This window comes from Syngnathus typhle, linkage group LG11 (assembly GCF_033458585.1).
Source record: "Syngnathus typhle isolate RoL2023-S1 ecotype Sweden linkage group LG11, RoL_Styp_1.0, whole genome shotgun sequence".
NCBI classification, from domain to species: Eukaryota; Metazoa; Chordata; class Actinopteri; order Syngnathiformes; family Syngnathidae; genus Syngnathus; species Syngnathus typhle.
In genome coordinates, this window is record NC_083748.1 from 11125586 (window position 1) to 11249434 (window position 123849).

Genomic DNA, 123849 nt, shown 5'->3' on the forward strand with positions numbered 1-123849 from the left:
ATGTTACCGGACCCCCAGTAGACCCCCCCCCCCCCCTTTCCCCCAAGGTCTTGAAAGCGATTATACAAAAAGATAATTGCTATGAAGATTTCAAGAGATTAAAATTGGTTTGACAAACCTATACGTTGTTAACTACTGCTCAGCGCAAAAGAATACATTTGCTGACAAGGCCACAAAGAGTCGGTTAAGAGGAGGTTTTCCCCGTGTGCCCAGGTGGGCGGGAGCTAGCGCTCTCTTTATTATCGCGGCTAATGGCGTTCCAGATCCGTCCTCAATTATACAGGATGGGCTGAGCAATTAATTAATAATTCTTCCGATGGATAAATAGTGCAGCGCTCAGCAGATGTGCGCCTCTTAGAGATGAGAGGTGACGCCGATTGAGGCTATTGACCATCGAGGCCTTCCATATACCGTGGGAGCTTTATCTCGGCTTGACACGTTGTTATGTTCCGTGGCCCCCTGCCCCTCTCTAACCATCGGCAGGCGTCCGTGTTGTCCTGATTTACTACGTGTAAAGCCGATGTTGCATAATTTGTGTTTTAAGAAACGGTATTAATCCTTTGTCACGCAGCAAAAATGGTTCTTCCCCCGCCGCCTCCCCCCCACGGGTTAAACGTACATCGGCTGAAAAATGACACATCCTCAAAGGACTTTGGAGCCATGGCTGACTTGTATAATTCCCCCATAAGCTTGGAGCGTTTATGTGTGGAAAGGAGGAATTATATGGCTATGAATGGCTTCCTTAATAGTGATATCACTTCGAAGAACAAAAGATGGCGCTTCCGTAGCGAGCGCAGACGCTCGCCGGATCGACCATTTGCGCGACTTCCATTAAGGTCGGGCCCAGGGTCCGAGTGCACCAGAGTGCATGAGTGACACCGGGGCCAAGACGAATGGAGCACTCTCCCGCACAGCTCGTTAACACGGGAAAAATAATAGTTATTAAATTAATTGCAGTCTTGTAAAATATGTGTCAAAAGTTATATGTGGTTCGATTAACTCATAACATGAGTGTCAAATCTGTAATAAAATCCTGATCAATAAAACAATAACCGTGTTGTTAAAAGCAGTCACTGAAAGGTGTTTCTGGCTGAAGGCTCCAGGGGTGAGCAACCCTTTTAATAGAAACAGATTTCATCTTTCCACCACGTCACCTAAATCACCTCAATGTTTGTGTATACAATTAAAATAAGATCATAAATTGCGCCAATGGATGGATCCCGAACACGGCCGGCGACCCCGTACGTCAGCCTTTGAGAAAACGCATGTCTAACAATCCGTTGATGACAATGAGGACGTACCGTCTCGGGAGGATGATGACTGTTGCGGGAAACATTATTTTAATATATTGTTAGCTCAAAATCGATAAGTTTTAAAACAGCGCTAATGATGGCTATTTATTTCACTTCCGGGATCTTTAAGGAGAAAACTCACCACTTGTGCGTGTGATTGAATGAATGCTTGATTGTTTTATTCCTTTGGCCCGGCTTGACCATTATACTCAAGTGACTGCTCCTTCAAATTGAGAAGCAATGAGGCAAAGCGTGGTTTATTTGGAGTTCTCACACAATGATAATGTGTCAGATGAAGGGCAGATTTGTTTTTGGAAGCCTCAGAGTGCCTCTGACTTCATTCTGAGGCAATTCGCCAACCTCGCTTCCAAACTAATAAGACAGCCTGGATCATTTTATTTTATTTAGCACCTTTTACTCTTGTGTTTATATGAAATAATTCCAATCGGGGTGTCAACTCGGAAATTAAATTGTCTGTCTGTTCAAGGGAATCATTCTGATTGCAAATAAATGGCGGGGCAATTAAAAGTTGGGAGTGACACGATTTGGTAACTATTACAATAATTATAATGATATTGATAATGACTTTAGCTGGAGGTGTGAAATTCACAAATTTCCGATGCGATGGGGCTAATTACGTGCGTGCCATGCTGGAGAGCATCTTCCTCACCAGTGTAAAAATGCGGCTCCTCCTAATTGAGTAACGCTACAAAAATAATAATCCAAAAACACAGTTTCGTGGAAAGTGTGTTATTTCATTACTGTGCCTTATTGTAGCAGGAGTCTGTTCTCTCAAGCTGCCATTGATGGAAAGTGTCCTACATTGCGTCGCAGTAATGGAGCGCTTTATCAGTTCATGTTGAGAGTCGCTATAGGCTAAGTATGGATGACAACAGGCACAACACGCTGTTTGTCTGCTTATGATTAATGGATCGGAGTGGGATGCCGTATGAAAAAAAGAAGAAGCAGCATGATGGAAGATTCCATAGAGAGGTTGTTGTTTTTTTCCTCCTAGTGCCTGCTTCCTTTTTTCCCCCCCCCGCACTGTTATCAACCAAATTGGATGATCGGTGGGGGAATTGTCCCAACTCGTCTGGGTTTTTCACAGCCGTTTGCCTTCAGGTTTCAAATTCACTCAAAGTGCACAAGTCCTTTATCCAGAGACGGGCTTTTTTCAATTGAGCATTAAGGAGTAGTCCAGATTGGTTTATTGAAAGATTTGGAAGACTTGCCTGATTTCAGTCAAGGAAAAAGATTCACTTTGCTACTTGTTGTCCTCTGCTGACTTCATCTGACCCTCATCTGATCAAGCAAAATGTAAAATATATCCTCCATTGATTTGACTCATAATGACCTCCAGTCAGTTCATTTAACATATAATATAAACCGACAATATAGCTGAAAGGTGAAATACTTCTTCTCTTAGCGCTACAAAGCAAGGACCCCTAATCCGATCAAAGGTATGTTTGAAATAATAGGTTGCAGAAAACCAAGCTCAGCAGCCAGAACATGAGGATGAAAACCCTTGAGTAGATGCAATGGTCAATTATGGAATGAGCGAATCTCATTGTCCAATTACACACATTATCAGCGGATACTCGTCTCATTAAAGGCTGAGGATGTGGAATCATTCTAAAGATTTGCAGCATGGGCAATAAATGATGATATACTCTCCATGCATGTGCGGTATGTGCGCGCCTCGGTGTAGCACCAACCACACAGTTCCACTCAAAAGTAGTAACGTGCATACTGTAGTTTTCAAAGTCATCTTTTATTTTTTTTTTGCAAAATCACTCTCAGTATTAAAAAACAGTGAGTTATATGAAAACGTCACTGTGCCAAAGTGACCTGTAAACACTCGCAGGTGAGAGATAAATTGCTGCTTGGCAAGCAGCGCACCACCTCTGATCGCCATGCCCCCGTCGCCATTAAGCTTTGGAGTGCTTGGAGAAATACAACCTCTTCCCAGGGCTGAGTTTGCCATGTAAAGCACATCTTTAATGAGCACAATCTCAATGAATAACACCGCTGCCATTTAGTGGAGATCTCATGTCATTCCCAAAGACGACATCCCATGCTCAAGTGCTACTTACGGCGCCGCCTGTGAGAGCAATGGCTCACTCTTTTCACAAGACAACCATTTAATTCACCTTTTTTTCTTTTTTAGATTCGTACTTTGTTATTTGTTGTTAATTCAATACGTGTGTGTGTATATAAAATTAGTAAAATGTGCAAAGATTGTGGAGGTCAAGGTACCTGAAAGAAAAACACCAAAAACAAGCCCAATAAGCATTTTACAAGTAAAGGTTCAACTAAAAATGTCCCCTTTAAAAAGGAAATAATGATGAGGACTCAACTCCATATAAAGCAAACCAATGTGGTTTAATTCTGCTCAACAAAAAAAATAGCTTGCTAAGTTAACTGAGAATAAATTTTGATATACTGGCCAGTGCGTTCCTATACTCATGATGAAGTAAAGCACCAAACCGGTGGTTGGGAATGTCAATGATGGAATGGCAGCACTATTTGTAGCTTTGCGAGTTCAATTCAGATTAATGCCGGACCATAAGAAGGATGTGGGTCTAAAGCCCGTTTCAAGGTCTCTTAACTTTTCAAAGAATAGTGGCGTCTCAATGTTGAGCTGCTCAGGCCAAGGATTTTCCGTAACCTCTTTTTAAAAAATGGACCGCGGGGTGAATTCATAAAAGAGCAGTCTGTTGGCCAATTTGTCTTTTGACAGGAGGGAACATTGGAAGCCACCAGAGGGTGGTCAGCGGTGAGTGGCACAGGTGTGCCTGGGGCGGTACCTGCAGAAAGTTCCTCCTCATGATTTGTCCTGGATGAGGAGGGAAAGGAGCAGCGGCGTGGGCCACCATCTGGCCCCGGCCAGGGAATTGGGTTTGTTAGGCACGGATGGCGTGTGTGCGCATTGTGTCAACCCCATCAGGGCACTTCGCGAACAGATGTTCTGCGGCGTGTCCGCTCGAGCACGACTCAGGAGAGAAGACGTGCCTATCAGTCGTTGGAGGATTTCAAGGGGGGAAGCCTGATTGTGACCTTGAGGCCGCGTGTCATTCGCTGCCTGCTAAAGCCTTTGGAGACTTCCAAAAATGTCCCTAATTGGTGATCAAAAAGATTTGAATCACGCTGTGCAAACACAATGCGTGCAATTACACCAATTGCAACTCTGCACTCGAGGCGGATCCAGCAGTCGGCTTTGATTTTCATTCTTTCCCATACGCATTTGACATTTACTACAGGCTAGTCATTTGAGTTGATAAATATACTTGTCGTTGTTTGCCGCATTATATGCTGCAAATCAACATTACGTACACTTTAATTCAAATGTGGATGCGGTATTTGTAACACAATGAAAAAAAAACTTAGGTGAACATACATGTTGCTCAAGTTAGAGCAATCATCACAATTATCAGGAGACGATACTCTGACACTGAGTTAAAGCGTACAGGGCCTAAAATTGATCCCTGTGGCACACCTCATGTTATTTAATAGACTTGCCTAAAACCAGATTGATTCATAATTTGCTCAAAAGTCATTGAATTGAAAGTTTGTCAAAAATGTTGGACAGTCCTCAGTATAGTATGTTGAAATCGTTCAAATCTGTCTGCACCCAGTTTTACGCCAAACTGTACGCAGAGTGCGCTGAGAATAAAGTTGGTTACTAGTCAAATGACTTTGTATGATTTTGATAAACCTTCTATCCCTCAGTCCAAAAGAAGATATTCTAAAACTTCGGGGGGAGTATTTTCTCAAAATGTCTGTATAAGGCGCTGCATCATGAAGTGGGGAAGTGTATAAAATGCAAGCGTATCATATCCTCTGCCCATCCAGACCCCAGCAATCAATAAGCGTTTAATCAGTCAATTATATGGCGCTAATTTAACAGCCTGCAGGTAGAGCCATCTCGGAGCGCTTCCCCATGAAAATGCAAGCCATAGGAAATTTATCTTTTGGAAAATGTCACTGAGGGAAATGAGCTATTCAATGGAGGGATGAAGAAGTCCGCAGCATGTGGTTCATGTTGGGAGATAGCAAGAGAGCTGCACTTTGGGGGAACGGGCTAAAAAGAGATTGCGACGTTATGAGCGGGCAAGACTGCTGCATAATCAAAATTATGGGGAATGTGTTCACAGCGATGTACAAATAACTTGTATTGCTGGCTAAATTGATATTTTAATAAATTAAAATGATTAGAAGTGCAACAATAAATCAATCAATTAACAACTAATTAGAGTATTCAATTCATCAAACATGTTTCAATCCTGTTTTTAAATTCTCTTTTAAATTTCAGCCTCAACCATAAATATTTTCCGATTCCTGAAGCGACCCGTGTAAGCCGACCGATTAGTTGTCTTTTTTTTTTAAATCAAAATATGACATAGTTGCAAACATCTGCTTTTACATTGGAAAATAAATTTCCCCAATTTCTGACTAAATAATGAAGTCATTCATAATTTGTGTGTGCATTTTCTACACTCTCAATTTGACATCATGTCCTGTTTTCAAGTAAAAGGGTGGAAATTTAAGCTTTTTTTTTGCCATCGATTAATCGACACATCAAATCTTCAATTGCAGCCCTAAATTCGGTTCAAGGGAACGAGGCAAGAAGGGCAGCTTAGCAGCCATTTTTGGCCGGCAACCGGGCTCGTGTCAATATTTAAATTGTTAAGGGAAGTGTTATGGACACAGGCTGTTGTTGGGAGTTGAGTTTGGCCCCTCACCTATTAAAAGCGGCATCTGTCGGAGCATAAATTAAGATTAAAAATAACTGTACAGAGATCAGCGGGTAGAGTACAGTCAAGCAGATGTCATTTTAAAAGTGCCAGATGGAACAATGAAAATGGCTTCGGAAATGAGAAAAAGTGCTGTGAAAGGTCAGATCAATTAAGAAAGTGGCGCTGGATGCCATATGACAATTAAGGCCGGCGTGAGGCACTGGAGCCAGCGGGGGCAGCGGAGTGAGCGGCCGTCTCAGAGAGGAACTTCTCGGGGGCGCTGGCTCAGGACGCCGAGCTTCCTGCGCTCAAGTGCTTTTGCACCAGGTCAAGGTTAATGACCCACACAGATAAACCCGATAGAATGCCTCACAGCACCGCGCGCGACCTTTGTCCGTCACTATTAAGGAGACAATAAATTACAGGCATGACTTTAAGTGACATTGAAATTTACTCGAGTCTAATGAGACAAAGGGAGAAGGCGGAGATTGATGGCCAGTACTACGGGACGGTTACTTTATTTACATTTTTCTTCGCCAAGTGATAATTCCCCGGAACCTTGACTTGATCTTTTTTTTCCCCCAGTTATTCCCACGTCTTGTAAGAAAGGCAATTTTGTTGTTTCATTTCTGAAATATTTTACAAGAGGCCTGACAGGTTCCTTCCTTGAGTGCACATGAAACCACAAGGGGGCAATATTTGCATTGTTTGCTGCATCCTCCACGGGCATACGAAGCATATTTGCATCTCACTTGTGCATTTGCACATTGGAATCAAGTTCACTTGGGAAGTTCATCTATGTGATACAAACTATTTGGAGCTCTTGCCATTGTTTGATTGTACATTTTAAACATTGTAATAGTTTATCTTGTTGCATTAACAAATTATTTCCTCAAGTGGGGGACAAAATGACAAGTGAGAAGCAAGAGACCAAAAAATAGGGCATTTAAGAAATAGTTTCATAATGGTTTCACTTGATCCTTACATTTTCCCCGTCAGCATTTTTGCAGTGCGCAAACAGAATTATTCATCGCACTAATACTAAGATAAATGCAGCGATGACAGAATTGTAGATGACTTTATTTACTTGTGAAAAAGAACACAGCTACTTTTTATGGTGTCTGTAAAAGGATATTCGTGCTATATGTTAGGTCTGCTAAAGCCTCCATTTGCATGCCCTTAAAATACAGTTTTAATTATAGATAAGCCTCAAGTGAGATAAAAGAGCCTTTACAGTTACTGCAGATGACTTACAATATATTCCTACAGTTGTATTTCTACATATTAATCTTGGCGCAGGGCTTTTTTTTTTTTTTTTTTCTTCTTTACATCTGCAACATAAATGTTCCTTTGGGCTCTGTTGGGTGGGTTTTGGCTTCATTGATTGTCGGGCCTCTCTGCTGGAATGCGAGAATTAATTAGACAATTTGTATAATTGACTGAGGCACAGAAAGACATTTGGGGCTCGCCAGAGTGGCGGCATCCCCCGGTCCCCGTTGTCCTTGAGCTACTCTCATCCAGATGTTCAAACGGACTGGACGATGACCTCTTACCTGCTCCTAATTATCATGTGAATGACAACATGGCCCAGATCAATAGTTCTCAGTCTCCCAGATAAGGAGACGCAATTCTGTCAAGAGAGAAAATGCTAATGTAATTAATGTCCAATAATCCTCTGGCACGTGGATATTCGCACTTAGCCCAAAACACACATGTGGCGTGTGAAAAGGATTCTTCTTGCCCAAATATTTTCCGGGGGGGGTGGGGGGGTCAATATTTCATGTCCATTTTGACGAGTCAGCACTTGACCATGTTGTCAAACTTGTCAACATAGCCAGAATCATGAATATATAATTTTCTTTACTGTGAAGCTGAAAATGTTTAGACAGAATCAATGAACAAGTATAATATTAATGCATGATAATATGAATGCATTTTTTTTTTTAGCAAATTTGGGAGAGTTCTTCATATATTATACATGTTAAATATAATATATTATCATTAAGGTAAGGGAAAGCCTTCTATTCCTTTGTCATGTATTAATGCTAATTTTTCAGCATTGGTTTAGCAATGTAACTGAATATCTAACTTTTTTGTGGAGAAAAAATATAATAATTTTGGTCTAGTTTCCTCTTCTGATGTTCTCTTGGTGTCACAACTGGCTGGTTTCATGAGCGCATTTTTATCGCATCGGCTAAGACACAACATTGCTTCCCACTGTGACAATTACAAATTTCAAAGAGAAATTTCATTCTTCCTGATACAAAATCATAAACCCAGCATGTGTCAAAGAGGATCCTTTATTTTATTTGTGCAAACAGGTTTGGAGGAAATGAAGATGCTCAATTAATGAAATTGAGCGTTGGATCCCATTGGAATTTTGCTTCGACACGACTCTTCCATTCAAGCCTAAATGATCTTTATGAGCTATGAGAGGGGGAAAAAAGAAAAAAGCTGTGTTTATATGCATGCGTGAGGGGGTGTTCACTGCAAGATGGAAAGAGATGGAGCAATACAATTTATTCCTTAAGTGAGGCAAAGGCCATATTGCCTACCATTAACAGAGCAGAACGTAGGCACTGGCTGATAATTAAGTAATCCATGAGAGCATGAGCAATATAGGACAGTCACTAACACCCTCAGCCGTGTTGCTACATCAAGCCACTTGCAGCCCCCCCCCCCAACATTATTTTAGATTATGCTGGAAAATATGATTGCATTGTAATTTGAAAGTGCAACGCGGGGAAATGTTCTGCTTGTTGCTCCAAATAAACCAAAGCAGTTTTAAAGCCTGTCACTTGTCACCACTGCTCATGGATTTGAATATTTTCCTCATACAATATTTGGCGCATCAGACAGTGTCATGACATTGTGTCCAGTATCTGAAATTGACTTCTGTGGTATAAAAGAAAACTATCCTAAAACACACAACAACAAAATAATATATTTTTTCGACTGTATTTGCGTAGATAATAAAAGACAAGCTAGTGGTAATATTCGATCTTGAATGTTAATGCCTTTTACTAATGCACTACAGCAAAAGTTCGAGTCATTCTTTCATTCAAGACAGCTTTGTCGACACGTAAGCTGCGTTGCATCATGTTGCTTCCGTTACTACTGAAATATTTATCCGCACTGCAATTTACAACGATCCGCAATTTATAACACCAATGTGCACCATCCATCTCCCTCTTGTCTAAATGCATTTTCTTTGTTGCTTAAAAGAAGTAGAACCGTGGGAGGTTTAGGACAAGATCTTTTCTTTCCTTCTGCCAAATGGTCACATTTTTAATTCTTGCTTTCATCCCTCAAGACCGCAAACACAGTTTCATGATCACCTCGCTTAGCTACGAGAGTCATGTTTAATAATTCCCAATTATACAGCGAGCGGGTACCTCGTCCACAGCGTGAGCGCAGCAACTCCGCCGTGGGAGCTGCATCTGGCCTGCTGCTCTGCGTGTGTTCAGTCACCTTGATCTCATCCATGAGCATGTTCCCCATCTTAGCGGGGTACAACTGCAAGACCTGCACTATGCTGTTGTATTAATAATACAGTATGGAATTGTCCAGGAGGGAGTTTACTTTTGTGTCTTTGGCTCCTGCCCTTTTTTTTTCTTCCAACCTCCAATTTGTCACGCAGTTTAGCCAAACATGCAGCGTGGAGCATATCAGGCTTGCATGTGTCCGAGGCACTGGCATAGAGGAACGAAATGCACTTTTGGGTGAGAAAAATGTACTCCCTAATGGGGCAAAAAAACACTTTGGAACATGCTGTATTTATGAATCTCAAATGCTACTTGGTGGGTCACAGCTTTCATTCTTGTGCTTAAAGAAGATGTCACTACTAAAGAATTTCTTTATCGACACACAATTCCATCAAGTAAAATACGATCATTCAGAGCGGATAATCCAGTTAGCAGCAGTGATGAAGTCAGTCGAACTTTGCCAGCAGCTAAACTCATTAAATGGCTGCGGTAAAAGTAAAGTCGTGTGATGTTTTATTTTTTTTTTCTTCATTTGTTTTGCTGTTTGGAATTGTTTTTCTTTGCACTGTGTCTCTTCTGCATTTCCTTCCTGAGCTTTGTTCCTGCTCGAAACCGGTCTTTAAGTCACACTGGGTGTTGCAACGGGATATACTTTCAACCCCCCCCCCCACCCCCACCCCCCCAGCAATGCCTTATACCAGATACTGCTTGTGATGTGGAATGCTACATTATTACATCAACGTGTAGCTTTTTTTTTTTTTTTTTTTTTTTTTGAAGGGGGGATAGACAGCACATTTATTGAGTCTTACGTGCTGCACCTGAATATGTCAGTTAAACATTTTGTTCTTCTCCAGAATTACTTGCTGATGCATGCATTTTTTTAATGTGTACGAGTAAGTATGAGAACAAAACACCTGCAGCTGTAGCGTCAGCAACAAACTGTTGCGAAATATCTCCACATGACCGGGCGTGTCACCATTAACGCATTCCTGCCCCATATGGAAGTCAATTTAGTTACCCAACTATGCAAACAAGGAAACATACCGTGCACAGGTATAACAAAAAATACATAGGTGTGAACGCAGCTCAAGGCTAAAATACCGCAACAACAAACCTGCTGAGGTTGCCAAATGATTCAACTGCTTGTGATCTACCTTGAGAAATCTCCATGTAATATTCTGCATATCAGAGATTACCAAGTATAAAGTTGAAATGTCTAATATTGCTCTTCCAAATGTCACCGTTTCATATTAAAAAGAAGAGTTTAATGACATTTTTGGGGTTTGGAATGTCATTTCCTAAGACAAACGTGTACATGTGGCAGCCGCTCAGCGTGTGAGAATTGTCAAGAAAGAAGAAAACTCTCGACTACAGTATGCGTGTGCACAAGGTCAAATGCGTGTGCGTGGGCTTTCCTGAACATGTGTGTGCCCGAACGGTGTGCAGGGCCTCTTCAAAAGAAACCTCCCTCCATATGGTGTTGCTGAGCTGCGAGGGGGTCAACTTGCAAGCCAAACTGGGATGAGGAGGATTGTCTGACTGCCCATTGTGCCTTGACACAGCCTGCAGAGAGAGCCGGCCGCTTTCGGGGCACCGCCGCCATCCCCTAATATGGCAAATGAATGCATGAGCGAATACACGGGTGTGTAGCTGAAGGAAGAACCAAGACAATTTACATAATTGCACGCGGGGTATGCATTTTCTAACGTTTGAACAGCTATTTGCATATTTGCAGCTCTATAGAAATTATTCAGTCAATAGTGAGGATCCATCATGTAAATACATCTCCTTTGAAGGGAAAAAGGGAGCAGGGGAGGAAGTCAAACAATAATAATGTTAATGATGTTTCATGTCCCCAGGGGAGACGGCTCCCGAGCAAAAGTTGTCCCGCGGAGCCGTGTGATACCAGAGTGTAGCTATGACATGTTTACTTAGCAGGTGAATATCAGACAAGGGAAAAAGAACACTTTGGCTCTGTTGTTTCCTTTTGTCCTCCTTTCCACTTTCTTTTTTCCTTCCCAGCAGCATTGATCTGAGCGGGAACAAACCGGCCATTTCATCTATTTCAACTGTCAAGGGGCCCCTTTTTCACACGTGTGATCACAGTTTGCAGAGGCTCACCGTCAATTGTGCCCACTGTCTTGTTGCATCATTTGAAGTCCTATTTTCCTCGCCGTCACCCCTCTTTGTGATCGAAACCGACACGGAACTTTACGCAGGCTGACATCTTTTGAAGCATTCGCGAGCACAGCCATCGCTCCACATTACTTTTGTTGATGTTTAAGGTGAGAGAGGAGGCAAGTGATGTTAAAATGAAAGCGGGCTGGTGGTTTGGTGACTGAGGTGAGAGGTAGGTGAGGATAAAGAGAGGGACAAAAGGATTCCCCTTCACCTTTCGTCTCCTCTGTGTGTGCTGAGTAATAAAGGTGGAAACCCATGCCTAGTAGATATACCATTTGTTTTTAAGGAGCACCAAATACAATGAAAACAACCAGGGCCCCAAAGTTGAACCCTGTGGAACACCATACACAATGTATTTGTACTGACTACACAGTTACTTAAGAGTCAGATTTACAAATATATGAACTTATTCAATTGGCTACTGGTTATTTCATATCTCATCAGTGTTCTAGGCATGCACGTCATCAATTAGTTCACCTTGAAAATATTGCACCTTTTTTTTTTTTTATTTCAGCCTGGCCACCACAGCTGTATTTCTCCAACACTCCTAAGACATACGTAGCTACAGCACGGGCTCGTTTATCATCACTCACGTCATCAAATCCCCAAAACGCCTCCTTCACTTCACCTCACCAGCCTCCTCTTATACACATGCATAGCGCCACGCATAAATTAGTGGTGCCGGCTCCAAATTGTCCAGTATAAAAGCCAACAGAGATTCCATATTTAAGAGGTTCACACAGGGAGAGTTTGGGGGGGGGGGCTACAATGATAAGTGTCCCGCACAATAAGCACCACTCATTCAAACCCACTCACATACAATCATGTCATCATCTGCCAAACAAAACACTTGAAAACATCAATATACAGTACACACCACCCCAAAACTATTTCCTTTGAGCATTGGCTTCCATTAATTACAAATCTATCATTCATCCAGCCGTCTATTTTCTATAACGCTTGAGTCGAAATGAATGGTTAACGCATCCACTCAGCAAACAGGAGCTTGCGCATCTTCTTCGCCGCTCTTCTGCCACAGTTAACACATTTGTACTCCCTGAAAGCTTCATTTATTAAACTGTGTCGGCGCAATTTGTACACTTAGCTCCGCGCCCGCTTATTTGTTCCTTTACATGACAGGGTAGAGCTTCCTGTCAGGAGTCTTTGGGTTTCCTCTTTGTACGCTTGCAGCATTTCAATGTGCTGAGCACACAGCGCGCAGCCAGGCGGCAGAGGAACGGGAGGGAAGGAGAGAAAGCAGACAGGGGTAAACAACACTTTAGCTCTTTAAATAAAACATTTGTTTGTGATTGAGGCTCCATGATGTGAACAGCATGACCTGTTTTACTGCCAGTCTCCAAACAGCCAGCGTGTCGGGCCTCACAGAAACAGATCGCATCTACCCGCAGACTCGGGCCCGATTCATATTGCATGAGAACAAATTTTTTTGACAACTTGAGTGATAGATTTTTACAAGGCCCAACTGTTTTGTTTTTCAGCAGAGGCCTTGTGCGAGTGACGTAAATTGGCATTAATAAAATTTTTAACAATACATGGCAAATGAGTTTTTACTGTTAACATGCCATGAGCGGGAGCAAATGTGCATGTCGAGGGCACCTTGGGAATACGACTGCAGTGGAAGTCAACACAGGAGCCTGTGGTGCTTTTTGACTGCCGAGTAAAAGTGACAGAAACACACCGACACCCAAGTGGACTCTACCTTTTCACTCCTGCACACCAAGTCACAATAGAAACAAAACGGACTCATTTTTATTCAATTCAAAAGTTCCCTTTTAGACATTGCTTGTAGCGAGTGATCGGTCAGCAAATATGAGGCCGATTTTTTTTATGATAATCGGCCAAATTTGTTTTCCATTTTTGTCCAACGTTACTTTCTCATGAAAGAGTAAAGACATTTGTCAAGTATCTTCCCTCGCCCCTGTCATATCAAAAGCAACATTTAACTATGTGCATGACTGAAGGTTGAATTTGTTGGCTATTTGTAGCAGGTGTTGTCATGGAGACTGTCTGCGGATCATCACGTAGCAGAATCGGACTAAAATGGAGCTTTGTGAAGATGTCAGACTGATTTATGATGGGTAACCGGATTACATTGGGCAGGAAAATCAATAGTAACTGCTTATTTGGAAAATGACCTGCCCTGGTGCTTCTTTCCTCATACGTGGAGTTTTTATACAATGATATTTTTTTTCCACAGAATGACGGCTGGGTTTCACTTCCAAAAATAGAAACACTACAACTGCAGATTTAAAATGCGGATTGTCCAGTCTAACTTTGTCAAAGCGGGTTGGTTGTTGATGGATCGTTTAATTGACGTCTTTCGTTTCAACCACAAACTAAACAACACACAGCTTTCAAGTTTGCGAACAGCCGTGATCCGTTCCAGCCTTGGCAGGAGTTTGACAAACTTTGAGAACGTGAAGTTGCGAAATTGTAAACGGGGAGGGTCCAACTGTTATGATAAGGATGATGGCTGAAATAATCAACCCTTTGTTAGACAAACTCTTTGCCAAAAGTAATCTCATGTCATTTGCATATCGCTTTTCACCTTGTGGATGGAAAAACAAACCAGCATGGAATGCAGCGCTACCTGCTCTCGTCACTTCTAATCAGCAAGCCGCAGATCACCTCCCTAACTTTGCTGGCTTGTCAGCTTTACAGTCAAACTTTACATCCATCAATAGAAGAAAAAGAAAACCAGACACCTTTCGGCCTTCATTAAAAATAAAATGTTGTGGGGACGTTGTACCACATCTGAAAATACCTTCTTGCATCTTTGATATTCTCCCTGTGAGGCCTCTAACAGGCGCAAACGTGGCCTTGACACTTCACCTCTCCGCACGAATACCTCCATAATGAACATTTATTGCTTTTCATTATATAACATGACTGACACAACTTAACTTTCTACATATACTGTAAAAATAAAGTTGCCATTGCCAAACTCAAGGCAAGGAAACACCCAAAACAATTTTCGATGGACAATCTTGTAACTTATTTTGGGTGAAATTAGTTTTTTTTCTCCAACTTTGCCATTTAGCTCAAATATTGACAGAAGCTACAGGGCAACAAGTTCAAACAGTCTCTTTATATGATTTCTTTAACAGTCAATATACCGTAGCTCTCATCCTGTGTGTTCAACTTTCATAATTGCAAACAAGAGAGGCGTAAGAGGTGGCAGTCAGAAGTTCCTCTATGGACCTCAGGGTGCACATTAGCATTTCTGTAATGCCCTCTACATTCCGTATGTTAAATATTGACAAAAAACTTCAAGGCAATGTTGTTAAGCTTAAAGACAATCTGTCCCTCTCTGCATTAAGTCAACTTCTATTTATATATTTGAACTGTTTTACATCGTTAAGTCATTGCCCGAAAACCACAAATGTTATTTGAACTGTTGTGAGGGGGGAAAAAAAAAAAGAACATTCTTACAGGAGGAAGTCAGTAGCGGCTAAATACTCCTCAGGGTGCACATTGCCATTGTTGTTGGCCAGGTCAATAGACTTCAAGAAGGGTTTATTAGATAGACGCTCTTGAGGTCTTGTGGCTAACTCAACACGGCAACGGGGCATAAAGATTGGCAAGGAATGTTCATCGTTTTACATTTTGTACACATCTTTAGATTATCACAATGAGCTAAATGAGCAACATCATGGAACATTTCGTAAGACATCGTTTGGGACTGTTTTGCATGCCTCATCCCTTCAAGCACACACTTGGTGAATCATAATAATACAATGAAAGTGATTGCAGCAATAATTGTGTTTGTTAATTCTATTTTCAGAAGGTGTGCGGCATTTGGACGCTTAACAAAGACTTAGGAAGCATCCATGGTACGAGGATGCCAAAATGAAATTTGTCTTAGAAATAACAGTACCAAAAAGGAAAACAAGCAGGTGTGTTTTTTTTAATTATTTAACGCAACTTGTATTAGAAAAAAATCTATTAGGATATAAGAATACATAAAGATGATATTTTTCACTTTTCCATGTCTCTGTTTGGACAGACTCACTTTTCAGGGTCTGTTCTAAAACACCTTCAGCGAGTACGCTGAGAAACCAGTAGAGCCCACGGGGCCCAACCGTGAACACTCGCACAACGGGACCCGAGTCCAGGAGGGAGCTTTTAGTCCTAGCGCAACTGTTGCTCATCAATATTGCAAAAGCATAAAGTAGGCTGGTGATGAAGGGCACGGTTGCCGTGTGAGGCCTAATCAAGCGTCACACTGCTCAGGACAAAGACAATAACATGAATATAGATTTACAGAGTCACTTGGCTACACATTGTTGAATAAATGATGAGCAAATATGTGCTTTGCTCAAGCTAAAGAAACAGGATTAGTGCCTTGCGCTGTAACTTCTCACATCTGACATATCTCCAATTGATCCACACACAAAATATTTGAGTTGGGTAGAATTTGTTAGGCAACCAGATTGGATGTCCATCCTTGAAAGATGCCGTTTCTTGAAATGATGGCGCGAGACAAGCTCCACACTTGTTGCGCCTGTTTCACATTAGATCTGCAAGAGTTATTGTTGTCTGCAGTTCTTCACGTGTCATCTGCTACTTTTTTCACACTGACTTCATATGGAGTAGAAATAGCATTTGAGCAATCCAGCAAACTTCATGAGGTTGCTGCATGAGTCTGGGAGCACTGCATGCGGAGCCAAGGACTCTGAATTTTCATTTAATCTTCTCTGAGTTAGGCTACCACAGATCTACTGACTGCTTGGGGAGTTCCTATGATAAATTCTGCCTTCTGGATGGATGGATGGATGGATGGATGGATGGATGGATGGATGGATGGATGGATGGACGGACGGATGGATGGATGGATGGATGGACGGATGGATGTTTGAATGATCACCAATCCGAGTACATTTTGATAATAATGATAATAAACCGAAGCAGCAAAATATCTTGACTTACCGGCGTCGTTCAGACATTGAAAGGTTCCTGCTGTTGTTCATGTTTTCTTTCTTAGAACATCTATGGCACAGGAAAGCGTAGATTTACTACGAGCGCACATGAAAGTATGAGTTCATTTTTGATTACCTATAAAATGTTTCAGTGATGAAAAATGGTCGGAACAGTGAGCCACTGGTGTTGTTGGCAGGAAGATGCGTCGAGGGAAGACATTAGTAAACTTCTTTTAAAGGTCTTGGCTGCATCAGCTGCACTCCAGCTGGGGCACCGGTTTGGCTGCAATCACAGACAGGAGACGTGGGGAGGGAAAGTAGTACATTTGAATTAGTTTAGGATTTCAAACAACATTACACAGACTCTCCTTCACGTTCCTCAGATGAGGAAGCCCCTTGTCCCATTGCCTTGTCCCCAATTGCAATCTCTCATTAGCTGGCTTACAATAGCGTTCGCACATGGAAAAATATCCCCAAACTATGAAAAATGTAAAAGCACAAATGTAAATAAATAAACAACTCAACGTCTTGAATCCATTTACATCTCGTCACACTAGGGCAGCTAATTATAGCCTCAAGTCAAGCTCTTTGATGCGTTAGCCCCCAGCAGGAATCCCCAGCTTTTCTTTTCCTGGAAGTGCTTCTCTGTCTGTCCCGAGGTCAACTACCTAATGGCACACAGCGGGCTCGCATCACGCCGGTGTCCGTGCTGCAGTTAGCCGTGTGTGTTTATAGGCACGGGAACAGCAGAGCGAGCATCTGACTTCACGTCATAAGCACAAATGCCGGATCATTGACTTTAAGGTTACGAAAAGGCAACCAAATGTGTGTCTACTGCTAGAATAATACCCTTTGCTGGACTCTCAGTGGTATGGCGCAGCAGGCCCAACATTGGCAAAGACCTTTGCATGTGTGCTGCGCAAGCCCAAGATCAACAGTGAAGGAGAAACCACCCAGAGTGTCGACAGACTGTCTGCTCTTAAGACCAGCAGTTGTACAAAGGCTTCAATCCATTGAATTCTTCATCGCCTCAAACGTATGGGACCTATCTGTCTATATTTGATGGTGAGATTCTTAAAAATGAAGCTCTGACGCTGCTTCCCCACTAGATTCAAGACAGGGTGACATCGTCCATCCAGACAATCGGAGAATAATTGTTTTCACGATGTTCCCTGACCATGCCTCGTCCCCACGGACCGCACTCATGTGTTTCGCATCAGGCAAGTCTGTGGTTACCTTCCTGATTTTGCTGGACTGGAAAAACATTGCTAATATGCTGTAAGCTGGAAAAAGCTTTGATGCAGGGGCTTTACAAATGAACCCTCAGAATGCCATATGGTTTGCATTCGTATACTAATTTTTTTTCCTCTAAATGTGTACCGAACGCTCAACTGTGACCAACGTATGTAAGAAGACTTGGAAGACGTCAGGCCGTGGGAGCACGGGTGGGCTGGAACCTATCCCGTATGACTTTGGGTGAGAGGTCAAGTCAAATTCTCAACTGGTTGCCAGACATTACCAGGGCACATATGAGCGTTCACACTCACGTTCACACGCGTGAAGTCTCCGATTAAGATCATTATTTTTGGAATGTGGGAAGAAACAGAAGAACCGGTAAAATGCTGCACTGGAAAGCGAGAACACGGATTTGAACTCTTAACCTCCAAACAGTGAGGCGGATATATTAACCGCAGTCTTTTATAAGGACCCTCGAAAAATGCATTTGTTTACCTAACTGCTGCATTCGTCTGTTTTCGATCGGTTCTGTTTACCGCTCGATAGTTTGTATATTTGAAATAAACTTAGTGATCCATGCGAGGCTGGATGCTAATTCGCACGAGCCCCACTTTTGTCACCAGTCCACTCTGAGTTTTTATTTTAACCCGCATATCCAAAGTTTCACAGCCGCAGTAAACACAACAGACACATTTTCCACATTTTGACCTTTTGCACGGCGTATTTAATCACTGCAGCTGTGCTGCCTAAAAGCTTCCAGGAAGTGGCCTGCGTGTTGCACTTTTATTTTCCGTTCGCTAATGTTGGAGACATACTGTCGGTGGGCGAGAACGAAGGTTAACATAATTGTTTGTCAATCCACAAAATGATCAAGACGTGCGTAAATAGTGGGCGTGTGCCGTTAACATGCGACATGCCGTGGTTAGGAAACCTTCACCTGGATCATTTTCAGCACACGTGAAGCCCTTAGCAGTCACAATAGCTAGTACATAAAAAGCAAAGCTATTAGAGGGTACGCGAGCAGCGACTACGTCCCAGACAGAATATTCATGTGAATCTCTCCAGGTTCCAGCAAATGCATTTTAGTCCGACATAGTTGAGTCGTGTATTTACTTTGAGCTGGATAAGAGGCGGAGAGGCTATAATCACTGATTGAAATGTAAATGTGAGGAAGCTAGCTGAAGTATTAGCGCTGGTGAGCACTCAGAGCGGAGCTATGAATTACAATCCGCCGCGCAAATTTTTCTCATCGGCCATTATGTAAATGGCGGTATAAGTGACCGGTTGTATTTGAAACAAAAATCAATGCGGGAGGTGATAAGTGAGAGTGGCTGACAGAGTGGTTGTAGATATTTGAAATTCAGGGATGATAATTTTATCATGCAAAGTATATTCATTACAAAAGGCTCCCTGCTTGCTAATACAGGAAGTTAATATTTACCATAGTTTGGTTGGCTGTTGGCAATATGGGATGTTTTTCGATACTTTGGCAACTAAGAGCTGAATTAAAATTCGAGAAGTAAATCCTTTTATACATTGTTGTCTGTTCAAATAACAGACCTGCTGTTTGAATGAAAACATTACTTTGTTTTGTGGGCTGAACATGCTTTTTTTTCAAATAAAGATTCTATTGCTGACCTGAAATAACATCAACACTTTTATCGTTACTTTTTCCTCTCTTGTTTAGAAAAGCAGCGGCCTTGACAAAAGAAGTCAAGGGCTAGGAGGGTGGAGGTACGGCGGGGACTAATCGGTCTGGACTAGCCCAGTGGCGTGTACCCAGCCCAGTTCCCCGTCTGTAAACAATAGGGGTGTGGATTAGTTTGGAAACAATGTGTTTATTTAAAAAGGCCACTTCCTGTATGCACTCAGCAAGTCTCCCATTAATTTTAGTGGCGACAGCTCCGGTTTAGAAAAATCATTGTTTAGAAGGGGGAGAAAAATACAAAACACACCAAGCGAAAAGGGACAATTTGCATCCGGGCTCGGTTCCTGTGTGATAGGACGTTGGCGTTAATAGAAGTGTTACCGTTTGTTTTTTTTAATCATCGGCAGGGATCTTAGACTGAGAGCGAGAACAACAAATGTTGACGTCTTGTTGTTGGAGCTGCTTCAATAGACACTTTCTGCTCTGTTTTACATAAAAAAAAGAAGAAGAGAAATCACTTTGTGCTTAGTCTAAAGTGCCTTCAGCAGTCTCCACAATGTGCCTTGAGGGGCCGACACGGAGCGGGTGTTACCAGCCGCCAGCCGTGCCCGCTCTCTGCAACCGCCCGAAGCCACATCCTGTTCAAAAGGAAAAGATTTGCACTTTTTCTTCAGGAGAAACAAATGCCTTAACTCAAATCTCAATTACTCATAAAGCACCGCCGTGCTCTCGCTTGCTCCCCTGTCTCTCAAACCCATAAACTTGCAGCTGATCCGGTGTCAACGCAGCTGGAAACAAACAAAACATCTCACGGGCCGTCAAGCCCAGCCAATTTAGCCATATTGAGCGGCCCCGGCGGAGTTTACGAGTTCATTTCTTGGAGTGACAGATATGAGGGGGGATGAAAATGCATTACGAATAAGCGGCGCGACCTCGGCCCGTGCAGACGTGCGCCGCGAGGCCAAAGAGTAACAGGTAAAGTCGGGGGGGGAGGGCGCTTAAGCTCTCGTTAGGCATGTAAATCCCACCCTTTACAGGCAACGCGCCCCAGTAGATCCCTGTCAATTTCCTGCAGCTGCGTCCGGATGGATTTACATGAATACACTCTATCACTAGCGCTTAACCTTCTCTATTAGACATTGACTTATTTTTGGCAGGCTGATGAAATGACTTTGATTTCTTGCCTGGCATGGTGTTATTTACAAGCCACGCTGCGTGGCGTCCTCTGTACGGCAACACTCGGGTTTTGTTCCACACAAGAAGGTTAGCGGGCTGTTTGGCGATAAGCTGGCACAACCCCTGCAAGGAGATAGCGCTCCGTGTTTCTGTCAGGCTTTATCGTCAGCTGGAGTGAAACTAAACCGCCGCTAAGCGAGAGTAGAGGGACCATTTGCCTGGATTACGGGCGTCAACTTTAATTTCAAAGACCAGTGGTGTATCCAGGGAAGGTGCAGGCTTCGCTTGGCACAGATTGGCAGTCGTCCCGTGATAAGCACCCGCCGGCGCTGTTTGCATTCACCGTGGGGGCCAATTGATGGTCTTGACGTGTGCTCATTTCGTCAAACACAATACGAAGAGCAGCAGGGCTGCATATGCACTGCGAGTTGAAGAAGACAGAAAAAGGGAAGCGGGAGAAAGAGCTGCAAATTTTCATGCTTTTTGCATTGTGTTGTAATCCCACCGGGCCATAAAGTCTCGTTTTAATTACATGAGGTAGCAACGTGTGCATGAAGGATTTTGTTACGCTTGGGTCATGGCCGTTTACCTGTAAGCAGCCCGGTAACCGTGCAGCTGGTAAAATGATCTGCTTAGACATAAAAGACATACGAGTTTGGCTTACATTGGCAATTTTCGATGAATTACCAATGTGAGCCAATTTTGGTTGGGTTGCACCCAGAAGGTTTTATACTATTTAAAATGAATCCCAGTTAAGCAGGATTTAAAGTGATAGGGATACGTGTGGATGAGAATTAAAATGGATTATTGTGTAATTAAATGTAAAGGATACACCACCGAAACCCGAGCCTGTTTCAACTTTTTCGATTAAACATTATGTTATTGGTAGCTAGCAAAAAAAAAACTTAGTCACTTATTAGCTTGATCTGCGACGTTACGACTCGGCAGAGAAGCTCAAAATGTTTTGCCTTTGACAAAAAAAAGTTAATGGAGGGATATGGGCATACAAGACGAGCATTTTGAATATGCTCTTCGGCACGATGGAACAAAATATTTTCAGAGGATTCCTGCATCAGCACGAGTCCTTTTCACAGGACAGATTGAGATGAGAGCAGCCGACTCGTTCTCGTAACCTTTTTGCCAAATGTCTGACAGCAGCAAAATATTGTGCTCCTGCTTTTTGTTTTCAAAGCAGTTGTGAGGTTTTTATAAAGCATAATCCCAACATGAGGGCCTTCTTGTTTCATTGTGTGTTATTATTTGGAAAAACATTTCAAAGGAGCTGTCACATGGGAGCAAATATCATTTACAAACCACTAATGACTTGCAAACAGTCTTCTCGCCGCTGGTGTAAAATGCCGCCTCCTCGCAGCGGCTTCTCCGCTCGCCTCTCGACAGGGACGAGCAGTGGGACGCTGCGCGTTTCACAGTCAAACAGAAAATCTCCCCCTTCTTTTTTGTCTTCCTTTAACTCTGCCTATAACCATGCTGCTAACACATGAATTCTTAAAAAAAAAAGTCAGTCCATTTAAATCTGTCATCACTGTGTCCTTCTAATGGTTTTTAGGTGTGTGTGTGTTTGTTGCAAAAATTCAAATGAGACACTAAAATATGCACATATTCTCTGCCGAGATGGATTAGGGTTTGTGTATTAATAATAAAGCAGGTTTTAATATTATTACACTTTGCATTTTCGGAGTGGATCACACTTACCCGCCCTGCTACTGGACTGCTAATAATGAGCCATCAATAAAACATTCTCATAATGTCACAAAGACATTGGTGGACTCTAATTGTACACAGGTCGAATTCGTCATTTGCTCACTCTCTCTCACACACACACACACACACACACACACACACACACACACACACACACACACACACACACACGCACACACACGAGACTTACAGAGGTAGGCTGATGCGGGCTGACAGTTGGCGCATCAAGCCTCAGCTTCATTAATGTTAATCATCAGACGATTTTCAATAAGCAAATCAACACACCTATGCAAATAGTTGAACCTGTTTACTCTTTAATGAAATGTTCTCTTTCCAACATCGTGTAATGTTTTTTTTAGCTTTGGACTCCCCCCAACCAACCCCCCCCCCCTTTCCATGCCTCTGTCATTAAATTGGCTAAAAGTCTGCAAGAACAAAAATGACATTAGATTCTTGTTAAAACTCAATGCAAAAGTTTTCTGCTTTAACTCGGAATGATTATTTTTTTAGCCTCATCCGGCTGTAATGAGAAACGGAACAAAGGGAGCCCAGGATGCTTTATTGCGATCCACATGGAATCAGTTAATGCAAATTGTAACTAGTTAAGCACGGCAAAATATGACACCATTGTCTGCAGCCGATTAGTATTATAATGTTAGGATGAGCAAATAATCATATTTCCTCGGTGATACAATTACATTATTTGTTCGGGTTGTATTATACACCAATAAAAGCAAACATCATATTAGGATTCATGGCACTTTCCGCATTATCTTATCAATATGCGGAAATAATTGTCTGCCGAGCGATTAAATTACATTATTGTGTATCTTTTTCATGCCTAATAAATAATGATGGATGGCTCTTATTTTCATCAGCACCTGCAACCATTTTGTCTTCTTCCCGCCACCAGTTAAAAATGAGAAGATAAATAAAGAAATCAGGTGATGGAGTGGGGGAAAAAAAAAAAAAACGCTTGAGTGATGCCATCACCGCAGGTTCTTCCCGATAAACTTTTCAGTGGCTGATCAAAGCAAAAACAGAGCAAACACGGATGCCAGACAGACACCCTAAAAGTCAACACACAATTGTTTATTCGTTGATTCATCTAACATTTATTTAACATTGAGATGAAAAATAAGTGACTGACTTTGCTGACAAAAGCTCCACAGCTTGACGTGCGTGTTGGCCAAACTCAAAAGTAAATACGAGTCGGCAAGTATTAAATCTTCAAGTTGGTAGGAATCGTCACGTCACTTCCAAAACACGTGTTGCTGGAGCTTTGCCCAAGCATTATCTGTTTGTGTATAAATGATGCGGCAGTTGTTTGTCTCCGTATGTCAGATTCTACAATGAATTATTTGATGGTACACATTCACATGCTTGTAAATGATAATAATAAAAAACGTAGGTAAGTAAGAAAAGAGCAAGTTGGCAGAGGCCCTACTGAATGAATCATCTACTTTGTCACCAGTCAACATAGTGCATAAAGTTCCTGTTGCATGTGCTGCATTTGTTGGCGTTCCTGCGTGGTGATAAAACAAGGTAAGCACTTTGCACCCCCCCCCCCCCCCCTTTGTTAATTGACATCAGAAAGAGAAATGCTGTTCTAAGTTCATAACTCAGCAAGTCATGCCTTGTGCACAGCTAGCCGTACAGCCTTGTCGAAAAATTTACATTTTAATGAAATATTTGAATAAGCTCTTGAAATTCACTCTACCGGGTCTCCCCGTACTAAAACCAACATTTCATGTTTGTGTTTTGAATGGCAGCGTCAGAGAAATTAACATGCCAATCATATAGATTAGGGGTGCACCAATGTAAAGGCAAAAGCTTCTTTAATTAAGCTTCACTGCAGGTAAACACTGCTCAGGACAGGCTGGAAAAATAGCTCATTTTTCTCTCTGAAAGAAAAATATCATTAAATTCACAAAGGAAAAAAAAAACCTTTGTGCTAAGAGGAATGTATTTTATTTATTTATTTTTTATTTGATTTAAAACAACAATTATTTTACAATTAATATAAAATAGCAGAACCGATTTTCTCTCAAATTTACATTTAAAACTGTCTCTATATGAAACCGTCCCTCGATAGTTCAAAATGGGGTTTCAACATAGGGTCAGGGTTTAAAAGTAGGGTTTGAAAGAAGTGTTGAGGTTTTAATTAAATTAATTAATTTAAATTTTAAAAAGCCTTACTATACATGGTCATTTTCTTTCTAAAAAAAAAAAAAAAAAAGCCTTATATATGGTCATTTTTCATTAAAAAATGTTAACCCTCATCTAGCAAGTAAAGAGACGTGAGAGCATGAAACCTCCAGCATTCACCCAATGAGGGTAATTATCCCTGCTTACACGCACCATCACTGCTAACTGACGTGATAAGCACGTTTATACCCCCCCCCCCCCCCAACCCTCTTTTTTTTTAATTGCCTGAACTCACTTTGAGACCTGCCTGCACCTTCTAATAATGCAAAACACTTGGCCGGCTGTGAATGAGTGAATGTTGTGCTGGCCTTGCCGTATTGTCGTGTGTGTGTGTGTGTGTGTGCGTGTGTGTGTGTGTGTGTGCAGGGGCGGACGCAGCGATGCATGCCTTTTGAACAGCAGGTGGTAATTGAAAGAAAACAAGGGCTGATTAGGGAAGCGTCTGGCAACTCATGATCCAAACAGCGAGCCGCAGAGGAGCCCAAACACAAGAGCCCTGGAATAAAGTGGTCATCATCTCATTAACAGAACACGTTTTAATTACAGAGTAAACCAAGCCGCGCACTGTGTCAATTTAACTGATGTGCTAAGTAGCGGTTTACAATATCCGAGACGGACAAATAATTGGAATGTAATTACGTGCGGGTCTATTGCGCAGCGGCGCGTGCCTGCAGCCCGTCTTAATAAACACATTTTCACACCAAACCACAAAAAGCAAACACGGCAGCACTGTTAATTGCCGGACTACAATGTTGGGCCGCGGTGTTTCTTTTCAAATGATGTAAACAGTGACATGTAATTAAAAATGTACGTTTGAATTGCTTGTATAGACTCTTTTAGTCTGACATGACACCGGGGTTTCAAACTAAATTTCTTGGGTTGCACATTTGTCAATCAAAGTAGGGTCAAAGTTGAAAACTTGGGTCAGGGTTCTTATGTGAAGACTCAAGGCCTCTGTGTTGTGTTCATGTCTTAATGCATCAAGGTTATATTTCAATTGTTTTGCGTAATTATTATTTATCTTTGGAATAAATGGCACTTTTTGTTTCATTTATTTGAAATCTTTTTGGATCCTTCTATGACTCCGGCGATTGTCATGGAAACAACACGGCGTCGGGTATACAATTGCGCTGCCTCCGGCAAGGTTGCTCGGGATTTTATATTGTTTCCATTAAATCTTCTTGCTCAAAAGCCCTAATTAATAATCCCGTGACATTTATGTCTTCCAGCTGTAAGCTAGGCAAGAAACAATTTACGTCACCTAAAGCTTTTTAACAAATCAATGCAAGTATTTGTAATTGCTTGTTTCACAAGATTAAAAGTACTTAGACTTGATCTTTGCCTCCTGTTTAGCGGCCAGCCTGACCCGCGCCCTGCTCGTAAAAACACAAGTCGTGGTCATCAGCATTAGCCCTCAGCAAAATGCACGCGCTATTATATTATTCCGACACTTTTTTATGCTGCAACAATTTACAACTTATCAAATGCAGTTACCTAAATTGCTATGGGCAAAAGACCGTATAACTGTCTCTTTTTAATTATGATATCGTTTAATGTCGAGCCAGATATTCGGAGTCGTGATGACAAACACAAGTCGCTATTAAATTGCATCGGATAGAGAAAAATAACGGCAAATCGAAACCCTTGTGGCACCGTCGCGGTATTTCTGATCCTCCTGCAACCAATTGTGTATTGGCGACTTTAAAACCTTCACGTCGTATAAAATCCTTCACCTGCGGACCTGCATGATATCTCATGTTGGTGCCGGTCGGTGTTTCTTATGGTTTAGGGCCCAAAATGGGCCGTGGGTTATAATTAAGGGTTACAAACTCGAGTAAACAAGTTTTAGGGTTTCAAAGTAGAAAAATAAAATATGGAAAAAAATAAAACCCTTGAACTCATCGTAATATGTAATCCCTGAAATAAAGCCAAGTGCAGGAAAAACAGATCGAGCCAGAAGAAGCGGACTTTACAACCAGCATTTTATTGCATGTTTAGAACGCTCACGTCAGTAGTTGGCACTGACTACAACAGAGTGGTCTGCATCGGTTAGATGAGGAATGAGGAGGTGACACATTCGTGGAAGCGATGCGTAAAAATTGAAAAAAACAAAAAGAAACAACATCGTTCATCCTCCAATAAATAAAAGAAAAGAAAGACCGAGCGGCAAGATGAGAACGTGGCCCCGTGACCCACCAAAAAAGTGCACGGTAAGAGAGGCTGAAATCCAAGAAGCGGACTGAATGTTTGGCGGCGATGGAAGAATCTATAATAACCTCTGCCCGCCGACAATGAGACTTTAAATCAGAAAATAAACAACAACGATAAAGGCTGATGAGGAGGGCAAATCTGATAATTCTCCTTTAAAAAATAAAAACAAAGAAGACATTATTTAACAATAGTCTTTACATCTTTTACATCTTGGCACTGCATATTTGTCTTTTTCCTATTAACTCCATATAAAATTATCATTGTTTTATTTTTAGGGGCCACTTCCACCATAAGACCCTTCCTTCCACACGAGCCGAGAGTTTGTCATGCAACACGTCTCCGTTTATAGAGAAAGCTTCCTTTTGCACGTTTCACATAGAAGGCAGTGGTTGGACCATTCAAAGGAAGTATCAAAAACACAACAAAGGGAAAGTCTGTACAAAAAAACTCCAAAGTCAACCAAAACAGAGAAAATTCTGTTCCTATATTACAGTTGAAAATCCCAAATTGGGAGGAGGATCCCGCCCAGCTAGCCAGCCAGCCAGCCCCCAAATCTGCCATGATGATTTTTTGATTTGTTTAAATTAAGAGTTACGAAGGTGAATTCATGTGCGGCACAATTTGATATCCCAATACTGTTGAGAACGCACAAATCTATCTTTTGACAGAAGTGAAGGGGAAAAAAATAAAATTTCAACTGAGTCATCAGAAAGCTAATTGTTTAAAATCGTTCTTTTGCTTCATCTCACACACACCTACATACGCACACACGCACGCACGCACGCACGCACACGAGCGCAACCGAGTGCTTGATGCATGAGCAAATCAAAGACCGAACCTCGAAGATATCCTCCACATGATATTTGCCTTTTACTAAACACCAAAAATATTTTTTGTTGAATCTGCTCAATTTTATTTTGTCAAGTGATTGCAAAAAACTGAACAAAATGTATCTGGATCCAGATGTTTTTATTTTTTACAACCATTTGACAAAATAAAATTAAGTAAATTCCACTCAACAATTTTACTCACTTTTAGGCTGGGACTAGAGGTTGTCGGGCAAATCGGACTGTTCTCACCATCTGCCAGACTGGTACTGACACTGTGATGCCTCGTTTGGACAAATTGGCCTCTTCTACTTTGTTATTTTTTTTGGGGGGGGGGGGGGGGGGGGTGAGCATTAAACGCATCTGTCACAAAGTACCTTCTGCCCATCTTAAATTGAATTGAGTGCTTTGTTTTTAATATAAAAACCAATACAGAAACTTAAAAACAATCAGAACGTCTCATCTGTGTTAGGGTACATTGGAAGCCAGTCGGGATGCAAAAACAGCTAAAAACAGGCATAGAATCATTCAAAAACAGAGACATGAACATGGAATATCGAAACAAAACATGGCATGATTTCCGTGGTCCACTTGAAGTCAAGAAAGTTGTCTAAAATGGTCTCAGCAAAGATTTCTTAATTTTGTTCCTCCCCTTTGCTCTACAATATTAATAATATTATTTACCGCACTTACAAAGACAAAATGTTTCCCTAATTTGGTTGGAATGGCTGGTCAAAGCCTCTGGCTCATTATTTTTTGGTTATTGCAGTAGCCCATTTTGTGACACCTCCTTTGGTTCACAAATCGCAGCGATTTGAGAAAACTGGAGGAGGAAGCCATTTTGGGCCTGATCCACTTGCTGCATGGTTATTGATTTTGTATCTCTTTGGTAGTGTCAGAACACCATTTTTAGCACCCGATGATTCCCCAAAAGCCACATACAACTGCGAGAATAAATAAGAAACAAAAGTGGGATTCATAAAAGACCAATTTTTCTAACTGTGTCGATAAGTTGTCGGAAATGTGCATTTTCAGACCTTTCATTGGTGTGAAAATCTGGAACGGGCAAAGTTAATTGCAAATATTTCGACTCTTTCCCTTCCTGAAGTAAACCTTCTTCTGCTGTGAACTGATCAACGCCCAGGTCAGAACAAAATCACAGCGAAAGAAAGTTTATCTGGACTCAAGTTAGAAATGACAGCGAGGAGAAACCCACACAACAACGGTGGCTATGTTCAGGAATTAGTCCAAATCATTATCTTGCTGGTGCACGCCTGACATTTTAATTTTTCCCTCACTAAACTGCTTGTAAGTGATCAAAAATTGTGTTGCAGCCCAACGTGCTCGGGTCTGTTTCAAAGTGTAATGTCATAAGGATAAATCAGAATCTGTATAATTTCTCTGTCATTTATTCACATCTTAAATTAAACTTCACGGATGCACGGAGAGTGCCTTCATCATAGGAATGCTGCAATGCCAGTGGACTTCATTAAAAGGGGTGGCGAAGGGGCGCTGAGGTGATGAATAGCCAGGCTACTTTTTTTTTTGGCAGAGTAAATGACAGAAAAATGATACATTGTCAGACTTTTTTTTTTTTTTAAAACAACATTAGAGGAAATCATAAACATTCAAGTGCGGAACACACAGAAAATCTCCACAGCATGGACATGAGGTCTGATGAGTTTATAGAAAAGACCCAAATAAAAAAAAAAGACAACATCAATAACAGCCTTTGCTGATGGAAAGACATTGTGTTGATAAAATTGAACTGTCCCCCAACCGAAAAAAAACAACCAAACAAAAAAAACACCCCTCTCACAGTAGATGGACTCATCGTGATGCAAAGTATTGAAGGCAGTGAAAGCACATCCCCCGATTTGACATGTCAGTCACTTGGTCTCTGTCAATATGTGTCCTCACACAGGCAAGATGTGGGGAGAGGGCATAGAGTGGGGGGTGGGGAGGAGCAGGAGGGCAAGATGCAACCCGTCACAGTCCGCCGTCCTGCCCGAGTGCTGAGGGTCTTCGTCCCCTTCTGGTCTCTCATCGGTGAGGCGAGCGTGTCGCCGCGTACCAAACTCATCTATCCGTCCGTCGCAGGGTAGAAATCAAAGTTGCTTTGACTTCAAATGTCAAAAGAGGCCGGGGAAGGAAAACAACCCATGTTTTTGTGAGTCACAATATGTTTTTATGGCACTATTCAAGAGGGGCTTGGCGACGGCGGCAATCAAGCGTCCGAGACGGCGTCTCCCAGACGGATGCGCGGCTTTCACAGCATGTCATCGTGGCCCTGGTCGTCGTCGTAATCTCTGTGGTGGTCAAAATCGGGACTGTGATGGACAGTCGTTACCAGGGAGAGAGGTCCTTCGTGCTCCTCGAGGTCCAGTGGTTCCTCTTTGACGCTGATGTGATGCCTTGACCAGCAGAGGAGTTCAAAAATGAGAATATGCTTTGTATCATAAAGCAGAGGTGCCAACCGAGAGAAATGCACTTCAGGAAATCTACAAACTCTTTTGGATTGTTGACAATTTGTTTGCGAGATTATGCGACGCAGGAGTTTTTGAATTACGGGCGAAACGAGCTAGTGATAGGGACAAAACGGAACAGTTGGCAGCTGTGTAACCTTTCAGGGTGACTGTAAAGAAACGGGAACAAAAACAAATGTCTGGCATCATTTGCGGACCCCCCCCCCCGCTGGAGCCAATGATCATTTCTTTTCAGGTATTCTAATGCGGGAACGGATCCACGTGTTTTATTTTCATGGCAACCAGGTATTCACACGGAATTGATAAATGAGGAAGATTAACCGCGAGAGACGGGAATGGGAGAGAATGGACTCCGCCGAGCGAGCGAGCTGTTGTCAGCCTTGCGGTGGCGCGCCGCGTGTTCCCCCTTCCTGCTCGTTAACATGCACAACCTGCGAGACGGGTCTCCGGAGGATGACCCCGAGCCGGCTTCTATCATTAATCAACTTCAAGCAAACACAGCCCTCAGACACCACCGCGCGCGCTTTAAACCCCGCAATTAATGCATATTTTCAAGCAAGTGTCAATAAAGGAAGAAAAGCGCTGGCAGGGAAGGCGTGCAAAGAGAGCAGCAGCCCGACCGCCCGCCCGCCCGACCGCCCGCCCGCCCGGCCGGCGCAACTCTGCGATAAGAAACGTGGCCCTTAGGAGAATAATAACGCTGTCACTTGTAAACAAGGCAAAAACATGAGCGCCACCCCCCTCCAGCTCACAGTTTGGCTAAAAGAGGCACTAAAGAGATGAAATGTGCCAAATTTCTCATTACGCAAACAGAGCAGGAATAAAGCGTGAGGGGCGACGGTGAGTGTGGCAGAACCAAGGCGATAAACATTAAAAGCAGCTGCGGGAGACTCGCCGCGCCACGCCGCCGTCGTCGTGGGGGCTGAGCGGCCCACTGCCGAGCGCTGGGCTCATTTACCCGCGCTGACAAGGTACTAACGGGCACTTGCTTCTTTTCTCAAGCTCGTGTTTGACAATCAGACCGTATGCTAATAAGCTGACATATTTTGTTGCAAATGTGGGAGGGGCGGGGAGAGTAAAGTCAGGTTTTCTATCATTTTCACATCAAAGTAACCCCACAAGCGCTGTAGCCTGAGGCACGAGTCTGTGGCTGCAAGGCAGACATGAAATTGTTATCACTCGACTATTGAACAGCATGCTGATTCAACACTTTGCTTATAATTAGCCTTCTCTGGATACCTGACGTTCATTTGGCCAGTTTAGAAAAATGTTAAGCTTGAGCACATCTTGACTTTGGAACGTATGAATTTGTTGAATTTTGACGTCAACCACATTAATAAATATACATTTCAGGATGGGTTTAAAAATTACCCAAGTGTTTGTTTTTAATATTAAAAGTGTGCTCATGGACTATAATATAAAGTTAGGAATACCTTTTGAAAATGCTAATTGAATATAGACCAAGTCGGGTTTTCCAGACTTCTTCTTATTTCTTGCCTTTAAATATTTTGTTGTCATAACGACTGAAACTACTTGAGTTCTCTTTGCTTTGTGCACTCCAAATACAGTCGCCTTGCCTTTAACTGACAAAAAAAAAAAATCCATATTTATTTTCGGCAAACGTACGACATAGAGCTAATGCCAACGTGGAGCGAATAAAAAATCAAAAGAAAAGCGCTGAAACTACTTTTGTCTTGGCATAAAGCATATACACTTAATTATGAAAAGAAAGAGCGAGAGTGTTGAGCCTAAAGCGAGACGCGGAGGGGCAGAAGGGAGAAGCAGGCTGCCTTTAGGCCAGCACACCCATCCTGTCTCTGCCTTTCCTGTTCCACGGCCATGCTCACAGCTACAGTATGTTCTCTGTGATAAGGGATGGCACTTTCCTCTAGTTGGCCCTGAGCTTTTTTTTTTTTTTTTCCCCTCTCCGCGTGCGTTTTGTTTGCAGGCAAAATTTCGGGAGGCCATCCTCGAGTGCTGTGCCCTCACATCTGGAAAGCATGCGTGGCGCTGTATTATTTTAAGCTTCAAACAACTTAGTAGACACTCCTACTCAACAAGTGAATTGGGAACTGCGGTTGGCAGGCCAACCGCAACTTTCCAACACAAGAGTTTTGAATCATGTCCCCTAGACTAATTTTGCTTTTCGTGTTGTTTTTCTTTAGGCGGCTCCTCCGCACTGTTTAATGTGTCGGAGCTCATGTTTCACGATATCTGAGCCGACGGTTAACTCACTTTGCGCTCTGTAATTTGGAAAGTGTTACATTATTCTGAGTTTTAAGACGCAGTTTATAAATTGTTAAAATAACAAAGGGGGGGGGGGGGGGGCGACTTCCTTTTTCTTCCTTGTTGGTTTCGACAGAACCGTGTCAAAGTTTCAATCTCCCTTTTCTACCGGCACCATTCAATTTTGTTCATTGACAACATTTGCCGAATGGAAGATCGAAAATATTTTCAAGGGAATAGTATATGCCACTCACATAGCTGGCAGCGGCGAGCGTCCCGGGCTGCTGTCACTGCCGTTGCTGTTTCCATGGTCCATTGCTCCGTTCATCTCTTCTCGGATGGCGTTTGCCAAAGAGTTGAGGGTGGGACTTCCAATGGAAGCAGTTGTGTATAGAGGTATGTTGTTCTCTGCCATCGAAGCCTGAAATGCAAGCAGGCCCCGAGCATTAAACCGGGAACGGAAGAGAGTTGTCAGCACCTTCTCAGTCGCCCATCATTCTTTTTAGACAAATACATCGAGCCATGACTTTAGGTGACTGAGGAAATCAAACCGAGAAGCGTGTTTTGCTTCCCAGAGGTTGTTTTTCTATTTTCACCTGGAATGCAGCGGAGAGGGCCGGCCCATAGCCAAGGCTTGTCTGAATATTCTTCACCAATGCCGGACTCCTACAAAGATAAAAATTGAATTACCGCCACTTGCTTGCACCTCAGTTACGGTATCATATTTGCTAATAAGAAATCAATGCACTTGGCGGGAGAGCAAAATACATTTAGTGGTGGAGGAATGACAAAGTATCTTTCAACACACTGAAGTGCATGGCAAGCGAGAACAAGTTGAAGACAAAAGCATGACGGTTGACCGCATTCACAGCAACACTGATGGGGGAGCATGCATGGTTGGGGAGGGGGGGGGGGGGGGTGGCTTACTGTACAAGCAGCTCATCAAAGTTCACGTCAGCGGCGTATTTCCGAGGGCGGCCTCGCTGTACGTGTCGGCCGTGCTTAAACTCCTCATCATCAACGGTCCAATAGGACCCAAACTCATCTTCTACTCTCACAAAGCACTTATGCAGGGAAAGGTTGGTGCGAACGGCACCCTGGCAAAGCCGACCGGTGGGGGGACAGCCAGATGCGGATGCAGTGTGTGACGACACAGACCACGGACGGACACACACACACAAACACAGGGGGGGGGGAGACAATGAAAATAAGCCAAAGCCGCGGTGTGTTACGGTGCATCACCAAAAGCCTTCTGAGAGCATGGAGGGGAGGCACGCCCAAGCAAGCGGGGACTTTGGACGATGTGGCACACAGACAATGAGATGGAGCAGCAACAGCGGTGGCAGCAGCGGCCCTTTCCCATCGAGGAACTCAAACAAACAAACCTACCCACTGATCTTTTGAGGCCGTCTCTTTTGGAACTCTATTTCGTCCACTGTCCACACAGCCCCTTTTACGTTTTCTACCCGCACAAAACACTTGTGTAGACTAAGATTATGCCGGACTGCATTCTGCAGTTGTGTAAAAACAAAGAGACAAAAAGGTTCTATCAGTAAACATCTCTGCATGAGGAACACTTCATTAAAAAAGAAAAAAAGAAATACACAATTTGCAATCTTTGTCACGAGTAAGACTGGGCATTGATAATTTGCCTTTTTTAGGTCACGTCTTCTTTTGAAATTTGGTTTGGTTTTGGATTGTGCGTCTATGAGCTCATTTGTGGTTTAGTGCAAAGTGGAGTGAAGCCACCCACCAAGTGAGCATCCCGACAAATTACAGCGAGATTGTTTATGGTCCATTCAAATGCAATAAGGAGGTCATTATCAGGCATTTGGTAAAAGTAAGGATCAAAGTTAATCAATCATTGTTGGCCGAAATTCCATTGTGGCAATATGTCATGTAACAAGTTTGAATACGTCAAATGATGAACAGAAACGTTACCTTCCACGTCGCCGCATTGCGTCTGAAATATGCAAACATTCGTGTGAACCAGTTGTAGATTTCGTTTAGCGTTAGCTGCTTTTCTGGAGATTCGAGGATCGCCTGGGTAAGGAACAGTGACAGAAACAAATATTTCAAATGTTGCCTCCTTCACAAAGTAATAAATAAATCATAAGAAACTGTGTGTGTGTGTGTGTGTCTGCAACAGACAATTAACCCCCCCCCCCCCCATCCACTTTTCATTCAAATAGCAGATTTGAATACATTTTCTTTTGTGGGTGTACATGAAGGGCATGGACAAAAAAAAACATTTCTCAGGCAGATTACAGGGCAGCAATTATGGCCAACTCAGATTAATTCCTGAGATTCCAGATTAGTGGGAGCAAGCCATAATTGACTGGCATTCTTAAAACAGGTTCATCCCTACTCTTGTGTGAAATGAATTTGCTTATAATCACCCAAATGCTTAATCACATGGAATTTTCATCGGCATGTTTTTTGAATCTCGTACGCATGCAATCACTTGAGGTTGACTAATCAGTTAAGTCGACATCCAATCAAATTTGAACAAGAAACACAGAGAAACTAAAATGTCCCCTAAAAAGCTGAATTGAAATTATTGGAGACACTAAGGCCCTGATTTATTACAGCGAGAACCCAAATAGCGAACGGATAGCAAGCGTTGTTAGTGTGTGTGTTGAAAATGATTGACTAAACTTGTGAAAATATTTTACAAGTACTCCAAATAGCGGCTGTTAAATTGCGTGTTTGTTCAATTGAACATATTTCAGGCGCTGCTGGCAACAGGTATAAAAATGACGGTGATTTCTTTTGATAAACTTCTTTAAGAATAAACAAAAGGAACCACGTGGTAATTTAGCGTCTTTGGCAAACGCAATTCTGGATGTAACCAGTTAGCACAACAGTTTACATAACCATTTGCATGAGCGATTAATTATGCAGCAGTTTTTGCATGTGTAAACTGTGAGTAGATGAGGCCCTAAGTGATTCCTGAAGAGAAAATAGTATGTAAGACATTACCTGTCTTATTAATGAGGCGTATGTGAACGGCGGTCTAACATCTGCATTCATGTAAAATTCTTTGTTCTGGCTGAGATCTGCAATGACAGAAAAGGTTGAAGTAGCATCATTACACTGGGCAATACCATTTCAAAAAGAGAACATCTGTTTGGGTACCTGGAGAGATGGGCATGTTGTATTTTTCAGAGTAACGCCGTCGCATGGGGCCCATGCTGTGGAGATTGTTGGCCGTGATGACAGAGTGAGTCTGCGAAAGGGGTGTGAGCGGCGCTGTGGGTGTGGTCGGGGTCTGGGGCAGGCTCAGCGGAGGAGAAGCTTCAGGAGGGATGGACTTTGACAATGTAATGTTGGACACCAAGTTGAGCTACAAGAAAGAGCAAAAATAAAGATAAGCTCATTTAGTGCCTGTTTTTTTTTTAAATCTTTTGTCTTTTTTTTTTATAAGTAGTCTGAGGCCTGTGTCAATGCTGGGGTTAAGTTATAATGTCAACAAGGTAAACTAATTATGGCAAGTGCTCAGAAGGTATAACATGGCTTGAGGCAGCTGGAAGCAATGTCCAGCCTGGAAATTTTGAGTCTGACCCATATTTTGCAACATGATTGCTCTTGTCAAATTAAACCTTCCATCTGCAAGAATGTACAAAATACTTTTTTGTGTTGATAAACACATACGGCTGAAAGTTAGGCCCCAAACACACATTTAAGCCGCAAACACACACTTGAAGCACTCTCACCAACAGCAGCGAGAGAAAAGCTATTGCAAATGATGAAGCAAATAAATCACACTCGCACAATGCTATCAATAGTACGTTGACTTCTCTTGGTGAGGATTAGCCGGCTTTGTTTCTTCTTTCATCCATATTCCCCGGCCGTAAACACGGAGAGGTTGCAACAATAGCCCAGACAGGCTGGTAATAGCCTGGCCTTTGTTTGCTTCACCATTTGGACTCACTCCAGCGTACAGACAAAATGAGACTTCAGACTGAAATTAATTAAATGGTAATTGGTGATCTAATTATACTGGCTTTGACTCTGCAAGCTGCTAAAGAAAATAAACAAAAAGTCCCTCCTCAATTATGTATGGCGTTAAAAGGTCAGATTTCTGACAAGAATGCTTAGTGACACCCAGCGCGGGCACAAGCACGCGTCGGCGATGTAACGAGTTTGTTTTTAAAACCCGCAACCTCATCCATCTTATGAGAATAAAATGAACCCTGCTGGCTTGATGTTTTACACGCACGCCATCGGTGAGCATTAATCATAACCAAAATGCAAAATGACAATTTGCTGTTTTATTGTGCCACCTGGATACGTTTTCTTTTATCATATAATATAGCAGACCATTGTGTAACAACCAATTTACGGGAGATGAGTTTGCATTCATTCGGCAGGAGGTTTTCTGGGGGTGTTACGATATCTCTCACTCACTGGGGGGGGTCACGTCCATGACCTGTGTAAATCCACCAATCACCCAGCCAAGCCAGACATCCAGTTACAGCACTTGATAGCAGATTACGGTGGCTAATGTAAGAACTTTTTATGAAAGGAGCCTATTCATTTGCATAAAAATCTGAGCTCCCCTTGAGAGCGTTCTTGTTGAGTTCTGACACAGCCATTTTCGCAAGCCCCGGGGAGACGGCGATGCTATCGGCCGCCTCAGCCACTTTTCATATACAAATGTCCCGGTGTCAAAGCCCACTTTTGGCACTCTTATCTACACCATCAGTGTGTGACACAGGGACAGCGTTAACAGACAGTCTTTTGTGGTTGTCTTTTGATGTCTCCAGGCAGGCTATGTTGATTCTTACGGCAGAGACAAGTGAACATGTCGCCTTTGCACATCAATAGGCCACTGTAAATAAATGATCCAAGCTGCACAGTGTCATGAGACACACGACTCTTGCTTGTCTATGGTCGGCGACTTTGGGTGAGTTTGTGTGTGTGTGTTCCGTTTTGAATTCAGGCACTGCAGTACAATGATCTTTGGCTCGTGGTGTGATGAAAGAAGTGTCATTCAGACTGTTACATGGTCCCTTCAAAAACATGACAGAATAGCCCATCCCATTAAAATGCCACATGCTAAGCACTTGTGTCAATAGGATAAGGATTACACTGCTGCAAGAAAGCTAATTATAAGAAATATATACGGTGTGTGTGTGCATATATACACATCCACACACACTATATACGTATAAATATACCTCAACTGGGTCCTCGCTGATCGCAGCTTTATATTATTTCTAGGGATTAATTCTTTTAAAATGGTCAGTGAACCCTCATCCATCTATTTTAGAATATTTTGTTTGGAAAAAAAAAGTTTTTTTTTTTTTTAATATATCAATTTTGTTTAGTTTGTTCATAATCGCACCAATTCAAATTTTATTTGAACTTGATTATTATATTAATTTTTAGTATAATTGTGTATCATTTGGATCCATTGTGACACACAGGTATGTTATCTAACAGGACACCTTAGACGTTCTTGGAGATGCTTTAATGATGACTGTGATCCAGATGTCAATTATTTGGCTTTAATAATCAATAGTAATAATGATAAAAGATAATCTCATGGGGCAAAGAGGCAGAGCTTCTATTCAGTTACCGAGACGAAGCTGTTTGTGTGCACTTTATCTCTGACACCAAATTGAATCTTGGATGTCAGCAGATGTGCTCTCAACAATATCTACTGCCTCCCTGGAGACAACAGCTGTTTTTATTTAGTAGATAAAACAAGAAGACGGAGGGCCAGATTAATGGATACATATGTGCCAATTAAGACAAACAAAAGAATGGCGGGGGTTAGGGTAGACGGACGATGGGATGGCTCACCGGTTGTGGCGTGGCTTTGGGCTCTGTCGACTTCACATGAAGGTGTGTCATCATTGCTTGCAGACGCTCTTTGTCCTTTGTGAGCTGGAAAGGAGGACAGCACATTACTTTTTTTTCTTTTTAAATGAGTACAAACATCATTGTGACAAACATGTTTTTAACTGTGGTCAAAAGAATTTGGGGATGCTTTGCTGCTCATAGTCAACACCAAGCAAAAGAAGAACTGTGTGTTTGATAAATGTTCACTCCAGCTCTTGGAATATTAAACAACCAGAAAAGAAATGAAATGAAGCCACATAATGAAACAATTTAGATGATTTTAGTAGTACGAGTTATTTATAGGAGCTATTCCCTATTTTAACCAGTAAATGTCCAATTGAAGCTAGTTTACTAGTCCATTTAAAGTCCCTCTAAAAATCAGACAATGTGAGTGATGGCTTATCTTAAATGTGATACTCTTTTTTTTTTTAGAAATTCTAAAAAAACCTGTAATAAATAACAATCCAAAGATTTTACAAAGGAAAATAATCTTTTGTCTATTTCTTGTTATATTTCATCACTGAGTTTTTTTTTCCCATCACCTCTATGTGAGAGATTTCTTATTTTATTGTCCGCGCAAAAGATTAGTCATAAATAACTTTTAAACCCAGTAATATACAAAACGTAATTATCTTCTCTACTTAGCTCCCGGCTCTTCATATATCTTTTTCGAGCTGTCATGCATTCATAACACATTTTTAATGACTGCTTACTTGCCAATGTACAAATTTATTTCATTGGGCGTCTACGGGTGACCCCGTGGTTGATGTCAGACGAGCTCGGGAGGGGTGGGGCGGGTGTTCGACGCAAAAGCATTGTCAGGAGAAGAGGACATAAATATTTGGTCCAAAACAAAAGCCGAGACAATACCTGCAGCTCCAGCTGTTGCACGACCTGCATTTGCACCCGACACTGGGCGGTGCTCCTGTCATCCAAAGCGTGCTCATTGTTAAGATGCCTGGAAAACAAAACACAGAGCAAGAATTAAAAAAAAAATGCATGTGTCACTTTTACCGTGGAGCAGCTTGTTTCAGTTGGTTGATGTCAGAAACAGTCCAGTCAAGTCGCTTTTAACGATGCTTGCGAGGAGCTGCAAATAGCTGGGAAGAGAATAATGCTGTATGGAGCTGAAATATATCCAAGCAAATTCCTTTTTAGTATAGATGGATGATAGTCAGTGTTATATGGCAGATAAGTGGAATGACTGAAGAATTGTAGAATTTGCGCTGGCATTCGGATAACACGACATTTGCATACATATCTGTGTCCCCCCCCCCCCTTTATTTATGTAATTAAAATATATCTAAATATTTTAAATAAAACCCAGGCAAACAGAAGAAGCAAATGGGAGCTGTCACCAACTTGAGTTATGGATATAATTATACGTGATCATCTTATACAAGAAAATATATTCTCTTTGCCGCTACTTTTATAACTAATCTAAATAAGTAGCTCGGCAGGCTCCAGACAAGGTTTTTTTTTCCCCCAGTGATTCATATAAAATGGTGCAGATAAGGTTCACGAGTGAAGGAAATATGATTGGAGGAATTTTATCAGCCGCCGCATGAATTACTGTTTGAAAATGCTTATGCAGGGGCATTTCATTAATCATTTAATCATAATCCGGGCAGGATGTTTGAACTGATTTCACAAATACCCTTTCATTTCACTACTTCATTATGCTCACTAATGGATCCAATATATTATATATATATCATAAATTATATCACATCTTCAGTGACCATGTAGGTCACTGTCACCAGGCTCGTCTCGGCGGCGCCCGGCTTTAGAAATACACTTTTTGCTGTCGTTCACAGCAAATCAAAAATGGTCAGTGACGGCATCGTTGGGGGGGATGCTTTTTATCATAACTTGTATTAAATATATTTTTCCTCTTAATATGACATTATGAGACTGTTTGTGGTTTTCAAGCCTCCTTTAAATCTGGTACTTAAAATTCATTATTGTGTTGATGCACAGCATTAAGATAAAACATTCTAATTTCCACGTCTACCGATTTCTACGAGCTTTCTGTTCATTTGCGTCAAGTAAATGTCCATTCAATTTAAGTAGCTCTGTAAATGAAGCTGGTAAATATTTCGGTGTATAAAAATGTTCAAAGAAGAAAATAATAGGTAAGGATGCTTCAACTTCAATTTAAGCGGCACAGAGTGAATTTTCAATGAAGGGCAGCCGACGTGAGCAGCTTTGAAATTTCTCCGTTCGTAGGCGACATATGCCCCCGCTTCTTTTCATCCTTTGTTACATTCCACTTTATTTCTTCTAATGACATGGAGAGTCACAGTGCATAATTAATAGGAAATGAAATATTCAAATGGCCCTAATGCGGCCTTGAGAGAACTGTCTGGACACGAGAGCAACGGCGACGGCGAATTGACAACGACGGAGACGATGAATGTTGGCGTGTGTCACTTTTTGGACTTCAGATGGAGGCACTTTTAAAAGCTCTGAGACAGACTGACAATGTTTCATGTAAATGGCACAATGAAACAAGTCACTCAAGACAAGCCTGTGATGCAATCCTTTTTGTATGTCACTTAGTTTGCCCGTCACTTTTGTTCCTTTGCAATTACTGACAACGGAAACGAGACAAAGTGATCTTAAGGTCAACATTTCTTTTCCCCACTGAATGTTTGGAATTCAAATTTACAAATGGATCATTTCTGTTCTATGCGTCATTTGATTTACAGCTATTAACACAAGAATGATTTTCGTTTCTTTTTTAATTCCTCATGTTCTGCCCTTGCTAATCTCAGAATTGGGAACGTGCACGGGGATTTTGGCTTGCAGACAGAGCAGCACTAGAGGGCACTGCAGTGTTTTCCTGGCACTGACCCCTGGCGCGACACTGTCCATTTCGTTCTTGACCGCTCCCCCCCCCCCCTCCCCACCGAGCTCTTACCACACACACCCTGTGTGTTCAGCACAAAAACAGGAACGGGGATTTGGTGCTTTGTGTTTATCAAGATAGTGAACCAAGGTATGTCATGTTTTCTTTGAAACAGAATAAATACACATGCAGTTTAAAGCAACATTCGAGCCCGGTGTTGGTTGTTACTGTTGGCATGTGCCGCTGAAATGTGGTTGACATTAAAGTCCTTCTCACCTTTCTTTCTGTCTGCTAGGCAGTGTGTGTGCTGCTGACTCAACACTCACAGATTGATAGAGCTTGACTTCAAGTTTCAACAATCTCTTCCATCCTCTGACATTTTAGTCCACTAAATACATTTTTGTTGTTGTTGTCATTTTTATTCTTTTCACAGGCCCGCAGCAACGCTTGCCTGGCTTCATATGGAAGCGCTTAAGGCTTTGAGAGTTAACACCTTGGTGAGCTGCACGCACACTGGCCTGCTGTTAGACAAAGACGGCTTTGTGGAGACTCTCCCCAAATGTTTTCTTAACATGTTCCAAGCAGTTTGAGCAGGCAACTAAAGTAAACAAGATGTTGCCATGATAAAAACACTTGTGAAAACAAAGCCGAGCGCACTTACACACATTGTTAGGGAGGGTTCTACTGTGTGTGTGTGTGTGTGCCCAGAATTTGATTCCCTTTGCTTGTATAAACAAAGGGCGAGGCAATGTCAGAATACAATAAAGAGTGAATGATTTAAAGGCAACCCCCCAAAGGCAAAATACATGCGAGGGTATTTGGATGTAATGCACATTTTAATACAAGCGTTGTACGTGACAATTGGAAGAAAAGCAAAAGCTACCCGTCTGTTTAGCAAACTGCACGGCACACTTTCTATTTACTAGCAAACAGGCCTCCGTCGTAAGCACTTCAAAGGCAAGCAGCAATGGTGTGGATTTATGCAAACGATCAAAAGAGGATCCAAAATATTGACAAAGCATCAAAAGTCGCAGTCGTCTCTTCAGGCTGCGCCGCACGACACCTTTGGCCCCGCGTCTGTTGGGAGGCTGTGTGAGCGCTTGTTTTGGGATAATGGAATTGTGTCATATCTTGTTTAAAGTGAGACTAATCCGGGGTGACAGTGAGCCATTGATCTGCTGCCACGCCGCAGATGTTTTCATCCTCTCCGTAACCATGGCGCCGTTATGAGCTGGATTAACAAGAGCGCGCCGCACACCCCGAGCTTGATAAGCAAACGCGGGGTCTCAGGCGAGCCAATCGTGATGTATAACAACAACGGTCCGCGCCTGGCTGAACATGCTCTAATCTATTCCTGACGTGTCATTTCAAAGCAGGTGTTTCTGTCTGAGATAGAGGGCTAACACAGCAATGGAGTGGACAACAATTCAGAAAAAGTGTAGAAGCCGAAAAGGAGAACGCTAGGACATACAGCGAGGGAAAGAAAGACAGAAATAGAGCACAAAGCAGTCAAAGGCAAACAACAAACCCCCGTGGTCCCCATGACAAGGGCAAACACGCAGCGCGCCCAAAGTGTGGCCCGCTACGGATAAACATCCTACGGTTGTTTGTTTGGGAAAATGCTCCCCGTCACCATGGGAACTGCACTTATCACGGGAATTAGAGGCCCATGCCGTCCTCCGAGGGAGGCCCGGGCTCCGTACCCTTGTCAAGAGAGAGGACCGTCCCATGCAGGCTCAGGAATAACAACTAGCTTTTGCGCGGATGGTGCCACAAAAACATGTCATCGACCCATCGCCGGGACACACGTTTGGAAATGGAGGAGAGTGCCTTTTACTTACTTCAAGAATGAATGGAAATCATCAAACACCGCTTCGCATCCGGGCCACTTGCAAACACCGTGACCATAGAGAGGATGGCTGTGGGGGTGGCAGTCTTCAATGGTGGATCTGAAGGAGAAAGGCAGAGGGGGGGGGATGCAACTTCACTTATTGCCACAATGTGAAAAGCAACAGATGATTTTCAAATTGAGCACAAACTGGAAACATTTCCATCTGGTATCAATTCGCTGTACAGTATCTATTTACTGTCGCCAGCCATAGCAGGGACATCTTCGCAAAACTCACTCTACATCGTCCTTATGGCAAGAGGTGTAGCAGGAATGTGAGCCCAATATGCTCTTGAGAAAAGTGGAGAGGCTAGCATGAGAACAAGACAGTCCGCCATATGGAAACAAGCACGACAACAGCCTGAGGGAGCGGCCTGTATCGCTCCCACCTGTGCTTACTAATGGTGCATGGTGCTTCTCACCTCAGCTGATGCTTTCCAAATACTGCACTAAAAATGACACTATTTATAGTGTCTAACAATTGGTGTAAAAAAGTATACCAAAGTCAAATTCCTTGTTTGGCATGCTCAAACATGGCCAATAAAAAATCTTGAATCTATAGTGATTCATCTTAATTTACCACGATTTTGCTATTTGCCTATGGTTCTAATTCTATTTTTTTTTCTTTTTACATTCTTTCTGAGCACTCTTGTTTGGTTGTATTAATCTGATTTTCAAACATAAACAGCAATAAGTATCAGCGTGCGCAAACAAGGGGCATTTTAGAAGTAGAGCTTTAAATGTGATGTATAATTTCTGCATTTTTGAGAAAAAAAATCTTGAAGAAAAAAAAAAAAAGAAAATATCCCATGGTCCAATGCATTGTATTACATTTGATGTGCACCACTGACAAGTATTTCACGATGCTCAGTTATGGGGCAGCCTGAGGGTAGAACGCGTAAATTATATTATAACCGCGGGCAACCATGTCATTGGTTTCTTTTGGAGACGCGAGAAGAGAAAGAAACAAATCTAAAGCCTTTGCTGCCCAGTTTTCATAGGTTGTGATCTATGTGCAGAAACAGAGGCCTGTTCTCAGCCTGTTTGTTCTTCAAGACGACTCGGCGGCAGCACGTGCGGCGGCGGCGGCTTCGGCGTGTCAAGACGGCAGTGATTGAATTTCTCCTCCTTCCTCGAGACGGAAGCGCAAAGCCGATGAGTGATTCCTGTGGATGCACTTAAGGTTTTAGTTGCAGGCGTCGTCGTGCCTGGCCAGATTTGATATGACACATGAAACTAACTACACGGTACTTAGGGCCCGCTGTAAACCAATCTGAAGCCGGTCGGGAAAACAGGTCCATCAGAAGGGAGGCGTGTTGCTGTTGCCTGACAGAAGGACTTGCGAAACCACATCAATTAAAATTCATAAAGTTCATTAGCTTCAGCATTGGCAAGACGGCAGGATGCGCTCGTCAGACTGGAATTTTAAATGCGTAGATTACTAGGCGGTTCTTTCTTTGAAATATGATCAATAACGGTGTTGTGTAAACTTGATCTTCACAAACAAAGGTAAATTCAACATGTTTAAATGCTATGAACTGTCTATTTCATTTTTTTTTCAGATAGGGCTTTTAATTCTGTAGTATCTGTTATTTTATTATTATTATTATTAATTTATATTATTTTATCTGCTGTTACATGAGCAATGATTTATGACACAATTCGGGCGAAAAGAGTCACCTGCTTGCTTTTCTGACAGATCTAAGATACGACGTATGACGACATGACCAGGCTGAGAATATTCCATCTGAATACGGTCTTCACCTAAGCTTTCGCGCTAAACTGCCGCTGACATCTTTAATCTCTAACACTCAGCGTTCGCCAGCTCGAGCGCTATGTCGTCTTCCATGTTTTTCTGCAACCGATGCTCACCTTGTTTGCTCACTTGTGACCATGTGCGATGGAGTGAGTGAGTCAATATCACCCGCTTACACGATGCTTCAACACACGAGCACACGCACGCACTGCTGTGAGCCAAATGAAGAACCGGAAGTCAGTGGATCGGATTATTTTCTACTGTATGAAACCTCGTGTTTCCACAGGGGAATCTTGGAAAAAAAGATATATATATCTGAATTAAAAAGCCAGCCTTAAACCGACAAGTCCCATATAGGGTTACCAAATCGAAAGAACTCCAAATGTGTCGTAATGTTCTCAAGTAAAGGCAATCTGAATGACAGAGAGGCAGACTTGACCCCCTCATTAACACTACTGAAATATTAAATGAAATATAAATTAATCATAAACATGGCAATGCCTGTGGGGGACATTGCAATGTGTGGAGACTGCAAGATTATGAGACTTAATGAGAAAAATGTAAGAAAGTACATTATATGAGATCTCCGACAATGCCGCTGTGTCCTCACTGATGAGGAGCCACTGTAAGATGATATAAAATTATATAAAAAGCAAAGATGAAAAGGGAGGGCTGGATAATGTATGTTCAATGGACATGTACATTAGGCACTGCCACCACTTAAAATTAAATATAACAATAATGACGTTCTGCCTTTACACAGAAAAGAATTTCATAAAATAGAGGTCGTCCGAATATATTTCGCAATCTCAAATTAATACCGTTCCAACTGTGCAAAATTAAATCACTCGGTAAAGGCAGAATTTTTGTGAACCGGCTTTTTGTGAGCGTATGCAAATGATGTCTGACAAAAAGGAAGGGCTTACATTTCTCTCTTATGACTCATGTACTGGCCGTTGGTGGGGGTATGCTGGTTGTGGAGAGTGTTCTTTGGCGGGGCCGGCGAGGACAGATCCAGGCCCCGGTGGCCGTTGTTGCTGCCGTTGTGCTCCTCCTTCACGTGAGCATTTGTCACCTCCTTCCATAGCTGTTGCAGCTCTGCGGGAATCATGCCTGCAACAAACAAAATTGGATCATCAAATCAATTAGCGGCTAATCCAACTCTCGTCCTCGCCGTTTAATTCAATCATTTGTCTGTAAACAAAACCGCGTATTAATTAGAATCCCAAGCAAGTACTTCTCCCCCCCCCCCTCCTCAGTTCTCCTGTCATCTGGATAATGTTTGTGTACACAAATCCCTTCGTACTCACGCAAATTTCATGCCCAGAGTAAAATCATTAACATTCAGACAAGGCATGAAATCTGAATAATGGCCATCATTTCGGTGTCGTGCGCACACGACAATAAGTTTACGAGCGCAACACTAGAAAACATCCCCCCCCTGCCTCTTTGAGAAACAGGACCCTGGGGTAATATTCTCAAAAGCGCATTAATGTGCAAAATACTTAAAGCTCTGCACCGCCTCCAATTGACACACAAGACTTAAACCTCATTTAACAAGTCAAGCACACTGCATCTCGCACAGCTCTTTGAAAAATAAATCCCTTCAAGACAGATGACATTATTGGTGTGTTGACTACGCATCCACAGTGTGTGTGTGTGTGTGGGGGGGGGGGGGGGCATACGTGCGTGTGTATGTGCGTGTTCCTGCTTTGGATTGACAGCAAACCTGAAACCCGGAGGTCAGAAGTTGAAATAAGAAGACATAATCCGGTTTTTGGCTTTTTTTTTTGTCAGTAAGCCATATACTCTAGTTTTTTTTTCTCCTATAGCATTTTGTCACCTGAAAAGAATGACTTAAGTCATGTTTTGACCCCAACTATTTTTTGTTTGTAAACATCTCATGATGCTGGCCAACCATACTAAAATCGGATACATTCCGATCAATTAATTCAAAGGATGAAATAAACCTATTAATAAAATTATTTATTTATTTTTTTAATATAAAAAATATAATATAATATAATATAATATAATATAATATAATATAATATAATATAATATAATATAATATAATATAATATAATATAATATAATATAATATAATATAATATAATAGAATAGAATAGAATAGAATAGAATAGAATAGAATTTAAAAAAATGACCAAGGCCATTACTTTAGGACGGTAATTATTTTAACTAATTAATTGCGCAACCTGTTTATGACAGCCGTTTAAAAATAAAAATAAAAAAAACTGGAAAATCTGAAACTGTGTGTTGCCATTCCAATCCAGTCTGCTGATGTTTAAAAGCTTGGCGGTAGAAGTCCTTGCATTTGTGGTGCGCAGAAAAACAAAACCTGCCAATCGCTTAACATTACAATTAATTAAAGCAATTCTCCAAATGAGCAGTGTTAAATGAAAGATGATTTGCACGTGCTTATCTACTGGCGTTTCTGGTCTCCAGCTCCCCCTCCCCATTTCTCATCAGCAGCTCCATGGATATCACAAGTGCTCCTTTCAAGCACCAAATTGTCATACGCTCGTATGCAAAACGCTTCGTCTTCATTTATCCCTGTTGTGGAAAATAAATGTGAGGTGAAGATCTCAGTACGATCAGCAAAAATATTTTTAATTTGATAAGCTACTAAAGATTTTAATTATGCTGGTAATGGAGAACATTGGCCTAATGAGGCGGAGGACTCCAGAGAGACGCCAGGGCTAAGAAGTGTGAAATGAGTCTGATAGGATTGCTCGAAATTCACACCAGATCGTTTGCATATCAAAGAGCAGGAAATGATTGCAGGACATATCAATAACCTTTCCACGTTCCAAGGAGCGTCTTTCCTCATTGGACTATTTCAAGGCGCTGCCTGGCATTCCGCCGGGCGTGTTTTCCCTTTTTGCCTTCAGCGCCTTGCTGAGTTCTAATGGAAGTGCACGCCCATGACAGGCAAAACATGCTTCGTATCACCGGCGGCATTTGAGCATGCAAATCCCCTGCTTGCCGATTTACAATCACATGACTAAATGTTCCATTCAAGCTTTGCGTGTTATGAAAGAGACTTTGAGGCAAAAGTTGCTTTTTGAGAAGAAAGAGAAGGTCACCGCTTGATGCTGGTGTCCTGCACTTAGACAGCGGGAACAATCATTTTCCCCCCACTTGGTGCCCGCTGACAGTGGGCGATGTATTTTTAGCCGATGTGCTTGACAGGGCGGCCCACACCGGCTCAATTACCAAGCAGTCCCGGTGACCCCCAACTCCAATGTTTACTTCGATGAAAGCGCCACGGATGGAGGAGGCCGACGGAGTGGGACCAAGGTGTCTCTTTTTGGATCTCGTCTCTTTCGTTCCTCACTCTTACCTTGATCTAAAACTCCAGCAACAGCTCTGGCTTTCACATAAATGACACTAAAACGCCATCGCACAAATTTCCCTGACGACGTTATCTTTTACGCCTGAACAATCGAGTTGCTTTTGCAGATGTCTCCATCCGATTACAACCTCGCATAACGACATTGATCCGTAAAAACCTCTCTCTTGCCCAGGCGGTTTGTCCGCCTTTCAACCGCCCGATTGGTTTATCTTTCCTCTTTCCATTTTTCAACACAACGATTCCACTCATTACAATGGGGAAATACGGACAAGCCCGTAAAAAATGTATGTCGGTGGGACACTTGATTGATCACCCGCCTCCCAACTCAATTTTGCCGCGGCAGGAAGCTGTGGCACGGAGACGGGCCGGGCACTTCAACCTCTTCCTGTCCTTGTCCCCCTGTACCCAGGTGACCATGTTCAAGCAAGCAGAAAGTTGATTTAAGGTTCATAATGACATCAGTTGCGGGCCGTCATCCTAGAAATAAAAAATGGCCCCTTGTGCTCTAGACTCTTTAAACCGGGCTGTTACTCCTCGCACACGGTGCCGGTGTCATGGGGGGGGGGGGGGGAGTGACATTGCTATTAGTTTATTGTTCCGTCAGGCTGGGACCTTAGTGCACCCCTGTTTATGTTGCAGTAATCATTGGCCTGCTGATATGCACCCCTAGGCCAGAAATATGTGCCGCTTCTTGCTGCAGGAACTATTACCGGTAACCCAACGGCTGCATGTATCAATCACTGACAGGTCGGACACATTAGCCACCGCTGTCCCTGATGTGCTGCTGTTCCGTGGCCACTTCATGGCTGGCCACATTCTTTGCTTTCATATTACCGGCAAATTTGTCTTGTCACCGTCCCACCGGCTTCTCGGAGGCAACTTAAATGATGTTGTGCGGCAACGAGACCTCTCGCAAGGCGAACTCCGAGGGGCACCGGGCCATTTTAGCCACAGTGTGCAGATGTGGCATGTGTGTGTGTTTTGCATTTAAATGAAAACACATTTTCAAGCCTTCAGCAATGTGAGCACACTACTGGCAACTCTCTTATCAGGTCAAGAGGACGCGTGTGTGAAAACGTGTGTGAATGTGGTGGCGGTGAGACGGGGCTTTTATCCTCCAGAGCAAATTGTTATAATTTATAACAGATATCGTCTAACTGCTTCCAGGACTTTGAACATTAATGTCAAAAGAATTTACGGCTGCACAAACGGATAGTACGGAGGCTACCCAAATTGTGTTTGACTTTGTTATCTACAGGCTTACACAAAATTTCAACAGCCTGTTGGAAAGCATTAATTATAGGACATTAGAATGATACAAAATACATTAAGCTAAACAAAAGTGGTTTTATCTTGGGGCTTTTTTGTGGTTAGAGAGTTCAATCATTTTTAGACAGTCTAAAATCTCTGATTATTTTGTGAATTGTTTGATTTACACAGGAATAATTTGTGCTACTAAAAATACACACCATTTATATCTATTTATTCTTATTTTTACATTTGGGGAACTATATAAGAGCCTACTTGGAAATTTTTTGGCAAAATACTCAATTATATCATTCGAATAAAGTACTTTACAGCATTGGATATAAAAAATATGGAAAAAATAGCAAATATCCACACTTATAAACTCGACTGCCACTTTCCTGCATCATTGCTATTCATTAAAAAAAAAAATCAACATGTGCTCCACCTTCAGAGAACAATCGCTCCCAGGCAATTACCTCAGAATTTGGACAGGATATGATTTTTTTTTTTCTTTCTAATTACTTAGCTTGACTTTTGGAAGAAAAAAAAAAGAATATAGTAGGCTGCAAGCAATAGCCTTGCAAAATCATTGTATTCATAACACATTATAATGAGCAAAAGACGAGTAAGATAGCCGTGCCAATTTATTACGCCTGAGTTTGAATTCGAGATAGAACCCATCAAGTCATCACTTGCGACGACGCAGCGCTAAACGCAAGGCGAGTCGTGTCGATAAGATCACAGCACCGTAGGCCAAGTCCACTCATGCGTGAAAGAGTTAAGTGATGTGGAAAACAGAAAGGTCATCAATAACTTCAAACAGTCAAGCAGAAGATGTGTTGAATAGGAAGACAAAAAAGGAAGGGGGAGGGGGGGAGCTGAGACACTAGTTTAAGTCATGGAACAGCTGTCGGAAGCAAAGAGTAAAACATCAACGGATTGCGGGGACCGAAGCTCAAGACGACACTACCTTCGGCAATGGATCTAAACTAATAAACTGTAAATATTCTGAAAAACAGCGGCGTTGAAATTTGCATTTAACGCAAAATAGCAACTTCTGTCATTAACTCAAAATACTGCCATCACTGCACAATTTGCACAAATGTTGGTGAATAAACAAATTTATGTTTAAGGTAGATATGATTAGTGAAATAAAATGCATATTTTAAATACGGTCTCAACTTCGAAGGGATGTTAAATCCAAATACACACACACGCACGGTTGCCGATGACAGTCTAAACAGGATGGGCCGATTGCAAAGGCTCCTAAAAGTACAGTATGCGTCCATATAATGCTTTACTCAAAGGGTGTGTGTTTGTTTGCCAGACATCTGACACACACAAAGCACACTCAACACAGCAACGCTCCACGCCTGTGCCCACGGCAATTGCCTGCAAGCGGATGAGTGATTCCATAGCCAGTCCAAACAATAACAGCACTGTACAAACGTGTTTGTGTGTGCCTATTACCTAAGCACCTCTGAACCCTCCTGTTTTTAATCACCCTTATCTTGTTATTTCAAAACTGTTTGTCTTAGCTGGGAATGAATAGCCAATGACATGTTGCCGCAGTCTCTTTTGTCACAAGGCCACCACTCCTTAACAAATAAGAAAGAAAATAAATAAAGACACAAAATTGCGAGCCAAACAGACACACTGGCTCCCGGACAAGCAAACATACTGACAAGTTATGAATGATAAATCCAACCTTGTCAAAGTTCTTTTGAATGCTGCTGTTTACAGTCAGGTGTGGATTTGGCTTGGTAGGTTTCACCGTTTATTGCTGATTAACTTCTCTTCATAGTACGTATCACTACATATGATTAATTACTGATATTCTATCTATCTATCTATCTATCTATCTATCTATCTATCTATCTATCTATCTATCTATCTATCTATCTATCTATCTATCTATCTATCTATCTATCTATCTATCTATCTATCTATCTATCTATCTATCTATCTATCTATCTATCTATCTATCTATCTATCTATCTATCTATCTATCTATCTATCTATCTATCTATCTATCTATCTATATTTTTTTTATATTTACATAAGATTTTTTGTTCTCTTGAGATTTGCTTTATTTCTCCTAATGCCAAATTAACTCCCCCCCCCCCCACATTAAATTTACTGGCTCTAATTTGGTATCAAGGTAATGAGGCATTTAAAACGGTACTTTGTTTGATCACAAAAAAAAAAAAAAAAAAAAAAAAGTGGCATAGCTGCAATCGCATGCTAATCCAAACGGTTGCAGTGATATAGTGGACTGACCGTGCGTGAGGGATTGAAGTGGCAGGGCCGTTTGTCCAGGTTGAATGGTGAGCAGCCCTTGCCTCTGAAGGTTGAGCAGATGTTGCTGCTGGACCTGCTGGACCTGAAGGAGCTGCTGCTGGAAAGCCAACTGCTGCGCTGACACCTGCTGCTGAAGACACACACGTTCATATTATCACAAAATGTAGTCACTCGAGCTCAAGAGCGAGTGTTAATATTCAAAGTTCTTTTTAAATCTACAAACTGAGGGAAAAAAATTAACAATGTATATTGAATACATTCAAAATACCGCAAAAAAATAATTTCGGATTACCAGTGTGATGGCAATATGGATCAGGAAACAGGTTTTTGGTCAAATCAATAAAGCAACCATTTTTGAACCTGGCTAGTCCAAGCGGGAGGAGAGAAGGGGGCACTCAAAGCTGTGCCAAGTTGTGTACCGCACCCAGTTAGCTAACACAGGATATGCCGCGCTTTTGTTTACTTCTCACAACTGAGAGTGCATATATAAAACGAAAACGTCTCGACAGTGAGCAGCTGTCAGGTCGCTTGTTAGCAGCTCGGAAGTAAAAGCCAGATAAGATGGATGTGGAAAGGGTGGAAAGCCCTTAGTTTAGATAAAATGAGAGAAGAAATCTCATCGGGTCAACTTTTGAAAGGTTCTCGAACCAAGCAAGGCTGACGGACAGAAGCTACAGATGAAATGTGATTTGATCCAAAAGATGAGACGACAAAGACGAGATGACGGGTCCCAGGGAGGGTTCCGGCGTACATCAGGACGAACTGCGATTTCCTATGATCTGCCGTATTAATTGAAAGGTGGATGGCTTCTCATTTTCATTAGTGCCAGAGATGTTTTAGTGGTGTGCCCTCCGCAACTTCCTCACTGACAAAGAGTCGTACCACGGGGGTGGTAGTTCACAGGGAACGATGCCTTTCATCAAAAATCTTAATAAATACAAGTTGGCTTCTCTGAAAAAGAAGAGAAAAGAACCAAACACTGACTATTGCAAATTAATTTCAATCTCTTCAGTCGTTGCACGTTTTATCTTCTGGGCCGGGGCGGTGGGAAGTGTGTGTGTGTGTGTGTGGGGGGGGGGGTCTCCTGCGCACTCCCAGCATGCAGACGCGTAAAATCCACACGAACCAACAGACCAAATAAGAGGTTAATAAGAAGTGGCACAAGGGAGAGAAAAATATAGTCCCCGACAAATGATAAAGAGTGGCACTGGCAGGCCTTTCATTGTGGAGCTTCAAATATAAACTTAAAGATCTTTGAAAAAGCTAATTTTGATGTCTTTAAAATAAAAAGGGGGCACAAAGCAACAACGGGGGGTTATTGTCAGGCAGCCACTAGGGAGTCACAGCATAATTCTTATTCTGTCTTTTGATGGCTTGCCGAAATGCCACAGAAAAAAAATAAAATAAAAGAGCGGCGAGAGAAAGAGACAGCAGAGAGGGGAAGCCTCGCGGGGTTGCGTCTATTTCCTGTGATCACACATAATATGCTTGCAAAGTTATTTTTCTCTTCTATTCTCATGCTCCATTCAACTGATCAATTGGCCTTCCTTGCCTCCTCCACCCCTTTCCTTTTGTCTCCCTTGCTCCTCTTGTGTTTACATCAGATGCGACTTCGTGACAGGCCGAGGAGCCGCGCTGTCATGTTGATTTATGGGAGCATCCCGCCACAACTTGTCCAAACTGAAGCCCCGCAGTTCATTAATTAGGGAGCTTCGACTTTGAAGCTGCGAGCTTTGACAGAGCGCCGGCACGTGAGCGGCGTGGATGGCGAGCTGCGTTTTGCCGAGCTTCCTCTCCTCCGCAAACGCTCAACTCAATGGGGACCGATGAAAATTCCCTGATTGTCTTTGAACTTCTTCTGACCGCACAATCATTTGCTTTGTCCATAGCGACGCCCGTATCCGCCAATCATTAGCACCCAATAAGCCGCTGCCTGCGAGCATGCCCTAATGTACTTGGGGGGGGGGGAGCGCAAATGAAAAAGATGGGGCAAGAAATAAAAACCGCAACACAGACAACAAAGCTGGGAGCGCTCGCCGCACTGATATCTCACAATTACATGCTTTCCCATCCGCTGCCATTTCCATGTTAATCACCAAGAAAAGCCTCTCCGATTTACATGCGCCCATTTTCTCGGGCCCCCCCTCCTCCCCTTGCCTTCCATTATGTCCTGCACACGACTCTCAGGAGCGAGCGCTCATGTCTTTGTTGCGTAGTTGTAGTAAGGCTCCAAAGAAAAGCAAGGAAAATATCATACAAGGAGAGTAGGGGAAATAAAAACTTTTAAAAGTATTTCACATCATGACTCACTCGTTGCCATTTAAACAGAAAGTCTGACATACTAATCAGAAGCATGGGTGCACTTGACCCAACCTCCCCCTTTCCGTGCTTTAACCACAGTCTGGAGGCAGATGGCTTTGAGGGAGGGCGCACGCATGTCTTCCATGCTCTCTGTCTGCTCAGTGGTTTTCACACTGGCAGCCAGTTGCAGTGATGTCAGTCTTATTACCTCTTTATTCTGCTTGCTGCCTCCATGGTGTTGGAGGAGCTGGAGGTGGAGCTGTTCCTGCTGCTTCTTGTAGAAATCTTGGAGTTGCTGCTATAGAGAAGACAGAGAACCCAGATGACATTTGGTGAGATTTTTTTTTTTTTCGTGCGTGAAAGGGAGACGGCCAGCGTGTTTACCTGCTGTAACATGAGGGCCTGCTGCTGCTGGAGGAGAACCTGGAGCTGCTGAGGGCTCAGGACTTGCTGCTGAAGGATCTGCTGCATTTGCTGAGGAGTTATCACTTGAGGTGTCATCATAGCCACTGAGACTGGAACCTGTACAGAAAAAAAAAAAAAGCCAGGTTATCCACAAGGTTGTATTGTCCACCAGCCAATAAAACAACAACAATATCTCAGTTTAACGCGGCCATTTGCTCCCGGGTGGTTTCAATTCAACACTCCCTTACAACAATGCATATCAATTTTGCCACTCCACCCCTCCAACTAAAAAAAAAAACAGCCAGGCAGGGATAACTCATGCCTGCAGAATATTTATCCGCCCAAATCCATCCTCTCGCTTTCAGCAACATCCCTTCATCACGCGAGCTCACGCACATTGAGAATGATCTGCATCTCTGTGTTTGCCACTTATACAACATGGCAAAGGCGGCCGTACCTGAGGAGGACATGTCATGTGAGAACATTTCATTAAGACTCGCTGTCAACATTGATCTGTTCTTGTGACAATTTGGAGTGCCCGGAGGAGAAGCCAGGCCGACGAACACGCGGGCCTCTAAGAAACTCTTGGAAGGTGCGAGTGCGTGGCTCTTCAAAGCCGCTGATTTGTTGTGACACTAAAAAGGCCCTACAGTTGTCAGGGTGCCTTAATTGCTCCTGAGTCGCGGGGAACTCGCGGGGAATGTGCGGCGCCATTAAAAACGCCTTTCCTTGACAAGCGAGAGACTTTTTAAACGTACGTCAAAGTGTTTCCCCTCCCGAAATTATTCACGTTTTTGCAATGACTGCGTGAATGTGTCAAAATGTCGGCCAAGCTAACGTTTGACAGTCAAGGTCGCTCAAACCGTACCGGAATGTCACGCTAAAATTATACAATTTAGATTTTTTCATCAATTTCTTGAGGGAATTTAGATGGGGGGGGGTTTTGACACACCAGCATAGCTGAAACATTTTAAGTTCGACCATGTATATATAATAAAGCAATAATAATGAATAGACATACTGAGGAGGACTGTGCTGTAATGAATTTCTTCATTATATAAAATGCAGTGAGCTGTTTGTCAAGCCTCCAGCCAATGAATGAGATTCAACCTTAATGCACGTTGGCTTATTTTCGGCGGTCGTAGCGGGGGGGTTGAGGAGGAAAATGCAATATTAATCCCCCCCGCTCGCCCATTGTATCTTAATATGCAGTTCATCTTGAGTTTTGCACATGACTTGTCCTGTCATCTGCATAGGCACCCTCCTTCTAATTCCCTAATTTCACAGTCATTTTCTTACAAGGTCTTTTTTCTCTCGGCATCACTAATTTTTATGAACTATTCTGAAGGTCAAGCGGGCGGCCCAATATTTCCGCCATGCAAATGTTAAACATCATATGATGCGAACGTAATGGATATCCATTCTCTCTTCAGTCTAGTCATGAACGCATTTTGGAATTTTATGAGCGCACATGTCACAGTGTTGTGTTTTATTTGATATATCAAAATGACATTAAAATGATGGTAAAACCCAAGAACGGCAAAAACATCCGGTTTTTACACCCAAGCGCTTCTCCAACGGTAACGGCAAATTTTAACAGCTTTAATTCTTTACATCTTTGTGCGATTTCCAGCATCTGACTCACAGCATCAACAGATACTATTTTAGTTTGCTCTGAGCAACACCCGATTACAGACTCCCATTTTACGACCTATTTATTACCTACGTGTATACGACTGAGGTTATTAGCAGCGAGAGGGATTGTCCGCTTCTTAACCTATTGATCAATGTAACTATGGCCATTTAATCCTGCGCCCAAGGAGTGAAAATCTGCCCAAAACGGGACGCTATCGAGAGGGAGGGCAGGAGGGAGCACTTTAAGTAGAAAATATCGTCCTGGCCGCTGTATCATTCCCATTTAACGCAAACACAAGACGCCAGTCGCCATTTGGAGTACTCCCATTAGGTGTTGGCTGTTATCTCTGGGATTAATCCAGATGATTTACAAAAGATACATTACCATCTAAAGATAGTCTACCAGAGACACTGGCACTAATAACGAAAGGGATCCAAAGAGCCCAGCTCTAATCTACTCACAACTATGAGTGTGTTAGGGGGGGGAAAAAAAAAAAGAGGACATTCTGAGGAAGCCTGAAATAGTTGACGTTTATGAATTTTATGAAGGTGTGGCACTCTCCGACTTTAACATCTTAAAGATTCTTGCAGAGCTGCAGACTGACAGAGGCAATCAAGTGTGTAACCTCGGGCCCGCTGGACAAATACACACACTTGTATACGGACACATTTGCACAGGGAGTTCATGTACACACATGTCCAACTTCCACAAAGATGTCACATTCTAGACATCTAGAAATAATCTTGGCATGTAAGATTGACATTGATGGGCAAAATATTTCGGAGCAGCCAAATTTATGCGCCCTTGTTGTCGAGGAGTTCACCTCACAACAAATATGAAAGATAATAAACAAGAGCTCAACGCCTAACACTGACAGGATTGCAAGATAATAAAGATGCTTCCGAGACTCTCTCCCGAGATGTGAGGGGTCACCGGGCTGCTAGAAGGAGTAGGAGATGACATAAAAAAAAAAGGAAAAGAGAAAGGAGAGAACTTTTTTTTTTTTTTTGACTTTCAACAAAAGAGGATAAAAAATAGAGACAACGAGGTGCCAGTAAGACTCAGACATTTCACTTGCCGTTTGGCTCAAAGTAATGTCGAGGTGGGGGGCCTTATAAATTTTTAATTTCTCACCTCTGTGGTCATCATGGCAAACAATTTTAACTGAGTATCCTGCATTCAAAATGTCAGAAGTAAAGATTTGATCTTATGACTTAAGAACATTTTGGATTCTAATGTGAACACTTTGAACAATTTGTACCACTGATAAACTAGTAGAACGTTACAAGCCAAAACATTTCATACCGAAGATTACAAATGACGAAAAATATTTCATATGCAAATTTCTTTTTAAATAAACCCAGAAAATGTCAAACACTTGTCTACAGTGGGATCACAAACACATTTAGTTTGTACACATTTACTGTATAAAAAACGATTTGGACTAGGTTCAATCTACATTTTTCTTTGTGTGGGGGGGGGCTGGTCCCGCCGTTAGACTTAAATAAACAAACTGGTCGGCAAAGCGGGTGAGCTCATCCCAACAGCAGCTGAGTAGTGTGCCTCACCCTGGTTCTCACCACTGCTGATGACACCCAGCGCCCACACACACACACACACGCGCGCACGTGCACACACACACACACGCACTATGAAAATGTTCAGAATGTCTTGTAATACCAGATAGAAAATCATGTTAAAAAATAAATACAAATACGTCCTTCCATCCTCATTATTCTGATGTAAATGTCAAGTCGCACACACCTTCGAATATGTATTTGGGAGCCAGAAAATATTAAAAACATGGAGCTTGCTCACAAATTGGGAGAGGACTGTACTATAGTCCGATTCAACACGATTTTCTTATTTGATCTTTTACCGACAATATCGCACAAGCACACGCGTCTCATCTTTGCTACTCGGTTATGCAACGACATGTCTTTGAGACGCATTATTTTAGTCAATTGAGATTTAATTAAGATCGCAGCCTATGAATCCCTTTCAAATGAAACTGTAGTCACAAGACAATGGTTGACATCCTGCTGCTGATTGTTTATATTATCCAGCAAAGGACACCTAATCCTTGTTTCCATGACGGCAGACAAGAAGAACACAAATTGTGTCGCTCCGCCACTCTTTAATGTCGAAAGGTTTCTGGAATTCACAAAACTTGTGGCGCAAAACAAGTCCTCCTGGGAGGTGCAACTTGCCAATATTGCCTTAGCCCTCATTCTTTGAATTATACAAGCCGAGTGGTGAAAATGTTGACACCTCAGCGACTATGTCCATCGACACTTTACATCGCTAAGCATCTCAAGGTGGAATAAATCAGACCATCTAAAAGTGGCAAGCACATTCTCTAAGCAGTAGTGACATTAAAAGACAGACTAAAAGTTTGTCTTATTTTTTTTTTTTTTAAGTATAGTTACACGTGAGGGAATCAAGGCAAGACTAAAAAGGATCGGCTTGTGGCACACACATTTGCTCAACTATTCTCTTGTGTACTGTCAGCTGGTTTCGCTGCAAAGCAAAAGGCCACATTTGTCCAGGATATCCTAACAAACCGAGGGACACACCTCGAATCCGTTTGCCGATGTTGTAGTTAAGAAATGACAGGTGCTGGCAGCCCCTCTTCTTGACAGGCCACTGCGCAAATCAGGCCCCCGCCTGAAAGGGCTAATGCACAACTAATGAACAATAAATCAACTTTGATTACAAACTGTCAAGCCAATCAGCTCGCACTCCGGCTCTCCCAAAGTGCGAGACTCGGAGCAGCTGCGCGGCATCGCGGTGCACGTTGCCCCGTTGACGTTCGATTCGGCTCAACCAGCTGACAATCTGCTCCACTGTTCTTTACTTATACTTTTCCACCTAGCCACTTTTTGAACACTCAAATATGGTGCATATAACTTGAGAAGTAGATCCAAAACTTTACAACGATTTTTTAAATTATTGGGATAACAATGTCGGGCAATTAGAGCAAAAATGTATCACCGTGCAATAATACATATGGTCACACATCAAAGTACAACTTTCACGACACTATCCAAATGTATTTTGTAGTGATTGAGCTAAATTCAAACTCTGATCATTTAATTTAAACAAAACCAAGCAGAATCTGGCCAATGACAAAATAAACAGCAGGCAAAAAAAAAAAGACGTTTGATCAAATTATGAATGTCCAGCTTTGGCACTACAACAAACAAAAAGAAAATTCCACTGATAAAATATTTTACTTAAAAACAACAACCGCAGAAATTATAGTGGAGACAGGCAATGTGACACCTGTTTATCCAGGAACTGTCCATAATTAAAACATCATACAGAAGCTTTCTAAATCTTGTTTAACTGGTTAGCCGACTGTCAGAAAAGTAAACAAGATAAAAGGAGCGGGGAAAAAAAAGTAAGATAATTTACTTCTAAGAACTTCAGTTCTTAAGACTGTTTCCTACACGAGGAGTAAAATGACAGATAAGAGATCACACTTTCGAAAGAAGAAAAAGTAACTGCTCCAAACATCCCCATGAAAATATAAAACAGACACACGGAAGTGCAGATAACTGTTTTGGCTTCTCTTGTCAGCAGCCATGAGAAGCAAAGTAGTCAATTGTGGCTCATGCAAATGTGCATGACACATTTAACCCATTATTAATCTGCAGAACATAACAACAAGCAGACAATACAATACAATTTGGCCCCCCCGGTCAAATTCAATTGTCAAGTTTCTAAGGAAAAACGCTCACTATATCAAAGAAGTCAATCATATTGACAAACCTGACAAACTCCATTTAGCTGGCAGGGTAAACAGAAAGCCGGGCCACGCGGTGTGGAGTGAAGCAGAGCGGAGAACAGAGCAGCCACGGAAAGAGAGAGAGGAGGGGGGGCGGCACACAGTGGGAGTGAGAGAGTGGGTGAGAGAGGGAGGGAGATAGCGAGAGGCAACGGCAACGCAGGCAGGCTGAGAACAAGCTCTGTTGTGCTGTAGCGTCTCCAACCTTCTTCGGAATACAGACGGATTGCACGCGCGAGGTGACTCCCAGGCTGACAAGATACAAAACTACCCAATCAACCACACCCTTCTCCACCAATCACAAGCATCCCTCTAAACATCATTAATTCAAATGGGGCCACACAATGGAGAGCTGGAGGCTGAGCTGCAGGTGAACCCGTGGCTTTGTGGAAGGAGGGGGATGAGGGGTGTCCCTTCCAAAAAAAAAAAAAAAGTTGACCCTTTGACCTCTGCTGGGACTCTGGCCATGCTATGCAAACAATGGAAGCCTATAGATGAGAAGCCCTTTAATTAAACAACAGAAAAGTACACATTGCTATCCAGCGGAAAGAAAGAAAACTTGCCAAGCTATCAGCCCTTTATTGTTCTGCTCAATGGAAATGTTTCGAGCGGCAGAACAAAAGATGTGACTCAACAACAAATGAATAAACAACTCTGACGCACTGTTGTTTACACAGTTTCCCAACTGAAGAGGGTTATCTATGACAAAAACGCCATGTTTGAGTGTATTGTGTTATCAAAATGAATATGAAGGTGACAAATTTCTCTCAGTTAGTGACACTTGCGCCTTTGGAAAAACTAAAAAGGGAGAGCCACTAGCAAGCAATCTCGTCAATGACATCCCAATGAGAGCAATTATTGCCGCGATAACGTCACACCATTAAAAACACCCATGTGCACTCACTGAGCAGCCAAGACATGAGAAGAAAATAGACCTCTGCCACCTACTGGATATGAAGTTGAACTGCCCAAGGGGTTAGACAGCAGGAGGCAAAGCATGCCTTATGTGGCCAAACCTTTTTTTTTTTGTAGCACCGGCTTCATGTTATTACTCATCCAAGAGTTCATCAAACCCTAATAAAAGGCTGAAAGTTGCCATTAAAAGCCATTTTCGACAGTGATAAAAATAAATCTATTCAACAAAGAATACGAGCAAAGATTAACGCCTCACTTTGTTAATGATTGTGAAAATAAACAGCAGGCAGCGACCGTGAGTTTTAACGCATCACATATCAACAAGCTATAAAGCCTTGGCCGAGGATGAAAGAATGTTCACGGGTTGCACTCCAGTCCACAAACACATTGGTCAAATAAACAGCGCTAAACACAGTATTGGCATGACAAGCCACTTCTCTCGCCGGCTAATAACTAACAATGAGCAGGGCTAAGCCGGCCCGGCCCACATTAATTATTGAACGGGACACCTCAAGTGTTCAAAGCGACAATTCCATTGTATGTCACACTGAATAATTAAACGCCGGCGAAGGTGCTTTTATTTTCTATTTTCCGAGACGGGCAAGACAGCTCTGGCGCAACTGCATGCGTGCTCGCTCTCAAACGCACAGGCGGCGGTTGAGGCCAAGGGCCATCTTCTTCTTCCTCAGCATCCTCCCTGGGGTGGCGTGTCGACGTATTCTCAATAAAACACCTTCTTAGCAGTAATAGGCCACTGTTCTCATTTCAACACTCCCAACGGCCTTGTGATAAATTTAGCAGACGCACAGTTCAAGCATCTCCTCTCACACACGGTCTTTCTAATCCATTGCTTCTGTGCCAGCGCCATGCAAAATAATTACACTTTGGTGTCGATGGGATGCACGCTATATAGATTTTATTTCCCCGCGCGTAGAGAAACATCAGTAACCTTGAGCCTTGGACTGCATCCCCGGTGATAGTTTCCGAGGAGGAGTGAGTGTTTGTGCCCATGACAGAGTGAATTGCATTATAAAACACTCCCATTTCCTGCTTGAGTTCAAGTGAAAGTACTGTAATGCCTGGTTAGGCTCAGCCCTGCTCCGCTCTGGCTGAAGAAAACGATACGGCTCCAATTACAAAGTCTTCTCAAAACTCAAATGCAGCCAGGGTGGAAGATGCCAACCAGTGCCTCAATTGTCCAAGGTGAGTGAGTGAGTGAGTGAGTGAGTGAGTGAGTGAGTGAGTGAGTGAGTGAGTGAGTGAGTGAGTGAGTGAGTGAGTGAGTGAGTGAGTGAGTGAGTGAGTGAGTGAGTGAGTGAATAAATGGCTTGCAGGGAAAGGCGGCAAAAATGAAGGCCTGGAAAGGATAGAATGGCTCCCAGCGCTGTGACTGGAGCTGATTCGACACTCATCATCTTGGCTAGGAGAGGAGGAGAACCACAGCAGCCCCCCCAAGTGCTTGTTTGCTATGCGGAATTGGGACAGATGACTTCATTCTGACAGGATTAGCCCAAACCTGGATTGAATCTATACAGTGCGCATAATGCATTTTTACAACATGACAATGACAAAAGACGGCAAAAGAGACAGCTTGATCCTGGGGTTTCACGCGAGCATCATTCTCGGTTTTGGGCTGATCATGAGGGACAGAGTGTCTCACCTCAAAGCATATAAACATGATTTCATTAGAGTATCACCTCCAGACGTAAAATAACAGACAGAAACATAGAATCAAATCTTTTGAGAATCTCCCACTTGAATGTGGATTTTTTTAAACTGAGCAAGTACGTATACACACAGGAAAAAAGGGATTCGATTTATTCCCTTTTTTTTTTTTTTTAATCAACTGGTTGCACAAATTGAAATCATTTGAATCCAGATATATTATTGAAGTAGGCGACTTAAAAAATGTATCTGGATCGAGTCAATTTTATGTTGTGCAAGCACTTAAACTAAAATTACAACAACAAAAATCACTGCACATTGGAAAAATGTTTTTTCTGACAAAATAAACGTCTGTTTTATTTAATCTAGCAAGGGAGATCAAGTTGCAGCTCGTCGTCAGTCGACACAAATGTCTCCTTTCTTGCGCAATTTGCATTTCCCTCCACTGTTGTGACTGTTTACATTGCACAGGCTCACTTATTCTTCTTTTTGGTGACTTCCTGTGGCAGCGTTAGCGGCACTTCAGGCTTGGCATATACAAAAGCAATTCAGCCTCTGTTAAAGGGAACATTTGGACCGACAAACAAGTAAAAGGTGGGCTCCGTTTCCGTGTGGACCGCAGCAACTCTACTTCTGATCATATAATCTCATGCTCGCTGCTGCTTGGCGAGCAGGCAACAACTACTTTGACACTCGTGGCAACTGGCTGACTTAGTTTGAGGAACACCTCATAATGCTGTCTCCGATCACCCTGCGGCAATGGCGGGCGGGGCTCCAGCTGACAGGCCTGGCTGGCCCAGTGCTCTAATGACTTACAGATTGGTGCGCTGTGGTATACATGTGTCAGGGCAATGCCACGGGCCCATTGCAGAAGCAGTAGGAGACTCAAAGAAAGAAAGACGGCAGCTCCTCCTCGTCCTGTCAGCGGGAGGATTGGCCCATGGATTGTGTCACATCACGCTTAGACCACAAACGAAGGATGCAAAAAGCGCATGCGCTTGAATGGGGGCGTTTGAGGGCCACACAACTTAAGGGCCTTTCATCCTGGACACACCAAAGACATTATCTGTTGACCTGGGGATGCCCCTCAGCGAGGCACGACAACAATGGTGAACAAACGCCAAGGCAGAGGGGAAAGAGGACAAAAGCAGTAAATAGAGGGGAGAAAAAAAATAGTACTAACTTCTTCAAAAGTAGTACCGTAAATTTCGGACTATAAGTCACGTTTTTTTTCATAGTTTGGGTGGGGGTGGGGCGACTTATACTCAGGAGCGACTTATATACATATATATGTTTGTTTTTTTTTCACTTTTTTGGGCATTTTATGGCTGGTGCGACTTATACTCCGGTGCGACTTATAGTCCGAAAATTACGGTAAATATTACCCCATGTAATTCATACCACCACACACAAATGAAATTTCGATTCCAATACCTGACAAGGCGATCAGCACATTAAGGTGAAAGTCCACAAAAGTACTGAGTTCCCTTTTCTGGAGGAAGCAAACTACTTCTGCTATGATGCAACTCAAAACAGCCTTGTGGCTCATGCTTCATTTGTTGTGGTGGATGTATATTTCATACCAAATGTAGCCACCTCCGAGTCAAGTCTGCAACGGGAACATTAGCTGGCCTGTGGCCGACCGATCGCTGTGCCGATGACATGAATAATGCCGGCCAATCCCGTCTCGCATAGAAATGCAATCCGGGCATCAAACGGGTAGCAAAGACATCATGTTGACATAACGTCTTCAAGCCGCGCTGAATAGCGCTTAATCCCGCGACGGGAGGTTGATGCCTTTCTCGGGATCCCTTGCAATGACACCTACGAGCTCCACCCCCCCTTCTTTGATGCCGGTGGACTATCAGCAAGGGTCCGACAGTGTTGTTCCTAATTACCTATTTCTCTATTCCTGATCCTACGGCTGGCATAATTAGTTACCTGGGGCTGCAATCCAATTTGAAGTGATGACAAGAAAGTGATCCATGAAAAAGTAATAAGTTAAATCCAATTTCAGCCGGCTTCTAATTAAATGCACAAGGAACTAATGAGTCAAGCCTCGGCATTTCACTGATAATGGTAATTAGCGGGGTGGGAGTCGCTGGCTCTCGTCGTCCTGTCACTGTAGGTGCGAAGCGTTAAAGGTACGAGTGACATGGGTTATTTTAATTACACATGTCATCCTGTCAATGTAATTCGTTGGCTTTTCGACCGGTCAAGTATGTTTTGCTGCACTCCATTCAGCGGGTAAGGAAGCGGTTTGGATATCGAGGATGATTAAGAGGAGGCATCTTTTATCCAGAAGCAGCAAAGGAGTAGTGCATGTGCGGGCACCCTGGTTGGAGCCATGAAAAGAGCTATCTAATGTAAATCAAGCGCTCCACGTCCTCTTTGACTTACTACCACGAAAACCGCTGTGAAGTCACTTTATTCCCGATGCCGTGCGTACACGGCGCTTCATTATTTTGGACTTGACTAAGAGTGAATTGGAAAGTACTCCTCTAAATCTCCATCTCCAAATGAGTTAAAAGTCTCTAAGCGCATCTTCTTGTGCCTAATGGGAAGAGCACTGAGTTGAGCACAGCCTTTTCCACACATCAGGTGCTTTTATGAGGTTTACTACACAGCCTAATAACTGCTGGATCATGCCTTTTATGAACTAGTCTGGTCCAACGGCAAATCATTATACAGGGTGTTCGTATAATGGAGACGGTGAACGTTCACGCTGATTGCAGCACCGGCGTGGTTTTAAAAGGGGACACTAGATGAGTCGGCGAGAGAGAGAGAGAGAGCAATCTGAGATGTACTCGCAACTCATGTTTACGCTCTGAATGTGATTGTGTGGGACTGGGATTTGTTTAATGAGCAGAACATGTAATTCAGAGATAAACACCCTCCGGACGTGTGGCATTTGCATTGCTGCAAATTTAACCGGGCAAAGGAGAACAATGGCCGTCAGGCAATTTATGCTGTTAGTAAAGATACTCCAGCAAGTCTGAGCTCTTTTCACACCAAGTGGGCATGAGTCGGGCGGGGTGGCGGGCAACTCTCTTTTCAAAAGCTGAGTGACAGCTTGGCCGAGCTCTCGGTATACATTAATAAATTAGAATTCTAATTTTGTCTTTGTCCGCCCAAGATGGCCGAGTACTTTACTGTGTACCAACAACTGGCTGTACGTAGGAATTTGCGATTGAGCTCCCCTCTGTTGACCTCTGACGCACAATTCCCTGCCAAGGTGGCGAAACTGTTTGTTTTGATCCCTTTAACTTATTTGAATCCTGACAAATATGCACATAACTGAAAGGTCACCGCAGTCATATTTCATCCTCTGGAGCAACTCCGAAGACATCTGCACAACAAAGAAGCTTTTTTCACAACCTGACATTAGACCTAGCCGCTACAATGGCTCATTAAAAAGGGCTCCCAATGGGACAGTCGGGGTATTAAATATTATATATACTACATGCACAAAGGACAGGGCCTCCCTATTAATCACCCAATATGCCCTGAAGTTGTTAGCAATTTCACACTGATGCAAACAACTGATTCGCTCGTCCGAGCAACGATACGTTAAGCAGCGTACAGACTGAACGGAAAATTCAATCATGTCAATTTAGCACCTCTGCAGTTGCAGCAGTAAAATGTGTGTATTAAAATGCATAATTAAGAAAAATCAACATTTGAGCTTACTTTTTGCTTTTAGTTTGAGAAATAGAACAGACAAAATATTTCACAGTACCTGTAGGCTTTGGTCTTTGTCATTTGTTTTGGGGGAACTGCGGCCAGTGTTTTGTTGAAACTGCTGCTGCAGAAGTAACTGCCGTGCTACCTGGAGAGTCTGAAAGAGAAAATAGGTTAAATGATTTTTTTATGAAGCCCAACAGAAAAATTGTCAAACAGCAATATATCCCGTGAGTGCACACCTGTGCTCTTTTTTTTTTTTTTCCTCCAGCGCAGATGCTTCAAAAACAATATTGCCTGCCAATGAACAGATAAACACGGCAGACAATCGCTTGATACGCTCCCATGATATCATTTACCGGAGGTAAAGTTGGAATAAACAAAGATCGGATGACAAAACACAAACGCAAGTGTATCCAGAGAGAGACGTTCCGTTGAGAGCATTTTATATTGTCTGATAGTTATCAGAGATTTTGGCTCTCCTTCAGCTCTGCCAAACTACAATCAAGAAAGCAAATAAACAACTTTATGACTGCCTCAAATATCTTCTCGGTGGAAAACAAAATACAGTGAAGTCACATGTTTATTGCTCCAGCTACTCCCTTTTCCCTTACGATAAATAATCAAACATGCCATCCAGAGCAAACAAAGCTGACGAGTGCTGGGGGGGGGGAAAAAAGACTGCGGTCTCCAAAACGGTCAGCGATACCAAGAAAAGCAAGCCTTGTGTTCCCACAGCGAGCTGGCCTGTCTCACACCTCCACCAGTAAACCATCTGGGTAAATAACCAGCTTCATTCTTTCCACCATTCTCAGATGATTGCTCCCATAATGAAAGAAAGAGTCAGGGGCACATCGCTCATCTCAGAGCTGGAAAATCTATCAGTTCTCTCTTCGATTATCGGGATACTTGTAGTGAATTGGCGCCACAAGCTACTGACGTGCGACTTGGGCTTTGAAAAAAAAAAAGAGTCCAAGTCACATGGGTGCCTAGATGAAGAACTGAAGGATAACAATGTTATTGAAAAGTAACTGACAGCAAATGTGTTCTTTCTTCAAAAGATGTCAACATGATTGTTTTTCCACTGATGACAAATGCAGTGAGACATTCAAGTGTGTGTGCGTGCGTGCGTGTGTGTCTGTGAGTGTCAGCATACGAGTTGAGTCAACAGGATATGATGGAAAGTTCCGAGAGCAATGGATAAAGAAATACATTTCTGAGTCTTCCCTGACTGAAATGTAGATAATTAAATAAGCGAGTATCAATTAACCTGTACTGATTCTTTTGTCGGTAAAGAATCAAGTCTGTTGAAAAATAATGAAAACCATAACAAAATGCAAATTATTCATAACATTCGGTGGCTCTAAAAAAAAAAAAATGACGTAGCGCCCTGCCTCATGAACATATCAATTTAGCAAAGGCAATTTTGCAGGGAATTAGAAAGATTATCAGCCTCATTCTATTCATGTCAACGGTTATATGAAATCATTCTTCTAATTATAGCAAGGACAATAATTATGTGATCACACAATTGAAAACAGAGTCATGATCATCTTGACTTTGGCAAATTAAATTCAAATTGCTGCCTGACGGCACTTGACTATTTCTTCTGGGTTATAAGACAAAGTGACTTTTCAAAGGCGACGAAAGCACCAAATGGGACTTTTTCTTTCACCACCAGGAATTCTACTAATTTTAGCATGCAAACTGCTTCGACAAGTTTACATAACAGCCAGTCCACTATTTCAGAGCTTTCTCTTCCCTCAACTCTGCAATCTCATCTTTTTGATCTTCCATTCAGAGATACCGCTCACTTGAGTCACAACTCCATTCTTCGGCCAAACGTGATAAAGCAAAGTGTTGACAGGCACAGAACGCCCGTCGCGCCTTAAAATTTAAGCCGTTTTGTTTTGTTTGGACATCGAACGGGTTGATTGAACAAATCAATGCACGGGCAGAGAACAGTTGAGCCGGATAACTATGCTAAGCAGGTTCCCCTGAGAAGTGAACAGTGGAAAAGGCAAATAATGACCCTCACTATGGCCATACATTGTGGAGGAGAAAAAAAAATTACAAATTCACACACAACCGAGGGAGGAAATAATCAACAAACCCTGCAGCACACGAGAAGCTTTATCAGCAACACATTTGTCCTATGGAGTCATCTTTTGTACTATTGATTCCCTGTGCCAAAATATTATCCGCATCTACTTTTCGCATCATATTAGTGTTTACAGGGAGGCGCATCTCTTTTGTCCCCGGGGCCATCAAGCTGCGATAAGAGAACTGCTAAGTACTGGATGTCTTTATGTGCTGTCTGCACATGTGGATTATTTACAGGCTTTGGGGTTTCCTGCTGCTAAAGCCAGCTCTGGGTGTCTTACAAATCCCAGCTCAGAGCATTGCCACACAGTCGTGTTAGTACTCGGCTGGATACAACACATCACCCCAGTCCACAACAAAAGCAAACATCAATAATAAAAAAAATATATACTAACATGATCATATTCAACTACCATATGCTGTACATCATAATTGTTGAATACCGAGCAGAAATGTAATTTAAGAAGCCAAAGTATGGATGAAATAAATGAGCAGATGTATTTGAAGGGTTTCAAACACAGGATTGGTTTTCTTGGGCCGTTATTGAAGAGCTCTCTCTCGTTCTACAAATGTCTGTCTCCTGTCGCTACAGGTGGTGAAGACCTTGAACGTGGAATGATTTGAAGCAGATTGCTGCTAATTGCCAGACGATGTGCAAGCAGGTGTAACTTGATCCCTGCGGCCACGGCCAAAGGAGGAGATGGAATGAGACGCGCACGTGTTCCCACGCAGGAGCAGGCGCAGGCGGCGCCGTGTGTGTTTTGCTGTATTTACTTAACAGACACGTATCAGAAGACATTATTAGGCAAGAGATGGCAGCTCGGAGACAGCCAGCAACAACACGAGTAATAGGTTAGCCCTTAATGTAGTCCGTCTCACAAGATAGCGGGCCCTCTGGCTTCCGTCTGGGGCCTCTGCGGGGTTTTCGGCAGCATGGGCCTAAATGTCAAGGTGACGTGTTTGACTTTGCCACCGATTCTACACTCACCTGTCATTCTTCACTTCTGCTCTTTTCTTTCAAAGACAAGCCAGTCTTTGGTCTTTTACTTTCAGAAGATCCAGGCCATATTGAACAAGCTTAGATTGCAGAGGATGTGCAATTCTCACTTATTCGAGTACCGTATTTTCCGGACTATAAGGCGCACCTAAAAACCTAAAATTCTCTCAAAAGCCGACGGTGCGCCTTATATATGGACCAAATTCCTAAATTTAAACTGGCCCGAACATTTGTGTCATGAAATCAATCATGAGTGGCCCGCTGAAGACTATGAATCATCAATCAAAAGACAATGGATCATTATTTTGTGATTATAAAGTAATTTGTTGCGTCTGAAGTTGAAATAAAAAAGATAAAATGGAGAATGATTTGATTAGGATTAAAAATCTGACACGATGCGCCCGCTCCAGTATTTCAGAAAGAATGGGACTTTCAAGTAACATGAAGTGAATCCAACTCAACTAACACGGCAGCAAACGAAAGAGTGCCCAAAGAAGGCGGTTGAGGCGGGTGGAGCCCAGTACTTGCGAGGTCACCCTTGCCCTCACCTCCCCGGCGGGGTCAGCCCACTTATGCAATCCTGACAGCTTCCGTTTGCTGTGTATTCTGCATTTGTTTGGATTCCCTAGCCTCGCTTAGCCAGCAGCTTAACAACAGATGGCTAAAGAAGGCCTCTATTCAGAGCGGGCTGCGGGTGAAAATCACACCAAGGAAAGTACACAAGCTGCAGACAAAACACACAGACACACCAAAAGCCAGCATATGCAAATGACATGGATTGTTGGGAGTTGCACAGGCAGCAAATATGGGAACAGTAAATAAGCTTCTCTAGCAGTAACTTTTTGCTGCCAGCAAAAAAAACGAAGCAGGCCAAACTGTGATGAGACACTTGAAGAGACACATGGAAGTGTTGTCTGATTATGCCAAACAATGAGGATGATTCAATAACCGAGAAGATCTGGCTAAAAGCATTTCCTTCCTTCACTTGCCATTATTAAATAGACTCGATGTTTATTACAACGTCCGTGTGGCCGTTAGCTCATAAACACACTCCCGACTCTACGGTATATTGTTTCTCTTGTGAGTCGCTGTTCCGCCTCAATTACGCCTTTCAACTTCCGAGGCTCGGTATGATAAAGTGGCAGTAAAAATCATTCACATTAATACACCGTTGTGCATCTGCTGCTAAAGGTAATTAAAGAAGTAAATGACTCATAAGAATAGACATATTAGGCAACTTGGCTGCCTCGTGGAAGTATGTACCGTTAAGATTTTCTTCTTTAGCGTCATCAGCTCCAGTAGAGCTTACAGGCACGCGATGCTGATTTACTCCACTCCGGCGGAAAGTCTATCGTTGCTCGGTCGCGTCTCTCTTATGTCTCTCCACCTTGAGCCAAGTGCTGTGTTTGAATTTCAGCTTCGGATTTGGCTGGGAATGGCTCCGTAGTAAAGGAGGGAGGTCACACAGACAAATCAGACCGATGTGCCATTTTGCAACATGGTGACACCAGGCAGATGACCAGAAAAAGACCATTTTCTTCCTGTAGGAGATTGTCAACGCGCCCGTAAAAGATTTCAAAGTGATGCCGGGCAATGGTGACATCCGCAGTACAGTTGGCCGAGTTCACATGCTGTGTGAAAATATAAGGAGGAAAACAAGAGAGTTTCAGTGTCTCCTTGTTGGCGTGGATCAAGCTCGAGCCCGTGACAATTAGCATTTGGAGTGGTCGAGCGTTAACGGACATACGGATGGATTGAATTCATAAATAAGAAACTAAAAATAGAGATGATCGAATCATTGGAAACAATGATGAGGATAGATATCAGGTACTTTTTCCCCTTTTTGTTCCCAGTGCATGATGCCAAAGGATACTCAGAGCAGAAACCAAAATACAAATCAAGTAGTTTAAGTGAAAAAGACGATAGCTGCCAACTGTGTTGGACTGTCAGAAAACAGACGCTCCTCCGGATTGCATCTTTGTTGGAAGTCTTGCATCACTTGATGGGGGGGGGGGGGGCTGTTGGGCTTGGGAAAATGGGCACTTCCAAAAACCCCAGCGTGAGACCCCGAGTACGATGAGAGGATTTTATCATGCATGGCATGAATGCTATTGTTTCAAATGGGAGACTAACGTTGCCTTGTCGGTAGCAGACTCAACACGATACATTTGAAACTTTGGGGATATGACTGGTAAAATCCAGAAATCTTCCAATTCACTTGCGGTGAATATAAATGAATGTAGCCCATGTGCAGCCAGAGCAACCAGGAAGCAACCCAAAGGCAAAAGTTGCGTTGCGAGAAAAGGCGACGGAGACACAAGCCTCCATGGCGATTTGGCAAAGAGTGCTTGAGCAGTCACAGTAAATATTTCAAATTATCCACATGGCAACAGCCCCGAGATGCACGATTGATTTTCCCAAAAATCACAATTGAATTGAACGGAGTGTCGATTGTTATGCAATATCGCAGTGACTTTTGTATATTTTTTTTTTTTTTAAATGAGTACCCAATAATCATGAATTCTGCATCCAAAGGAGCAGTTGGATGCCCGTCGACCATGTGCTGCTCAGCGTTTTAACTTCTCCTGATGGAAGACCTTCCACATCATAAACGGCCGGAAAGAATTCCCACCGTGTCTACGGACTGTGTATGAATCACAGCCACGTCCAATTGGCTGTGGATTGAGTTGCAGCAGTGAGATGGCTCCCTGGGAATAGCGCTGTCTCTGTTGAAGGCATTCCAAGATGGGAAATGTGATCCTGGGCCGAAAGAAATAAAAGAGAGAGAAAGGGAGGAGGGCAGGAGGGAGGGATCTGATTGCTTCAGCCACATAGAGGAGCAATCTCCTACATAGTCTAGACATATCAATCGTCACAAAAGTGTAACGTGTTAAAGTCTCGCAAGTAGATGAGTAGTGGTGGGGCAAAGTTGCGAGGTTTTAACTCATTTTGTATTTATTCATTACTCTCCTTTATAAAATCAATGGGTGATATACCGACATAGAATAGTTACCAATTGCAAAAAACGCAATGAAAAGGTAAGCTTGCAAGCATAACACTTCAGCAACCCACAAGACTCAAGATGCCTGCCTAAAATAAAACGTAGGAGGGCCCAAGTTGTCCCAACAACAAACATTGCAGGAACCAAGGGCATGAGGGCTATAGAGATGTTGGGGCGGTGAGCGGCCAGATGACAGACTGCTGTTCAACTCCATTAGCCGCTGTGTGAGAGGGGCGCATCTCGCAGCACACGACCTGTGAAGAATCTTAGATCTCGCTCTATCTTGGAATGGGGATTGCAGCATTAATTCCACCACTGTAATCTCTCAAGCACGTCAAATTACTCTCATTAAGCAAAGGAAGAAAACTACCTCTGTAATAAGTATGTCTAAAAAAAAGTATTTATTACCAATAATCGCCTGTTTAATACGAGGTAGCTTACAACAGCTTTATTTTTGCTGATTATGTTTAAAAAATGGCCAAGCACAAAGGAGCACATTACAACAAAGCCAGAGAAATGCGTGCGTGTCGACGCACAGGCAAATACACAGCTCATGGAGTTTACGAGAGGAGTTGATACAGTGATTAAAGGGGAGGGGAGCGGGATACGGTGCTCGAGGGCCTTGGAAAGGACATGCCTCGCCTGCTCGTAAAAAACACACCTCTGTCTTTAAGCCGGGACCGGAATCACTCTCGGTGGGTTCACTTTGAGGTGAATCGCTAAAGAATTTACATGCTAAGTGGCACGTGTCATCACCCAGAAAATGCACATCAAGTAGAGTAGTGCAACTTAACAAATAACGGACGTTCTCTGACCACAGCCTTTCCTCGCTCGTATTCTTATTTGCAATGCATATTTCAAAACAGAGTCGTATTTTTTTTTTTGGTAACAGCCCGGTGGTATAAAATGAGCTCCATTCTATTCTTAGTATCCCTCACTGAACTAGCGTGCGCCAAATAAGCACATTGCCTTGTGTATGAAATGTGTTAGAAATTCTTTTCTTTATCTTAAAATGTTCAAATAAAGAGTGAAATATATACACGGCTAAAACCCCTCCCAACGCTCGAGACAAAAACACATCAAAAGGGATAATAAAATGAATTTCCGCTGCAAAATCAATTAAAACTGGGCGTCAATGGGTCATTCATTTACTCGTTCAGAATAATTACCTGGGTGTGTTTTTTTCTTATAGTAATTTACTTCTTTATTCATCTGGGGCACTGATGTCCCTGCAAACCAAAAGAACACATTTTGTATAATTATTCAAATTAAACACAGATTCCTTAGAGAAAACGTCTGACAGACCACGACGCGGCAAAAGCTAATGCGCTCCAAAAACAAACTCCCCTGAAGGTAAATGAGGGAATCTATTAGGAATCGGGCTACGTACTGTCAATTCTGCATTACTTGCTCAATCAATTAATACATGAATTAGCTTGAGGTGAATAAAAAATGAAGCCTCGAATAAAATGTGAATAAAGGCGAGTGCCTGTGTACGGTACTTCTTGGCTGTGGTAGAAGGTGTGAAGTGGATTCTTGTCCCTTAAAAAAGTGTTAAGAGCAAATCTTGTTTCTCACATAATCCATCTCGCTTTGTAAGCATTCAAGCGAGGCAATTTTCAGTATTTCTTTTGTTTTCATTCTCCAAACAGATGGTGAAAAGAACACACTGGCCTCCTGGCCGCTGGTCAGACGTTTAAAATAGTTTGCCAGCCCAAACACACACAACTGGAATGGTGTGGTCGGAAATCAGCAAAAAGGATGCACCTGCCTGACAGAGCTCCATACATGTTCCACGTCAACGCCAGGACATGTGGTGGGAGTGGAAGCTTTACTTACAGCTGGCCCACAGAGAGAAGATCAGGAAATACATCAAGTCCGTCAGCGGTCCGAGTCATACGTTCGAGACGATTGTAAATTCATCAAGCCTTTGATGAAAAGGCAAAGACAAATCTTGGCATCTCACCAAATCATGATAATACCGGCGCGTTTTTTTTTTTTTATTTTGTCATGGGGCACTTTGAAGTGAGCCCTCAAGAGCTCCGCAAACTGTGATAATTGATCAACTTTCCGTGAGCACCAATTCTCTTGCCTCGCAACCTCCAAATCCCAACAGCCCTTTTTTCAATTTAACACTGGACATAACCAGGTCTCACTCATTGCGAGGCGAAGACACGTCTGAGACACTTTTTGAAGCAAAGCTTCCCGATGATTAAAGAAGGAAAACGCTTTCTCTCTTTCCCGCCAGATGCAATGTGAGCTGGGCATCAATTTCCTGTGTCAACTTCCTCACCAAATCAATCCCATTTAATCCACAGCCTCAAGCTCCTATCTTGATTCCTCTCCCGAAGATAAGGACACAATTTATTGTTTTCATTGAGCACGAGTGTTAAGACAGTGAGCACCAAATTACTCGAGGATTGAGATAAATGTTGCCACAAATCGCTAATTCAATCACTCCTAAACGCCGGTTTTATTTTGAAGAGTATAGTCTCAAAAGATCACAGTGTCAGAGCAGACTGGAGGTGTGATAGCACGTCACACCAAGAGGACAAATCCGCAGTCTTAACCATCTGAATTCTCTCGAAGTATCGAGCAAATGGATTTGTCGGGTCACAGAGCGGCTTTGGTTGTGGGGGACAGTGGCGGGAACATTCCGAACGCTTTCTTGTCTGCTGAAAGGCAGGATTGATCAAACATGTAATCAACCCTCTCTACTGAGGAAGCTCTTAATTTACAAGCAAATAGGTGGACAGGGTGACACCTCGAATGTATTCAAGATTCAGCAAACAATAAAGGATTATTTATTTTGAAGGTAGTCTGATGTGTAGGAGAGCTACTAATCATTAAAAAAAAAAAAAAATCATCCATTCATTATCTGTACCGCTTGTCCCCACGGGGGTCACGGGCGTGCTGGAGCCTCTCCCAGCCGTCATTGGTCAGTAGACGGGGGGGACCCTTAAGTGGTTGCCAGCCAATCGCAGGGCAGAAAAATAAATAGATGGATGGATAAATAAATAAATGGACGGATAAATACATGAATAAATAAATAAATAAAGCAATCAATCAATCCATCCATTCATCCATCCATCCATACATACATAATCAAGTCAACCCTATTCAAAGACATAGCCGACAATTTGAAAGCTTGTTGATATTCTCTGCGTAGCATGAAAAGGTTGAACCAAACCTAATTTCCAGTGTGGAGAACTAAATATAACGTTGAGTACGCGGATAACATCTTAGTAATTAAGTGTAGGTGTCACTCCGCTGGTAATGGTTTGAAAAATAAACTCGGACTACTAGTTTGATTCCTTCCATATTGCCCTCCAGATATTTTACATGTTTGAATCCAAAATACCATTTTTCTGCTTCTAACTTTTCTTTAGCATGTTAATGTTTAATTGGAGCCCTTGGCTATCCATGGGCACAATCATTAGATATCCACGGAGAGAAATTGAAAAATTAATTATAGTCTCCATCTTGCCCTTGTAGATGCGTTGGAAACTTGTCTGAGATGGTTGAGGGTGCATCCGGGTATCAAACTGAATTGTGATTGGATGGATTGTTTGATTGGACTGTTAAATCATGCCTACATTTTCTCAAAACTTGTCATACTCAATTGACTGAAAATTACAAGGAAATGTCGGCTTTTTTTTGTTTTCCAAAAGAATCCTTTGGAAAATAAACAACTAAAGAAACTGACCTGCACAAAAGTGATGAAACCCTTACCAGTGCTTTTGCTTTAACATAGGAATCGCGACAATAAAAAAAAAACAACGACCATGATATCCTCCCGATGGTATTCTTTGTCTAACGTGAGCCCAGAAGCACAACTGTCCACTCAATGGCTTCCAAGTCCTGTCCTCCAACTCTAATCAAGCAGAAAATGGTCATAAATATTTCTTTCTGCAAGATTTCACATTCACATTTCACACAGTGCCCCGATATTTTCCTCAAACCTCCAGGGAGCACCTAATGTAAAAAACAGTTACTTATGTTCAAGGCTCATGTTTCTTCACTTAAATGCACCCCATAGCCAGGGAGGGAGGGAGGTGGGCGAGCGGGAGAAAAAGAGGGAAGACATAAAGGTCTTATTTTCTGTGTCATTTACCAGCAAGTACTTTCACCCAGCCATCCCATTACATCTTGTGGAAAGTCGTAAACAAGTAAATAACAACAGCCATTACTGTAAAGGACATGCGTACATCGTCCTTTTCTCCTGCTGCCAAATCAAGTCAGTGATGTTCTTCTCGTCCATTGAAAGCGGACTTGTTTTATGTACAAAGAAACGCGATGGGATTTATATGAACCGTTGTCTCTATTCTGCCTTAGGTATTTACGGCACCTGTCATTCAGATGATACCACGCTAACATCCCGGTTGTTTATGACGAGGCGTCTCATCATGCTATATCACGCGGTCGTTTGGCCGCCTTCTTACGTCTCTCTCAAGCATGAGGCGTGTCGCTGCTGACTGTGCACAGCAAATCCCGTTCATCACAGGCACGTTCTGTAATGTTTGAATGACAAACTATCGCCTTTACCTTGAGATGTACACAATTTGGCTGCCTATGTATATTTACTACTAGGACTACCGTATTTTCTGCACAATAAGGCGCACCTAAAAACCTCCAATTTTCTCAAAAGCCGACAGTGCGCTTTATAATCCGGTGCGCCTTATATACGGACCAATATGGGTTCGCGGATGAGGACTAATTTATTAAAATAAGCGTGTTTATTTTGTGTGTTGTGTGATATTAACGTTTGAGCAACGTTGAGTTATTGATATATTGTTATTGTTTTCACTATTTCGAGTGTTTGAGCCACGTTGAGTTATTTATTCTATGCGCCTTATAATCCAGTGCGCCTTATATATGGACAACGTTTTAAAATGGGCCGTTCATTGAAGGTGCGCCTTATAATCCAGTGCGCTTTACAGTGCGGAAAATACGGTACTTTTACCATTAGTTACTGATCAGCATATATTTTACAAACACCGCTTTTGTCCACGCGATAATTATGTTTGACTCGTCTACTCGTTAATTCTAATACTTTCGGACGCAATTAAAATTCTTGTCTCTGTGAACATGGATTAAAAAGGTTTTGCAAATAATTGTATTCCGATTTTATCAACATTTCGCACAAGATTTTAATTTCATTGTTTTTCCGCTGGATTTTTGAGTGGCCACCCATGGGCTAACTCGATGGTTCTGAGCACGTGTTCTTACTACAGGAATTTCACATCAGTCGGCCAGTGAAGGTGATTCCCTCTCTGCGTACGTCGACCCCCTCCCGCAGTACCGCCACCTCAACAAAAGCGCACACACACACACTAACATCTTTTTGCTTTTATGCCAGGCCCCGAACGCTGCCTTCATCAGACAAGGATTAGGGCCGAATGAAACAAATAACGCGTTTTAAAAGAAGCCAGCCCAGCTATCAATTTCAATGGCTTACAGTATCTGGACAATTCCTTTGGGTCCATTCTATGTTAATTGGATCTACATTGCATTGGCATTGGGGTGTTAACAAGCACAGCCTATGAATATTAATTACCCTCAAGTTTTATGCATAGGAAAGACTTCACTGATACATATTAATTCTGTGAAGTTTTCAAAGTAGTGCTCTCATTAAAAATGAATAGGCCCTGCGCCTCTGTTTTCTCAAGTCTCTCAAGTGGCGGTCCTTAAAGGACGCCCGCTCTAAAACGGGTATTGTTACACAACTAAATGGGTGAAAGGACAGGTTTGGGGTAAACAGTGTTTTGACAATAAAAGACTATTTTTTTTAAGTTGTGCAGTATTTGCCATTCTCACTAAATCGGGCAACGTCGTAAGTTGTCAGAGGTCCGGTCTCAAGCAAAAAACATGGTCAACAATTTTAAATTCTTGCAAATTTAGTTCCTGTTTCTGCATTTTGTGTAACTTTTCATAAAATTCTAATCAGCTCCCAAATGATATGGCCTCCCTTTAAGGTGTTTGCATTTGGAAGCTCCACTGTAATAATGTCCTTGTTTTTCAAATCATTCCCATCCCTTTTTTTTTTTACCATCGCTGTGCATCTGTGATTAATAATCAGATCACACATCAATTGCCAGAACCAGCAAAGAAATTTAGCTTGTAATAAAACTGTCATGTGGTGTGCTATAAAGACAGATGTTGCCAGTTGTGTGATAACATAATTAATCTGTTCTGTGAGGGATTCCATGAAATTATTCAAATTGGACGAGCACTATCATTTTACCAATAAAGCAATTTAAGGCAATATGCAGTGTCATAACACTGATGTTATCCTCTTTCACTGATTTTCCAATAAGCTGGATGCAGAAGCTCTGCCGGGCGGGCCTCATGTGATATTGGGACAATATGAGCAGAACAGGTGGAGATACCTGAGATTCACAGAGAATTCACAACCAGACTGGGGAAGAATGATTTCAGCAATTTGATAGGGAAGGCATAAGCTTTTGAAGTTTGAGGCGTCAGGTTGTAAAATGAGTTTGTAATTATATCCAAATGTTTTGAGATCATAGTTTGGAGTTTAAACTATTTTGACATTATAATTATTAGAATACGTAGAGAAGCGTAAAGAGCTCGTTTCATTATGGGGGATGCTGAATGTAAATCAGGTATTGCAGCCATAATAAAACCAGAAAATCTCAAGTAAACAATTAAAAATGTCAAATGCATTGTTATAATGTAGACCAAATGGTAAAAACAAAATTATTTGATCTATTTATTTTTAACTTCTGCTTGCGCACGTTGTGGTAAGTTTTTTTCACCAAGTCATCGCAAGCTCAACAGGATAGCGGCCGATGACGGCGGGGTTGAAAAGTGCATTTTCACTTTCTCGGGCCTCCGCGAGGAATCATGTATGACTTGTATTATCCAAAGTGGAAATTTGTAGCTGCTCAGCTCTTTCTGCACTCTGTTATGCGTGTCATTCTCTATTCCCTCAACACACAATACTACGTCCATCTTGGCCATTCAGTACAAAGGCAGAAGTGAGCTTTCAATTTGTTTGCCCGTCATATTTAAGAACAAAAACTGGATCGACCACATAACTCCTCCGGTTGTCAATTTACCTTTTGTTGTGGTGTTAGATCATGCTTAAAAATGTCTCAGAATGAATATCTATTGATTTAAAGAATCAAATAACAGACGAGTGCATTTGCAAAGTGTTTTTGTACAATCGTTTCCAAGACTATCTTCACTTCCTCATGCGCGTCTAGAGTAAGTAAACCACAGCTTCTGCAAAACAAACATACGCACATTTTAAGGGAGTAAGTCTTGTGAAAGCAGACAGCACACCCAATTAGAAAAAAAAAAGTTCTGTATTTGAATCGAATATCATGAGTAGACATGCTTGAGTTCAGCTCATGGTCCACTTCCCCCTGCAGATCTGACTAGTCGACAAGATGAATTCCCCTGTCAGAATCAAGATGATCAAACAGATTACAATTATTTCACCCCCCGTCTTTATTAATGAGGACTGTCTTTCATTGTTACATTGCCTAATAAGAATAAATGAAATGTCACTGCCAGGTTTGTTATGATTGCGCAGTTAAGTGAGTCCATGACAATTGTATTTGAGGACGAAAAAATATTTCAGATTGATTTTCTTTTTTTAAATATACTTGAAACAGATTATTGGATGTTTTGTGGAGGTCATTTGATAGATGAAAAAAAGTGAAATAAACATGCACAGTATGTTACATAGAGGTAAGAGATTTTGATTGATTCCATTAATTAGGGGATTTTTATTCCTTAACACCCAAGAATAAAATGGTGTCATCCCCCGCCCGTCATCCTTTGACATCGCCTCACATGCAACCGAGTCATCTTTGCACAGTAAATGCCTCTGGTAAAGAATGAAGGAAAAAGTCAACAGGAATTTAGTCTCAGCACAACTGTTTACTCAAGTGTGGCCCGCAGTTATTGAAATTTCATCCGTGGTTTTCTCTGACTACTGCAGTAATGAATTCAGTATGGCTAGGAATTTTCTCACTGACGACATTCTCCTCCTGCGATGGAAAAAAAGGGCCGAGATGAAGAGATGCAGAATGAGGGGGTAAAGTCTGAACACTAAAACTGAGGACTAAGCCACTTTTGGACACACTTTAGGTTGTGACCCACGACAAAAAAAAAATTCCCAATAAGATTCTTGTATTATCACTCCATTCTTCAGCTACAGTATTGTCGCGCTCTCGGAGCAAAAGTCGACGGATGTGCTGTGACAAGAGTCAGCTGCACGGAGCCTGCGCATCATCACCAAACAGCTCGTGACAACAGCCTCCGTTGCCCTGTCGGCGGGAGCGAGATAGCACAAGACACACTGATCTTTTCAATGTTGTTTCCTTAAACACGCTGTCGTGTGCCACACATAACACTGACACCAAAAGAAAGAGCCTGTCTTTCCGCCTCTAAACTGAGACGGGAGAAAATGTTTTGGGCTTGGCTGACAAGCACACTGATGCGCCACTCTGCACCTCGTTGGTTAACACGTCAGAGCGTGGCATTTCCCCTGAGTGTGAGGTTTGTTTACAGCCATCCCAAGAAAATGCTGTCATTCCATTGAATGTAATATTCCCCCCCCGACTGTCAGCAAGATCTTTTTGCACCTACACACTTAAACTATGTCCTAACATCCGTATAAATATTTCAAAAATGCCGCATGCTACGGTAAACACATTAGCAACCAAACACAATCACACACAGAGAGCACTTCCCCTTATTTAAATATTCAAAAAGTGCCTCAATATACATAAATAATAATAGTAATGTGTTTATGTACTAGATGTACTTTGAGGATGAATTAAATATGAACTGGCACTTAAAGAGGTGCTGTTGGCCTGCTGATGACATGTCTTAATAAAGTGAAGACAGGTATGGGCGGGGGACGTGGGGGGGGGTCTGCCCTACCTGGTGCTGTCGGAGATGCGCAAGATCGGCTGCAGTCACTTCCGCCGATGGCGTGGCGCTCTTGCCTTGTCCTTCCTTGGAATCGCTCTCTGTGCTCGCGCCTCCATTTTGATTAAATGCTCCATTACTTGTTGTCGCTGTCCCAGATTCTTGCATCATGACTTAAAAACTTGCCGAGAGAAAACAGGGACAGGGAGGGCGAGGGGGAGAGAGAGAGAGAGAGAGAGAGAGAGACAAGGTCAAACAGCTGTTAAAACACAGCAATCAGGTTGTGTTACAACTCCAGGACAAAATATAAACATCTGTCATATCCTTCCTTTAGAATTTCACTTTTATTGCACATCTCCTCGTTGCTCTTTGCTTGCCTGTCTCTTGTTTGCTCTTCTAGCACTGGTATGGAAAATATGGAGTCAAACTGGGGTTGTGTTTGTGTTCGCCATCATGAAGTATAAATATGGTTGCTCTTCGGAGAGGAACCCGGCCTGGTTGAGTTAAAGCAGGGGAGCCCAAGAAAACACCGGCCCTCCAAAACAAAACAGAAAACACGTCCTATGGAAATGGGTATTGTTACTCGCATAGCTCCCAGAAGATCCGCTGCTCAATGGCCTTTTAATGGGAACCAGGGCGAGCGACTTCGTGAGGCGTGCCGAACGAGCTCTATGAGAAACATCCAATGCGTGGTTGAGCGAAAACAGCGCAATTCTCCAGGGCTGTTTAATTAACACCAAAATGGAGTTTAGAATTTAAATAATCCCAATGGGAGGATTGGGAAGAATGTTGAGAGCAACAAATACATTTTGTTTCATGTTTTAAGTCAAATCGGTAACCAAGAATGCATACTCAGCGACGTGCCAACATTTTAGCTGTAATGGTCCGTGTCTGGATAAAGTCACATACAGTCGATGATGCAGCCATTTCTCCCAAGGGATGCGTCCTCATGACACTGGTGTGTATCAGCGCCTCTATTTTTAAGCAGGAGGGTGATTTACAGCTGCTGCGCATGGCTTGCTCGCCACACTGGTGCAACTCACCCAGCCTCCCAATTCCGGGTTAATGAAGCTGACCAAGTCAGGCAGAAGCGAATCTACTTGCCCGATTAATTATTTATTTGAAACGGAATAATTGCCTTTAAAACACAGGGCCTCATCATGAAAGCCAGAGAAAATGGAACGAAATACAGATTGATGGGCTTGCGTTTAAGGCGTGTAATGGGGGTGGCCGACGTATGTTAATATCGACTCGGTGGCTCGGACGGATCCAGCCTCTCTGGAGGTGCGGACGGAAACAAGATACGGACATACCTCGACACTCAGGCTGACAGACAGGAAATTGAAGTTGACAACTTGTCAAAGGGAAAATGTGAAAAGCATAGGTGAGATAATCATCTCAACGTAGAAATATTTCAAGGAAAATAAACAGCAGGTTTCTACTGAGGTCGTGATTTTCAGGAAACGCTCACTGTGAACTTACAACCCAACATAAATTAAATACAGTATGGCTGCATGATACTAAAGAGCCCAACCTAGCCAAGAGAGTCATCTGACACTGTGGCCTGTGCACACACACACACACACACACACACACACTTAGAGGCCTGTCTGAACAGCCCCAACCAGCCCAGCCTACAGGCCCTGCTCTCCAGGCTACTCCCTCTCTAGACAGATGTTGACCCAACTAACCCCTCCAGTCTGGCAGTGACTCCCTCCATAATGGGATTTTCTAAACAGGCAGCAGGCAAAAAGGAATACCGTGGCACGGGACACATCGACTAACAACTCCATCTGCAGGCCACTGCAAACAGTTTCTCCTCCACGAGCCACCAAATCAAAACAGGCGTTCACGTAAAGTGAATGAAGTGACGAAGGCACCGTGAAAATGGCTGCCTATTTAATTTAGTTTCATTGACAAATAGTACCCATGAATGTACACTGGCATTCATTTTATTATTGAATAATTTAAGGTTGCAATATCAGAGAATTAGAGATGAAACAAAATCACAGATACATCCAAAATATCAAGTCGACGCCAAGAAAGCGACGCCACATCAGGGAGCTCCAGTAACTCTGCCCTGCATTTTTCTTCATATGATATGTTTATTTTCCCTTAACTCAAGGGACAGCCATGTTTTGTGTGCTTTTTAGATGTTCCCATTAAACTCGTATCCTTCTAATCTTGCCGGGCAGCCGTAATTATAGGTCAGGTGTCCAGAAAATATATAGTGCTGCACTCACTGAGGTAAAGAACATGGGAGTTCCTACTCCAAAAACAAACATACTATGTGCATACAGAACAATCATAAAACTAGATCTCCAGGGTTGAAATTATGGCGAGCGATGTTTATTTAGTTAACCCTTGAACTTTTTGTCAATATATGTAAACATGTTATCATATACTATTAAAGACTTTCCAAGGGGTATTAGTTTTGGAATAATACAAGTTTGGCAAAACCTGAGTTATTTTGCTGTTAGCAGGTATTGCTATCTCTAACCGCTGTTATATGGTTTCATATTCACATTGTAAAAACAAAAGTGACATATTCACCTCGCGGGTTGCTCAACGCAAGGTTTCCCAGAGAAAACTTCTAACGTTACAAGTTTGGATCATTTCATCGTCAGGTCTGTGCTGTATTTTCCGACAGTATCCATTGCCACTGTCAAAATGTTGCATTAGAGCAGAAAGAAAGATTTGCTTCTAAATACAATGTTTCATCACAAATTAGCTAATATGATGATATTCAGACTCTGCGTCATATAATATCCGGTTCATGGGTTACAACTTCTAGGCTTAGTGGAACGCGGCAAATGAAGCACAAGAGTGTCAAGCATTTTTTTCTTCTTCAAATAATTCAATGAACTGTGACATTGCAATGATGACTAGATCAATGATCCCTTCTACATGGCAAAAAAAGTAATTTGCAACAAAACTTAAATGAAATAATTTTAGCAAGAGTGATTTAACCCACAAATGGAAATCTGGAGCTCTTGAATTAAAAATCCGAATTTTCAACAAGCTCACTAAAAGACAAGTATCATACAAAAAAAAAAAAAAATGTGTCGCCTCCGTCTCCTAGCTGAAGGTTAAGAGAACGTGTCCGGAGCTCATTTACCTTGCTGCTCTTCTTCCTCCCCCAAAAACATTTTTCTAGAAATCAAATCCTGGTTTGTGGCTGCTCAAGCAAGACCGCAGTCCACTCAAGGTAGGCTCGACTTGCACAGCTGTGCTTTGACCCTTCTCCATGTTGTGTTTTTCCTTAATGCTCATGACAGTCAAGCCCAAGCAGCCATCTGCTACAATTCAACCAGTTCTCACACAAGCCCTGTTTACACAAGCACACAACAAGAGCACAATTCTTGAGTGAGATAAGGACACACAAAGGAGGGGACAAAGGGGAGTCATTCACTTTAGAGTTCTTTGGGTTCAGCTCGCTTGCTCGTCTAGACAACACAACAATCCGTACGACAACAGAATCTTTCTCAAGGCTTTTGAACAACTTCATGTTTTGCTGTATTTTGGCTTCAGATTCTTGGGAAAAGTCTGCAGATATGCACAAAACAAATTATGGCCAACTCAGAGTGAAAAATCTGCTGTGATTTGAGAACTGACCAATATTTAGCAATCATTGCCGCACCACTTCAACGATTTAACTTCAAAACGTAAACGTGTCTTGCTGATTGTTGTTATGGCGACAGTAAACAAGAGAAGCAGCTTTTGTTTTTGCTCTCTTTTGCAAGCAACATTCAATATTAACCAGGTAGAATGATCAGCCGATATCCTCCCAGGCTTTCAGAGTGTAAACAGGTCCAGAGATGTGGGGGCGTATCTTTAGGGAATCATTGTTGATGCAGATGCAGCTCGGGCTAGAATAAACAGCGAGGCGCAAGTCGAGATAAACAAATGGCCGTTCTTCTGACATTTGAAGACTCAATACAACGGCGTGTCGCACCTGCTTAGCAAGACGGTATTTGAGAAAAAGCCACGTTGCGGTGGGCAGTCAACAAGGTGAGCTCCTGCCATCGTCAAAGCAAAGTACGTTTCTCCCAGCGTGCATATGTCGCGCAGTGGCTCCTCACAACACAACAGCAGGAACTTGCAAAAACATGTTAAACATTTACTTATTTTAATTATTCAGTAACTACAGTTGGTTCAAGGAAATGACACGTGTGTCGAATGACTCCCGAGTTTGATACTGACAACATCACGAGATGCGGTTGGAAAAAAACATCCACGAAAAGAAAAAAAAAAAAACTCACACATTTTATAGAAAACCCACATTTATAATGTCAAATACTAGTGGTGCAATAAAATAAGCACATGACATGGGGAAAAATTATTTGGTACAACAATGAATCTTTGATGCACAGAACTGCAGAGCAAAGAATCAGAATCATCTTTAGTATGTGAAAAACACAAGGAATTTGTCTCTGGTAAATATGAGCCACGCTAGTTTTACAACAAGCAACTGTAACCAAAAAAACAAATTTCAAAAACGTGACACATAAGCACAGAGAGTCATCAAGCCAAAATAAAGTCGCAAGTCGCACAATAATTACAATAGCATGACAATACGCATGTCAAATATAACGATACGTTTGCATTACGCAAGGTCACAAATAGTTTCATTATGAATACTCCAGATAAGAAGCTAAGCAAGAAAAAAAACAAAAAACAAACACTTAACGCCGACAACAGCTCAGCATAAAGGCCCACTGTGCCCAGACGATGACATGTGGCAAAGTAAGGCAGGCCATGGTATTTTTAGTACAACTAGGGCGGAGTGGGAGTAAGCAAATAGAAAAGTTTAATGACTTTGTAGCTGCTTGTACATGAATGGAATGGCAATTGTGGGATTTGGAGCTTCTTTCAGGAGATGTTCCCCGCACGTTTTCTCCTTCATTTGACTTTGATCATTTGGCTTGCGTGTGGCTCATGCCCATCAAGACGGTAGCAAGAGGACAGACATCATGAAATAAAAGATGTGCGGACCTCTTCCCTCAATCTGAGGTAACCAATTAGACCTTGAAGGCACCATTAGAAGAAAAAAAAAATAATACCTTCGGTCCATCACCGTCCTTTGGGATCTATAAAGCTACTTATTGTTTTAACATTACTTAAACGGTGTCATAGTTCTAATCATCTTTACAAGGAGTCATGTAAGGAGTCTTCCCAAGCGAGCGGGGATGCAAACTTGTGGAGATGAAATATGTCAAATGCATTTTCTTGGGAAAACCGAGGTTAGCTTTGACGAACTTGTCTAATTAATATTGTGTCCCCGTGTAAAGAAGGGACAATATTATTAGAGCTACTGTCTTTTGGGACCAATGTCCTCTGTGTGAGCTGACAATGAGTCACCTCGTCTTTTTTTCTTCTTTTGATTCTGAGGCCCTCTTATGCCAGTAGCACCCTTGAAATGATCACGCTAAAGAGCCATTGGAGTTTGAGAGCAGTGTGAACGACTGGTATTGAGCTCACCTGGCTGGTTGAGTCCAAATCTTGTGTCACCCAATCACAGGCCGCACTGCTCGGAGACAAAACGCGCGATACCCCCAAGATTGACTAACTGTCAGTGTCTTAAAACAATTGCGGCACAATAACTTTCAATTAGGCATCTAATTGTGCTCACTTCATCGGTACGGGAGCGCTTATTACTCTCTGACACCTCGGCTGGCTTCTGAAATCACAAATCATCTTCAACAATACACCAGGCTCATTTAAGCCTGTGAAGCATGTTATTATTTTAAAAGCCACAACTTCCCAGCAAATGGACAAAGAGGTTAAATGGAAGAAAGTCAGGGCAGTTGTAGGGTGAAGGACAACATATCAAAAGACCTGACGTGGATTTCTGCCTTTTAATAGTTTTTTTTTTTGGTGGTCCCCATTTTATGTTTCTTTTTTTAAATACAGCCCTTGTCAGGGGAATGTGTCCTACTCATAAAGCAGCAAAACGACAATATACAGTGGCACTAACACAAGGACATAGTTCATCATGACATTTTGTGCAATTCCCAACTGATTAGGGTCATTATGTTGGAGGCCTGATTTATGTTGTCATTTCCTCTCAGCGAGCCTGCATCAATGAATCTTAATGAATTGGTAAATAAGGGTGAAGATTACACTGGATGACACTGGAACATTTCTCACCCTCAACTGACGAGATTTATGCGGCCAATTAGAGACGAACAGAAAATTGTCCAGCAAAAAAAAAAAATAATAATATTCTTGATGATATAAATAATGCTGGAGGAGTCTCGGCAAAGGGCGATTGTGATACGAGACTAAAAGCCCATAAAGCATTCTCTTTCTCCAGGGCACTCTCGGATCATCATCAGGAAGTACAGTGCGGTGAAAAAGTATTTCTATTTTCTGCATTCTTTTTTTTTTATGCATTGAGCACATTTAAATGTTTCAGCTCATCTAACTAATTTCCTTCCTGTGCACAGTACACAAGTTGATGGTATCAACCGCGGATGAAAGATGGTGTGAGACAAAAGCAAGCTTTTCCGTCAGCACCAAGTACGAATAGCTTGCTAGCTTATTAATAGGAACTTCTTAAAAGAGCACTTAGGAGGCTTTATGGACTACATATTGTGAGTAGATTTAGTGCGGTAAGCAGCTGTCGACATCAAACAAGCTGGTCTGCTATTAGGCACAGGGGCTGAGGGATGCCGTGTGAAAAGGAGTGGAAAATTAAAGCTGAAGCAACACAGGAAAGGGCTTAATTTACTGGCATGTACAGTATGCAAATGACATTACTCCCGGCTTAACTGCATCATTTATGTCCATAATAACGGCATCATCATTACGGGGCTCAAATTAAATTACATTGTAATTAGCGTATCAAAGTGATTGGTTGAAGTCGAAAACAAATACCCAGTTTTGTTAATGAACAACGGTAATTACAGTCAGGGAAAACATCCACAACAAATACCAGAAGTGTTTTGAAAGAGAGAGGGGGGGGGGAATATTCCTCCCAAATGACATCTCGTGGGAGCGTATGCCTGGATGGGGGTATTTTACCTGGAGAGCTCAACACACTCAGAAGATATTTCCCAAACTCGAGGAGATCAAAGATCCAATTTCCCACACTTGCCACTTCAAAAACTCATCAATAAAATACAAATCACTTCATGCATGATTTCTAGAATGGAGTCACCGTCAAAGGCTTAGACTGACTTCCGTATTATAGAAAAAAAAAAAAACACCCCAGCTCTCTGACTGTCAGGACGGCAGAAAGTCCACATGCACTTCAGTGTAGACATTTGTGCCGTCAGCTTTATCCCGCGAGTGCTCTTTAATAAATGCGGAGCGTTTCAATTCCAGCACTACAGCTTAGATGCCTCTTGCTTCCTTGCAAATCACACAGAAATTGCCCAACAATAAAAATCACTTTTTAATTATTATTTCTAATGTTGTTTTTAGTAACTAATTGTCTTGTATTTTTCTTCCCCCAACGGGCTTTTCAATCCCCCCCCTTCTTGGACGACCACTGCTGATCCACACGATCAGCACTCAAATTTTCAACGTGTAGCATCTTTATTCTATTCATTAAGAAATCCATTAAAATGCCGTATTCCTTGCAAGTATTTAAAAGATGTGCCTTACAAGGTAAAGCTCGAGCAAATCCTCTCCATCAGCTAATGACGGCACTCATTACACAGAGAAGCCGGCTAATGAAGGCACAGCCGCTGCCCGATCCCCTCACCCCACATAAAGCCCAACCAAATGCTAATATCTCACTTCTAATTAAAAGGAGTTGAAGTCCAAATGCACCTCCACGGCTAACAGTGGGCTCTTCTTATTATAACATTTGACAAATGAAAACGCAGGCTCATTTTTCCATCGCTTGAGAATTGCTGAACTTGATTTTTACAGTGTTGACAAATCTTTGGCTGAAAATATGTTTACGAGCGTTAACTGCCTTTCTCAGAAAGTGACCTTGAGCCCTTCCACAGAGTTCATTAACATCAAATAAAAGTATATTTGATCTGCCTATCACATAGGGCACGTGTAACAACAACAGAACTTTATTTTTAGTCTTTGAAAGCAAACAGCACACAGTAGGATCATTTGCTTAAGAACCAAGACAAAGATATAAATCCCTAAATTAGCTACGGACAGACATTTGGCCTAGGTGAACTCACCTGATGAAGGTATCGGTTAAGTTTCAATGCCGATTTGGATGGACACTGGAGTGACACTTGGCGGTGACGATGATCTTGTTTCATAGAACTTTTTTTTTTTATTAATCGAGACAAGGACATTTCACATGACAGTTAACCCAGATGCACTCTCCAAACCAGGGCCAAAAATACATTTATCATCATGAATTTCCTAAATGTCGACGTTATCCATATAGTGCTGGATTTGAGGGGCAGAAGTGAAATGAATGAATCTAAAGGTCAGTGTTATGAACATATTGCATGATGTCCGTTTGATCCTAGACCAAGTCTTTTCCCAGGGATTGTGGGGCTGTACGCTGTGTAAATCACGGCGTATGACCTTCTCCGTTCCACATCTTCGGCGTTCCCATTCATCCACAGGCACAGATAATGCTGGGCAAATATCATAAACGTGAGGATTTTAGGATTTAACTGAGGTTGCCATCTACCTCCCACCAGCTGGGGAAAAGAAAGACTATGCATCTGATGAAGCCCGATTTCCTCCGCCAGAAAAAGGCTGCTGACCTCTTTGCCAAAACCCCAGTCAGAGTATCCTCAGTGGATTGCGCTGCTAAAGACAGACAGCAATGGGACCTGATTGGTCATATTTTATCAGCATTTATTTCCCTTGCACAATTTATAACTAAACTGAAACCCAAAAAGTTGTTTTGGAGTTGAATCAAGCCAGAAAGAGCAGGTGGAAGGATCCGAAGGAAAAATATCAAATAAATAGAAAAAAAATCGAGCGTGACAATTGATTTTGCTCATGAAGCTTCATTTCAATCCTGCAAGCACGACCGTGATGAACAGAAACAGCTTCAGTTGGGCTATGACGTGCAGTTGAGGTGCGCTGTGCCTGCGTCGTGGCAAAAGCAACAGCGACTTCAACAGCACAGCAGCAATCCTTTCTCCTTCTAAACAACACAGCGAGCGGAGACCCATCATTCAACCTCCACATAGCTAACACCAGGCCACGGACACAGATCAATAGCGAGATAGAGACAAACAACGACAGAGCAAAGAAGAAAAAAAAAAAGCAAGAGAGACAAGTGGCAACACAAAAGTGGACATGTCACAATAGAGAGTGCTTACACAGGGGAGCCGCAGTCAAACACAAAGGAAGGCCAAGTACTGTAAGAAAGTCAGGCAGCTTTTTTTTCGCCCAGCTGTGACATTTGTTTCTTATTGTCGAAGTGACAGCTGAAAACGTCTCCCCTCGAGGGCCTCTCGGATCGGCCGTGGCCAGCTTTGACAAAGCGTATTAGAATACGTACGCGAGGGTAAACAACAAGATTGTTGCAAAAGGATGGAAACGTTTTGCCCACTCTACCTTTTATGCAAGAACCACACGTGAGACAGTTGGTCCATTTTACGCTTGCAAGTGGAGAAAGCAAGGTGGGGGTGAGAGTGAACAGGTTTCGGGGGTCACCTTTGCAACCTGGTTAATCAGTGCAGAGGGTTTTAGCTCTTTGTTTTATAAGGTTTTGGAAACAGAAACTAGATTTCCACATTTGAGATAATTAACTAAGCAAGAATGTTTCCACATCAATTGGAAAGTTTCAAAAACTGAATGTGGAAACTTTCCAGAGTCCAGGAAAGGTGACAAAGTTGATGATTCTAGTCTACATTCCAACATAATCATACGATCAAAATAATTTGCCAACCCTAACACGTTTCAGCTAATGGTGTTTGTCATTCCAGTTTTCGTTGCAATGCTGGCTTTGTGGTTTTCTGTCAAATACATTACAACACCTTTAGATAAAAACAAAAATAACCATTTTGTAAAATGTTGACTGGTTTTAATCCATTTTATTTTTTGTTCCACACATGATAAAATGTTTGTTTATATCTTTGGGCTGATATCTCCTCATTCAAAACTCTACCTGGAGATTTACACGTAAATTATTTTGTTATGTATACAACAATAATACAATACTAAAGAATACCTGCAACTCATTCAAATCCGAAAGAAAAAAGTATTCAGCCTTGTATGATTGCTTTCACTGTTTAGCATAACTAGTGATTGTTAAGGACACTATTTGCATTATTACTAAGCATTAGTTAGCAGTTAAGACAATATACTGTACATCTCATAGAAATGTGTTCAGCTGCTGGTAGCCGGTTGATATCACCCATGTCCAAGTCAACACAGAAGGTGTGAGACCAAGAGTGCAAATGGTGTTTTTGATAGTGATGGAAAAATAAATTGATCCTCAGCAAATGCATTTTCCTTCCCAAAAGGAAATCTTCTTGGAGATGACCATCTATACAACAAAAATGTGATTCATTCTACCTTCCAATACATACAAGAGCACCACGTAATGTAGGAGGATATGAAGCGGATTTTTTTGTTTGTTTTTGGACTGGAAATGTATTTTGATCAACGTATTGTTGAAGGTCAAAAGAGTCAACTTTCAGATTTTTTGTTGTTGTCGTTGAACACGCAAATGGAAAATACATGCAAAGACAGCTGAGCCAAAGCAACAATAGCAGACAGCAGGCTAGCTGTTGTTCAACACATCATACAATATTTGTAAGGCGATCCTTCCAACTTGCAAAGGGTCTCGCATTTGCTTTGCCGTTTTTTATTTTTTACACAACGGCAGCAATGCTGAGAGAATAGATGAAGGTACTTAAAGCGCAGCAACAACACTTGCAAGTGACAGAAGCGCTTCACTTTGTTGCCAGAATTACCCCCACGAGGCACTTTTGCAACAGTTGTTTATTATGTTCCAACCTAGGCGTAAACGATTAAAGAGCTTTGTCGAATCAAAGTCTTATAAATGCATTCAAAAACAGACGGCAGTAAATGCCACCGAATTAGAATCTTAGCAAGCCAAATACTAATACATGGACAGTTCGGTTTGATGCTGATATAAAGGAATTACATTTTTAAAGCAGCCAGTAAAGGCAACAGAGTAAATTAAACTGAGCTCCAAAATGTGCACGCAATCTTTTAAGCCCAAATTGTTTATTTTCACTTGTAATATTTGTTTTTTTTAATTCTAATCCAAACACTATCATTATTTTCAAATGTTATTGCATGCAGTTATGCATTACGTACAGTACGCCTATCACTCAAATGCCAGCCCCTGAATTTGGGAACATTGCTTACCTTATTGAAGAGCTTGCTTAGTCAACGCAATCTTCTCTTCCTGCGTTGGCAAAACACTGAATGCCACCTAGACCAAAGAAATGGAAAAATAAGGTTAAGGCTTAATTGTCAATGCAATCAACAAATTCTTTCCTTTACTCTTTTTGCAGAAGCTTGTGTGTTTTCTTTTTAGGTAATTGGGTTTATCCTCCTGTGAAGTTAAACATCAACTTTTTACAAATCCTTTCATTTCAACCCTATTATAACTGCACAAATTAAAAATTGCGTCGGGAATTTGATATGGAAAACATCTTTCTGATGGAAAAAGCCAACCCCTTGTGGTTAATGTGACGTGGCAGTGTGCGATGCATTTGATGCGACTGACGTGTTTGCACAAGACTTTCCCAACTGAGCACTCAACCCGAGAAAAAGGAAAAAAGCTGAAGGAAACAAAATGGTATTTTTATGGAAAACTTAAATGTCACTGTGGGGTAAGATATCAGGTGCATTTGAATAAAAGCATTAAAGCGTAACCAAATATGGAGGTGGATAGAGGAGAAAAAAAAATCTCACAAACCCAAACCCTCCCTGTTTTGTCAAACATTTGACAGTCAAAACTGCGACCAAGAGTTGGTATTCATCGAAAATAGACATTTGAGTAAAAAAAAAAACAGCATCGAAAAAGGTTGGACGGAAGGACAGACAGACAGATCAAACAATAACAAAAGCTGGCTCATTTCAACTCAAACACCTTCCAATTATTGTGATAAATTACACTTCAATTAACACATCACCAGTTGAATCATCAATCAATTGCAAGCGGTGACAAATGAAATGAATTAATCTCAAGCTCCAAACGTGTTCCATCATTTTCGACGACAGCAAATTGGTATTTGCTTGGAACCAACGCGCAACAACTGGATCCTAATAGCGAGGGTGGGCACACCTCTTCTCCGTGCACTGTAAAGACAACAGCGGAAGAGCTAATAAGAGAAAGATAATTGCCTCAATTTCAAACCGCAACAGGCTGCAAAGTTGCCATTTAGATCGGTAGGGGAGCAGGTAACACACGGTGAGGATAAACAAGGGGAGCTTGCGTCAGAAGTCATCACACATTCCGACATCGAGATTTAGGGAACGGAACAAATTATTGTCGAGATAATTATCCCCCTAGGTGGCTTAGTTGAATGCTCTGTTAGACAAATACATTACAAATATCAATCAAAGGAACACATTAAGGTGTTGTTAATACGGCACATTAAAATGTAAAATATGTATAACCGGCGTGTGCAAAACATTCTTTGCTTATTTGGTGATCCAAATCTTTTTTTTTTTTCAGAAAATACAGCTCAATCATTGTTTTTTTTTTGTTGTGTTTTTACATTTTAAGAGGAACTGGACAACGAGATGCTAATGGACAACGGTGGACCCATTAAGCCCACAAACCTGTGAAGAGGACTTTGCTTCCCAATTTGCTCTCTCTCAGCCCAGATTTGAAATCAATGGGAATGGGCTTTGTTGTAAGGTTATGCTCATATGTATTGATACCCCTCCATAGAAATGTGACCAATCCCAACAATGGGCTCAAGGTCCTCTAATGGACAGGCTCTCATCACGTTTCACACTGTGGAGATAAAAAGATGAGAGCTCATGAATATTTACATTAAGTAAGATATTCCATTAATTTCTCTAAGCACTCTTGATACTGTCTGCCGTGGCTCGTTAATGAACTTCACACATCACCATCATATTAATTCATGCTAAAATCAATAGCCCCTTTTACGGCCATTTCACTGCAGAAGTGGGTCGCCAATGTTACACCTCACTATTCTGTATGAACAACCGAGTGGCGGAGAACTGATCGGAATATAAATAAGACAACCGCAAACGTTTTTTTTTTTTTTTAATATTTGTCCAGTTTTTACTCGGCTGATTCGAAAACGAGTTATTTGTCAGTTTGTTTTGTAGCTTTGACTGTATATAATATGAGGTGGTCATGCATTTATTTGGGTTGATAGTCATAACGGCCCTCCGAAAGAAGCTATGACTACAATGAGACTTTGTTAAACCCAAAAGCAACACTTGCCACCATCAAATTCCATCAAAGTTATAGTAAATGCCTGGCCGGATTACAGAACACGGCACCTTATGAATCTTTGAGGAGTGATGTAAACGGTACCAACGTCATTTTTTTTTCTGCTGATCTGAACGTCTTAAACACAACGCAGGGAGGTAGTTAGATGAGTGACAAATTGCGGGGTCAGAGAGAGTACCAGACAACAGAGAGCATAAGTGAGACCTCTGGAAAACAAACACGGGATTTGGTTTCAAAGGCAAGGGGGGGGAAACATGCATTCCATTGTTGAAGCCAATTATCAATGGAAAATAATAACAACAGATGGACGCAGAGCAGACAACTAATGCAGAAGCACCGCGGCACTGGTGGACAGAGGATGAAATGCGAGAGGGGAGTTGGGGGAAGGGAAGTGGGGGTTGTTGCACACTACACACTCACACACACACCAGATGTGAATTTCTACAAGGACAGTTTAATATATGCATTGCTCTCTGGCCACCACTTGTGCTTTTGGGTCAGACAACGGCATGGCTAACACCTCAATTTGTGTTAATAAACAAGGTGTCTGCTCTTTGCAAGAATTAATGTCATGCGTTACAAGTCAAAGAACAACTCGTTATGTTTGAATTCCGTGTTTCTTTTCCTTGCTGCATTTGTTCTAACTACTAGCCAATCAGGGATTTGTTGTCTATTGTATTTACCGTATTTTCCGCACACAATCTGGCTGCCTATGCATATTTACTACTAGGACTACCGTATTTTCTGCACAATAAGGCGCACCTAAAAACCTCCAATTTTCTCAAAAGCCGACAGTGCGCCTTATAATCGGGTACGCCTTATATATGGACTAATATTGAGCCACTACAGTAGGCATGTCCAAAGTCCGGCCCGCGGGCCAAATGTATATATCTTATATATGGACAAAGTTTTAAAATGGGCCATTCATTGAAGGTGCGCCTTATTATCAATCCAGTGCGCCTTATATAATGGACAAATTTTAAAATGGCCCATTCATTGAAGGTGCGCTTTATAATACGGTGTGCCTTATAGTGCGGAAAATACGGTAAATAAATGTTTTTGTTTTTTTTCTTGTTTCTTAGTTTGTGGCTTTACGTTATGATGTATATTTTATTATTGGTCACCTTAATGGTTTACTGTTAGAGAGTCAGTGATGTAGAACAATGATTACATAATGATGGATGATTTATTAATAGAATTAATGGCATTTGTTAGCCCTTGGCAGGTACGTGCCAGCGACGTTTATCCTGGAATTGATTTTCTTTTCCAAATCCAGACTTATCCCATGTGACTTCAACATGAGATCGCCACAGACAGGCAGATGCAGAGAAGGCAGACCTCGGTGATTTTGGCTCCACTCGCAGCTTACCCGTATCAGCCACAGACTGACAACCAGAAGAGGTGCTTGTAAGCCAAAACAAAACTAATTCACAGAGATGTCTGCAGATATTAGGATGAAGTTCCCCTTCAAAAGCAAAGAGAGGTTTTCATTTCATTAACTTTAGTCTAAAGCCTAATTATCTCCCTGTAGGCCTTGATCGCCAATAGGAGAATAGGGGGAAGGTCGATTTCAATCATTAAAGCTTTTTTTGTTGTTCTTTTTCTGCCTCAAAGTGTTTAAGATGAGTTCATCAAATAATGGAAGAATTTATGAGGTGCAAGTAGCACAGTCATTTAGAGGTCCGGAGTAAAAGGTTCTGTACGCAGCACCTTTTTGGCCTTTCAAAGCTTGGTTTCAATTGTTTTTTTTCGCAGGTAGCTACTTAACGTATTTTTTAATGTAACTGTACACCTTCAAAGGATAACTCGAGGACTATAACAAATTAAAAAAAAAAAAAAACACTTGAAATAAATGTCTAGATTTAATTAGCTTTTGAGAAATAATTGCCATTAGCAAATCCCATCAAGTAAGGTTGAGGCATTCTTTGTGGGGGAGGCGGGGGGTCTTATTTTTGGACAATGAGGAGACAAAAGGTTTTCAAACAGGAACTGACAGGCCATCAGCCATTTTAGTGCACTGACACCGAGGTCGAGTTAATTAGACTATTGTCATTTTAATCAGGGCAGCTCAGTAGCCATCACTTCCTAAAAGAGCCAGAGGACTTAAAACGGCTGAGGGATTGTTGGCTATGTGTGTGCGTGCATGTGTGATGTCACCAATCTATGGGTTATGGAGTATGGTCTGGTTTGCTCACATGCTTAGAACATTAATGAGCTGGAGACACACCAAGGAAACAAAGGCGCCTGGAGGATCACCAGGGGAAAGTACTCGCCGCTGCTCTACTCATGTCTCTGTTAATTTGAGAATCATTTCACAATATTTGAAATTATTTGCTTTTCCAGGAGTATCAGATTTGAAATTCAAACACTTTCATGTCTATATATAACATCACTGGCCTGAACATATAGATATAGGATGAAGATTAGATGATACTGTTTATATCAGTATATATTAGTGTCAAATTAGGCAAGGTGGACACTGGTACTGCATCTTCGTTCCGGTTTTGTGCTTGACAAATGATGAGAGTGAGCGAGGAAATAAAAAATAAATAAATAAATAGACGTGGAATGAATTCATCTTTTAAATGGCAATGTGACATCTCACTATTTTTTTTTTCAAAACAGAAAAAATAGGTTTCCCTGGATCAGTTTGGCAAAACCCAGCAATGAATGAAAAGAGAAACTGACATAAAAAAAAACACCAGCTAAAAATACATATTAAATATGAACTGACGCCAAACGCTGTCTGATCAAATTTTACTTAACATGTTACCTTTTTGTGTTTCTGTTTATGAATATAATAATAGTTCTGTAAATTCATAATTTTAAAAATCAATCAATATTTCATAGGGACATAAAATTAATCTGTACAGAAATTATCCTTTTTAAATAATTAAGTATCTATATTAATATTTAAAGACCTGAATGTTAAGCTAAGATGAGCAAAAATCTGGCGATATTGTTAATGAAGCAAAAAAAAAAAAAATCTCTTACAGGCCAAGCATCTTAACATCTCAGATATTTTTGATCAACACTAAAACATTGGCGCAAACTTTAGACATCTGAAGTGGCATACTTCCACTTTCTTACTTTATTATGTCCAGAAACAAAAAAGTATCATTGTTGCTGCCTTTTTCTTTTTTTTTAAACCACCCGAGCTCACAGCAGCAGACCTGTATGCAAATACTAAAAGCCAAAATGCATGACATTACTTGTGCGTACATTTGAATATTCAAATGATATGTTTTAGATCTCAACATCACCATTTCAATTTCCATCAGTGTAACACAATAAATGTAGACAGTTTTGTTTTCCACATGAAAATGTTGCAGTGTACACGCCCGCTGGGAGACTTTGTGGCTTGGTGTGATCACCCACACGAATGCTACGTTGAAAATGACACATTGGATACGGCAAATTTAGTTTCATATGTTGCTTAGCATTATTAGTGTCAGTTATTTGTGAGAAGAGGCACCTTATATCTATCAAAGTTGTGAATAATATGTCTGTATTATAAGTGATCTTTAAAAGCCCCGAGTTTGCGTTTTTTTTTTTTTCATTTTAAGGGTAAGGTGGTTTACAGCATGAGTGAAGACTGTGACTGCCGTTTTGAGCGGCCTCGGCAGACCACAAGTCAACATGCAGCAGCGTGGCGGGGAGGCACTTTGCCGCTATGGGGCTCTAATATATTCAAAATAGGGATCATTTGCTTAAGCCTTGCATCCAAGAATCATTCTGGCCTTCATTAGCCTCAACCTGACATGGATGCGAACAACATGTTATCTTGCCACATGAACATGACCCCCCCCCCCCCCCCACTCCTAGCCCAGAATCCAAACACTCAATTCACTCTTTCGAAGACAGGCGAAGCCAATTCCTCTGGAAATATCACAGGTTGTTAGCATTCCGTGGAGAATGTTACATATGTATACACTTAGGTCTTAATTAGGGACACTATTTGATCATACAGCAGCTAGGCTTTATTAAAAGTATGACTTAGCATCACCCTTAAGTCTCCTTGGCTCAGAGCTCACAGGAGTATAATGTTTATATAAATATTCACTATTTGATATTTAGAATCCCTGCTATGAATTTCCATACAAGAGCAACGGAGCATTTACACATTTCACAATCATTTGATTTGCTACAATACCCGAGTTGTTATTTTTTCTTATTTTTTTTAGACAAACAAGAAAGAAGTGAAAATCTGTTATTTTTTTGTGATTGTCCTACAGATGTTAGTATATTTGTGTGATGACCTTCAGTTAGCCCAAAGAATAATGTTAATGTCATGTAAGCTATTTTGAAGAAATAATAAATACCATTAACTCTACGTACATCTATCTGAATAGGTTTCAACTTTTGACCTCTATTTGACTTCTCATCAACTTCTTAGCAACTTCTTCTAAACTTCAGGCCATTCTGAAAAAAAAAAAAGGGACTATAGACCAAAAAAAGAAATACAAAGTGAATCTCTCAAAGGTCAACATAATACAAACAATACAGTATGTCCACGGTGTAGCCTTTCGAGCATGAAGGGTAGTCATTTGTGTGTTTACGCTACATTGCGTAGCTTTGAAATTGTTTTTGCGGTTTGGCGTCTGCGCAGGGTCATTGTTTGTTTTCAACGTGTTTATATGCCACACAAGGAGTAATGACTTGTGGGATAGTTAGTGAATGCCTGCTCATCCAGACCCGCAAAACTGTCTCTGATTCCCACCACATCTGGATAATAATGTTGTTTATTATCATGTGTTGTTGGAGTTCCGACAAAAAGCGGGTCTTAGTATTTTAAAAATGCGTGTGTGTGCTTTATTTCATGATTCTTTTAGAAATGCTTGTGAATGCTGTGATATATTATTGCCATGCTCACACAGAAATAAACCACATTATTTAGACAATTGACTGAAGGAAACCTGGACCTAATTTATTTTTATGTGTTAAGCTTTCAAGAGCCGCACCACCGCCAGGAGACATAGCGCAGACCCGTGTGTGTGTGTGCGTGTGTGTGTACATTAGTCGTGCACCTCAGAGAGAAATGTTAGCGGACTAACATGGGGATACAAAACAGGTCACTTTCAAATTACGATTCATTAAAGCTGAATGAATAAATAGATTTCCCCATTAGCAGCAACACAACCCTACCCCCAATCTGGTATGTGCACACACACACACACACACAGCAACGTGACCCCCCTTGATTAAACAAATAATGACACATTTCAAAAACTGTAAACGAGTCCAAATTAATTTGCGCTTTGCTCTAATTGCGGTTAAACACCGCTCCTCTCTAACCTTGGATCAAGCACTTCTTAATTACGGCTTTGTGAGGACAAGTTCCCAACAGAGTTGTTGTGTTGATGGTTACAAAATGGTTGCAATGGTTAAGTTCAATTGTTGTCACACTGATGTTGCCACACATCTTATTCGCTCATTGCACAAAGCCACAGTGGCTGCGGAACAAAAGAACGGCCAGGTGAGTTCTGTCTAAAACTGAAAAAAATCATATCGCAACTTTAGTGTCACCAGGAAGCCAGCTCGTTGCCGTCGCCTACTTCAAAAAAAAAATGGCAAGATTTGCTTCCTGAAAGAGGGGAGAGGTGGAAAAGGCCCATCCTGCCCTTGGAATCAGCGCCACCCCACAAGAGCCGCCGCCGCCGCCGCCACTGGACTTTCTGCACCGACAGCAAAACTTCCCTGAGAGAAGAGCGCGTGCCAACTCAAACACAGCTCGTATTGGTCTTTGTGAACGCCGGCCGCCCGTGTGGGCCCGCGATGTGCTTCCTGAGGGCTCGCTGCAGCTGGAGCGCTTTGAATAAAGGTAACGCTAAATGTCACCGCTACTGTAAACTTGTTTGGCTGCTCTTGTCAGCAGGACACGTCCAAATGAAAGCGGAGAGTGCCCCCCTCGAAAACACAGCATATTGTTTTGCCCTACCAGCAAAAAAACAACAACCCAAAAAATGAAGCTTCCTATGAGTCACAAAGACACAAGCAAGAGGGCAACCACTGTTCCCGGATCTTGCCAAACAAAATGTCAAGAGACCGGGATTTCCATTCAGCTCTGGGACGTTGAAATACGAGCGATTGGAAAACTATTACAGTCACATTTTATTGTTGAGCGCCTGACACAGGAGAGGAAACCAGAACAATCAAGCAGAGTGCTATTTTTTTTTCCGCTGGATTTAGTAACACTAATTAGTTTTGCTCTCATAAAGCCAACCTGAAAAAGGACCAATTAGAAAGTGAAAATGAGACGTGCAGACGAAACAAGAGCTTGTCATTTCCAATCTTCCAGTCCCTTATGTACAACTTTACTGTGGGATGACTTTCACTCATACGCTCCGACGGAAAATGACTGGCAGGGTGCCTGCTGTAGTCAATGTCACACACAAACCAATTTGTTAATGGCACACCAAATAGCCGAGTACTTCGTTAAAGCGGAAAGCGTTAGAAATCTATACGGCCACATCAAAGCCAGGCCGAGCAGCTTGTCCGTGCAGATTTCAGCAGCACCGGTCCATAGAGAGGAAAGCGTCCGCCGGGCTGACCGCAGCACCAGCTGGTTCCAGCTAAGGAGTGGACCAAGCAGAGCCAAGCAGCTTGCCTCTCGCAGGTGCTTTATTTATACGAATGCCCGCCCGCCCGCCCGCCGCTCGGCAGTAATTCTCCTGCATGCCTTGCAATGTCACACCGACGACGACGCAGGTTATGTTCGGAGTAAATTTCACGACTCCCGACGACTGCTTATGCAATTTGCTCGTCGAGTCACAAGTGGGAACTGCCAAAAGCTGGTGCGCCTTTGCCAAGATGTGAAGATGCCAACGGCAGTAAACAAGAAAAGAAAATGAACAACTGTCCAATTAAACGCAACAAGATCTATACTGTTGACTTCCAAACAAAACAAAGGTCAAATTTCCCCTAAAAAGTACCGACACGGTGTTATTTGTCACTTTATCAATTTACCGAGCCTATGTTGAGTTAGGATTTAATCGATAAATTAGAGCTGTCAGAATGAACCGATTAATCGACAAAATGTGGCCTTTAAAAATACACCGCTGGGGAGTCAAAATGTCAAAAAAAGGCTCACCCCTGCCACCACTGAAATCTAAAACCACAATAATGTGGGGCAAAGAAAGTGAAAAAATAGCAAACTTTCTGTGTGTTGGTGAAACCTGTGACTGGCAATGAAATGTTAAAAAGAAGCAACTTGCTTTTTGACAAATAGTCACCCATAAAATATCTTCTAAATCATGAACCATATTTTCCTGATGACGGGGATAGTTGGTTCATCCTCTCAATTAGAAATAAACAGAAACTCCACAGAATTTGCTGCCCTGTGTATGCCCCAATAAACAGAAGTGAGCGTTTAATCACTGTCAAACGGAAGACAGATAGGCTGTCCAGGCAGGACACAGCTCCTGGGCTAAGATGCGGCGAAAAAAGGCGGGGGCTCGGATTTGAAACCCGTGCCTTTTACCGAGAACAATTCTCAGATGCCAGGTCACTGCCAACGTCCTTGCAGCCAATGGCAGAGAGGCCAGCAAGTTCACATTAGCTGCAGAGTGGAACTGCACCGAACATCTGCTCATGAATGAGAGCGCTGCCCACCAGCTCAGCGAGTTGAGGCCCGCTGATAAAAAATTCAACATTCTCCTCCCTGGCACGCTTGTTTTGGACTATTCTCCTGAGCCCGCTGAAATATATTAAGAGAATTTCAGCACAGAACGGCGTATCTGAGAGAACAGCTGGCACCGAAAAGGGATCTCCTGCTCAACCAGAGCTCGGGGACTCTACGCTAGAGCTGCCTTCCCCGACACGCTTTGTCCTTGACTATGAATAAATATATATATCAAATTTGGTCAAATGCCCATCTCTGGGCGTTATTAAAGGAAAGGGAAACAAAATACACTTGGCTTGAACGAGCCTTTAAGGAACTGACTACTCACAGCATGCACAAGAATAAATGATGACCAAACGCAGTGATTTCACTTCTGTCTTTTGAAAAAAAAAAAAGAAATGCTAACAGATTTCTTTGTCAGCACAGAAACAGAGTTATTATTGTTTAGGATTTTTCTATTGGAGTTAGCCTGGGATTTCGTTTTGACTTTTGTTTAGCAACTTGATCCAGTTTCACTTTGTTTTTGAAATGCGTTAGATAGTTTGGATTTACACAGATGAGTTCGTTGCCACCTGATGTCATTTGAGCAGAATGGTATGGTATGCTTTTATTTTATTTTTTAATAATTCCCAAACCACCATTTTGCATCTTGTACAGTTTTTGTTTTTGTTTTTTTGACATTTATTACGTACTGAGCTTTTCAAAGGAGACGATTCTCAGTAATGATGTGGAAGCTTCCCAGCATGCCTTTTAACCTTTTAGTTTTTCACTCTCTCCGCAGGAAGATGTCCACAGGATATGCTTTATTAAGATTCCGCCGACATGAAGAGCTCCTGTGACTTACTAGTGCATTACAGCCTAAAAGGCAACGTTATTTAGACTGATAAGAGGTTAATATATTGTTGAAGTGGAATTACACAGAAGTTATCTCAGCCTGACGAACATGACCACAACCCCTGATGTTGTTTAGATCAATAAAGCCCATTAAAGTGGAGACCTCAAACACAGATAAGGCTCTGCAACCACAACATAAAAAGTCTTGTCAGAATTTCACTGCAAAGAATACAAAACAGTACAAAAGTTGCAAAAAAAAAAAAAAAAAGAATATTTTTGCAGGCCAGAAAAACAAAGATTTTTGATGAATTAATGAATATAACCGGACAAACTATTTATGGAAAATATTCAATATTTCTATCCATTTATATATACTAACAAAGTTGTTAAATGTTTCCATTGGAGTTATAAAATGTGTTGAGATAGCTATATGTTGTGTTTAAAAAATTATATTTGAAGTTTTGTGAGTTCATCACGTAGAGGTGTTAATGTTCTCCACAACAAAGCACAGGAAACGGCTCTTGACATCATCGCTACATGCAAAATGACATGTCTGAGTACACCATGTCTTTTTACAAAAACACTCATCAGCAGATGAGTACTATATTATTTAAAATATTCATCCATGCACACATTTTTCATTGGTGTGTATTTTCAACAAGCAACAACAAGTAACTCGTAAAAAAAATCTAAAATCAACAGTGCGTGTGGTTTCAAAAAAGAAACGACTGACTAACTACTCACGCCGTTCCCCCAAAGGGCAAATGGCTTTGCGGCACACCATAAAGGAATGCAAAGAATACAAATGATGGCAATATACAAAACAATTTGATAAAGTAAAACGTGACGTGCCTGGGAGCTTGTAAAATGCACAACTGTGTTACTGTGACAAATAAATGCATCGATAAAAATATACAGTATTTATATTGAAGGCCTCTGCGTCAACGTGACTGACGTTAGGCGGAGAGAAGGCCTGCATCGTGAACTTCTGAAACATCAACGTGAAGGCCACACAATGCATTGATTGGGGCAAAACCACCTTATAAACCAAATTCAGTATTGGAGTCATAAATTCAAACCTGCATGTTTGGTTAAAGTCAAAACACTGCTCAATTATACTACCACAATGAAAGTTTAAAAAAAACAATCGGGGCAAAATATCAACTTGAATGTGGCGATGTCTCCTACTGCATTGTGAACTCCATGATGCCCCGACGGACGGACACGTGCGTCCGTTTTACAATTTGGACTTGAACAGATGTGCTTTTTATGTGGCAGTTGAAATGGCCCCGTCCGCACAGATGAGGCCGTAAGGCAGACCATAAAGCCTGCTGCTGAAACTTGGAAAAGACTGTCAACACGGCAGAAAGGGAGAAAAGCTCCACGTAGTTTGTTTTTCAACGAGCAGGCCCGTATCATTCAATGATTTTCGGTGCTACGGTTCTTTGGTTTGCATTAGGAAATGTTCCAAACATCTCTTATGAGTCCAATCAAATTTCATGACATTGCAGTTTAGATTTTGATTCTTGTACTTTATCGACTACGCACAATTGTAAGAGATTCTCAATACACATTATCGCTCCCAAATAAAATTCTTTCTCTTTGGCGCTTCATTTTGTTCCGGTGACATTAGTGCCAGTCCTGGGCCGGGCAGGCAGGAAGGCAATTTGAGTAGGTCTCGTCCTGGCTGCGTCCAGACCTTGACAGTTACACAATACGGAGGGGCAAAGCCCCCCCTCTCTCCACTAGAACACATTCCCCCATTCATAATCAAACCTGCAAGGGTGGAGATGAGAAAGATAAGATGAGCTTTGGAGCTTGGATGTTTGTTTTGTTTTGTTTCTTGGGGAGGGGTGGAGGGGTGGGGGGCATCCTGCGTAAAACCGCATCCTGAACAAGCATCACTGAGCCTCACTGTAAATAAATACTCTCTCCTCTGCCTAGCTTCCGTTAACTGTCACCACCTTGGCTCTGAATCACCTTCAAGTCCAAACAGGAAAATGCAGGAGATGGCAGACGGAGGTTGATGTTGGACTTGGACCGACTGTACACATTGAGTCTCCATCTCTTGTGGGTGCCGGGCTTAGCGAGCCGTGCTCGGCGAGGCCGTAAAATGTGTGCCAAGTTATGCCATCTTGATCCGCCGCTTAAAGGCGCTGTTCTTTTTGCCTGAGGAGTCTCGCTGGTCAGATGCATTACTAAAAGGGCAGCATCTCACTGAGCTCATCTGAACCTGCCCAAGGGGGCCGTGAGTCTGCGTGACTCTGGCCGTGTTTACGCCTAATCCAAAAGAGCCCCGATTGTTGTTCTTTTCCTGTGCAAAGGCAACGATAAGAAAAGAAAAAAAAGGGGCCAAACGCTTCGCCCGCTTCACGGCTCTTTTCTGCACAAGTGGTTAACCACAGAAATTATACAATTAAAACAATTTTCTGCATCTATCAGTCAGACTGATCTAATAAGCCATTCAAATGACACTAATGGAGTAAGCCGCTCTCTCTATCCTTCCCCGAGCAAAGTATTTTCCCCTATATGACACAATGAAGGCAAAGCCTCTGCATCAGTGGAAAACAAAGAGAGCCAAGAGGAATAGAGTTACAGTGCAAGCCTTTAGCAGGATGTTGGTGAGCAACTATGCACATTTGAGACGGGGCATCATCTGGGTACTTGTTCAAAATCCATCCCAGGCAGCAGAAGAGTAGCCATTTAACATTCGAATATTTTCATTGTCGCAAAAGACCAACAAAGCTGCTTTGAAAAAATCCTCTCGGACTTTACGGATGACAAAACCTGGCTCGACTGCCACGGACTGCAGACACACAAGGGTGTGGACAGAGTGGGAAGAAACGAGACATGCCCAAACCTTGACCTGGATATCCTGCATCTCTGTCCACCCAGTGTTGACAAGAAAGACTCCGACGCAAGTTCAAGGGAAGTGCTTTCACAGTCTACGTGTCCTTTTCAACTCGCTCTTCCAAGCAAAATGGCAGAAGAGCTTTTTGTCTTTATGATCTATAACTATCCATTAGATACAAGTCCTCCTATAGCCTCTATATTGGAGATAGTCAATCCAAGGGGGGAGTGCTGGTGCCCACAAGTAAGTGCCCCATCAGCAGCTAGAGAAAAGCTGCCTTTTATGGTAACAGATCACAGACTCAAGCCATTGACCACAGAGCCCACAAATGAGGCGTTAAGTGTCATGGCGGGGCAAGCGCGCAAAAGGAGCAGAAAGATATGACCCTCTTCTCATCCATGCGTGAATCTCTCCGACGTTGCTTTCTCACATGAACGGGCTCCTCGCTGGGAAACGTTGTCAAAACATGCTCAACTGGAACACAAATCTATTGCCTAAAAAGATCAGGAGCAATGTGTTAGTCTCTCGTTCAAAGGTCATCTACGAAAGTTCATTTTGTGGAGAGATTTGGAAGACTCCGTTTATGGAAAACACGCTGACGTGGAGACAGCGGGAACAGCAAAAGCCCTGCTGTGTTGGATTTATGGTCCGGCCAACATGCACCCCTGCTGATGGGAGGGGGGCAGACCCATATTTAATTGCAGATTACATGACTTTGCACAAGTGTCGCATTCTCTCCTGATCAGCCGTTACAGCAGCCACTGGCCGCATGTAGCCAGACACAAAACGCGTTCACAAGTCATACGGCAGGAACAAGAGGAACATATCCTCGTATTATACCAATAACTGGAAAGGCACTCGCGGGAACGGAAATGTCTCTTCAAAGAAATGTCTGCTAACGACTGAAAGCGCTACTTTGTGTCTTTACAGTTGGTCAGCGGAGAATAAATGCGCACGTCTGTAATTCTCCGCACGGAACCGACTCGTGGCAAGCAGCTGAATCGGACAGTTATCGTAACTAGGGGAGGTCCGAGACAGTCTTAGTCATTGTGTAAGTCCTCAAAATCCGACAAACCAACTTTTGCACACAGGTAACAAACAGTCCCACAGAGCAAAGATGGATAATAATAATAACTGGCAAAGGTGGGATAATATAATTATAAATTTCAGTAATATGTAAAAACCCAGAGGTTTATTGAAAATAATGGCAAAACTATTTAAATATCACATATGAAATGAATATAAAATAGATATCAGTCAAATGAAATGGAAAGAAGAAAGAGTGGGCTAGTTTTTACGTACCCAAATCACGCCTGCTGAATTTCCAGGAACGCCATTCCACCAATCAGAATTGAGTTTGATGTCTTCGACCAAGAACACTGGCACATCTAAAATAAAGAGAGGGAGAGAAAGAGAGAGAAAAAGAAAGGAGGGAAGGAAGCGACACAACAATTACAAACAGGAAGTAAAAAAGGTGTGCGTGTGTGGGGGGGAACCCCTACAGTCGTCGACTGAGCCAAGAAATGACATTAAAAGGGGCAAATGTGATTTTTATTTTGTTACCAAATTTGACACATTATGACACATCGATTCCTGGCCTACATGCATAATTTTTGTGTCATATCGGAACCAACATATCAAAGCAATTTTGGCCACAAGGCTTGTGTCTTTAAGCACAGATACTGATTCATTGCTCATCTTAAAACAATGGAATGCCACAAACTGACTCATATCATTTTTGCGTGCGTGTGATGTGGACCACACATTATTTTGCATACAGTTGTGTGTTTTCAAATGTTGAGTCAAATGTCACTTGACAGCATTGTGCTTCTTTCCACATATGACTACTGAAGATCATTGGAAAATACATTTCATTTGAATAGAGTACAAATAAACACTCAAATATGGTCAGCTGTCAAATGTTAATTTGAAGGCATGCTCTGTGGCAAACACGTGTCTTGGTTCTAACGGGCAGCTTTACAAGCAGACATATAACAAAGCAACCAATGTCCAATGTCCCAACTCTCCATAATTCACCAGAGAGGAATTCAAGCATCTCCACTTGTAGCTGTGTTTCCACAGCCTGTCCACATTCTTGGGCTTGCTATTGGCCCAAGATAACACCCGTCTGATTACTCGCTGGCATGCTTGTCATAATTTCCAAAAATATGTTGATCCCGACAGGCGGCCATACCGCGTGGATTTGTGGCTACACAACTGTATTTACATGTCCAGGAAACAAGCACGCCCTTTGTTTGTGAGGTCCTGTCACCTTGGATCAATAGTAAAGTGGACTTTGCAAAGAGGTGAAACTTTAAAAAAATAAAAAGAAATGTTTTTTTTCGTATCCACAGTTTTGAAAACAAACCAAAACATCAGTTGCTGTGACTCGGAGGCATGGAAGGGCACCGACCGGCGTTGCTCGGGATCAATGGCTTGACCTGTTAAGTAACGCCACTCTCAGTAACACATCCAATAAGTGTTGATCTTTGGGAACACCCCGAGCTGACCCGCGGTGCTGGGAACAATTACAAGAGAGTGGTCTTTCTGGGCCGGTGCCCACTTGACCCGGTGGGGTAAAGACACGACAGAAATCCACATGATTTAAACTCCTCCCCAAGACGTGCTGACAAGGTTAGCGGGTCAAAGCAGACATTAACAGGTCAGTGTGTGGCCCACTTGGGAACAATTACTCCTAGTCACAGCTAAGTGGACACTTGATTGAACACGATCGAGGCAGGACACACTTCCCACAGATAACAATTCCCCGAGCCATTTAGGATAAAAAGCCCTTGTGATACAGCCTTTATGGGCAAAATTCATCTTCCTTTTCCCTTTTAAAAGAATGTGTGATCGAGAGCCATTCTCCAAAGAGATGACTCAAAGCATTTCCATTTTGCAGCAATAGCGGGAGCTGCTTATAACACCGAAACAATTACAAGGTGACGGTGAAAAAAACCAAACATTATGAGCTGCTCCAATTAAATGTTCAACCTTAATCCGAACCCTCCTTTTGGATGAATTGCTGGTAGCTAAACTCCAACACGAATGGGAGCAACAAAATATAAAAGAAAATGACATGCTCGCTACATGAAAGGAAAGCATTTTGCCTCCTTCTCCCTAATGTGAACATTTGTTGTAACTGGTGAAAAAAAAGAAGCATGTTTATGAGGGTGTGTGCATTTTTGCAACCATGCTATCGCTGTAAGGCCTAGGTTTCCCTCCGACACATTCCTACATATTGGTTTGGGCGATTTACAAAATGCACATTTATGATTGACTTCTTCTTATACTTCTCCATAAAGTGAAATATTTCAAAACAAAATAAACTCTGACCATAGTGGTTTGGGAATGGCACCCCCACCTTATTTACAACTCTGAGAGCAAAAACAAAAGTGCCTCTAAGGAGCTCCGGCGTTAAGAGGCAAACAATGTCTGAAACTCTACTGGGAAAGCAAGCCAGCAAATAAACAACAGGCAGAGTATAAACAAGGTCTACACCTCTTTTGGAGGGGGGAATTGAGAAAGCAAGAGATAGTGTCTCTGAGAAATATACCGAGATTGTTTGGACATGAAACCGAGAGACAAAATAAATCAGATGGCACCGCTATCTTGCCACTTCTCAGGTCAACTGAATCATGAAGGGTCAGGGAAGATACCGTCATCCTCCGTGAAGAGCTCACACACACAACCACAACAAGTATGACTTCATAGTAGTAAACCCAGGAGGGCAAAATGGATTTCATTATTCAAGCACCTTGGCATAAGGAAATAATCCGTTTTCATTTCGGTCATTCTCACTGAAGGAGTAACATCCGTTCAATTGTCACTTAATGATTCGGTTCTGTTCTGGAGGACGCCGTTAATGCTCGGGGTAAAAAAAAAAAAAAAAAAAAAAGGTGCAACAATAAAAGCGGCCTGTGTTTGACTCATATTGGACACCATAATAGTACACAATGACATGGCGTGTGGGACAATGGGCCAATTAGCAATCTCCCCGTCTGCTATCAAGCAGCATGCTAGATTATAATAAGAACCTGCAAACTTTTATCTGTGCTGCGCTCTCATCCGCCTGCTAGCACCTCAGCGCTGCACAGCACTGCATCTTGGGTAATTACGACCTTCCAATTACGGCCCGGCTTGTAAATATATATCAAATAAACAAGCAACAACCAGTCAATTAGGAGCTCCCTTTCGAAACAGGTTGATGTTTTATGCAGTGATAGCAGCAGTAACAGTGATCACACGAATCTGCGGTGAACTTCTTTTAAAGTGTTGTTGGAATGCACCTCAAATTGCGAAACGGAAGACGAGAGCACTTTTGACACTCACTGGTTTGATCTTCAAAGACAAGAGAAGAGTAACAAAAACAGCAGCAACAGCCTGTCAACAACATTAGCATTGCTCGGCTCATCCCTCTTCCAGCCACAGAGTTGCCGACTCCAATTTGAGCACGCTGATGGTTTTAGAACATTGCGAGTAGCCGGCTTAGCCAGAGTGATGCATCCAGAAGACGGGATGAAAGAAATCCAACTTTCCAACCAGCAATGGCAACGGAACGACCCTGACTTGTTGGCTTTCCTGTAAGCCAACCGGGTAGACAGACAACTTTAAAACCTACTGCCATTTCATTTTATGAGGCTTTGTTGATGTCTACGTTAACTGGGAATTAATACTCGTCAGGTTCTCTACTTTGCCAATGATTTATTAGTCATTTATTCATCCTATAGACCACAGGTGTCAAACTCAAGGCTCGGGGGCCAGATACGGCCCGCCACATCATTTTCTGTGGCCCGCAAAGACAAATTGTGCATCAAATTCGTGTGTCATTACTAGAATAGCAAATTGTCTTCACTCTTAATATCTTTTTTTTTTATATTTGACCAAGTTTTACTCATCTGATTTGAAAACAAGTTATTTATCAGTTTGTTTTGTAGCTTTTACTGTACATAATATCAGGTGCGCATACATTTATTTGGGCTGAGAGTCATAATGGCTCTCCGAAAGAAGCTATGACAACAATGCGGCCCGCGAAAAAAATGAGTTTTACACCCCTGCTTTAGACTGATTCCTGAATAAGCAACGATAAACAATTTTTTTCTTGAAAAAATGCCCAAGCTTTATTTCAGTGAGTCGGTTGGCTTGGCACACATTTGTTTTGCTTATTGTTTGTTTGATTGGACCTTCCCACATCACGCTTGCATTCTACACATTCATAATTGAAAGCCAGAGCGGACAGCTGACGGGTGCTAAGGTTTCCCTTGAAAGCCGTGCACAGCTTCCAGCATACGGGTGAGCCCCATAAGAGTGAATGCAAATATTTCAAGCCTTACCCATCATTCTACACATTCAGACTATGAACATTCATACATATTTATTAGTGAATGAGGCCTAGTGGCTTACAGATGTCGGCAATAGACAATGTACGTTTGACTCCATCGGACTGAATGTCAGCTATCCAGGTCAAACACAATGGCCAGAGAATTTACAGAAAAACAAGTTTCTTCCAAAAGTTGGGTCCCATTTTTTGAAGGTCCGTTTCTGCATAAGTGAGCAAGCACACTGACCCCAGTGGTTGTTCAAATAGTATATGGCCCCCCTCCATTCCTCCCTCCCTCCCTCCCTCAGGCAGCTCATGACAACAGCCCAGCAGCAGCACTATTTGATCTCTGATGTTTTCCTTAATCTGGGTTGTCAAGGTTCGCCTGTTGGAGTGTATTTACTTTCCTTCTTCTATCAAAAAGTATTTTTCCCTCCTCTCTCAGACAATGACTAATCCAAAGACGAAGGAGGAGGGAGCACTGCCATAAACCGTCTTAAAGCGGCAGTTTCTCTTTAACATACTTTGAAGTGATTTCAGAAACAAGTGGGGGACAAAACAAAATAAGGGGGGTGCGGGTGCAATGGTAATAATCTGTCAAAGTGATGAGTCCGCAAAATTTATACACGGCTGAACAAATCAAATTACTGAAAAGTTAAAGCCAATTTTATTGACGATTGGTAATGCACTTGCTAAAAAATATATTTTAAAACACACAAAATGCTTTAAGTAAAGTAGTTCTGAATTGCAGTTAGAAAGTAACAAAAAAAAAATGCGTTTGACAAAATATTTGGCAATTATGAATTAATCAAGTGGTCAGCATCTTCTGCATTTAGAAATAAAAACAAAGTGGCTCAGAAAACCAGTTAAACTTTATTCATACTAAACACACTAAATGCTAAACGTAGGTAAATTATCAAAAAATATGCCTAGGGATATACAGTGACTGAATAAGAATGGCAAATAAAAGCCGAACAACTCAATACAGTATAAGATACCAAAAATAAATTTTTAAATGCTTACTATTAAAACCCTGAAACTTTCTAAATATGTGCCAGTTGTAGTGTCTTGACTTTGAGGGACAGTAAACACGTGGACAAAAGCTGCTGCTGCTACTTTGCTCTTCCTGCAAAGAAATCACTGCAAATATTCTATTGCATGAGCTAAAAAATGTCATTTTATCCAAAGATGTCAATGGGACGTCATGTCGTAACTAACTGCATGCACACAGTTTACCTTGCTTGCAAAAATACCCTAAGACATTGCCATCCTATGAAGTTCGCCAGAACTTTCAAAAGAGCGCAAGAACACAACGTTGGTGAAGTTTTAAAGTACACTTGATTGACTACACGCCACACCGACATAATATCCTACGAGTTTGTATTTATGAAGTCGCAGTAGCCTACAGGTGTGTGCGTGCATGTGTGCATGTGCGTGTGTGTTATTTGTCCATTTCATTCTGCAAACTTCTAGGCGACAGCCATGTGCAAAAGAAACGTCTGTGCGCATGCACTTGTGCGCGCCGAAGCACAAGTCATCGTGATAGGACACAACAAAGATTAAATGTTAACATGGTTAGCGCGATAATAGAAACTTACCATGATCCGAGTGGCTTTAGGGCTGCTATGGGCGCACGCGGATGAACACAACTTGTTAGGCTGCACGCCAGCTTGTGTACGGAGACCGCGTGCGATACAAATCACACCGTAAACACCAACAAGATTACTCCGCCAGCCTTTTTTTGGTAACGGTGACGGGGGCACTATCTAACTTCACACTTAACTTAGCGTATCGGTCGCTGAAGCAAGCACATAGTTTGTCGTCCAGGTGGATGAAAAATACTCGTGCTCCTTCCTGGGTGTTGTTATAAGATATGAAAAGGCAAAGAAACGGTGCAAGAAGCGCCGATTTAGATGTTGTTGTTTTGATGTTCCAGGTCCATGACGTCATATCCACCTGCTGCGTAAACAAGGTTCATTTGCATTGCAGCGGCCACAATACTATTCGGATGAAAAGAGCGCTTAGAAGCAATAAGTAGCTTCTTTCTTTGGGGGGGGGGGGGGGGGGGTATAATGATATGCATTTTAGCAGAAGGTGCGCGCAGGGGGGGGGTTCAGGAAAAAGTACGTCTATTAATTATAACACAGAGGCAATGAACTACGTATTATTTTCAAAATGCCAATAATGTTTCTTTTTTATTTCAGCCATTTCAAATACTTTTATAATAGACTTTGACATACTACCAAATACGTTGGGAGGAGTTTAAAGTTTCCTGATGAAGTACATCAGGCTATATGGGTCAGGTGCATGCATTGGTTAGTGTCCATTACTTGCCTAGTTTTTAAGTCAAGTCAAGTCAAGTCAAGTTTATTTGTATAGCCCTAAATCACAAGCAGTCTCAAAGGGCTTCACATAGACAGAAATTGACAATTATTCTCAAAGCATCCCCTGATCTTAAGCTCCCAAAAGGGCAAGGAAAAACTTAAAAACCCCTAGCAGGGGGAAAATGAGAAACCTTGAGAAGGGACCACAGATGGAAGGATCCCCCTTTCAGGATCACCAGGTTGAAATGGATGCAGAGAGGGCACAAATGATACAACATGAAAATCAATTAAATAAAAAGTGGATGTCCATGTCACAGCAGAGGGCTGCCGAAAGGAGCCCTCAATTGTCCTGGCAGTGCTCTTCGAGGAGGTTGAGCTGCAGTTCCCCTATCCTGAATTGGCCACGAGAATCCAGATAGCCGCTGTCAGCATGATTTTAAATGATCAAGAAAGACTGGTTATTGCCAAATTTGGTTGGGAGTTTTTGCTTTGCCTTGGGCATGACTGATGTTACAGCGGGTGTATTTTGCTTGACTCGGAAAGAAATTACTAGGGCAGTTTAACAGTCCAGTTAACACTAATTGTAAAGCAACATTGATTTGATTTCACGAGAAACTACTTTAAGTCGCTTTTTGTCCTTGATCAAGGTCTGAGAAGCACAGCCCTTTTCATTATGGAAGACATTACAAGTGTACATCTTTTTTATGCTGCAGCTGAGACCTGCTGCTGCTGCAGTGTGTTTCTTAGTAGACAGCGCCACCCTGTGATTGTGGGCGACAGTCCATTATTTTTAAAACTTGAATTTAGTCCATACTGTATATGTTCATGACAATTTGCCTGCTACTTCTGAAATGGACTGTTTATCTAAAATTGCCTGAACAAGCGTTTTGGTAAAATAACATGACGAAATAAGCAAAAAATAAATATTGTGCTATTGAACTTTATCTTTACTGGCCAACATTAGTTTACCCCAATTGGATTCTTCCATTTGCTGATGATGGTTGTGAATACATTTTTCAGCAAATTTATGCACACTGGTATTTCAATGCACACTTTTTTAAAATGCATTTCCTTAAAATGGGTGTAGTTGTCTTTTTGAAAAAAAATAAACTACGATTTCATTGCTTGGGTTCTGAACATGATTGGCTGGCTTAATTTAAACAATTTAGATGTGCACTGTTGTATAAAGTCAATCTTGCACGTAGACTCGCTAATACAAGGTCAACAAGGCCAGCTCCCAACATGCTTGTTGGCCTCCATTTATTAGCATGTTTCCTCCCGTGTCACCATGCCGCTGCGTTGTGTGGATTAAGGGCCCGTCTTGATTGGGCACAGTTGTAAATTAATTGAGGATCACTATCAGTTACGTGATAGCCTCTCTAACGCAAGCATGCAGACAAGTAATTAGCGTTCTGTTAATTAGGTAATTAGGCTAATGAATAGGAGCCGCAATGAATTCTGAAAGCGTTCCAATGGCTCACGCGCAAACAGATTTTCTCTCACTGTGGCGTGGACAGAAACATTCAACATGAAATAAAAGCCAAGGAGAAATTCTGATCGCTTGTGAGGAATTTTAAAGTAGCACGTCGCTATTTTAATTCTATTGCTATACTCGAAACAAATACTGCAATGTTAACTTTGTATAGGAGTGTGAAATGCCCCGCCGTGAGGTGGACAAAATGGGGTATGGACAAAAGACATACTAAGATTTATTGGTACTGGAAACAAGTACTGACACGTACTGACAAGTACAAATCAATGCCGGCAAATGTGCAATTTGTGTTTAACGTATCAAATGATCCATTTGTGAAAGTGAAGTTCTACTTTTCCCACTCAGCATTCAAAGAGTTTGCAAATGTGCTGCGGTAGGTTGGAACATTCAAAGAGACATTTCAGCGTTGAAAATCTATATGACGGCTGCGTATGGCTTTCCAAGTGAGGGCCACTTGTGAGCGGACTGACTCATTCAAGGGTAACCCCCGATTTCAACATTTCACATCCAACTGATGAAGACAAACATTTTCGTCATTTGCGATTAAGTTTGTAAACTGCTTTGGTAGCTTAACAGCATCTTTAAACGTTGTACGAGTGGATAAAGGCAAACATTTGTTGAAAGTAGACGAGAAAATAGCAGCTAACTTTATACAAGGAAACGACTGTACGAGCTGCGCGACAGTGACATGACAACAACTGTGAAAATTCAGTCAATGTTCCGATGTGCATTCTTTCAACGGTCCAACTAAAACGAGGCATCGCTTATTTGATCGCTACAAAAATATATTGATAACACCTTTGATTCTCTTGCGGACAGTGTCATTCAGTCAAGGCAGGTGCAGTTCCGATAAAAAAAAAAAATAATAATAATCATAGAAAATAAGCGTACACTCTCTAATGTCTTGAACGGCCTCCTTCAAAGGCATGATGTTCCATGTGAGCTGTAAAATGAAAAATAATTCCAAATCACAATGAAAGTCCAACAACATTTAAAGACTAAAACGCATACTCACGTTTATAAAAAACTGCTTTAAAAGATATGTCCGGGAGAAGCTCGTTGATTTTTCCCAAGATGGTCGCTTCGTTAGCAAGAGAGGCGTCTTTATTCCAAACCTGTACGACATCCTCTCGATCTCTGACACTTACGCTGACGCCAACAACCTCGTCATCTGAAGGTGGGAAAAACAAAAAGAGCAAACAGACAGTCAACGGAACTAAAACATCAACGTCAGTCTTATCAATTGAAAAAGTAGAGCTCGCCACCTGAGGCACAATAATCAGCAAACTGTTCCCCGATGATGGCAAGTAACAATTCTTTCCAAACTGCAGACTGAAACGAGAAAAAGAAGCAACTCCAAAGTGAGAACTTGACTCGAGTCCGTCCATTCAATGGCATCCACATTTTGGTGCTCTAACGTTTCCTTTGCGATTGCTCAACGTGACCTCTTGTCAAGCTTATGGCATCTTTTGCAGCAAACACCTACCGTGCTTTCTTTGGGTACTTTCATCTTCCACACACCTCCTTTTGCATTGCTCTCCTCTTCCCTGACGGAGGTCCAAGAAAAACAAAATGTGAGCAGACATATTTGATCTTACCCGTGGCACAAAATGGAAAGAATAAAAACTACTCCAGAATATTGGTCTTGGTCTATTCAATCTTGACAGTTACATCAGCGAAGTGCTGTGCAGGTGTACTTATTATAGTGTCCACTGACTGTTGGGACAACAATTTTGTGCCACGGGTAATCACTAGCCACTAGTATTACTGGTAAAACAAGCTTAACTCAAGTAAGACATACCAGAGTGGCCTCCTTTCTCCCCGCATGAGGTGATAGCTCCACCTCAAAGGAAGGGCCGTGACCGGTGGGATGTTGTTGTAGACGCTCCAGAATAGCTGCCGACAACAACAACAACAACAAAGGCAAAGTCTTTCTTTTAATAATGTGCGTGCAACATGTCAGTTGATACTCATGCTTACCTGAACACTTGTCACTGTGTAGATCTTCTTCAGATTGGATTCGCATTCTGCTGCTGTTGTGCCAGGCAATGACCTAGATCAAGGTATTGAGTAACCACCGTGTCATATTTGCTGTGCATTTTCCTCAACCTGAAAGTCGATGCGTGCTATTCTCAAAAGTATTTTCCAACATAACTGGACCTGCAACCTGTTTTTTTCCCTTTACAGTAATTCATCTAATCTAAAACATGGCTTCAAACTGATTACACAATAAAGACATCCAAATGGATTTGGCCAAAACGATGTACGACTGTTCTAGACAGTTTTAATTCAAATGACCTGGATACATTTCGGATGCGTGGATCGTGTGGAAAACGGACCTTTTCAAGTTCACTAAATGTCAGAACATTCAACTTTCGGTTTAGATGACCATGACGGCGTCTTCGTGTCTAGACTACCGTTAGAGAGAAAATAGGACAACTCAAATAACAGGCCTGCTCGAGAGCTGCAGCCTTCACCAATATTTCAGCCGTGCTCTTCCTAGGAAAGCGAAACTTTTTATGACGATGCGATCATTCCACTACCTGTCCAGCCAAAAGGTCCAAGGTGAGTGCAACGGCAGCGTTGAGTTGTCTTCTCCGGCTCGGTGTTTCTTTGTGATATTCTCCAACTCTTCCTCGTCGATATCGATGCTGTTTTCGGACGGAGCACTCAAGGATCCTCTATCCATTTGCAGGTCCGCCTTACCTGCAGAAAGCGCCATGAGAGCGACTTAAAAATGTGTGTGTGTGAGGGCAAAGTCTTTTGAATCGCCTTATTATCAAAACACCGCTTTGGTTACGTCTGCTGCTCCAGAAACGCTCTTTCCGCACACCGACAATGACGTCATTGCGTCGCTGGCCAGACGTAACTGTCGCTCGGTTGCGGAGAGCACAAGAGAGTGGGAAGATGCTTTACTTGAAGAGATTTTTGTCTGCTTAACCTGTGTGCTATTGATAAACTTACGTCTTGTAGTCGGGTAAAGTACATGTATGACACTGCGACGTCATAAAAACGGTGCAAGTGCGCGATGCCAACAAGCGTCGCATTATATGCGGAGTTGATAAGATGTTGAATATTAATTCTGGTGAGTTGAGCATCTTCATATTTTTTGCATCTTTGGTTACCTCTGAGCCACTTTTTGGACAGCTGCTTTTTCTTTACAACAGTCCGTCAGGTAGCGCTCACAAGAAGCAACAAGTCAAGTCAGACAGACGCTTATGATAAGTCACAAGCAATTAAGTCACAAACAAGAGTGCATTGTATTGTGTACTTTGGGCGACCCCATCCCTCTCCTGCATCCCACAGCACTTCTGGTCTGCAGCAGTGTGGATGACTTGCTCAAGCTGGACCAAACCCCATCACCTCCATCCTCTCCATCAAGGAGTTCCGGATACGCTTCAGAGGGTGCTTGCCTTGTTGCCTAGCAACATACATGCCAATGGAGCCATTCTGTGGCATTTGAACTGACGGGTGGATTTCATTTGAAAATACACAGTCCTGCATTGGGATCAAAATACAATTCTTTTTTTCCTTTATTCTTTTTTTTTTAATCTGCGTATATTATTTTTTTTCCCTAGGTATTTCAAGCATTTTTATTAACTCATATTGGAAATATGCCTCTCGTTCATGCAAATGGACAAAATAAATTAAATCAATCAAAGGGAATAATTTGGAATTACGTAATCTGCCATGTAAATCAAGGCTAAATCACAACACACTTCCTAATTCCTTCATATAAAACACTGGAACAAAACATTTGGATATTCAGCCGGAGTGGAGATTTGTGTGAGGTAGACATTGCCGCCGTATCAAATATATATCGCTCATTGTTTTTGATATTTGAAGGAATACATGAACAGCGGCAAATCCTTTGCAATCATTGCCCGTCAGATGTAGTCCTGATCTTTTTGATATGACGGGAGACATTTGAATTGTCCCTTGTCCAGAGTGATGCACGACAGGTTGGGTAGACACGGGCAAGTGTGATGAAGTCTTTTGCCAATGAAAGGAACCTGCGGGGCAAAAGAATACACAAATTACTTTGTGTACAACAGTTTCATGCTCGCTAGAGGAAACTCGAGATGGTCTCACATCGTGGCTCATGGGGTGACAGTCATCTCCTTCCGTTCCCATCAGCGTACACATTCGCAGGCTGTGAAACCACAAACTCACAGCGCAGCACATTCCTCCTCCACACTGGGAGTCCTTCTCACATGCCTGGACACACACACACACACACACTCGGATGCGATTTATTTATTCAACAATTCAATACTTATGAAAATATTTGTGCTTTTATGATAGCACTGTGCACAAAGTGCATTCTAAATGGAATTCAACTGGTGACACATTTAAATACTTCAAATCTGATCCGGATTACTTCTATTATTATTTTTTTGTGTGTTGTCCAGATATAAATGATGGCCAAGCACACATTTCGATGGAGCAGTTTGTTTTGACTCACCCCTGTGATGACGGCCGAAGACCCGAGAGACACCCAGAGCAGAAAGAAGAGCGGTAGAAAGAAAGATTTCATGATGAAGAGGCGTCTCAGTTCCCTTCAAGCTGACAAGACGAGTCAGACTTTGCCCCACCTGCATGTGTGACTGGTGAAAGAGAGAAACCACCTTTATAAACCCGACCAGCCATTCAGAATCATTGTGACTCATCAGCATAGCTTTTCAGAAGCAAAATAAATAAATATATAAAAACAATGACTTCATGTCTTTTTTCCTCTTGAGCTTCTGTGAACATCAACTCTTGATCCACCTATTTTTTCCCCCCTCACTCAGCGTTACCTTTTCACATTCCAAGGCCGAAGCTTTCATGGCATCCTTTCACATCCACTTGAAGCGCATTCCCAACGAGCGTACCTTCCTTTTCAATCCATGAATGTCGGCTGCTTTTTTTGCCGGTGGTTCCGAGAGGAATGCGTCTCTCCAAATACCTAGAGGCCCATTCCTTCATGTTTGGGTTGAACAGAGGAGGCATGAATCCATATTTACAATCATCAAATTGACAAAAAATTGCATTAAACTACCTACGCTGCCAATACCAGCAAGGCTTTGTGTATTTTCAGGCAACATGTCACAATGTCTGACATCACAAGCAGTGTACAAGGTCACAGCTAATGCAGTCTCTCTTTCCCTATTCACCCCTGACCTCACCAGTCAGTTGACATATATACATTTTGAGTAGGACGACTGTATTGGCCCTTAAGACCAAATCAGTTTTAATTCCAAAAAGTTTATTCTTGTATTAAAAAATACTGCCATAACATTTTCTGACACACTGAAAGTCCCAAATCCAAACTCAAGGACAGGTCAGATCTTTTTCCACCTCAGCACAGTAAAATAAATCTATCTTCTTCCATCTATCCATTTTCTGGGCCTCATATCCAGTTCAGTTCGATCCCAGCGGAGTAGAAGGAAAAAACATGACAAAGTCCACAGAGAAAAGGTCAAAGCTTTGAGTAAATATCAAAGTTGTTGATGTCCCTATAGTAACTCAATGGAAAATATGGAATGGGGTCTATAAGCAGTTTCCATGGTTACCAAAATGTCCGTATGACCTTCCTTTAAACTGCGCTCCAGCAGTTACCAAACATAGAACAAAAGGGAGCAATCAGAACTGCCAACTGAACTCAGCTTTACTTTCTTTTTTTCCCTCCATGTATGCGGGATAAATGGCAACCTAATTTGAAATTAAGTTTACGACATCCTTTTGAAACGTCACACGTAACTGACTGCAAATTAGCCACAAGCAAACTAAGTGACAGAAGTGATGATCCAATTTGACGACGAGCAGATCCAGATGACTGAAAATCAAAGACACAAATCTCCTGTGCATTCAAGAGAATTCATTTTTAGCCATACCAAAAGGAGTCTCGACAAAAAAAAGAACATTTTGAGGCATTCAAAGTCATCCTCTGACTTCCTTTGCTTTACTTGACATGAGCGGAGCTAATTGACTGGAGGGAGCAAAGCTTTATGTAAATGAGCCGCAGAAGACCTCAAGGTCCAAGACAAATAGAAATTGCTTCTGTGCACTTTGAAAAGAATCATTTTGCCATATACACAAAGACACAATTAACCTTTTAAAAAATATATAGATTATTATTTAAATGAAAGTCAAGCGTTTGCTCGGAATTGCATGCTTTATGTATCACATTGATTGCAACTTCACACAATGAAACCTTTAAAGTAAAATGATTTGGCTGTCACTCATCAGCGACATTTACATCGAGTACATGTTTGAGTTTTCATCAAGTCAATCCATTCTGACCTCACGACCCTGATTTTGCATTCTCTCCATTCAAAACACACTTAACACCGATCGAAATATAACAACCAAAAGTACTATTGTTTTCTCAAGCTCTCAATTCATAATTTACGCTCTAGGTTTTAGGTTTACTAAAGGGGTTACATCATCCTTTCCTTCATCATGGTATTTCAATGTCATCGTCTTATCACCAGTATCTTACATCCATCATCTTTGCTAACTAAATTTATTTTTTAAAGTGAACTCTTCCTTTTTTCTTACTACATGTACTTGATGATCATTATAATCAATAGTTCTACCTTTGGCATAATAACGTCTGCAAGCTTCAATCATTATTTTTTTCAAACTCCTTAATCATTAATAGGAATAATTTAATTTGCAATATGAGGGTTAGAGGCTGTCTGCTTTTTTATGTTTTCCTGTCGAGGGTGTCTAGAGAGGCCACTGGCTGTGATGGTGCTAGATTAGGAGCAGCAGTGACACATCACCACAGGGTGCCACCTCTGATCACATTTAAGCATCTTCCCCTCCACTCCTGACATCTCACTTCAAGACCTAATAAACTGAGTCATATCAAGTTTCATTGCTAAAGGAAATAGCTGTCTCCATCTACATTACTGGCTTGATTTATTTCAGGGCCCAGCGCAGCCCTCGCTCAAAGAAGAAAAAAAAAAAAACGAATATCCAACCAGAAGATGGTGCAATTGGACTGAAAATGTGAGACTGTTTCCTCACCACTTATGTGACGTCACTTTGGAGACAGGGAATTGCAAGCCAAGGAGGCTGCAAACGTTTCAGGTGAGTCAACAGGAAAAAACAATAAAGAAATACAAAATGGAAATGAAGAAAATGCAAATTTGAAGACATGCTTCTTGCTTGCAAATCATTTATGAATGTTACATATTGTGTATTTTCTATAAGAAGGAGAGCAGAACGGTGCAAAAATGTATGTATACAGTGATCCCTCGCTACTTCGCGTTTCGTTTATCGCGGCTTCACTACATCGCGGATTTTTCTTTTTTTCAAAATAAAAACCCATTTCAAAGTCAAAATAAAACTTCTAAATTGAGGAAACGTGCGTCTAACCTTTAGGACAATGTAGTATTGCTCCAAATGTTCGTTTTCACGTGTTAGCACAATCGCGAATCCGCATATTTCCGCTAATTCGTTAGTCTGCAGAGTACTTCTTGTTGGTGACCGTACTTCACGTACTTTGTGTGTCGTGCTCGCGGGCCGGTGTGGAAGGATGCAGCCACCTTGACCTTAGTTAGTGCAGGGCTCAGCTTGCGTCTCCGACATTCCAATTCGAGCCCATTTGTTTGCTCGAGCTTCGTAACTGATAATGCATTGCTGCAACATTCCATTCAGTGGCTATATCCGTCTCCTCTCCCTGCAACAACAACAACAACAACAAAATTGTGTCATACACGCACGCATTGGCAAGTAGCAGCGAGCACATAAATGATTCACCGGCTGGCTGACTCGGAGGATCCCATGGTGCTCTGCAGGAGGGACGCTCCATATGCAGCACCGCAAGTGCCACTTGGCGACAGCACGCCACGCTGCTCACGCTCGATCCTTGTAGTCTAGCCTGCTCCTGGTGTTGGAATGGAATGGAACACCCAATATGCCCCCCCCCCCCCATCCCAACCTTATGAATCCAGACACCCATAGCCCGAAGCAAGACAACGCACCGCATCTCCTCTCAACATCTTATTATGCTCCCCGCCGCAGAGGAGAAGCTTTTCCCCGCAACTCGTAAGACTCGCTCAATAATCACGCAGCAGCCAAAGCACAATCACACCAGCGCACAGCAAGCCCTCACTTGCGGATTTAATATCACAGCAGAAGCACCTTTATTTTGCCTCCACATCCCCTCAGGTTTCCAATCTCCCTCCCTCTTTGCCTTTGTTATCTTCATTATCAGGCGGTGTTGAGCGCGGCACAGCTGTAGCAGCTGCAGATGCTTCACTGCGCCGCTCTTCATCTGTGACGATCAGAAAAACTTGCAAAGACAAACAGCAGTGAGATCTCACAAGACATTTTACAGGCAGATGAAATCGCACCCGATTGCATCGACAAACCACAACGTTGGTAAACTTGTTATAATCGTTGTGGATTATTAATTTGCAAAAAAAGAAAAAAAAACACTGGCATGCTTACTTTAATTCATTCTCATGCAAATGTGCCCTTAGTCTTCAAGGTTACATGCAGGCCCTGAAGTGAAACTGTGCATGATATGGAGGACACACACAAACAAAAAGAAAAATGGTTTCTTCCCCCTGCTGTTGTCATTTTTCATCAGCGAGGTTAAATTTATTGTCAGTGGACAAAAGCCCATCCGGCAGTAATTGTCACTTTAACCAAGAGAGGAAACAATAGACTTGTTAGTGGCACAATATGAAGAGGAAGTGACTTCTTTTGACAGCAGCAGCAGCAGCCATTCAGATGTTGCTTCCATTCAACACTTGATTTTCTCATCTGTGACTCACCCACATGCTCTTTCGCTGGAGAGTCATCTTGTTAATGCGGCAGGGAGCTTTTAGGAGGAACACTTTGACCTCAGATCGGATTCCATTTTACCTGCCAGAGGTAACAATTGACAGTCCAGGGTCAGCCTAATGAATGAGTCCATGTTTAGCCTTCCTCTGTGCTTGGCGGAGCATTCGCTGTTCTGTTTGGAGCGCTCCCAATTGGAACGGCACTTTTGGAGTCAGGCCAAA

At 42.1% G+C, this 123849-nt stretch overlaps 3 protein-coding genes and 2 long non-coding RNA genes across 8 annotated transcripts; 2 read left to right on the top strand and 3 right to left on the bottom strand.

Moving 5' to 3' along the window:
* Nucleotides 1-26589: 26589 nt before the first annotated feature.
* On the bottom strand, nucleotides 26590-112974 carry foxp1b (forkhead box P1b). 4 transcript variants are annotated; one of them, XM_061291084.1, is made up of 19 exons: nucleotides 112627-112974; nucleotides 107011-107096; nucleotides 92329-92395; nucleotides 81058-81226; nucleotides 66096-66194; nucleotides 54330-54467; nucleotides 54154-54240; nucleotides 51624-51771; nucleotides 45646-45832; nucleotides 42917-43024; nucleotides 39095-39182; nucleotides 38186-38269; nucleotides 35513-35720; nucleotides 35357-35433; nucleotides 34316-34417; nucleotides 33764-33885; nucleotides 32971-33040; nucleotides 32629-32795; nucleotides 26590-30076 (listed from the first exon to the last, which is right to left on the bottom strand). In XM_061291084.1, exons 4-19 carry the CDS (start codon nucleotides 81214-81216, stop codon nucleotides 29932-29934), a joined length of 1989 nt encoding a protein of 662 aa, XP_061147068.1. In that variant the 5' UTR covers nucleotides 81217-81226; nucleotides 92329-92395; nucleotides 107011-107096; nucleotides 112627-112974; the 3' UTR covers nucleotides 26590-29931. The 4 variants fall into 4 exon arrangements, with proteins under 4 accessions (XP_061147068.1, XP_061147067.1, XP_061147066.1 ...); XM_061291083.1 differs by having other exon boundaries at nucleotides 51624-51774; nucleotides 112627-112973; XM_061291082.1 differs by having other exon boundaries at nucleotides 54154-54243; nucleotides 112627-112972.
* On the top strand, nucleotides 41134-44497 carry LOC133162119 (uncharacterized). Its single transcript, XR_009716180.1, has 3 exons — nucleotides 41134-41225; nucleotides 41509-41572; nucleotides 43983-44497. It is a non-coding gene; the product is annotated as an uncharacterized LOC133162119 (long non-coding RNA).
* A 2074-nt stretch (nucleotides 112975-115048) lies between the features above and the next one.
* Nucleotides 115049-117699, bottom strand: LOC133162607 (eukaryotic translation initiation factor 4E type 3-like). The gene is made up of 7 exons (XM_061291911.1): nucleotides 117388-117699; nucleotides 116825-116897; nucleotides 116646-116740; nucleotides 116331-116391; nucleotides 116110-116176; nucleotides 115860-116015; nucleotides 115049-115787 (listed from the first exon to the last, which is right to left on the bottom strand). The coding sequence occupies exons 1-7, from the start codon at nucleotides 117564-117566 to the stop codon at nucleotides 115741-115743; spliced, it is 678 nt and encodes a 225-aa protein (XP_061147895.1). The 5' UTR covers nucleotides 117567-117699; the 3' UTR covers nucleotides 115049-115740.
* Nucleotides 116775-119559, top strand: LOC133162609 (uncharacterized). The gene is made up of 2 exons (XR_009716249.1): nucleotides 116775-116907; nucleotides 119257-119559. It is a non-coding gene; the product is annotated as an uncharacterized LOC133162609 (long non-coding RNA).
* On the bottom strand, nucleotides 118348-119445 carry prok2 (prokineticin 2). Its single transcript, XM_061291912.1, has 3 exons — nucleotides 119310-119445; nucleotides 118937-119062; nucleotides 118348-118857 (listed from the first exon to the last, which is right to left on the bottom strand). Exons 1-3 carry the CDS (start codon nucleotides 119379-119381, stop codon nucleotides 118732-118734), a joined length of 324 nt encoding a protein of 107 aa, XP_061147896.1. The 5' UTR covers nucleotides 119382-119445; the 3' UTR covers nucleotides 118348-118731.
* Nucleotides 119560-123849: the final 4290 nt, after the last annotated feature.

What these genes read in the sequence shown, in the direction of transcription:
- foxp1b (XM_061291081.1), bottom strand. Translation starts at nt 81,216, where the DNA reads ATGATGCAAGAATCTGGGACAGCGACAACAAGTAATGGAGCATTTAAT. An exon ending in ATGAGTCATAAGAGAGAAAT is followed by an intron (nt 43,025 to 45,645) that starts GTAAGCCCTTCC and finishes TTTCTCCTTCAG; the next exon opens with ATCCACCATTGAAGACTGCC. An exon ending in GATTTCCATTCATTCTTGAA is followed by an intron (nt 39,183 to 42,916) that starts GTAAGTAAAAGG and finishes TTTGTTTTCCAG; the next exon opens with GCATCTTAACAATGAGCACG.
- LOC133162607 (XM_061291911.1), bottom strand. Translation starts at nt 117,566, where the DNA reads ATGGCGCTTTCTGCAGGTAAGGCGGACCTGCAAATGGATAGAGGATCC. An exon ending in TGGACCTTTTGGCTGGACAG is followed by an intron (nt 116,898 to 117,387) that starts GTAGTGGAATGA and finishes ACCTTGATCTAG; the next exon opens with GTCATTGCCTGGCACAACAG. An exon ending in GGAGAAAGGAGGCCACTCTG is followed by an intron (nt 116,392 to 116,645) that starts GTATGTCTTACT and finishes GACCTCCGTCAG; the next exon opens with GGAAGAGGAGAGCAATGCAA.
- prok2 (XM_061291912.1), bottom strand. Translation starts at nt 119,381, where the DNA reads ATGAAATCTTTCTTTCTACCGCTCTTCTTTCTGCTCTGGGTGTCTCTC. An exon ending in CTTCGGCCGTCATCACAGGG is followed by an intron (nt 119,063 to 119,309) that starts GTGAGTCAAAAC and finishes GTGTGTGTCCAG; the next exon opens with GCATGTGAGAAGGACTCCCA. An exon ending in GTCACCCCATGAGCCACGAT is followed by an intron (nt 118,858 to 118,936) that starts GTGAGACCATCT and finishes TTTGCCCCGCAG; the next exon opens with GTTCCTTTCATTGGCAAAAG.